The sequence below is a fragment of the Macrotis lagotis genome, chromosome 7 (genome assembly GCF_037893015.1).
Source record: "Macrotis lagotis isolate mMagLag1 chromosome 7, bilby.v1.9.chrom.fasta, whole genome shotgun sequence".
Classification (NCBI taxonomy): domain Eukaryota; kingdom Metazoa; phylum Chordata; class Mammalia; order Peramelemorphia; family Peramelidae; genus Macrotis; species Macrotis lagotis.
Window position 1 is genome coordinate 6,003,803 of NC_133664.1, and position 144,179 is coordinate 6,147,981.

At 43.3% G+C, this 144,179-nt stretch overlaps 1 protein-coding gene across 5 annotated transcripts; it reads right to left on the bottom strand.

Annotated features, from left to right (window-relative positions):
* Window positions 1-6,654: 6,654 nt before the first annotated feature.
* On the bottom strand, window positions 6,655-86,378 carry ETV1 (ETS variant transcription factor 1). 5 transcript variants are annotated; one of them, XM_074195399.1, is made up of 12 exons: window positions 85,740-86,378; window positions 84,106-84,193; window positions 82,304-82,351; window positions 73,741-73,794; window positions 41,997-42,126; window positions 41,166-41,354; window positions 36,643-36,890; window positions 19,438-19,506; window positions 18,591-18,659; window positions 15,899-16,068; window positions 8,516-8,617; window positions 6,655-7,165 (listed from the first exon to the last, which is right to left on the bottom strand). In XM_074195399.1, the coding sequence occupies exons 1-12, from the start codon at window positions 86,361-86,363 to the stop codon at window positions 6,944-6,946; spliced, it is 2,013 nt and encodes a 670-aa protein (XP_074051500.1). In that variant the 5' UTR covers window positions 86,364-86,378; the 3' UTR covers window positions 6,655-6,943. The 5 variants fall into 5 exon arrangements, with proteins under 5 accessions (XP_074051500.1, XP_074051501.1, XP_074051503.1 ...); XM_074195400.1 differs by lacking the exon at window positions 85,740-86,378 and adding an exon at window positions 85,140-85,289; XM_074195402.1 differs by lacking the exon at window positions 85,740-86,378 and adding an exon at window positions 84,921-85,023.
* Between the last annotated feature and the right edge of the window lie 57,801 nt (window positions 86,379-144,179).

Genomic DNA, 144,179 nt, shown 5'->3' on the forward strand with positions numbered 1-144,179 from the left:
AAAACTTGATGATCTAATTTTACACTTATATTATGTAATCACAAAACCTAACATTTGCTTGTCTCTGATTTTTTGTTTCTAAATTTAATGTTATCTCAAAGTTTAGAGTTCATAATAAAGTAGGGAAAAAAGTATCTAGGTAGGAGATGGGAGCAGATGGTGGAGGGAGAGGGAGAACAGAGCTGTCTTAAGGTCTCATCCTTTGTAAAATGATCCCTCCCTGTTTCAGTCTCATCAGAGGGACAGTTCTGTCTCTTGATCCTCAAAATTAAACAACCCAAACAATCTGCTTTATCAGTCTCATGAAAACTCCTTAAGTTGGCAGAGGAGGCTTATAAAACCTCCACCTTCAGACAAATAAGCAGTGATTTTAAAAATGAACACCATCATTAAATTGGAGATTTGCTTGGATTGATTTTTTCCCTCCAAATTATATTTGCTTGTGTAGAGAAGGACCATGCAGAGAAAAATAGCCCTGAGTTCAGAAATAGGAGACCTGAATTTAGATTCTGCAGAGCCCTGAGCAAGTTAATGAAGTTTTTGACCTTTGTTGTCCCATTGGCAAAATGAGGGCAGCTAGGTGGCACAGTAGATAGAGCATCAGGCCTGAAGTCAGGAAGACCTGGGTTCAAATATGACCTCAGACACTTAGTAACTGTGTGACCCTGAGCAACTCACTTCACCCTTTTGGCTCAGTTTCCTCATCTGTAAAATGAGTCAGAGAAGGAAATAGCAAGCTACTCTAGTATCTCTGTCAAGAAAACCCCAAATGTGTTCATGAAGAGACAGACATGACTAAAAACAACTAAATAACCTCAACAATAACAAAATGAGGTCCTGGAACTAGATTCCTTTTGACTCCAAAGATGGCATTGTGTCAGATCACTCATCAAAAATACTACCACCTACCGTGTGCCTAGGACCTTGGATTTTCTGAGGTCTTTGGGAGTCGTCTTGTAACCCTGGAAAAGATTTGGTTTCCTCATCTGACAGACAAGTATACAGAATCTCAGGGAAGAGTCTAGGGTCCCTCAGGCAGAAAATATGGTCACCTATTCATTCTACTACTAGCATCAGATAGGAACCAGAGCCTTTCTAAAGGAAATACAATCCTTTTTCTGATGAAATGGAAGTCCTTTGAGAGTAGACACTAGAGTTTATGGGGGTGGAATAGTATACATTTGGCTTAGAAGTTCTGGGAAAAAAAGGAACAGCCCCAGTAAGTAAGCGGAACTCATTGGAAGGATGGAAAGAGAGCTTCCATCCAATTCTGAAGGAAATGCTTCACAGCAAGTGAAGCAAAAACTAAAAGTGGTGGTCCCTCCAGAAGCTTACCTTCTCCTAGGGGACAGCACTAGGTAAAAGCAAATGAAGAAAATCAATAAATCAAGGGAGGGAAAGACCAACAACTGGGAGAATCAGGAAAGGCATCTGGGACACCTCCTACTAGGACTTAAAGAAAAAAATGAGTATCAAGTTGGAATGTAGTAATAGCAATGATTAATAATTAGCATTTACACAGCAGTTAAAGGTGAGCCAAGTGTTTTACATATGATCTCATCTGTTCCTCACAACTATCAAATGTAGTAGGTTCATTTTACAGATGAGGACACTGAGACTAAGGCTTCCTTGCCAACGGTCGAAAAGCAAGAAGCCGTCTGAGGCGGGATCTGAATTCTAGTGCTCCCTACTTCAGTTCCCACAAAGTGTCCAGTTGCTATCGGACCACCTAACTGTCAATGCAGAGACTAGAAGGAGGCATTGTCTATAAGCTACCTGGAAGTTGAAGATACAGGGCTTGAGATGCCAACCGGAGAGCTTTGTCTTGCCTTTGAGACAGTGAGTTGCTTCTTGCACAGGGGAGGGAGGTGATCATGCCTGGACTAGGACAATATGAATTTACCAGCTATGCAAGGAAGGGATTGGAAAGGAGAAATGCTGCTTGTGCGAAGATCACTATCAAACGGGCCAAATTCTCCTTGTTCTAAGTTTATACTCATACATTGCAATGATTAAGTCCAACATTTGTTTTTGAAGGCTTGCCTCTAAAACAAACTGCTCTCTCCGATTTTCAAAGCTTTTCAATAGCCCAGGCAGGAGTTGTTGAGGGACTGAATTAAGATCCTTAGAGTGCAAGTAAAGAAAGGGCAGATTGGCCCAGGAAGTCAATGTGGAATCAACTAGACCTGATGCCTGAGAAAAAAGGACTGTGAGGTGGTGAGCTTCTGCTCCCTTTTGCCTTGATTCCTGATCAGCCTCCCAGTCAGTCTTCTCTGAGATCAGGGTGAAAGAGCTGCCTGTTCTCATCCCCCTTCCTTACAAATCAAAGATCCACTGGATTATTGTTGACTAGGAGCTAGCAAGTCTCCCAGGACCAGAGACACTCACAAAGTAGTTCATTTGAGTAGAAGCTGGAATATGAGGAGAGGCCGTCACTTATTTACTCTGTTAAATAAGGAGGCTTAAGGAAGCAGTTAGTTAACACAGCACAAACTTACTGAGGAAAGAAACCTTCACTGTCGCTCCAATTTGGCTTGGATCTAAGCACCAATAATGATTATAATGATCATCATTAGTAATATAGCATTTTAAGATTTGCAGTGTTCCACATATTATCTCATGTGTTCCTCACAGCCACACTTTCTGCCCTTATTAGTTACTTACTTTTTTCCCATTTTGAGTATTATGCTAGTTTGTTAAATAAAATCTGAAGCATAATTTCATTACAACTTGCGGTGACGTTTTTCCTCAAAAGAACTCATAAACGTAATGCTTCAATGGATATAATTTGGGAATTGGGTTCCATGGATTCTTTAAAAGATCATTTTCTTTGTTCATAGATGTATTTATTCAATCTAGTCCAAACTAATGTGTAAATTTCACATCATAATCATCCACAGGAAGTGACCCCAATCTTGTTTCCTATCAAATATATTCTACCCAGAAATATTTTTCTAAGCAAGTCACTACTTCAAGAGGATCAACCAACCATTTCCATCCAGTGCTCAATTCAATATATAATAGATACATACATATATATTCAAAATAAAATATCTTATTATAATTTCTATCATCATAGCTTTATATTAGCCTCATGCATTCTTCTTATAATACCAACTTTAATACCATGTATTTTCATTCCAAACTGTATCTGGAAATATTTTAAATATATATATTATTCCAGATGGATTGTTTTTTATGGATTAAGGCTTCCAGGGAGGAGTTCTTCAAATACCTATTTTTTTTCTTAGCATTTCCCTGCTAAAAAGCTTGGGGAAACGCCCCAGCATGGATCAATTCAACAGCCACTTAGCAAATTCTGCTTCAGCAAAGCATTGGACTCCAATGGTTCATTTCAAGATTTCTTGAACTACGGGCTGGACAAAGTACATTATCTTAGAAGAAATATACCCGGAAAAAAACTATCCTTTCTTATTGGAGAAAACAGAAGATGAAGGGCTTTAAGTTTTTGAATTGCCTTTTGTTATTTTATCTAGACAAATCTTAGTCAATAACTCACTGTAGAATTCCCCCATTTCATTCAATATTCCAATCCAGTCTAACAGCCATTTACACTAAAAAAAAGAGAAGCAACCAACCATTGTGGTCTTAGAACAAAGGGCCTTGGCTGATTGGGAAGAGCCAGGATAATTCCCCTGTTGCTACCTAGTACCTAATAAGGGAAGAGATATTGAAAAAAATCACCAATTGATGAGGAAACCAAATGGTTCCATAAAGTGCAGGCACTGCAAGGGGGAGGGGGGAAGGAAATGCTGCTCCGAACCTTTGTAGGGAGAGTAGCGACACAAGGAAAGTAGCAAGTGACACTGTGAGAGGCAATGTATGGAAGGAAGAAGCAAAATGCAAAATCAGATGAGCAGTGCAAACTTCACTTACAGTCCTGGGGTCTCCAGGAGGAAGAAACCCTGCACTGGAAGCTGTGGGGTAGGATTCAGCATAGGTTTCTCCACTCATTGATTACTGATGTCACACATATCACTAAACTGCCTGGCTGTGGGTCTTCTTGTGTATAAGAATAGAATATTTTCCACACATCAATTCTAGGGTTCTTTTTTTTGCAGGGAAGTTTGTATTTCTTTAAGGAAGAATGGGCCTTTTCATGGAATGGTACAATTTTTCATAATCACTTTGAGTGTCAACCTTGCTTTGTGCCTCCCCACCTGGCAACAACCACCCACTGAAGACACACTGAGGCTTTGTTTTTCCAGGATGGTATGACACTACTACCTATCATCAGTTTCCATGTACTGGGACCCAAGTCAGTAAGAAATTCAAAACACCACAACCTTGCAGAAATCAGCTGCCAGGTTTATTAATCTACCCGAAAACAAAACAAAACCAAAGTGGAATAAAAACAAAACTTTAAATAAATCTTTAGGTACATTTTTAAAAGAGTTGAAAATTCAATGAAATATATATATCTCTATATATTTTTCCTTCTTTTGCTGGGAAATGACTTAACATTGGACTGGTTTCTTGTTTCATTCAGTGAGTCACTACCTTATACAGCATAACATATATTTTATCCTTAAATATTAATTACATAATGGATGCAGATACTTCGTTTGATCCCCTTATGCTCCAGATTAGAGATGCTCTCTCTACATTGACTTCCTTGGATGGACTTTGCAGTGAAGCCCTTCCAAGTGCATTTCCTTTGTGGACCCAATTTCCATTCCAACAAAATGTATGCTGAGTCTTCTTTCTTTATTTTATTTTAAGTGAAGTTAATAGCCACAAGAGCTCAGGGTAGGAGGGACAAAAAATATACACATATAGAACTAAGTTTCAAGATAGCCCCATTAACCCATTATTCCAATTCCCGTGCACATAAGAACACATGCCTATAATATGTTGCTTATAGGATTGAAGTCCATTGTACAGAGTATGGGTCCCATTTAGTGTATCTGGGGCCCTCCCATCACTGCTCTGACTGGAGAGTTAAATGGTGACCCAGAGTGGAGATGTGTGGGAGAGAATGCGTGTCCCTCTGCTCTTCAGGGACACTCCTTGAATGTCACTCTGCTGCTGCAATCAGGAACATTCTTCTAAGAGTTGGTTACCAAGTACCAATTAGTTTCCTCAGCAGAACCCTGCTTTCCAATCTGCCCTAATCCCCAAATCTCCTGTTCTTTCCTTATATGGAGAAAGGGATTTTGGAGAAAGAAATCCTAAAGAGTAAAATGCAACATTTCTGAGAGCTCTCTTTTTTTCCCAACCCAAGTGGAATAAAATATCCGGCTTCATGATTCTCCCAAAAGGAAAAAAAAGAAAAAGAAAAAAATAGAAAAGGAAAAAGAAAAAGAATAAATCTTCTTCCAAAGCCATTTCCATTGAGCATCCAAGACAGTTGATGGATAACATCAGTGCCCGCATCACATCATACAGCGACTTCATCGTATTCTTGGACAGTCTGTCAATGAGTCCCCATTCCAGCGAAAGTTACAAAAGTCCCCACAGAGCGTCCCTCAGCAAGCTGAAGCTGACGATTCATTTGTTGATGCGTAGAAAGCTGCTGAGAGTCCAGCTATGGCGTAAGCTATGTTCTAAGCAATAAATGGTTCAAGTCATCTATTTTGTCCTGAAATGCTACCTGTAGTGAACAGCATTGCTTATCAATGGTCATTGTGTCAATTCAGCCTCAAGAACAGGACAGAAAAGGCAGCAGCAGAAGCTTAGCATTATCTAGTGTTTATATATGTCATCAACGTAACACAGCAGAAAAAGGCTTAAATGCATATTCATGGGTACCGTGTCTAAAAATTACTAAAGGACCTAGTTAGTGTATTGGATAGTCTTTCTCAAGGAGTGCACACCGCATCTATAACCGCGGGAGGAGATATGTGACTGAGTACAGTTAATTCCTATTGGCTAAGTAACTTTTTTCTATACTGGAGGGAAAAGACAAAAGCAGACTCTCTCTCCTCCAACCCTGCCAACATCCCAGACTTGATGGTGCCGCCAACATCAAGTAGTCCCACGGCTTTTCCTTGTTGTGGTGGACCTCCCCACACTGACTCAATCCAAAGGACTGTGTCCACTCACACATTTTTCTTATTAAGCAATCTGTAGCTCCTTTGGGGAGCCAGAGTCGGGAATGGTCTGTGGTGGACACAATCAGCTTCAGAGAAAATTTCCCACTTTATGGATTCTGGGGGAGCCAGGTGCAAAAACAAAGAGAGACAGAGAGAGGGGCAGACAGAGACAGAGACAAAGAGAGAGAAGGAGAGAAAGAGAGAGGGTGAGAGAGAGAGAGAGGGAGGAAGGCAGGGAGGGAGGGAGAGAGAGAGATTCCTCATGGAATTATTTAAATACATCTTGAAAAAGCAAAACCAGCCACGCCCAATAACCAAACCCAGTCCTGTACACTACCCAAGGAGCTTTCCCCCAACACCTGCAGATTCTTAGACATGACAAGACAAATGCTGGAGACATCTTCGTTCTTCTGCCAAAATTCTCCAAGTGGTTATTTAGACAACAAGAATTAACTGTACTGTGGATACCCAGAGAAAATGTACATTATCTTATGTTGATATGAAACAAAACAGACATGATATAGCTTCATTGTACTTCAAACCTGTATGACCCCTTCCCAAGCCTACATAAAAAGTAATCCCCACCCTCCCACCCCCACCTTCTTCCTGTTACACCGAATCAATGTTTAGATTCCTCCCCTCCCCCCTCTAGTAAAGTGCTCTGTCCATGGCAGACCATAGGATGATGCAACAGGAAAAACCCCTGTGTGTGTCTGTGTGTGTGTGTGTGTGTGTGTGTGTGTGTGTGTGTTTGTGTGTGTGTGTGTGTGAGAGACTATTCTTTTAAAAAAACAAAATGAAGTAATTTTCCTCTTTTCTTCTCCGTGTTTGGCGAAAGAGGAACAGGCCTGGGAGGGGCCCATCTCCCAGCCACACTGTCCTGGGAGCTAGTACACGTAGCCTTCATTGTAGGGGTGGGGGTCACAGCAGCCGCCTTCTTGCATGTAGGCCATGCTTTCATCAAAGTGGGACAGAGGCACGGTGTCCTCCTCATTGATGTGACGCTCCATGTCTGTCTTCAGCAATGGGCGCTGATTATCTGGGAAGGCCATGGAGAAAAGCGCCTCGGGATCACAGACAAACTTGTAGACATATCTCTCTCCAGCCACCTGAAGACAACAGAAGAGATAAATGCCCACCCAACGACCCAGAGAAGTTAGTTTACCAGAATGGAGAGCTCAGCCCTCCTCGGATTTAGCAGATCAGTCTGTCTGAGTCAGGTTCCCCATGTCCGCCCTGGTTCCAACAGTCCAAAATGCCAGAGATGGCATTTGAACACAGATTTCAAGGTTCTAGCTTCTATACCACGCTGCCTTGCATGATTGCACCAGGGAAAAAGAAAATCCTAGACAAGAGAATGAGTAGCTAAGTCATTTCCCATGGTTAGGTTGCCATACGACTAGAGGGCGAATCTAAGATCTTGGTGAAATGAAATGCCATGGAGAATACCATGCTAGCCATGTGGACATGAGCACCAAAGAATTTTCCATGAGAAAACAGTATCTTTTTCCTTTTGGTGAGAGCAAAGATATTTTAAAAAAATAAAGGTCTAAAAATCTAAATAATAGACAAACATCCTGAGAGTTATGAGCTTTGTGCAGAAACCATGTCTTTGGGAGTGTGTGTGTCTGTGTGTGTTTGTGTGTGTGTCTGTGTCTGTGTAGGCAGGGCTTAGCAGGATGCCTCATGGAGCAGGCCTTTAGGCCTTTACCAAATGTCTTGTGTGGGCCCTTCCCCCTGGTTCTGCCAAAACTCAAGCCCCCCCAATCAGTCTTCTCCAGCCATGGTTGCTTTTGGCTTTTGCTCTCCTGGCAGACTAGCAGAGGGTACTAAGAGCTTACTGGCTGACAAGGACTTACTCAGGCCAATCTAGCTGGCCTAGGTTAGCGGAAGGTCTTTTTGACAGCAGGCCTGGGCCCCAAGCCACAAAGCCAAGATGCCCCTAAGTCTACCATGACCCACTTTAAAAAAGAATGTTCAAAATTATTTTTTAATAGCAATCAGACACCTTCATTAGTATTTTCACCACATGAAAAACTTCCTGAAATTGGCCACTGCCACAGGCCCCTCCAGTGCAAGATGTGAGCCCCAAGTTCATCAAAACAAGAGGCAAGACTTTTCAAAGAATTGATGGTCCAGCAGCCTGGACTCCCCCTTCTCTTCCCAAGTTGCTCCCTAGAGTCACCCAGTGAAGGGGTCAGGCCCGTGAGATCTCACTGAATAATCAAAGCCACCCATGCTTTGGATGGCAGAGGTGGCCATGCATTGGCTGTGAATGCACACTGTCCTGCAGCAGCCCTCCCATGACAGATACACAGGTGTCGTTTTTAAATCTGAGCTAAGCATTTGCTAAAATTTGTAAAACCTTGCCTCAGCCACGGTGTAGCTTGTGGTGTTACTGGCTTGACTCGCATATTAAAGAGTCAACTTTTAGAGGCTCTTCTGGAGGTGCCACTCACCTTCTGCATGATGCCTTTTTCATAGTAATAGCGGAGAGAGCGGCTGAGCTTGTCATAGTTCATCGCCGGTCTGTTCTTTTGAATACCCCAGCGCCGGGCCACCTGCCGAGGAAAGAGAAGACCCCTAATAAATGTGGATCTGACAAGCTGCCTCCATAGAGCTTTGCTCATGCTCAGAGGTGGCTTTGTAGGTGACTTTAGAGAACAATAAAAACTGATAAGGATGTATTTATTTTCTATCATTAGTTGGCTTTACCACCATTGTTACTTTATGATGTGATGGATTTTGTGGTTTGCAAGGCTTCTAGAGAAAAATAATTCCACACTAGCAGGTCACAGCAGAGCCTTAGAAAAGTCCCCTGAGGCCGAGGTCTGAGGCTCCATTTGATGGAAGAAGAAATGGCAGTGGAGGGGTTAAGTGACACGTCAAGGGACAGCATGTGAACCTCTGTCCTCTTGCCTTTGAGGTCTCAGTTGATCTTTATAACCAGATTGTTGAGTAAATGTTATTGTGCTCCTCTGGATGAAGAGGAAGTTCTTCTCAGAGACTTGTCAACTTGTCCAAGGTCACACAACCAGAAAGTTAGAAACCCCCTGAGGAGCCCCACTAATCAGACTCCCAGGGCCCCGAGGGCTCACCCCTTCACTTAGTGCCTGGCTTTTGAAACCCTCACTGCCCCCCCCAGTGGCCCCCTCCTGAGCAGCCCCCACCCCACTTTGCCAGGAGGAAAGAGGTTCCCAAACAAAGGGCTGGGTGACCTGGATTTCCTGTGGTTTGGTGTGTTTTTGAAACCAGGCGTGCAGCCACCTCTCTGGGCCTTTTCAATAGGGCCCTTTGTCATGATGTTTTGGGTACAAAATTTAATGGAAAGAAGAGAAGGCTTTTCCAAAAGGAACAAACAGGCTGTGATTCAGGAGAAGTACGCATGCTTTCCACTGCTCCTTGGGGAGATGTTGGCCTTCCCTCCAATTCAATTACCAAAAGCATTTAGGAAGGCCTGGGCTGGCTCCCAAGGTGGCAAGATAATCAGGGAACAAGGCCTGCCCTCTAGAAGCTTCTGTTTTGCAGGGGGGGAGGGGGCACACAACATGTTCATAATTAAAGATGAAATATACCCCAAAGAGTTGCAAAGAAAGAGCATATGCTGCTTAATGACGAGATTAGGCAGAAAGTAGTCCCTGAGTGGGGCTCCTAAGGAACCTGGCGGTAAAGAGGGAGGGGACATCAGAGAGGGGAAGACCCCAGGGGCAGAGGTGCCCTAACTTGCAAAGTCCTAATTCAGACAAATTGATTCACTCTTTGGCCTATACAAAGGACCTCAGAACACTGGCCCTGGAGCCAGGGAAATCTGAGTTTAAATTCTACCTCAAACACTGACTAACTCTTTAACCCTGATCATATTATTTTACTTCTTTGTCTCAGTTTTCTCGCCTATTAAATGGGGTTAATAACAGCATCTACCTCCCAGGATTACTGTGAGGGCAAAATGAGATCTATCAATCATCATGTAAATTATTGCTATTATTAGCATTATGATATAAATACAATTACTGTTACTATTATTATGAGCATTATGATATAAATACATAGTGAGAGCTATGTCAGGGATTGTGAAATCGTTTTGTGTTTCCTGGGTCCCTTTAGAAGCCTTGTCAAGCCTGCAAACCCCTCTGCCGAAGGATGTTTTTTCAATACATAAAATACACTGTACTGGATGACAGGAAACCAAGCTTACTGGCACATGACTATCAAACTCAGATTTGCAAAGCGCTCAAGGGCTCCAGCTTTGGGATTCCTGGATGGAGGGTTCCCTGTGAAGGCGGCACCCACATTCTTCCGTTTCTCCCATCAACAATAAGCTGCTGCTCCATGGCTGCAAACAATATTTGCTTGTTTTTCAGATCAGAGAAAATGGTCTGCTTCTTCGGGTCTCGCTCACTCATTCCCTTCAAATCCTTTATTACTTGCTCAGATACCTTCTGTCTTTGGAAACTTCACCCCCACCACTAGAGAAACAGTGGGGCCTTGAGATCTACAAGGAAGTGTGTTTCCTCGACAGAGCCGAGTGTTAGGATGTGGCAAAGAGAAGATTATGTTTCCAGGCGGGTCCAAGTGGGAGGCCCACCATAATCTCACGGGAGGGAGAAAAAGAACCCTATTTCATGCCGACTTTCTCAGCAATAGAGGAATAGAGACAACACAATCAGGACAACGATTTTCCCCCTACATAAAATATTATTCAACCATCCCCAATCATGGGCCCCTGGTGTAAGGTCCCTGTTGTCAGAAGCTAACACAGGGCAAGTTAGGAATGGAAGGAAAAAAATGAAGTATTAATAATTCTTTAAATAAAATCACAATTGGAATAACAATCTTTTCAAAGCTGCTCAGTGGGAAGCTTCTGGAATAGGAAATGTTTTAAGGAAAACTCTGAGGGAGAGGAGAGTCTGTTATCAAAGAGCAGAGGACAAAAATAGGTGACCTATGATGGCAGGCAATATAGAGCCCTGTAGGCCCAACCATTTGAGGTCCTACAGAGATGTAACTGCCCTGAGATCATGCAGCTACAGCAGTCACCACGGCTACACAGATCAGGCAGTAAGGAAAATGGGGGGGGGGGGACAAGCATATGTGCTTTTTAACCTGCATTATACAAATAAAATATTCATTTCAACAACAATCATATATTAGGGTAACTGTTACAGATAAAGTTCCGGATTTAAAGTTGGGGATATAAGCTCAAAAGGCCACTTTGACCTCAAGGAGTCTGCATTCGGCTGGGAAGAGGTAGATAGCCAAGACAGAGAATCCATAATGGGGTAGGGGTGGGGGTTCAAAAAGCGATATAAGTTGAGAGAGAACTTCTGAGGTGAAGGGACCTCAGAGATATCTTGGCCAATACTTAGCTGAATGAGAATCCCCTAATAAATAGCCATTCAGCCTCTCCTTAGAGCGACCCTCTGAAGAAGGGGAGCCACTAGCTCTGGAACAGTCTACTATACTCTGGGTTAACTCTCAATAGTGGGAAGTTTTTGTTTTTGTTTTTAAATTTTCCATACATGAAGCGTGATCATGTATCTGTGAAATGTCCATCCTTCCTTTTGGGGGCAAATGGTTCATGGATAACACTCTTTTCATAAACCCATTTTATCTTTACAACACCCCTTTAGGGTGGGCAGGACAAGCATTATTACTCCTATTTCACAGCAGAGAGACCAAATAGCTTGTCCAACATCACAGGGCCAGTAATGGCAGGGCTACAATGCAAATGGAGGCTCTGAGTTCACATAGTATGTGGTTTGTGTTCCATAAAAAAAGTAGTCCATTACTGACACCCATTAGGACCTGGCTTGCCTTGTTAACTGGATAGAACTGATGGGCACAGCATTGTATCCTATGCCACCAAAATAAACCCAAAAAGCCTAGGCCAATCTCTGATATAATGGGGCAGCAGAATCTCAGAGTTGGAGGTCAGGACCATTTTGACTAAACCATACCCATAGAACAATCTGCTTTACAACACAGCCTCTGCTTGGAGGCTTGGACCCTAAGCCATCAGAAGAAGCTGTTAGTAACAGTGAAATGTTACAGCTGTGGTCACATAGTAGGGTTTTTTGTTTGTTTATTTTAGGAGGGTTTTTTTTTTGCAAGACAATGGGGTTAAGTGGCTTGCCCCAGGTCACATAGCTAGAATAATTATTAAGTGTCTGAGGCTGGATTTGAACTCAGGTCCTCCTGACTCCAGGGCCGGTGCTCTATTCACCATGCCACCTAACTGCCCCCACATAGTAAGTCCTTAATAAGCATTTGCTCCCATCATGGGAGTCATTTCAGCTCTAAGCTATGGCTTCCTCACTTGTAAAATGAGGGTTTGGGGTTGCTCTAAATTATTCCAATGATGACAATAATGTTCCCTATCAAAGGATACCAAAGAGGAGCAGATGTAGGAAAGGTCTAGCAAAAAGATCTGAATTTGAGCCTGCTCTGCCGCTCACTAGCCATGTAGCGTTAACAAGACCCAAACTTTATGAGTATTCTCACATGTAAGATGAAGGCATGGTCTGGATCTGGAAAGAATGTCAGGGACTATCCAAATGCTTCAATTTACAAAGAAGGAAACTGAGGTTCAGAAAAGTGACAGAAGTCTTTACTTGGAGCTGGAAGAAACTATTCATTTTGCAATTAAAGTCACAGAGTCTAGGGAGAGGAACTTGCTTGCCCAATATCATTTGGGCAGCAAACATCAGGAAATTTCTTTCCCTTTCCTTTCTCCCTTATTTGAGAGATTTGAGGGCTCAAGCAGCATCTTCTGTGAAGGGAGAAACTTTGCCCTATGAAGACCTGAGATGACCTCTCAGGGATCACTGATCAATACAGCATTCAAGGCTATGCCTGCGAGGCTGATATTGAGGTTCTCTCTGTGGAACAATGAAGAGGGGCCTGAACATTCACAGAACTTTGAATACCATCTCTACTGCTCCTTGGAAAGCCTCTGGGTCCCTTTGTAGTCTTTTATGGCCCATGAAGGGGTAGGGCTCCCTTCCGGTCAAAGCCCTCTGGTCCTAGCACCCCACATGACAAAGAGTGGCCTGTGGGCAAACCGCTCGATCAAGGAAGGTCTGACGCTTGGACACTGCTGGGAAGTGATCATTTTCCATCACATGACTGGGAGGCAACTTGAGGATCTCCCTCTGCATCCCCGGGTAATCTAAACAGAAGTCTTTTTAATCAGTCTGAAGAAAGTGTCAACTCTGCTAAGACTGTACAAAGTTCACATGACATCTGGTTGATTCATCAGGGCCAGGCTGGGTTGCCCCTAGAAACCAAGGATCCTGAAAAGCCAACAGTCTCTTCTGGCAAGACTCCAACCTGAAATTATTCTTTCCGGATGGGAGCTGCAAACCTTGAGACAAAATGGGACTCCATGTTCCATCTCCAAGAGTTCTCCAAAATCACACTGGTCCCTGTCTGCTCTCTACTACCCATCACCTTCACTTCTCAAGGAACACGGAATCACGCCCCCCCAATAACCACAAGGATATAGTTTATCTCCATAAACTGCTTCATCAAGAGATTTGGGCCGTGTCACCACTTGCAAAATATGGTATGAGACCAAACATTAATAGGGACACGGGTATTCTATAGATGTGATTTTTCTAGATAACTGGACAGAAAAATATGTATCCTAATAATCTGTGTTCCAAGAGAGAGAACATGAAAAGGCTATTAGCATTTGTTTTTCTGTTATATTTAGCAAGTAGAGACATGCCTCTTTCTATACACACATATGTATGTGCCTGTGTGCATGTGTGTGCATGTGTGTGTATGTATCAATACATATATAATGGGCAGCTGGGGAAACAATAGCTAGATCACCAGGCCAGGAATCAGAGATGAGTGCATATATGACCACAGATGCTTCTTGCTATGTGATCCTGGGCAAGTCATCTAATGCTTTGCCTCAGCTTCCTCATCTGTAATATGACTTGGAGAAGGAAGTGGCAGACCACTTCAGTATCTTTGCCAAGAAAACTCTCAACAGGGTCATGAAGATCTGAATATGACGGAAATGACTGAATAATAGCAACACACATATTTATAACTATAACTGTGTATTAGTAACTTTGAATATACAACTATATATATATATATTTTTTTTATTTGTACTATGATGAATTTTTTTCTAAGACAAATTATGACTTTCTTTAAAAAAAGGAAGAGTGAAAATCCTGGGCCATTTTTTCAAATAATGTGGGCTCAATATCATAAAGCTACAATATAACTCCTATGGCCCAACATTACACAATATCATGAGTTTATAACATATCCATGTATATGCTTACATACCCATCCACATCTACTTCACGTCTCACACTCCTTCCCCAGAGCTTTAGTAACTCAGGAGACAGTTCTCTCTACCTTGTTGCTGTTGGGTTTTTTCCTGAATTCTCTCTCACAGTCATGCCAAGTTCCATTTCCTGCTCTCTCTGACATACCTGCCTTTGGCTACCTCTGCTCCTCCCCACAGCCTTGGGCCATCTGCTCAAAACAGTATTTGGTACACAGTGGGTGATTTATAAATGCTTACTTAGGGCCTGCAAGCTTACTAGGAGACAGAATGTTGCCATGGATGCCCAAATAGTGACCGGGTCTGGGGCTACATTAAATGGAGCCCATATGGCTTCCAGACCCTGATGGGTCACAGCTGGAGTCTTGTCCTCAGGTCTGGACACCTTGTTTTTAGAAGGACATAGATGAACTGCTGGGCACCCAGAGGGCCCAGGAGCAATGGCTGAAGGACCTGGGCGTGTTGGATAAGAAAGGACTTGAGGGTTATGACAGTGTCCAGAAGGGCTGTTTCATGAAGGAGGACTGAACTTGATCCTGGCTACCGGCAAAAAGCAAATCTAAGCTTGATGGCTAAAGAAATTCAGAGATTTGTCTTTTCCTTCACCCAAAGCTTTAGCTTTAACCTTTTCCAACCACTGAGGCTTGTGGCCAATCTCAGCTGGGTCCCTTTTAACAAAGAGAGCAACAATGGAAAGCTCCCTACAGCAAGGCCACTTTGAGAAGTCTGCTGCTATCTGGTCCTTCAGATGGAAAGGTTTATTTCTAGCCTAGCCACACAGACTTAGAAACGATTTGTGTGATTTGGTTTCTACGTGATTTGTTAAACAAAAAGCTTTAGCTGAAAATGGGCGGCTCCGTGATGGTGAGTGAGGAGAGCATCCCACTCTCTGCCTCGTGTGATTTGAATGCTTCCTCCGGTCACTAGGACAACATGCTAAGGCACACCAGGGCCCAGCCAGGCATGCTGCAAGCCCTTGGGGGCCACTCATCAACAATGAACTGAGAAGCCCAATCTTGCAGATCTGGGGTCAGCTGTCACCTAGCCTGGAGTCATAAAATCTGTCTCTCAGGTTGTAGGCGGTGGGGCAAGAAGATGGACCTTCTACTTTGTGCTGGTCTTCCCATACCCTCCCTCCCCACCTTTTAGCCTCTTCCTCCGGGCACAAGGAACCAGATCCATCGTGACTAGAAAGAAAAGGTCGACTGACTACTTTAGGGACCAACTCGGCATCTGTGGGGCTCCTAGGACAGTGCATCCTCCCTGACAACACTCTGCCCTGGTATGTAAACCCCTTGAGGACAAGGGTTGGCTTACTCTTGTGATGCTCTTGTACCGTAACCCAGGCCTAGCACAATGACTGGTCTGTCAGCCATGCTTGTTAAACTCATTCCGTTCGTTTGTGTCTCAACTTTAGGACACACAATTTCCCCACTGGAAAATAGCGACAACAACAAAGAGCATTACTAGCCACCTTCAATAAAATCCACTGACTCCCTCCTCACTTTATTCATTAGAAGTTTCCAAACCTTACCTCTTCAGGTTCAATCAGTTTAAACTCCATGCCACGGCCAGTCCAAGCAATGAAATGGGAATTGGACGGGTCATCAAGAAGGGCCACCAAGAACTGCCACAGCTGCAAGGACCCCCGGCGCTGGTAGGTGGGACCCTCACGGTACATCCCCGGCTCTTGCTTGATATCTCCTGATATTGAACGAAAACAAAAGCAAACCTCACTAAGCAAGAATTGTATAGTGGGAAAATGGCTCCACCATTACCTGCGGGCATCTAAATAGCACAGGATTGGTCGGCAGCGCTGAGTGGGGGTTCTGAAGGATGGGAGAAGCCCATCACCCAGGCATCAGTACAGCGGGCCTCCCCATTCAAGAGATGCTTACTGTTTTCACCTGACCTTGTTGAACATTATTGGTGGACTGGACAAATGGATGAATCGGGTTCTAAATCGTGTGTGGGGGTGATGTCTGTCTCTGTGTGCGTGTTGTGTGTGTGGACATACCCATGTCACCTCCTAGATCCCTCTGTGACTAATGCTGGCATATCTGTTGACACCCTGCCAAGTGCTGTCCCCCAACCCACACCTGTCTGACAGCCTCACTGCAAGGGTGGGGCACAAGGGAAAGAGAGGATGGGGGAGTTGTAAGAGAGACACAGACAGAGACAGAGACAGCAACAGGGGCAGATAAAAAATGAGAGACAGACAGACAGAAAGACAGAAAGACAACAGAGACAGACTGAGAGACAGAGATTCAGAGGGACAGTGGGGGGGTGGATGAGAGAGAGACACAGACAGACAGACAGACAGACAGACAGAGATAGAAATAGACACTGAGACAGAGAAAGAAAGACAACAGATAGAGATTCAGAGACAGAGACAATAACTGGGACAGAAAGAAAATGAGAGAGAGAGAGAGAGAGAGAGAGAGAGAGAGAGAGAGAGAGAGAGAGAGAGAGAGAGACTAAAAGCTTGGTGATAGTATTTATCCCCAAGTGCCAACCAGGATGCCACATGGGGGTTCTTCACAGCCCAACACAACACAACACAACACAACAAAATAACACTCAGGGTCTTTTTCTATGCAGATGCTCAGAAGGCACATTTGCCTGGGAGCTCTACCTTGCATCAGGTCACCTGGGTTAATACACAGGACCCAAATCCTATGGACCTGAAAGTCCCTCAAGGACATAATGATCTCCCAAACACAGGAGATTATTTTCTATTTCTACCCTTCTGTTTCAAGGGTCATTTTCTCAAAGGTGGCAAATGACATTTCTCATTTTTTAAATGTTATGCTATATTTTCATCATCAAATCTGTTATGATTCTTTTGCAAAGTCTACAATCCCCAAATATTCATGCTATTCCCAATTTGTGTTCAATTGTGTTTACGTGATTCTCCCCCGAAAAAATTATTGGAAGAGGGGGCTAAGAATGGCAGGTTGAGAAGGTGTGGGTGGATCAAGGTCTGATCTGGGGAGGAAGGACAGAGCCAGCATCAAGCTCCAGGGACAGACACCGGCTATTTATAAAAACAAATTAATAGTAATAAAAGGTACTTGCTGCCCCCAACTCATCACAGCCCTGCCTCATGAAGCCGCTGCAATCAGCTAATCAGAGGGCCCCTGCTTGCCTCCTGTTGTTTGCCAATCAAGAGAAAACACAGAGGCCGCTCCTGAGAAATGTGCTGTCCCCTGGTTGGTCCTCCCACGTCCCAGCTCCCTCAGAGATGCCAACGAAAGGGGGGCCTCTGTGGCACTGCCAGGATGGGCCTGGGTGCTCATCTGCCAGCTAGCCAGGGCTCCTTGGGAGAGAATGCTTGCCCATCACCCCTCAGAGACACACTTAAGAGATCACAGGTCCTCTGTTCCCCCCCAAATCCCAGAAAATGAATCTCCTTGTTGTTCTGTGCTCTATTAACTCAGCTTTTCAGGGTCTAGAAAGAACATGGGAAGATTCCTCAGTCACCATGAACACCAGAGGAACATGCTTTCAGTCTGGTCTTGTTAATTAGGGGATCAGCTTCCAATAAATCTCCAATAACAAGCTGGATACAAGTGTAAGGTCCACAGAAACCCTCCTGTCCTCCAGGCCTATCTAGATCCAGGCATGGATGGGGCCCCTGGCTTGAGGCATCAGAACTTCCCCTGGGGGGTGAGGAAGAGGATTCTATTGGAAACTTGGAGGTGGGTGAGGTTGGGCCAGATCCAAGGTCCTATTTCAAATGGGACTGTGATCTCACGAGCTGCTGTACTTACCTTCTCAAGTGACTTAGCCTTTCTTTGGTGTATCTTTTGTAAACATTTAGATATAATTATAACTGGCATTCATATGTGCCAAGTGCTTCACCATCCTCTCAAGTAAGCACTGATTATCTTCATTCTATAGATGAGGAAACTGAGGCCAACAGGGTAAAGTGACTTCCTCGGGGTCACACAGCTACTGAGTATCTGAGGTCACATTTGAACTCAGGGATTCCTGACAACAGGTCCATAATGGCATCCCTAGTTGCCCTTCTCCATGCCTATGGTGTTTCTCCCCACTAGAATGGAAGCCCTCAGGCATAGGGGCTATTCTATTTTTGTTTTTGTATCCCAGGATCTAGACATTTAATCGGTGTTGACTAAGTGACTAAGTGACTGTGGACTATTTACTCGATTCCTATTGTCCCCATGACCCTTCTCAGGAAGCCAATGAGGTGAAAAACGTACCATCAAATTTCTCGGGGACCACACAGGTGTCATCGTAAAACTGCCTGGGACCCTTTTCAAACATGCAACCTGAAGGAGAAAAATGAGATTGGTGAAGGACTTGGATAAGAAGGAACTGCGGACAACTTTCAATTGGAAGGCAAGGCCTGCCATGTTGTTTGTGCCTCCCCAGCAAAGAGGGGGTAAAGGACTGGACTGAAGGGCATTAAACCCATCATAGCTCTAGTATCGCATACCTGGGAGGCCAAGGCCCAGGACTGGGGCCAGAAAGGAGGCCTCCAACCAGGCTGGGGTGGGGTGGGGGGGTCCTGCTGGACTCAATGACCATCCCACCATCATGATGTTATTAACTCATTCCATCAATCCTTGAGAACCTGCTGTTTATTAAGACTCTAATCATGGGACATAACAGCAACAACAATTAAGTGTCAAGCTAAGGTTTTAAGGATTGTAAATCTCTTCATATCAATGGACCATCTTATGTGATTCATACAGTGAACACAAAGCCAGGGAAAAACAATGGCTAAGAGTTGCCTGGGAAGATTCCTTAAAAATAGATTGTGATGGGAATAGCATATCCACCACTCATTCATCATGCCTTGAAAGGATTATGAATACTGGTAGGGTCAAAGGCCAAACATGCTGGTGGCCGCATCCCAGTCCTGTGTCACAACCGGCAATCCCAGAGTCCAAACTGGAAATGTCCATTAAACTTTCTAGTTGAGAACTCCTTTTATTGTAAAATGGGGTATGGTTAAGGTCCTCTTATATAGGGGCTATCCCTTGAGAATGGAGGAAATGTTCTATGTTCTGGGGGACAGGGGTGTCAGAGAATAAGCATACTCACCCTCTGTTCTGTTGGGGTGCACCAGGAAACCTTCTTGTCGCATATAAATGGAGTGGCAGCTAGGCACTTCTGAAAGGAAACCCAACATTAGTGAGGGGCATCTGGAAGGACAGCAGATATTAGATCAGCACCACAACTGGAAATGGAGGAGCAGCAGGACTGATTCTCCATCCATCATGAACATCATGGACACATCAACTGAGAGGAGGCACAAGGCATGAGGGGCACCTTAGGTGAGTGGGGAGGATGCCAAGCTTCTCCAAGAGAGGTGGAAAGCCTAACATTCATCAAACAGCAACTGGGCTGCTGGTCCGTTCCCCCAACCACCCAGCTACCATGATGGTGGCTTAGAAGTGAACAGGTCATCATTTTATGGCACAATAGTGGCTCTGTATTGGACAAAAAGAAAGCAAGGTACCAATACCCACTCATCTGCACAGATCCCCATCCCAAACACATTGCCAACCTGGATTTAGTACATGCCTAACAAATATTTATGATTACAGTCAAGTCTCTTCATTTATAGTTCCCATAGGAAAAAAAGAGCTAGAAAGGACTTTGGTCATAATCTAGTGGGAGTTTTTCACTTTATTGGTGAGGAAAGAAGGTTGTGGAGGTTATAAATGGTGAAGCTAAGATGAGAGCCCTGCTCCCCCAAACCTGACTTCTTGAGCCATAGTCTCTCTCTTCGACTCCATATCATGGAATTTCCAACCTAAACAAGATTGTAGGAAGGACGACAGAGCAATAAGACAGTGGTTGGACTTTTGGAAGAAATTTAATCAGTAGGAGTTGCTTTGATTAATTAGTTTCCTCTAAATGACTGTATTGCACTCTTTGACACATGGCTAAGGAAACCCCTTCTCTTGTCCATGAACTGAGTTACCTCAAATCCACTACCATGGAGGCCATCTGCCATAGTCACAGTAAAATTAATCCATATTTTAATTCATTCAGGAGGCATTTATTAGATATATATATATATATGTATGTGTATATAGTTATATTTTAAAGAATTTTTAGAGAGTAAATTTCTACAACCACATATTAAATGATTCCCTTTCTTTTCAACTTAGTTTATGGAAAGAACAATGGCTTGGCAATTGGGAAGGTCTGGTCCCAATTCTGTCGGGTAACCTCTGGTTAACTCTGGACAAGACATTAAACCTTTCTGAGTTTCATATTCTTCATCATTCAGAAAGAGTGTGGATTCGATGATCTTAGAGATACATTCCCACCCACCCAACCCCAGGCAACAATTGCAGAAGTCCATGCAAAAATGTTTACTCTCCAGTCATGTACAGGAAAATACTACCGAAACAATTCTATCCGCTACTTCACTGACAATTTTCCAACTAGTCAACAAAGCAAAATATAAGTGTTGCTATTAAAACATGAAAATTTATCCATTTTGAAAGGAGCTGCCCTGCCCCCCCTCTCAATGTGCCACATGGCTTCTCTCCAGGTCAACAGAGAAGGGTTTTTACTTTTTAAAAGGAACTGAACATCCATTAGCTTAATAAGACTCTTGCTATGAGAATTAATTCTAACTGACTGTTTGGTTTCCAAATATCTTTATTTGGTTTTAAAATCCTTCTGTTCAGAAGTCTATTCTGAATTTGCACTCCATTGAAGTTGCTTCATAATAATATAAAAACAAAAACACACAAAAAAGTGGACTGAATCTGCAATTTCATAGGAAAATGGAATTCCCAGTTAATAACGGCTCTCCACCAATGCAGGGCAACATTCACTGGGTAAAGGGGAGTTGGGCAAGTAGTTTTCTCAAGTTTAAAAATCAAGTCAATGTGGAAGGCAGGAACTGAACCCCTCTCTTCCTGGCTCTGGCCTCACTCGCTATATTGTCTTTTTTCTTCAAGAATGTGAATTATTTAATACAACTTATACTCATTTCAGAATGGGGTCCTAAATTTTCCCACAGAGACAGAAGGCTTAGACTCTCTTCCTCTTTTCAGTTCCCCAAAGTGATATCATGAATTCTCCACAGAGAGACAACAAACAAGCAAACAAAAAAAATCCTCAAAATCAGCATAGTGCCCCCAAAAAGCCTCAGTCATTCCAAGGGAAAGCTAGTGGGGCGCCTGCAGTCTCCTTTCCGGTGACTGATAAATAAATATAACTTTGGAAGACTCTGCTTGTGCCTGGGTTGGTGACCTTGTGGCTGCATCTCTCTGACAAGGAAGACAACATCCCTTCTGGGCACAGTCACTGATTCCCAGTATTCCTCAAATTCAGGGGATCTGATTCCCTTTTGAGTCTCTAAAGGGTTAAGGTTGATGATTCCCCCAAAGGTTGGGGGAGTTCCTCTGGTGAGTCCCAGAGGGCCTGGTAGCATGAACGGCTCTATAGGAAAGAGGATATTGCAAGGAGTCCAGGACCTCCTCCATTCAGGAGCTCTCTCTCCCAGACCAGCTCACACAGCCCTGGGGAAAGTGTGCTTGCCAAAAGGATATATCATTACTCATGGGAAAGAATAGCCCCTTCACATCCAGATGGTGGTCGACCTACTATGTGTTGGGCTAGGAACACAAAGGGAGGCCACGGATAGCCCCTGTTCCATGGGTGGAGGTCTGATGGGCCAACACCTATCCCCCTCCCCTCCTTCCCTGCAGTGTATGGAGCTTTGTCATCTGGTCTAACAATCGTTTCTCTCCCTAACTCGGACCTTTGAACCAGCGCAGAGAGGACTGAAAAAATGGACTGAAGAAGAGTTTATCTGCCATGAAGTAACTAGTCTCGTTATTCTAAAGTGTGATCAGTTAATTTATGACTCTCAGAGTGGGTCAGACTCTAATCAGATTGTAGAAACATTTCCAAAGTGATTATTCAATCAAATGACTAACATGGTTAATTAGGAGCCATAAACATTGCTCTGAAATTCATCAAAGTAATGACTTGCCCAGAAGAATTACGGCTAATTAAATTGCCTGCTGCTTTCAAGTCTACCTTATCGAATAAAAAATCCAGCCAATGAAATTTGGCCTGGCCGTTTGACATTGGACTAAATGTTCAGCTAGAACTCCTTAAGTCTTTTAACTGCTTCAGCAGCTACTTCAAAAGCAAACCTTTTAGTGGACATGCTAAAGATGGCTATTTTCTTTGGATCAAGTCTTAGAAAACAAGAGAGGGGGGCTTGGGATAGCCAGGGTCCCTAGGTATGGCTCAAATTTTGAATTTTACTCTCTTGGTCTCTTTCATGCACACACACACACACACACACACACACACACACTCACAAAATATGCCAAGAACTAATGGAATTTTTAGGAACACTAGTTTTCATTTAAAAACTGACGAGAGAAGGTAACATTAAATTTAGATTATTTAAATTCATAATTAACTCTTTTATTTTTATTACTGATGCTTTTCTCAAATGAGATATATCCCCAGTTTGTGTGGTCTCTGTTATTAGAATGCAAGCTTCTAAGTACTCTCTTGATGTATTTGTACATGTGGTAATACTTAAGATAAGCTTTCCTTTCATTCATTTATTCATCCATTCATTCTTTGTCCTGATGAGCATGTCCGATAGCTATCCATCTCTGTATCCAATTCACTTCAGCTACCATCTCTCCATGTATCATTCCATGGTCCATGGATCTATTCATCTATCCAAATTAGATAATGGATGTAAAACATTTTTCAAACCCTTAAAATACCATGTAAATATCAGCAATCATTATCATTATTATTTGTCTCTTCATCCATCCCCTACTTCATCGATCTACCTAAACTATGTATACCTTCTTGTCTGGCCTGCAGAATGTGAAAAGCATGAGCCTTGAATTTTAATTTTAAAAATTTACATAAAAGATAGATCTGGGCCAAGACTCCTTAGAGGTATCAGACATGCAACCTGAGACCCCCAATGCTTCCAAGGATGGTTGAACCAGAACAAAATATAATCAGAAAATATTTAATAAAAAAAGTGCAAATATAATAGAACATAGATGATGATAATATGTGGTTTTCTAAGTCAACATGAGGCCCACAGGGCTCTTTATTCTCATTTTTATTTGACTTGGACACCACTGTCTCACAGCAATAACCCTGTGGTGGGAAGTGGGGGTGGGAGGGAGTTTTAAAGTGAACGTATGAGTGAGGGGTTCCCAGTATGACTCTCACTCGTCCTGCCCACAGAGCCACGCCTGACTTCTTCCAGTCCTAGTCTCAGAGGTTGGATTGGTTTTCCTATCACTTTTCACAGATGAGTTAGTCAAAAATGCTCAACTACTCTAACCTATGCAGACATTCAAAGCAGCAAGCTCTTGGAACCCCATTGGCGTCATCTTTCTAGTGTCCTGCCCATGGAAGAAACACGTCCAATGAGATCAGCCTCCTCCTGCCATCCTAAAGATTTTTTTTTTTACCAAAACCTCACAAATGAATGTGGAGAGACAAGGGAAAGTCAAGAGAGGAGGAAACAACGTTGTCTCCTCTTTCCTTGGCCTAGATTTTGTGGCATGAAGGCTCGGGTATCTTTCTTTAGGGTTCATGTCTTTAATAGAAGATCAGATTTATTCTCAAAATCTTGACAGGGAGAAAGTAGAGACTTCACTGGTCTAAAGCTCCTTGAAGTCCTGGTTTGACCTGTCCTCACCTCCCAGCTAAGTCAATGCTAGAGGCAGACTGAAAAGGCCGCTTTGCTCTCAATGTCTGGGCATCCAAGATTCAGTCCAGGGATGGTCCCCAACTGTAGCCTCGAATACCGAGCACTCAGCTGGTTAGCCTAATGGTTAGTCTCTTAGGCCTGACCCCCCCCTCCCCAAGAGCTGTTGCCTGGCCTCATCACCTTCATCCTTTCCTGGGATGTGTGATCTTTTTTTAAAAAAATTACAATCTTGATTCCTATCTCTGTTTCCCAATCTTTAAAATGATCAGAAGAAATGAACTCAGCTCACAGCACTGAAAGAATTTTTTGTTCCTCTTTCAGTACCTGAAGGGCTCACCCCAGCTCACCCCAGTTCTGTCTAGAAATGAGGGGATATATAACAGAGCACTTGACTTCAAGTTAAGAAGACTTGGGTTCAAATCCCACTTTTGATACCAGCTAATGGGGTGACAGAAGATTATTCACTTAATTTCTTTGAGCCTCAGTTTCCTCAAGAAATCAAAGAAGAAAATGACATCAAATGAATAGTGACATGACATACACATTATGTTGATTAAAATGAGGGAAGTATTGTGAAAAGACATCCGTCTCCCTGCCTCTTCCAGAACCATCTTAGCCAGTCATCTGATAGCATAGGAAACAGGGCTTCCGGTGTTGGTCTGGATACCATGGGAGACCTTGATCTCATCAGTAAAATGGCTAATAACAGCCACTTTGTCCACCTCAGTGATCTGTTCTGAGACTTGAATGCAGTAAACAGGGATTACCAGGACATCCCTTCAGACCTCTCCCACCTCCCTCCCCTGGATTGGCACAAATGTTTATAAGAAAGAACTGGCACTGCTTTGACTTTCCAAATGAACAGAATGTTCTGGAGCAGGATGACAGTTCAGGATCATCTATCTCAGATCTGGTGGCTCCAGGACAGCAATCCATCTCCCCAAGGTCAACAGCCATGTTGGCTATCAGGCTGAGGAAGTCTCATAACTCAAATACTCAAAACTATCAACAAATCTAAAAATTATTAAGATATATAGACGTGTATATATGTGTCTCTCTGTCTATGGGCACACACATATGCATTTTTAGGAGGCAGTTAGATGGCACAATGGACAGAGGGCTGGGCCTCGAGTCAGGAAGACTCATCTCCTTCATATTTCTCACATATTTCCTAGTTGTGTGTTGCTGAGTAAGTCACTTAACCCTGCTTCCCTTCCCTCAGTTTCCTCATCTGTAAAATGAATGGGAGAACTAAATGGTAAACCACTCCAGTAACTTCACCAAGAAAACACCGAACAGGTCACGTGGAATCAGATTCAACTGAAAAATGATTAAACAATATTTTTTTTTTAAAGTATGTAGATTCCAAGTCAGGAATCCATGCTGTAAGCAGTCCTCCCCTCTAGCTCAGCCCCCACCCAGGACCAGGGTCCCCCTGGGCTGCCTGGCACAAATCAGAGGCTGGGAGTTTTAAAGGCTACAAAGCATGTCTCTATTATCTCATTGAAATTAGGGATTACCATTTTACTGGTGATATTCTAGTTTCCTAGATGAGGACACTGGATGTAAACTGAGTGGCCCTGGACTGCTCAGCTGCTAGTCAGCAAAGGTAAGACTGGAACTCAGATCTCACTTTGTCCCCTGCTGCCCCACCCCAAAGCCCCTCTCTGCTCCCTCGACATCACACTAGCCCCCTACCAGGAGCCCCTGAGTGGTGTTGGATGGCATCTGTAGCATTGCCCAGGTGTGCAGTGCCATAGGTCCCTGATGCTCTCCAGTCCAAAGTTAACCAAGATGGAAGGATAGAAAATGTAAGAAAATTGTAGCCAGAAAGGGAAATGTCTTAGCGCCTTGTGCATCTCACAAGGATTTGGTGGAAAAATACAAGAAATGATTAACAATCAATGTTTGAGCCAACAAAAATCAGTTTATGAAAACCGTGTCTGAGGGGCTTGTGCTTGTTTGTTTAAGGCTTATCTTTCACCCTCCACGGCTCCGGGCCGGGCTGCCATCGAGAGGTTCCCAGTTTGTTAAATCACACCAAAAGCCTCCAGCTCTGTTTCTCCTCTCCTGCGCTCTGCCTTGCCTCAATCTCAAGCACATTCATCTCCACCATTCTATCTGCTTTCAACATTAATAACCCTAATAAACATAACTTTGTTATCTGGCCAACGGTAATTCCTTCTCTGTGGAGAAGGTCTCACAGGCTCACCCAGCTGCAGGATCCCGGGGAGCCAGGGCTCAGTGGGGCCTTTTTCCTTCCTATGACTCTCTTGCCCCTACCCATGTAGGGATTATATGACCTCACGTCTGACATCGGGGTTACAAATTTAATGCTGTACGACAATCTGAACTATTCTGATTACTGGAGATGTTGACTATTGGCCATATAGTGACGCTGATCCAATTCCTACCACACATCGGCAAAAAGGATGCTAGACAAATGGGAATTCCACCATGGTCTTTTCACAAAGGGTCAGAGAGTAGAATGGCCACTTGTCTCCTATAGACCATTCTGGGGAAACCAGAATGACCAGTGGTGACCAGAGTGATATCACCCTGAGGGGGCAGGGTGTGAGGGCAGTCCAGTCAACCTGGCCCCCTGCTGCCCAGGAAGGCGGCCCCACTGCACTTCCCTGACAGAGCTCTCTGGTTCATGGACAAAACAGGGCTGTGGAGGTGGGAATGTGTGTGTGTGTGTGTGTGTGTGTGTGTGTGTGTGTGTGTGTGTGTGTCCACTGGTTTTGCACTTTATAAGGCTTATCTTTCACCCTTGTATTTATAGGTGTGTGCATATCTAAGTGTATTTTCTATGTATAATCTATACACATAAAGGATACTTATTTACAGATCTAAATTCTATGTTTGTGTGCATGACGTCCTATTTATTGCAATGTGTGTGGGTATGTATATATGATATAGTATGGATATTATATTTTCTCACATATCTATAAACTCCCATATAAATGATGCATAGATAGTAAGAGGGCATGACATAGTACATGCATGGTGCATGTGTCATATATATTTACATGGATATGTACTACACTTACACAGGACAGATGGAGACATATCTGAAATTCTGTGAATATATGCTTTATTAAATAGCACATATGCATGTGAAATATATCCTATAAACTCCCATATAAATGATGCATATCTACTCATCTGTTGTGTGTATTTATGACATGTTACATGGTATATGTACTGATATAAGTATAATAAACTCACATATGTGCAGATACAAGCTATATCTACTCATAAATTCGGTGTATATAGTATATATATCTTATTTAGTCATATATGTCTATGTATATACTCACAATAAAAGATGCATTTATCCTCATACATTCTATGTAAAATATGTATACACTGTTTGTTTAGCATGTATGTGTTAAAGATAGTATATATATCTGTTGCATGCATAAGTTGACATCCATATATTTATATAAAATTTGTAAAATACAGACATGTATGTGTGAGTAGATGTGGATGTTGCTTGAGTTCTCTTTGTAATGAGTCCACTCCATAAACTAGATGCACATAAGGAGACAGACTCACGCTCACCCGCCCGCCACGATTCACATTCTAATAAAAAATGATAATTAGCAATAATTAGTATTCACTTCACTGGGCAAAAGCAGGTTCTTGGAAAATTTTCAGGGTAAATATTGAGAGATTTGCTCCCAAAACTAGTGCACTATCCCAACCAAACACTCTAGGTAGAGAGCTGGACGGGATCTCAGAGCCACCACATTCTACAAATAAGGACACTGAGAAAATGGTTCGTTGCTAAGCAGTTTGTTTTAGCACTGTACAACACAGTGAGGGAGATCTGTCCCCCAAGGATTCCTCCACTATGATGAGACAGCAGGCTGGGATCAGGATTCGAGCCCCCTCCCTTCCCTCCATACCCCAGGTCACCAAATACTTCCAAGAATGATACAGGATTTGGGAAACATCACGGTTTTCTCTGAAGCCCAGGGACATGTCTACAGTCTAGGGTTTTTTTGCTCAGTCCCAAGCAGGCAAACAGACAGAATCACAGGCGCGCAGCCTCTGGCCTCCTCCTCAGTCACCCCTCCCTGCCCCCACCCCCTTTCCTGGCCCTAAGACCCACGCTGGCCCAATTCTGTGAGGAGGCTGGGGTGACATATTTGAATGGAATTCAGACCGACCAGTTCCTGTTGATGTTTCTCATTCACTCCACATCGGGGGCCAGCAAGGCCAGGCAGCGGCTCAGGTTCCAGGCAGGCTGCACCAATGAGAGGAGGCAGCCACCGATGAAACCCTACACCCTCCAGCTCTGGATAAATGGACATTCCGGCTCCCCAGTGGGTAGGATGTTGCTTTTCCCTTCCCCTTCAGACTCCATTTTATGAATGAACCGTCAGGCAGAGCTGCCTCCATTCATGGGCAGCTGTGTTTTCTGAGCCCAGGAGGGGGGCTCGGGAGGGGGGCCCAGAGTGCAATCCGTCTTAGGCAGCCTTCAGCTGCCCATTGCAGACTTCAAGGCAGCCCCTGTCCATCGGGCCTGGGGTAATGCACCGAGAGTCAATCCAGATCGGGGTCCCAATGCTCAAATCGAATCAGTGGGCCCGGCCACTTACTGTAATGGGAGATGTCGGAGGGACTGAAGCATTTCTTAGAAAGGCAGGAGATGGCCTAGCTGCCCAGATCTGCTCTGGGACAAATAGGGAGAGCACATATGGCCCAGGGGACTGATAAAGAGGCAGGGCACATTTCTGAAAGGGACACTCTGCTGACCAGAAGAGAGGGGTAGCCCCTGACCTGGAGCTGGAAACCTCTCAGTACAAGGCTGAGAGAGTGAGCAGGAATGGGAGTGGAAGACCAGGACTCTCTCCCCCAATTGTTTGTAGGCTACAAGGTTCGGATGGGGAAAGAAGTGAGACTCCTGCCATGATCCTGCCATCAGAAGAAGGAGGAGCCAGAGGCTGGACTTTGGACAGCCTTGTGTTAGAGAGTTCGGGGAGTGTCAGAAAGAAGGGAGACCCTCACAGCTGACCCACCTTCTGGTTCTTTCTCTACAGACATTTTTGTGTGCGATCATTGGTAGAATCAGGGTGAACGACAGGGCCAAGATGGAACAGATCTCAAGACAGAATGGAGGGTGAAGGGGTTTCTTCCCTCAGGAATAGACTCCAAGAAGAATAGGGACAACACTGGACATGCCCAATAGAAGACAGGCTAAGAAGGGTTGGGGGGGGGTGAGTAGTCCAGAAGAATGACCCATTACAAAATAATGAGACCCCTACTTGGCTGGGGTGCCAGAGAACTCAGGAGCAAACTACAAATCTTCCCTTTATTTCCTATATGACTTGGAACATAACTTTTTTCAGACTCAGTTTCTTCATCTGTAAAAAGAAGGGGCTGGATCTTGTGGCCTAGAAAAGCCCTTCCAACTCTAAATCTACAGTCCTTCACTGAAGAGTCAATAGATTCAACAGACCTTGACTGAACTGGGAATGAATGAAGCAGGGAGTGATCCTCATAAGGAACCCCCAGTAGGCATGATAACAGGGGAAAGACACAGAGCTCATAAGACTAGAATTTCTAGTGCAGAAAAAAAAAAATCCATTTCAATTCAACAAAAAACTCTCAATGAAACCTCAGTTTCCTCTCTGTCCTCACTCATTTGCCACTGGGAAGTCCCTCCCATTTGGAGGGGACTGTAGACCTATTGTGTTTTGGATATTGGGGTTACAAAGACAAAATCAAATAGGTCTGTCTTCAAAAGGATTATCCTAAAACTCTTCCATAGGTGAATCTTGAAGAGATGACCCCATCTGAACTAGACCCAATGCCTTTGATTAGCATTTACTCTTTTACCCCAAATATTTAAATGAAAATATGAGAAAAGAACCCTATCCATCAAATGAGCAAGTGAAGATGGTTAAAAAATAAAAACCACATGTAAAAAAACCACCACACAAAAAGCTGTTCTCATATCTTTGCCACCTAACATAACGGTGACTCCCACCCCCACTTTCTAATTGCCAAGGTGATCTCCTATCCTAGACCAGGCTCAACATAATGCATGGAAATAAGGAAGTTCAGGGAGAGGCCCACAGGGAAGCAGCAGAGTGAATGCCTCTGATTGAGTTTGGATTGATGGGCAAACAAGGAAGGAGACTGGCTGTGCCACCGCTCCCCTCTGTTGGCTTCCATCTTGAAAGGCAGCTATTGGCAGTTTGCCTATTATGTCTCCCAAGTTTCATCATAAACCTGCCATTGCTACTGAGAAAGACTTTTCTCTTAGAGCAGAGAAATAAGGACAAGGTTTTCAAAGGAGCCTAGTTGCTTGGCCAGTTGATGTAGAACCTTCCCCACAAGGAGAACAAGCAACTGGATTTGAGGGCAGAGGCCAGGGTTTGAATCTCAGTCCTACTCTTCATATTCTGTGTCATCTGGGTCATTCTTCTGGCCTCAGATTTCTGATCTGGAAAAGAAGCTAGCTTTCAGCCCTACCTCCTGCCACTCTATGGTCCTGTTATTTACCTAGGGCAGCTAGGTGGCTCAGTGGACAGATCTGAGTTCAAACCCCGCCTCAGACACTAGCTATGTGACCCTGGGAAAGTCCTTAGTTCCATATTTATAAAATGAGTTGGGGAAAGAAATAGCAAGTCAGGCCAGTGTCTCTGCCTAGAAAATGCCCAAAGGGGTCAAGAAGAGTCTAATATGCCTAAAAACGCCTAAACTACAATTATTTACCTGACTGAAACTGGCTTCCAGTTTCTGGATGGGGTGAGATTTTTTTTTAACAAATTATGCAAACTCAAGAGATAATTTTAGTTCCCTGTTAGTCTGACTCATTGTCTATAAACACATAAATCACTCTCATGTGGTACATTTATGCGATTTCATGGAAGGGAGGAAATAAATCTTGTTCTGGCGTCCACCCGTTATGTTCCAAGGAACAGGACATGTTTTTACAGCTCCAAGGTTTGCAAAGCTCTTTCATGCTCATCAATCAATTCAGAAGCTCCCATTTGCTAAGCTCCTACTGTGTGTGTCAGAATCCAGAGTCTCTTGGTTGACTGATGAATGCAAATAGACTTGATGCTAGGCAAACAGGTTAGGGAAAATTTCCCTCAGCACCCTCCTACCTTCCTTCCCAACACCTGTCTCTCTTCTCATCGCTTCTCCCCATCTCACCCTCAAGTCTACCTAGGGCCCTGCTCCGATGACCCCACCCTTCCCCAGACTGGACCACCAGAGCAGAAGTCTGAATCCTTCCCCTCCCAACAGAGAGCCAAGGGTCCCTCTCACTACCCAGATGACCCTGAGACTCTAATGCCTCAAACCAGTGAGGACCACAAAGGGAGATGCGGTGTGACTCCAAGAAAACGCAAGAACTCTACAGAATAATTGCAGGTAAGGATGTCCAGTTACTACTGGAATGGGAGGGGGAGGTTAAAGAAAGGCAGAGTTAGGGTTGAACTGAGAACGTTCGAGGCTAGGAGGGCAGAGATTGGACATAAAACACTCTATGTGGGAAACAGTAGGTGGAACAAAACTATAGATCATCCAGTTTGGCAGGGCAAAAGGGAGGCAGGCCCTGAAGGGCTTGTGTGCATGTGACCCTAGAGGCAGAAGGGAGCCAGAGTCCAGGCCAATTTCTCTGACAGAAGGGAGTGGAGCTGGGTAGAGGTTTGAGGAAGAAAGACCCTAGTGGAGGCTGATACAGGTGAAAGATTATGTGAGTCCACCGTAAGGTTAGTCCTTGTTTGAGAAGCAAGGCCAGAGATGAGAGATGCTAGAGAGGTGGGAGATGGCCACTGGTAGACTGACTGGACAAAGAGGAGGCAAAGAGGGTCAGGGGAACCACTGAATTGGTCCACCTGGGTTACTAGGAGAATAGTGATGTGCCCCAAAAGGAGAGAGCCATTTGGAAGAGAGGAAAAGATACTGAATTTTGTTTGGAGAAGCCAGTTTGAGGACCCTATGGGACATCCTGCTTTAAATGCTGAACAGGTAACTGATGGCAGGGCCTGGAATTCAGGAGAGTCTGAAGATGGAGAGATGAAGAGCCCAGATGAGATGATCCATGGCAGTTGATCAAGTTATCAGGATGGAACTTTAAAGAGTGAAGACACAGGGCTCAAACCCCAAGAGAAGCAGTGAGGACAGAGGATGACACAGCAAAGGGGCCTGAGAATGAGCAGGAGATGCCCAGAACACAGAAACACCTTTCTATGACTCAGGAACACCAGCCTCCTCACACACAAGACTCCATCTCCTAATGTTGACCATTTCCCCCAATTTTTACGTTCCCTCATCTCTTTCTCGTACCTTTTCTGACCTCCCTCAAGTCTCACCACAAACCCATCTTCTTCTGCACTAAGTCTTTCCCAGACCTTCTCCATCTTAGGATTGTCTCTAGGAGGTCATCTCAGTTTCTCCTGAGTATCCTGTTCAACCTTAGTTGTTTGGATGCCGTCTCCTAATTAGATCGTAAGTTCATTGAGGACAGGAAGTGTCCTATGTCTTTCTTTGTATCTCCAGTGGCCAGGGAGCATGATGATGGTTGCTGGCTTGCTAGCTTAGCTTCCATAATTGGGAAACTATTATTCTCCCTCTCTTATGGAGACCAAGCTTGTTGGTCATTAATATGGCATTTTTCTCACTATCGTAACTATTCTACAGTTGAAACAGCATTGGTTTCATAAACAAGCTAACTCATTGGGCTACTTGCCCTCTTCCCAGGCAGAGCAAAGTCTATGTGGTACCATCATTGTTCTTTGCCTTTTCCCAAGCTCTTTATGTTTCCATGACCTGGTAGACTTGAAAACTAGAGGTACAAGGAGTTCTAGAACCCCTTTCATCACTGGCCACATAGACCACATGATCCTCTTTTTCTACTGCTTACCAGGTCCTTTTGCTATGTCCCTGAAACCCTACACTGAGAGATTTCCATTGCTATTTGCTCAACATCAATAGGTGAAAAAGGGAGGCAAGGCTTCTGTGAGAAATCCATCGGGCTTCCTAAGGGGTTATTTAATGTACTCTCAGCCAGGATGGAAAAAAATGATTATTTCTAGAGAACAGATGGCAACAAGACAAAATATCTGTGGATCACAGTTGTTGACGGCAATTTTATGGCATATACAGATGTGTCAACTTAAATGCAGCAATTCTGTGGCCGGTAAAATACATTTCGATACCCACAGATTAATTTTTCATAACCCCGAGCTGCACCATTACTACACTTAAATTTTTTTTTGCCTTCAAAAGACATGACTTTATAATTGTGGTGCTAAAAGGAATCTGTGTAATGGTCCTTGCAAGAGGCCAAGGGGAGTGTCCAGGGGTGAAGTCATGGTCCCTCCTAAGAAGCCAGAATCAATCCAAAGAAAGATTATCTGGAGTCAATGACCTTGATATTATTTTCATTATTATTATTATTATTTTGATAATTTTACTTTAATTAGTTTCCTTTAAATATAATTTTAATGTATTTTAAAAATGTGATTCTGAGAGTTTCACTACATTGCTGAAGGTCTCTCTCTCTCTCTCTCTCTCTCTCTCTCTCTCTCTTACACACACACACACACACACACACACACACACACACACACACACACACACACACACACACACACACACACACACACACACACACACACAAAGATACCTAATTTAGAACCAGCTGCTCTGGCATTGGTAAGCTCCCAAAGTTGAGTTCTTATATTTACCAAATAGGAGGCCAACTTCCCAAAGCCCTTCCCTACCTGAGGGCCTGATGTTGGGTTTGGAGATGAGTCTGGAGTTGGAGAACCTGGATTGCAATCTTAGCTCTGTCTCTAACCACTTTTTTGTTTCAAGAGTTTGCCCAGCTCTGGCTTCCAATAACCTCAAGGGTCAAATAAAGGATTGAGTTAGATGGCCTGAGGATTGCCTTTCCACCCTGACTCCTAGGATTCTCTGCAATTCCTTCCTGGTTATTTCAGTCAACATTTAAGGCCTCTTTTTCTTTGGTCCAGACTGGTGACCTAACAGATTCAACCTGTCTAACAATGAGAAAGTAGTATGAACTTCCCAGAAATAGTAGTAGCATTTCCTGTCATGGCATGTCTGCAAGAAGAAATTGGGTGGTGACTGATTTGTAGAGACTAATCTTGTTTGGATATTCGTTGAATAAGAAAACCACTGAGGTCCCTTCTGCATCTGACCCATAAAGGATGATTCCATAAGGCCATAAGTAAGGAGAGATTGAGGAGGCATTCAAGTCAATAGTAAATTGAAAATCCTCTAGAAATTCTACATACAAAAGTTAATACAATTTTATTTTTCTTCCCCATAAAAGACACCCAAGGGACTGCTTCAGTGTGGACTCTGTCTCTCCTTCTATACCTTGATCAGATAAACTTAAACCAGATAATCCTGGGGAAAGGAAGCTGGGATTTCTCCCTTTGGCTTTTCAGGCTAAGCATCCTGTCACTAGTAAACTTCCCGTGTTGCAAGCAAAGAAGACATGTATGGTTATTCCTAATATTATTCATTTCCAAATGATCTTACATTTAATGACTTCACATAAAGTTGATTTATTAACTATATATGTGCTTGAATATATGTATGTATGTATATATATATATATATATGAAAAACTATATGGATGTGTACACAAATGAATGGATGGATGAATGAATGAATGAATGAATGAATGAATGAAATCTCACCATTAGAGTGGAGTCCCATCATGTAAGGATTGTTTCATTTTTTATTACTGGTATCCTAGGACCTTGTTTGAGATGTAACAAGTACTTAAACATTTTTTTATTGACTGATTGATCAATTTATGAGATGGGGCCCGTCCGGGATAAGTGATTCTCCAAAGGTGTGAGGTCAGTTTAGTGATAAAAGCTGAGAGAGACAACATGAGGAACACAACTATAGATTTTGAGCTAGACAAGCCTTAAGAGGACTTCTAGTTCAAATGTTCTCTTTTACAGATGAGAAAACTAAGGCTTGATCAATGAAATCTCATGCTGTCTGATTCAATGCAGTTCAATAGATACTTTGAATAATAGATACTTCTGCAATAATACAGTATGGTAGGCACTGGTGATACAAGATCCAACCAAATGATGCCAAACCCCTCAGGAAGCAGAGGCAGAGAAATGAGATGTCTACATTAAGGTGAGGGAGACCATTAACAAGTAGAGGAAATTCCCAAAGGATTCATGGAGGAAATGACATTTGAGCTAGACTTTGAAGGAAAAGGTGGCTACTAAGAGGGAGAGATTAGGAGGAAGTGAAATGCAAAAGAATGAACCAGGGCAGGAAAGGCAACTAACCTCCCAACAACCAATATTTATGAAACAGTGATCTGGATCATACGATCTGGGCAGGGTATATGAATATAGAAACAGAGAAAAGATTATGCTGACCTACCAGCATGCTTTGGGTTCAGAACCTCGAAGGTTGATCTATAAACATGTACACACATACATAACTGCAATGTCCATGTATGTGTGCATGTGTGTAGGCATGTATCCATGTGTAAGAATATACATACATTATCACCAACATCATGACTCTTTAACCATCACTTAAAGGTAGATTTTTTTTTGACTTTGGTAAGGATTACTTAGTTTCATTTCTGGACACTACTTCAACACAACCTTTATCAGAAACACATTCTAGAGTCCTAAGAAAGTCCTTGGGCTGCAATCAACACTAAGTTGTTTCAATGGGAAGATAAGAGAAGCACCCAAAATTACAACACATAACCACAAAATCTGCCCTTTGGATCCCCCTTGAAAATCACTCTTCTCTTCTTGTCACATCAGAGCAAGTACTATCATCTTCATTTTACAGATGAGCAAAATGAGGCTTCCAAAGAGAAGATGACTGAGTCAAGGTCACACTTTTATTATGGAGCTGAATCATACTAACTGATCACTTTGGATTTTTAAAACAAGTGCCCTCTGACCCCCACATACTGTCTCAGGGGTGATACTCCAGGTTCTATACAGTGGTATTCATTTTTAAGGTGTCATCAAGCTGAAAAAATTCAGATGCAGGCCCCATGACACCCTGAGTATTTCTCATCTGACAACCTGCTGAACTGTATTCCAGGAAGGTGATTAACAAGATTGGCCAACAAGGGAGAACTTTGGGGCCATTTGGAATAGAAGGGCTACAGTCTGCATCAATGGAGAAAATACCTCACAGTGATAAAGTCATGGCTCTCCTGAAGTGTGAGAAGCTGTGAGGGGTGCTGCAAAGACCAAGAGCTTTGGCACGAGGCACCCGGGTTTGAATCCTGCTGCTACCACCTACTATCTGTGTGACCTGGGCAAGTTATCCATCTTTGGGCTTCAATTTGCTCAAATGTGTAAAGAAAGTAGTAGACTGGTTGAACTTGAAATTCTTTTGTGATTCTACAATTCCATGGTTTAGAAAGTGTCAAATTGGTAGAACATTTTATATCCCAGCTATGTACATAGGAAAAACACAATAATCAACAATGGCCATGACCAATGGTCTTTATGGAAGTGATGATTATTCATGGACTGTCAAGAAAAAAAAAAAAAAGAGCAGCTTACCTGAGTCATAGGCAAAGTCTCTAGGTTCCTGTTTAATCATCAGAGGTGGGGGGAAGTTGGGGTTGGCCGCACTGCCCACCAGGGTGGTGTGTTCATAAACTGGATCGTGGTACTCCTGCTTAAAACCTTGGGGTGGGAAGGGGATGTTTGGCTCAGACATCTGGCGTTGGTACATTGGACGTCCTTCCCTCGGCATCGTAGGCAAAGGTGGAAAGGAATTACAAGGCTCAGAAAGCTGGCGTCGAAATCTAGGACAAAAGGTAGAAAACCCTGACAGACCACTGGGCACTGGATTCAGGTATGCATTTGTCTAAGACGGTGCTGAAGACCTGGGATCAATTCCATAAACATCATGATTCTCCCCAAGCAGGAAGCAACCACAACAAGGGAAAATGACCAATGAACAAACTCAAGTCTATTTAATTTGTTAAGTACCTTCTGAGGATCAGGTAATGTGTGAGATGTTGGGGATACAAAAACCCTTGAGGAGTTTCCAATTCACTGGGGAAACAGCATTCATGGAGAAAAGCAAAATATTACAAGGTATACACAAAGTAAATTCAAAATAACCTTCACCATTCAGGATACTCTGCTTCCTATTTCTAAGTGGGAACGTTGTGCAGGCTGGACCCCATGCCTGGAATTCTTTCACTCCTCACCTCTGCCTCTTGGAATCTCTAGGTCTGCTCAACTCAACTTAAGGGCCGCCATGATAGGGCTGTCCTTCCTGACTGTGGCAAGCCTTACCTAGGTCTTCCTCTATCTGGTGTTTTTCTTTATCAGTGCATGTGCTGCCTCCCATGGCAGAGAGAATGCTCCTCGAAGGCAGGGCTCAATTTTTTTATTTTAGTCTTTACAGCTCTATCATCTAACACACTTGTCAACACATAGTAGGCTTTTGATAAATATTCATTGACTTCAATGGAAACTACTAGCAATAGAAAGGGAAACGATCTGGAAAAGATATAGGGCTATAAACAATTGGCCTGCTAAAGATCAATGATGAAGGAAATGAGCTACCCAAACTCTGCTGCCTGGGAGGTGAAGGCCTTGGGATGTACTGAGACAGCTATGTTTGGACATTACCCTTGTAGGAATCCATTTGCTTGACTTTACTCACATTTGTAACAAAGGTTTTGTTCTTATTTTGTCTTGTTTTGGTTCCCTCCCCCCCAGTGGTGAGGAAAGGTGAAAAGGAGAAAAAAATAGGTTTTTATTAATTTAGAAAATTGAATTAAAGCTAAAAACCAAAAAGACGAGTCTCTTAGCAGAGAACTGCTTCATTTATTTTATTTGTCTTCCTTGTCAGTGCTCCCAATACAACAAAATGCTGCTTGCAAAATAACCTGCAAGTGACTGGAAACGTTCCCAAGTAGTTTAAAAAACAAGACAGGTCCACCGTTAGAATGAAGACATTTAAACTGAACAAGTGTCTGCTAAAACACACTTGAGACTATTTATTTCAAAAGCAAGTATGATGACCCCCAGCAAGTCAAATGGAAATCTAAGAAAAGCCAAGAAAGGACCAGGCTAGGGAATCTGTGTTCAGAAGGGAATTCCTTCTTGCCACTTCATTCCAGCTGCCCAGCCATAAGAGGGCTGAAAATGTTCCCCAAATCTAAGAAAAACAATCCAATACATCCCCCAGAGTTGGGCTTAGTAACACGCTCTCAACTTCCCTGATCTTTTATTTCATTGGCCCCCAACAGATGATGGAATTATAAAGAACTGTGAAGAAAAGCATGAGAAAACTGCAAGAGTTAAAGGAGAACCCCAGTTTAGTGGTGAAGCCTCAGAGGGAGGGAATGGTCATGTTTGTAAGGAATGATTTTTACAGAATCTGTATTTTGCAAGAAGTGATTCACATTGGCCCTCTAGGGACTATTTCTCCACCTGATATACATGTATTCTGTTACAGATGAAGTTCTGGGTTCTCAAGATGCTGTCTCCAGAGAAAAGGACAGGGGCCCTCAGGTCCTTGAACAAGCCTAACTGTACAATGCAAGCACAGGCCTGGTCCTGCACTCCTCAGTCAGCTGGGGAGTACAAGCAGGCCAGGCAGAGCTCCAGCTCTGGACAGCACCACAGGCCTGGGGAAACGTGCCAGGCTACTGGCCCAAAGAAAGGAAGCAGGGTGCTGGCTGGCAGGTCACTGAGCATTCCCAGAGTCAGGTAGGGTGCCTGCTTGGGGACAGATCTCCTAGCAGAGGGGCTGATTCCAGGGCCTCTTTGCCATTTGCACCTGAAAGGTTGTCACTTTCTGGCCCTGGCTCTCCCAAGAGCGCCTCCAAGGAGACATCCGGCCTCCAGGTTTGGCAGCTGGTGCCGGCCTCCACACACAGGGAGGGGGCCGAGGGAAAGGACCCTGCGTCGACCCTGGTGGTTCCGGGCCGGCTGTTCCTAGTCTCAAATACTCCATTTCAAGGAGAGATACTAAAATGAACTTGGCAAAGAGGCTGTCGCTGAGGTAACTTAAATATTAACTAGAAGCTTGCTCAGCAAACCGTTTCATAAATAGGTTCTCCTGCAGTGCAGGCTATTCTCAGTATTCCGATTTAGATCACATTTTATGGTTTACAACAGTCTCGGGGCAGTTAATGCTTCTCATAATGCCCATTTTAGAGATGGGAAAAGGGGGAAAACAGAAACGCAAAAGACTTGTGTGAGGTAACAAAGACCGTGAATATCACTGGAATAAAATGGAAAACACTCTGGAGATGGAGTCACAGGGCCTGGATTCAAGACCCAGAGCTTCCTATATGTCCCTAGACAAGTTACTGACCCTCCCTGAATCCCATTTTACCCTTTATAAGGTGAATCTAAGGTTCCTTTTGGCTGAAGAACTCAGAGTCCCTAATGAAAATTCTTTGTAATAATCATTGATGATGATGATAGTAATTGCTCATTTTATATAAAAAAACTCATTGTTCCTCACAATACACCTAAGAGGTAGGTGCTATTCTTATCCCTATTTTTCATATAGGGAAACTGAGATAGTCAGAGATAAGTGACTTGCACAGGGTCACACAGATTACACATGAGCTTTGAATCCTAGCCATCTGGTTCCAACTCTAAGGCAATTTCCAGTGACTCGCCATGATGTTCACTGTCTCTCAAGGAAGTCCCTGAAAGCAGAATTTGAATTCAGTCTTCCTAAATCTGAGTCCAGTGCATCCAAAACCTGCCCTGTCTAATCAAGGTCTAAGATGATCCCTTCCAGGACGGGCCAGTCCGAAGGCTATCCAAGAGATGGTCCTGCTCCATCCAGAGAAGTTTATCATGGGATTGAAGGCTGAGGAATTTCTAGGCCAAAGAATCTGGCAGTTATCCTGGGCTCCATCAATGTATAGACATCTCAGGTAGGGAGGCCACCAAGAAACAAGCTAGATGGTGGAACAAGAGACAAGCTAGACGGTGGAGACCACAGGAACACCATTTATTTCTCTATCTCCAGACTCCACCATGATGTACTGGAATGAGAGTAAATGTCCCGAGGGCAGGCCTGGGCTATTCTCAGTCTCTGTAAGCCCAGTCTCCATCTCCCCAGAATGTAGGAAGAAGCTTAGTAATGTTACTGAATTAAATTGACTTGCAAGCACAGGGGGCTGGGCTTGGAGAAAGGAAATGAGAAAGTATGTAATTACTAAGTCATAATTAAGGGTAGTTATGCTCAGGCCCTGAGCTAATGGCCATGGAGATAAAGTAAGGCAAACCACTGTTCCTGTTCTTGAGGAGCCTACATTCTAAGGACAGACAAGACCTACATAGAGGAGACAGGAGGTGACTGCAGAGGGGACAGTGATAACCCAGAGGGGCCTTAAAAACAGTTAGGAAAGCTAAGGGGTAGAGGTGAGGAAAGAAAGGAACAGAGCTGGGAACAGAAGATGGACACAGCCAAGCCCTGGAGGTGGCAGATGAATTTCAGTGTAGAAGATAGCCTGTATTCCAGTCCTGCCTTGACCTCCTCACTTTGTGAACTTGTCATTGGCTGCTCTGAATCTCAAGCAATCCCCTAAACTGAGAGATGGTGGGTTTGGTGGTCACAGAGATAGAAGCTCTGACCCATGGGGTACTTCAGTGCAGCCTGGAAACCCCCAGCAGGTGAAGAAGAACCACAGGTGCCCATTCAACAGTTTCATAGGGATCTAAAGTACAGAGGAAACCATCTGATTCTAAGAGCAGAGAAAAACCCACTTTTAAAAGTACTTTTCACTTGAAAATTCTGTAGACTATAGGATGTGATTGCTAAAAGATAAAAAAGAAACTAATTTCTAGAATCTGAAATAATTTCTTTACAAGAAATCTGTGACTATGGTACAGCAAGGCCATTGTTAAAGACACATTCACCTGCCTTTGGCCAACAAGTTGTGGTTTTTGCTAATATGCAGCACTAGGAGAGTTGTGGCAGGAATCCCATTGAGAAGCCCACCCTTTCTCCTCTCCCTGCCTCCCACTCACCCCTAGTTACAAAACAAGGTTATGGATATGGAGAACTTCTGATAGGAAGCCTCAGGGGCCCTTACCTGTGGTCCATTGGATAGCTGTTGTCCTGGATGGGTTGGGATGGCGGGAGATGAGCAGGGAAGGCCCGGTCGGGCTTGGGAGTGTGAGCTGCATTCGGGGAAGCATGATGCAGGGGAGACACAGGAGTGCTGGACGGCGTTGGGGGGTTGGAGGGCCTCATTCCCACTTGTGGCTTCTGATCATAGGCACTGGCAGGGAACAAGGAAAAGGGACACTTGGGTTTTCTGCATCAAGAATGGGAACACTTACTATTGGAGAGGGAAAATTTGTCTTCCTAATGCTAGGGACCCAATAAAAACCAGAGACCATAGCGATGTTTTTGCCTGAGACCCACTCCCCCACCAGCCCTCCCTCCAGCCCTGTCCTCAGCAGCAAGACCCAAACTTTGGAACAAATGAATAAATTATCTCTAGCAAGTTCCCAGTCATGTTCTGCTGAGGACTCTGAGGTGTATTCAGTGTAATAGAGATAAGGGCTGGAAATACTTTGACATTAACTTACAGCATATGTGTGAGTGTGTGTGTATCTGTGTGTATCTGTGTGTCTGTGTGGTGTATGTGTGTGTGTTTGTGTGTGTGTGTGTGTGTGTGAGAGAGAGAGAGAGAGAGAGAGAGAGAGACAGAGACAGAGACAGAGACAGAGACAGAGAGACAGAGAGAGAAAATATGACTGCTTTCAAATGCATCTCGAAGGCCTATGGGGTAAATTGAGGAGAACTCCCCAGTGTTCTTCTGTTCACACCCAAACACTGACCTGCCTGTGCCCTGGGTGCAACCTCCCTGGTCTTGGGCCCAGCCCTTGACTCCCAGCCCAGGAGTCTGTGGCCTTACCTGACATTGTAGAGGCACTTTTCTCCATAGCTGAATTTAAAGGGCTGCTCTTGACTGCAGGCCGAGCCCAGCTCGGAGCACGGGCTATGGGGCTCTTTCTTGATTTTCAAGGGGAGGCCATGAAAAGCCACTGAGGGGAAAAAAACAACAAAAAGACAGACAGACACAGAAGACAAATATGGTTAAGCTGGGCTCAAAACCATCCCTCCACTTGGGCAAGGGGGCACCTATATGGGAAAATTGATGCTCAGAAGGACCCAGAGACAGACAGACAGAGACAGAGAGAGAGAGAGACACAGAGACAGCGAGAGACAGAGAGACAGAGAGAGAGAGAGAGACAGAGACAGAGACAGAAAGAAAAACAGAAAGGGGGAGAGGGAAAAAAGGGACCTAGGAGGGAGAGAAGGAAGAAGAGGAGCCAGAGAAAATGCCCAGAGGTAAGAGATGGAGGGTCTGATTAGTAGGACAGCCAGGAGCTCCTGATGAGGCACTCCAGGATTTGGCTCTCTCCTGAAGAAGGCTGCCTTAATGACACCCTACATCCTGTCACCTTATAGAGAGTCCTCTCTGTAGTTATCAACCTCATTTCTAAGGAAGAAGGGAATAAAGAATAGAGGAAGAGAAAAGAGGAGAGAGAAGGAAAGGAAGGGAGAAATGGAGAGGGAGGGAAGGAGAAGGAGAGATTACTTTGGAAGCAATGGGAGAAAAGCACCTTTGTTTAATCTAGTCTCATCTATCACCACTCTTTTTGTTCAAGTGAATGGGGAGCCCCATCTCCTCATTCCTCAGAAGGCAGCAGCCTTCGGAGGTGCTGCCAACCCCTCAATACATAACATTATAAATGGATGGTTCCAATTACTTTAAAAGAAGACCCTCCAAGTAAATGTCACAAATAACTTGTGATTGACATGACAATCCATTTCAGACATTACCATCCTAGGTATAAATAAGGAATTAACTTCTTAAATGTTGAATATATTAAAACTGCTGTCTTTGCTCAATAAACATCCTTTGTTTATTCTAAAGTCTGAGAACATTTCCTAACAAGAACCCTAATGACTGACATGGCTCAACAGACAAATGAGGGTGGCAAACCTCCTTACATTGTCCCAGAGGACCTTGCCCATCCATGGGCAGGGAAGAGCCAGTCATCATCATTTCCAAAGACAGAACCTGGGTCTCTGAGGCATGACTTGCCCAGGATCCCACAGCTGAAGCAGAATTAGAACTTCAGTCTTTTGGACTTCCAGGACGGCTCTCTCTCCTGAAGAAGGCCACCTGAATGACAGCCTACATCCTGTCACTTTATAGGGAGTCCTCTCTGTAGGAGTCAACCTCATTTCTAAGAAAATGAAGTGTTTATTCAGGATGGTTGTGATATACAAAGAATTCACTTATGTTTAGCAAGGAAACAGCAAGTTCTATTATGTCTGCAAGATGAAATCTAATTTATAGACATGTTAACAAGTTCTCAGGCTCTGTTAAATTTCCAATATGGCCCTAAGGGCACCATTTTTATCCAAGTTTAAGCACAAATTAAACATTTTAAGGCAATAATTGAATACAATATCACAATTCTCTTTAAGCTAGTGGCAGACCATGATCCCTCCACACAGAAAGGATAGGCATAGGGAACATACCCTGAAAAATGTGGGCACAGCAAGCCCCAGGTTCCTTCCTTGGGATGTTCTGGGGATACCCAGAGCAAATCAAAAGGATCTGTTAACCAAATAAGATTATCCAGGCCCTGGGCTAAATGTTAGGGATTCCAAAAGAAGAAAAGAGACAGACCCTGCCCTGGAGGAGCTGACATTCTAATGGGAGAGATAACAAGCAGACCACTATAGACAAAGTGAACAATATACTGGATAAAAAGGAAATCATTAAATCAGGCAGACACTGGAATGAAGAGGAGCTGGCAGAGGTTTCTTGCGAAAGGTGAGATTTTAGTTGGGACTTAAAGGAAGCCAAGAAGGTCAGTAACCAAAAAGGAGGAAAGAAAGCATCCAGACCTGGGCACAAAGGAGCCAGAGAAAATGCCCAGAGGTAAGAGATGGAGGGCCTGGTTCGTAGGACAGCCAGGAGCTCCTGACTAGGCACTCTGGGATGAGCCCATAGCAATCTTTTTCACAAGCACTCATGAGTTTAAAGACTGTAAACCTTCTTCTACCCGTGTGGTTGGCAGGAGTCTGTGGGCCTGGTGACACCTCGAGACGGTGGACTTGGCCCTAGTTTTAGAAGTGTCCACCTAATCACATACCTAGGCCACAGATATGTATAGATTGAGAATCATTCCCTACAACAGTTACTGAGTAACAGTAGCCAAATCAGGAGTGCAAAGGAGTCTGAGTTGGCTCAATTTATTTTTCCAATTCATTTTTATATATTTTTTCCAGTAGGTGGGAGAAAGGGCTAAGAAATTCCAAGAATGCTCAATGATACACAGCACAATTTTAATGTTTCTAATTGGACTCTCTCAATACCAATTCTCCAGAATGAGGATTTTTTTTAAATTTAATTTTTGGAGAGAACTTTAGAGTCAACAACAAACTTAAACATTTCACTGTCATATTGGAATTCTTTCTGGCACATAGTCTTCAGTGGGAGATGGTCATGGCAAAGGCACCACATGGGCCACCTGGGTTGAGGCTGGGCCAGGTAGGGTGGTACAATGGGTGAGCAAACACTGGATGTGAAAGACCCTGTATTCAAAACTCAACCCTGTCACTCTCTTCTAATGAATATGAAAATATTCTGAAGATCTTAAAGCATTGGTCTTACTCGTAGCTTTTGTTACCATTACTGTTCACACCAATGTGACCTTGGCAACCTAAAAGAAGCATGATGCAATGGAGAAACAGGAGGAGGGAGAAAAGAGAGCAGGGGAAGAGGAGAGGAAGAAGAAAAGAGAGAGGGAAAATAAAGGTAGGAGGTAAAAGAGAGAAGCAGAAGAGAGGAAAAAGAGAAGGGAGAGAAGGAAGAAGGGATAGGACAAAAACAGAAGATGAAGAGGAGAAAGAAGAGACAAAGTAGAGAAGGGGAAGAAAGAAAAAAGAAGGGAGAGAGAGGTGAGAAGGGAGAGGAGAAAAAAACAGAAAAGGGCAGTTGGAGAGAGAAGAGAAAGGAGGAGAGGGAGAGAAGAGAGGAGAATGTGAAAGAGAGAAGAGAAAGGAAAAAAGAAGGGATGAAAAAGGAGAAGAGAAAAGAAAAGGGAAAGAAGGGAGAAAGAAGAAAACGGAAAGGAGAGAAGAAAGGGAGAGAAGAGGAGAAGGAGAGGGGAACAGAGAAGAGTTGGATTTGCATAGGAGGACATGGGCTCCTATCTAGACCTCCTCTTTGGAAGAGAACAGAAGTGGGGATTAGGTTACGGCATCTCTGGGGTTCTGGGGTTCCATCGCATTCTCTATTTCTGCTATTCTAAGTTCACTCTGAACCCATTTCCTCAAGTGCAGACAGGGCTGAATTCTCCAGGCCCATCCGGCTTGGACTCTAAGATCCTCTGCCTTCTTCAGCCTCAGTTTTCTTGTCTAGAAGAGGAGGGGTTGGGGGCAGCTAGGTGGCGCAGTGGATAAAGCACTGGCCCTGGAGTCAGGAGGACCTGGGTTCAAATCCAGCCACAGACACTTAATAATGACCTAGCCCTGTGGCCTTGGGCAAGCCACTTCACCCCATTGCCTTGCAAAAAAAATAAAAACCTAAAATAGAAGAGGAGGGGCTTAGACAAAAAGCCTGAAGTTGGATCTCCTTTTCCATCTTGAATTCTCTAACCACAGAAGGCCCTGAAATCCCAAGGACTCCAAACCTCTGATCTCCACAATTTCCAGACCGGGTCCAGCTCTCTACCTCTTGGCCTGACCTCTCTGTCCCTGTTCAGTCCTCCCACTCTGACCCTGCCACCTCAGAGGTCTGACCTGGCTCTAGATGGGCTCTCAGTTCCCATCCAGGCTCCCCTCCCCTAGCTTTGGGCCTGTGACCTCAGCGTTCCTGTCCAGCCCCTGGCCCTCTCCCTCCACAGGGCTAAGAAGTCACTGACAACAAACACTTTTCCAGTTTGTGAGCAGGCCTAGGAGTGCCAGCAGCACATTCATTTTCTACAATTTGCTTTACCTTCCCACATGGAGTTGGTACATGTAAAAGGCTGGTAAGTACTAAATTATTCCTTATCAAATCACCATCATCTGGAGTCATGATCAACACTAATTAAATTGCTTCTTGGAGCCCGGCTCCAGCCTGCTGCTGCCGGGCTGCGGGGGATGCCCACCTCTCTGCCCGCAGCTCGGGCCCCAGGTCTGGGAGTCTCCTCCACAGCCCAGCCTCTCCTTTCCCTTCTCAAGGGGTGGTGGATGTTCATCTGTGCCCTCAGCAGCTGCAGCACCCAAAAACAGATCCCCACCCTGGACCAGATTGGTTTTCCAAGCCAACTTTTGTCACCCTTTGGGCCTCCACAAAGGCATATTTTAGGGAAAGGGAGTCAAGGAACATCCTCGGAGCTCTGGGGCTCCTGTGATGCCTACTTGACCTTTCCAGTCACATCGTAGAGTTGACTAATGATTACTGAGTCATTCTAGTTGTCAAGCTGAAGGACTTTAAAATGCCAAGCCAAAAAAGAATTCACCCTCCCTGCCCAATGAACCACATCTACCTTCCAGGATGATTTGGAGTCACTGCTTTCTTTTTTGAAAGCATTTTCTAAAGCTTTGTACACATCCCCTCATTTTCACATTTTTACAATGATGATGCTCCTTCTTCCTGGAACAATGAGAGCTCCTCAACTTGCCAAGTTAAAATAGATGAACCCTTAACCCAAGCCCAACTGAGGGAGAAACATAATAAAAAGCACACTTAAGGTCCAAACTCCAGAGAAAACCAATAAATGAAAAATGAACCCTACAGAAAATACAATCTTTGTGAACCTCACTAAGTCGGCTGTGGTCTCGACGTGCAAAAGGAAACCAAGCTATGTGGGTTAGACTGCATTGTCTAATTCTGATCCTGGCAAATTCATGAACCAACATCTTGGTTTTCTTATTTTGTGAAAGAAAATAATTTTCTTAATTTAAAGAACCAGCCACACAAAGGGTTGCCGGAGTCTGGGTCCCTGCTGTGAAGACAAGGGATGGATCCAAACATATTGGGGCTCACTTTCCTTTCCTGCAAACCATTTGGGGCACAGAATACCCTAGAAATGTCACCAGGAACCGCCAGGGATGTTTGAAGTCCTTCTCCCTGCTACAGACTCTAGCCAGGGCTCAGACTAATGTGATGATCACTGAAGTAAATGGGATCTTTTTTTTTTTTGGTGTAGGAAGTCTCTCTCTCTCAGGGCAGGTTGCACCCCCTTTATTACTTACTCTCTTTCCTGCAGTTCAGAGATAAGAAATGCTTGGACTGGGGACCCCTATATAACAGAGTTGACATTTATGTAAAATGTGTTACTTTACTTGCTCTTCAGAACTGTCCTGCAAGGCAAAAACTATTCTTATCTCCACTTTACAAATGAGGAAATTCATCCAAGGGAGGCAGCATTTGAATTCAGGCCTTCCACCTTTCAAGCCCATAGCTTGATACTATGATACAACTAGAATGCCACTCTTCATCCAATATAACACTCTCTCGCAGACTAAGGTTGGAGGCAGAGCTCTCTATAGTCAAATCCTTCGACTTCTTTCCGAGACTCCCATTTACTCTCTTCAGGAGTATGGGCAACTCACTTTTCATCTGTAAAATGGGAATTCTACTAGTCCTCCCATTGACAGCTGGTATTTTCATTAGTCAAACTTTAGAGTCATCAATAGACTTAAACATGAAAGGCCTGGGTCATCTCCAGACTATTGAAAATGTGACAGTCGAAGCCAAGACTCCGTATATGGAGTCAACCTTATACCAGTAAGTCACAGACTCAAGATGCTAAACTGCTATCACATCTCATAGTTCCTCTTGGACCTTTGATGTCTTCTTTTTCTGCAAAACTGAGTTTCCCTTAATTATTTTCTAATGATGTGTTTGAATATTAAAAGCATTTTAAAAGGATCCTTACTATAGTCCTAAAATGGGAGATGTCTAGCCTGGAGGAGGAAAAAAAAAAAGAAGTCAATTCCCTATTTTAGAAAAGTGTTTCTGTTAGCTTAAAAGTTCACCTGTCTGTCTTAAAAAGCTTTAGAGATTATAAGGATCTACCTTGGAACAACCTTGAGGCAGGCAGGACAGCATTTATTTGTATTTTATGTTTAGGGAAACTGAGTCCCCAAAAGAGCAAATGACCTGCCAAAGGACAGACACTGAAGTAGTAGCACTGTCAGAACCCAGTGCCAGAGGTGGGGAACAGCTTCCAGATTTTGTTTATTAAAATACGAATTCAAGACTGAAGACCCCAAAGCCTCCTTTGGGGATGGAAATGTGCTCATCAGTTGTCTATGCTTTGCCCTTTCACTTTGGGTGCCTCGGAGCCCTCCAGTGGAGCAGTTGGTTCTGGTGTCTCCGGAAGAGGGCCCTCAACAGGAAGCCCCTCAGATTGCTGCTGGCCTCCCAAGGACCAGGTCTTTGAAGGATTCTTCCTGGGCCATGAGCCCCCCATCCGCTCCAGACTGAAGAAGGGGGAGTAAGATGGGTGTGGACAAGTCACTCAACTAACTTCTCTGGGCTTCAGCTGAGGTCAGCCTCGATGGGTTTGAAGGGACCTCCCAGCTCAAAAGCTAGGGCCCAAAGGCCTCTGATGGCTTCAGGAGATTTAGAATCAGGGCTGATAGTTATTTTTCTCCTTGGTTTTTTCAGTCATCTGAGCGAAAATGAAGGAGAGGGGCAAGAGAATCCTCATCTGGATGAGGCTACGGTAACTGCAACATGCACACTTGGCTTTGGCAGGATTTTTGAAACATTTTTTAAAAATACCCAAATAAGCTGATTTTTAAGAGGAGATAGACAGCCAATTCCTGGCTTGAAAAAGGCCCAGAGAATAGAGTCGTGAAACAAATAGCCAGAGTAGATGGAGGATGAATGCATCCAGATTGAAGGGGGAAAAGCCTTCCCTTTAAGCTAATCTCACTTCAATTTCAGGTGATGAATGGATTGAAATGACCTCAATTAGTGTGGACTTAGATGGCCCAAGCCAAGGCTGAGGCCTGTGGACCTGCTCAAGAAGCCCCTTCGATCCATCTTCCCACAGAGTCTGAGCTAAAGTGGGCAGGCCCCTCCTGAGCCCCTCTGCTCAGGGATGCCCTGCCAGGCCATTTCCCTCTGTCAAACCGAGCCCTCCCTGCCCCCACCACACACACACACACACACACACACACACACACACACACACACACACAATCCATTACTGAAGGGTCTAATCTCTGCGATCAGCCTGGAATGCCTTTATGGGACCATTAAACCATCTCTTGTTTACAGTGCCTGGAGAAAGATGTGAATTATGTCTCTGACAAAATGGGCGATAAGTTTCTAAACTGCTCTCAAAATGCAAACTGAAACACATTGTGGGGGGGGGAGAGAGATTCATGATTTTCCATCACTTGTCTTAGCATCTGGCAAAGCTTTCCCATCATGTTTCCAGGAAAGGATTAACACTGTCACTCAACAAGGAGGCTTGTTTCTTCCCCAAAGGGTCTCACTTGGTGAGTGTGGCTGCTTGTGAGGGCGGCCGGGAGAAGGGGGGGGTGTATCCTCAGAGGAGGGAGGGAGGAGGTGGCCAGGGAGCAAGCCCCCCCTCACGCGGCCTAGCTCAAGCCCCGCAAGGCGAGGGGGGCCTGGGGACCCGAGTTCTCTCTGCCCTAGCTGTCTGATGAGGACTCTGCTCCCGCAGGCAGGCAGGGGACAGTCAGGGCGAAGCCATCACTGCTGCAGCGAGGAAACGCTCCACCAGTCAAGGGCCTGGCCCAGGGACGAGTCCTAGTCCAGTTTCCTCCTCAGGGGCTCAAGGCTGCCTCCCTTCTTCACCCGGGGGCAAGACCCCCACCCTCTGGGGAGCTCAGGAACCCCTTCTCAGAATCTGGGGTTAAATGTGGAGAAGATGACAAAAGCAGACGGTGACAGCGAAATGAAGTATGCTCCATCTCACTGAGGCACATACAGACAAATGTGGATAGACACAATAATAGTTAGCTATTTTCCAAGGGACTCTATCCATCTGTGGGTCTAGAAGTCCTGGCCTTGAACCCAGGGAGCTGAGTTAAGAATTGTTAAGAAAGAAAGGGCCACTTCGGGCCCCCAAAGGGTATGTTCTTGACTACCAGGAGACTCCTTCCACAATTTCCCCCAGTGCCATCCCCTTCCGAGGGCTCAAAGTCTGGGCTAGCAGAGCTGGGGAGGCCTGGGGAGGCCAAGAAAGAAGTTCAAGACCAGGGAGGCCCCTCCCTAGGCTGCCTCAACGGATCTCAAAGACCACCTGCCAATCAAACCAACAATCACCATTATTAAGCGCCTGATGTATGTACATAACTAATGGGGTTCAGTGTTAAAGCAGGGGTTCTTTGAAAGGTCACCGGACCCTGGTACTTCTGCTTCTCTGCCATAGCAGGCCAATCCCTTCATTGTCCCGTGCCTCAGTTTCCTTATCTGTAAAATGAGCGAGTCAGAGCAGATGCCCTCTCAGGTCTCTTCCAGGTTTCATTTCCTATGAGACATCTACACACATGGAGGAGGATCTGGCTCCCTGATGCAGCCAGATAAATGAGCTGTTCTTGTACAACAAATGAGAATGAGAAGACGGGAGGAGCCTTTCCATTCTCTGAATTGTCTCTTCTAGACACTGGAGTCAGAGCCCTTTCATTCCTAGAAGGGATTATGCCCTATCCTCAACTTCCTCATCCCCCAGAAAATATTCAAATTCCAAACCTAATGAAAGCCTGACCTTGCAGGCCTTGGCTGAAGAATACTTCTCCAGGTGGTCAGTGTTCCAAGAGGAAGAAAACAGAAATTCTCTGGGCCGGGACCAGCTCTGTCTCCCATCTGGAGAGGGAGAAGCCCAGGACAGGGGAAGCCTTGGGGAGCATCTTACCTGGCCTTCTCAACCCCTCTTTTCCTGCCCCAGCACTCAGGGAAACAGAGGAAAACACAACATTCTAATTTTGGAAATGGATTCTCCCCAAGAAACCCACACGTCCAGAAGGATCTCATGGTTGACCGGCAAGAGGGGACCACAGGCCAGTTGAGAAACAAATCAGTTTGTATAAAGGAAGCACCAATCTGGCCTTGTTGGTAGTTCCTCAGCTCTTAGAAACAGATGGGCTCTGAGGACACAAACATCCCCCCCCATTCCCATTTGGCTTTTCCCATTTCTCCCTTCTCCATCTCTCCCAGATTCTCAATGAAGCCGCAAATTAGGCTGGGTCGGACTGGGTGTGATCCAGGGCAGTCCATGATGGGGCTGCGAATGGACTCACACATCTTTATAGGGCTTCTCCCCCAACACAACTGATGCCTGAGGAGTCCCAGAGATTCTGATGGCAACTTTAGGTCTATGGAGAGAAGTCAAACTGAGGCAATTGGGGAGTGGGGAGGGCCAGGGCAGGCAGAGCTGAGTCGTGTTAAGAGATTTCTTCATCTTTCCTATTTCACCTAACACAAACTTGATAATTTGAGGGCCTAGGCCCCTCAAAGAGGATAAAAATAATTCCATATCTGGCAAAAAGTGTCCTGTGGCCTAGTATAAACAAAAAATGAAAAACAAATGAAAAAAGGGCAGCATCTATGAGATCATCTATTAAAATGTACTTTTTTAAATGTGAACTTTAACTTAAAAACAAATTAAAAGGGCCGAGCCCATAACTCTTGACATTAATTAACGCAAGGCTGAAATATGACAAAGGCCTTGTCACCAAGCATGAATGGGGCTAAGTGGAGGACGACCCACACAAGCCATTGGTATCTTTGCAATGTCAAGCCCATTTAGTGGACCCCCTGAGAAGACAAGAATCCACGGGGACAGAAGGAATAAATGCTTTTCATTCAATCAATTACTTCTGCAAGCTTCACAGGAGGGGTTCCTCACCTTGAAGAGCTCCCAGATAATCCACTGACATCCTGGACTGTGTAGGCAGAAAAATCTTTCTAAGTACCCGCTAGGTGGACTGCACTTTGAGAATAACTAGACAAGTCGGGCCCAGGCTGAACTGACCAGCCCACGACAGCAAACACAAGTCGTTGTTATTTTTGTCCTCACGGTAGAAAGAAAACTGCTGAGAAGGACATACTTCAGAACCATATCAAACAGGAGAAAATTAAAATGCAAAAGAAGTATTTGCTGGGGACAAACTGAACAAATACCCATGAGTCCGGCTTTGGGACTCAAGTCAGAACCACTGTCTCTGGCCGTTACGTTGTAAAATGATTGACAAGAGTAATGGGATGTGAGGACATCACAGGGGCCTGCATGTCAATCATCTTCTAGGTCCAGAGCTCCAAGACTCCATTCCTCAGAACCAGAATTCAATGTCCAGAGGATGGATAAACAAAGCAGGCTAACAGTAAGACAAAATGGAAGAAGCTGTCCATACAATGCAACAATCAAAGCTGTGGAGCCAACCCCCTCCAGAGTCTTAGGATCACAGCCTCAGGTTACATTCAGTGGGCTTCACCTGGTCAAGTCAACGGGTATGATGAATTTTATAAGCTTTGCTGTGCTTGCTAGCTAGTAAGAAGACCCCAGCAACAAGGAGGTGATGTTACGTCAAGTACATGAATTAGATTGGAGTGAGGGGGTGCCCAGTAGTCACCAGCCTCTCTTCCTCCTCCAGAGCCATCTGAGTTCAGTGGTCAGATAAGAATCAGGAAGACTGGATATGAGGCAATCGAGGTTAAATGACTTGCCCAAGGTCACACAGCTAGTATCAGTCAAGTATCTGAAGCTGGATTCAAACACCCAACCTCCTGACTCCAAGGTCAGTGCTCTGTCCACCATACCACCTAGCTGCCCTATCAGATTTCTAGGCAGAATAATTCTAAATGGCACTGTTGCACCAATGAGAAATAAAATATGCCTTTATTTGATTTCTTTGTTTTTTTAAACAACTTTCAGTATTTCGTTGCTGTTAACTATTTTTGCCAATTTGATGGGTGCAAATTGATTCCCTAAAGATGTTTTAATTTGCATCACTGCGATTTATTAATGAGATTGGGCATTAATTAATTTAAATGTTCCTTGTTACTAGGCAAACAATCGTTTGTTTAGATTTAAGAAAAATGAGGATTCACTATACCCCTTCAGCACTGCATCCCAAAACAGCGTGAGGCACTAATCCAAAGTTTTAGGGGCCCAGGACAGGTAATCATTGCCAAAAGCATGCCTCCCCCAAAATCAGATGAATTTTACCTTTGAGTCAATATCTTTAACTAGTTATTTTTTACTTCCTTTTTAATGGAATAATGTTCTAAAAGGGGCCTCAATTTTCTTTCTGGGACTCCATTTCCTAGAATTGCTATTCTCTGTGACCAGAGCCCTGAGGTTGTCATATTCCTACACACCGTGTGGGCAGGTAGCATTGACTAATCACATTAGCCCCCAAAGGGAGTGCTGGGGAGGGGCAGGAGGTCTATGGGCTCAGATGGCATCCCACTAGAGACAGGACTGAGCCTAATCCAGACATCATTAGCCACTTGGCTACTTATTGAGAAAGGTCCCAGCAGTCGCCAATCAGAGCTGCTAATATGTTCTGGATATTCAAACTAGAAAGGTTCGAAGAAGAGAGAAAGGCAGCTGGCTGGAGGGAAAGAAGAAAAGGAGAAGGGAAGCTTCCAGTCAGTGCCAACAGAACTTAAGATGTTGCCAAACTAACAAAACTACAAAGAAAACTCTTGAATCTCCGTGACAGTAAACACCTTTTTAGAGAGATACCTTGGTCCCCTGAACTGCACTTCTAGAACCCCTCGAACCATTACTAGTAGAGAATCTGTCCACACCATTGTTTCCTTTTCTTTTAAAGTCAATCTGACAGAAAGTTCCTCTTATCTGCTACATTTACAAAATCAAATAAATTTAACTCAAGATTAATTGACATCTCTAATCCTACATCATCAGACACACTATCGGCTCCCGGGAGGGATCGCTAGCCTCACAGAGAAGTGATGACTGCCATTTTGTTAGCTGCTCATGGAGCTGCCATTTTATTATCTTCTCTGTCTTGTCTGAATTGGAATAAGAAGCAGGAATACCAATGGGCAAGCAGAAGAACCTCCAGAAGAGTCTAAATTTAGCAAGAAAACCTTTGGTAACAACTGTGGACCTATCGCTAATATGGAGAGATAGATCAAATAGATCAAAAAAGGTCCCTTTTGCGCTTCTCCAGATGGGAGAGGAAAAGTGAAAAAGTCATCAAGGAATGTAGGCTCAATCTACCATGGTCTTTCCTTCTACCAATACATGTGATGCCCTGAAGAAAGGCGCCACAGCTAGCCCAGGCTACTCCACTGGCTGTCACTGCCACCAAAATTAATGACTCTGCAGCTGTTGGACTCTCCAAGGTCAGTCATCTAGAGTCTCACCCATTTCATAGACAACAACATGGAAGAAACTGGCTTCATAGATAGCTACTGATGAGAAATGGAAATTTAAGAAGGAAGTAACTGTGACGGAAGATGGTCAACCACCACAGAGACTTTACAAAGGAACCCACAATTTACAAAAAGGCTGCCCCCCCATATCATAACACCTTCACAGCTAATGTCATAAATTCTATTGTCCCCAATTTTCAGAAGAAAAGACTGAGGCTTGGAAAGCATTCAGCAGTCCACTGATTTGTCCAAACCCCAGATATTAGGAGGTGTCCGAGTCAGGGATCAAATGTACTTCTCTAACACTAGATCCAAGGCCTCTTCTATGAGGCTGTACCTTTTCACCCTCATTTAGTAATCATAGTAATGTTCCTAAAATGCTCATTGCAATACTCGCCAAACAGTTATGAGCCATTATAATTGAAACTTGTGCACCATTGTGGTGGGGAGTTCAGTCCCCTGACTCTTTATGAGCCCATTTGGGTCTTTCTTGGCAAAAATATTAGTTTGTCATTTCCTTCTCTAGCTTGTTTTATAGATGAGGAAACTGAGGCAAAAAGGGTGAAGTGGCTTTCCCTGGGTCACAAAGTTACTAAGCCATCTATGTACTCTGGGGCCACCTATTTGACCTTTGTACTTCATAGGAAGGACCAAACAAGATCCTTAAGATAATATGAGAAAATGGTAACCTTGAGATGCCCTTGAAAATCTGCAAAGCATAAGACACATTCCCAAGGCAGAGGCAGCTAATTCAATGGGGCATCATTATGGTTAGAATTTGGGCAAGTATGAAATAGGAGAAAAAGTCTCACTACCTTTGCTACCAAAATCAATTCAGACTTGCTTTCTAGAGCTCAGTTTCTTCATTTGTAAAAATGAAGTGGTTGGACTAAGTACCCTCCAAGGGTCCTTCTGCTTCTTATCTACCAGCCTATGATCCCTTGTCTCATCAGATTTACATTCACTTTAGAGTTTGGCCAAGAGCTATCTAGCTTTTGTCTGGACTGGAATCTCATGGTGGTTCTAGGAATAAGGGCCCTAGAGGGTGGACCTGTTGACTCTTTGATAGGAGGTGCTTCACTCCCAATCCAGGTTGGCACCTTCTATGAAAAGCAAGGTCTGGGAACAGCCAGGTGGTACAGTGGATGGAGCACCAGCCCTGGAGTCAGGAGGACCTGACTTCAAAACTAGTTTCAGATGCGTACTAGCTGTAAGACCCTGGACAAGTCATTCAACCCCAACTGCCTTCTCCTAAATGTATAGTTTTAACCATCTACCAAGAGCAGGAGTGTTTATTTTCCTAAGTATCACAGTCAGTGTAACGTCCAGACTTGTACCCACTTCTTGCTTGTTCCCAGACCAGCTCTCTCTCTTCATGCATCACATTGCCCCTCTGAACCTCCTCCATCTGATTCTGAGGAGCCTCCACGAGTGTGTCACAAGAGCAGTGTGCACCCCAAAATGTCAGCCAGAAGGTTGAGCCCTTGGGAAGGCATCAGTGTTCCTTCCCCTTGGTCAGGTGGGGCATTCGAGGCTGGCTCTGCCTCCATCCCTGCATTCTCTGGGTGCACTGTACCAGGAAGACTGCTGAATAGGACTTTGGTTTGAATTGGACTCAGCCTTAAATAAATACGAACTTCACGGATGTTGTCTTTGTTTTGCATGCTTTTAACCACCCTGCAGGTAAGGCTCGGCTTGCCAGAGATTCCTGCTGTTCCCTCAGACCGCAATGACACCCTTTGCTAGCCCTGGGGACCTTGACGGCCTCCCCTTTACTGGCTCTAAACACGTCCACAACCTGTGACCCCTGTGACAGCTGTCCTGAGCTTGGCTCTGGCTTGCCATCTGGGCAAGCCAACTGGGGCCAGTTGGACCGGCCAGGGCTCAGGGCTTGCCCCCTGTCTCTCAGAAATCCTAATAGCAAGGACTGGCATTGTCCAGTGCCTTGCCAGGGCCCCCAGAAGCCAATAATCAATGAACATCAGAATAGAAATTGAGTTAACATTGGATAGTTTCATGCTATGCTCCCGGATGGATCCAAGAACACCACCACCTACAATCAGAATTGTCTCCTCCTTTGTGGAGGGGGCAAGCCCCTTGCAGAGGCATCAGCTGGGGCTCCAGATGCTCCCCAGGTGCTATAGGACTCAGTCACATCAGCCTTAAGCACTTCTTAAATAAGTTGACCTCTTTGGTAATCATGGTTTCCAAGAAAGGAGAGTAAGTAAATACACACTAAGAAAGGGAAAGCTCCAAAGATGAAAGAGCAGAGGAGATTCCAAACTCCCTCAAGGGGTGCAAACAGGAAAAATCTGCTTTTAGGTCTAACCACAAATGAAATGAGGTTGCAGAGGGAACAAGCAGTTTGTATTGGATGAGATATTCCAGGATGTGAGGAGAGATTCGGTTGGAGCCGGAGCAGGGGTCTGGACCATGGGGGCAGGGTTGACGGACGGGGGTTTCATTTTTGAACCATTCTCCACTCAAGCAGCTGCTACTGGGGACACCACAGTTCTACCTGGGCACAGGCTCAACCCTAGCCCCCCAGCTATGGGGTAACCATGTCTGATAGAGTCCCTGGAGGGCACTGTCATTGTGGAGAAGGTGCCAAGCTATACTGGCAGAGGAGACTCCTAGACCCACAGTCACAAAACTAGGGTAAATCACAATGCAGCAATGTCATACAGAGCAGGGAAGCCACTAGGAAGAGAAGGTTGGGAAGACCATTAAGGAGGAGCCTTCAAAGAAGAAAAGCACTTCATCTCGGGAAGTGGAAAGGACTTTCTGGGCACAGGGTTACCCTGCATGGTCTGGGAACAGCCAGGTGGTACGGTGGATGGAGCACCAACCCCGGAGTCAGGAGGACCTGACTTCAAAACTAGTTTCAGATGTGTACTAGCTGTGAGACCCTGGATAAGTCATTCAACCCCAATTGAACAAGAAGAAGAATAGGGACATGGAAAGGGAGAAGGGACAAATGGACAATGAAGCTGGAGACAGATGGTGGCACCCGTGAATGGAGCCACTAACTTGTAAATAGTGGAGAGACATTCTTTTTGGTTGATAATGTCAGCAGCCATGTGGAAGGTGACCCAAGGCCCTAACTCAGGTCAGTGAAGGGGTTGTCTCAAAAGAACTCTGGGCAAGAGGGACTACGGTCACCTTTCTCACCTCGAGGGCTGGAACCACAGAGGGGCTATACTAGTGGCAGAATCCAGAGGATCCCGGAACTGATTAGAAAGAGATGGCCCAGAAATGTGGAATTCTCTGCATTCAAGAGGAAAGGAGTAGTGAGTTATCACCATTCTTAGGAGAGGTAAAAACTGGAGAAGTTGGGGGGGGGGTGATTCTGACAGTCATCAAGAGAGATTCTAAAGTGCTGTGATGTCATGAGGCCTGCGCCTCAAACTGGCTGAACTGAACGAATTCAGCCTCACAACCTTGGGAAAAAGTGCCTGTCATGCCCATTTTACAGGACATTCAATGCCCAGGCTCACCCAGCAGGTGAGGTCTTCCTGGGGGCAATACTGGCTTGTGATATTGGCCAGATGTCTATCTGGGCTGGTGGAAATGAAGAGTGAAGGCTCAGGGACATGGGGGTTCAACAAACAGCTTTGGAAATTCCATGGAAATGAAGATGAAGATGAGAACCAAACAAGAGGAAAATACAGAGAGAAAGAAGCGAAGGGGACAGCTCAGATGCTAAGCTTCCCAAGTACAAGGACCAAGCCTTGACTTTACTCCCTGTTCCCCACAGCCCAGAAGGTAGGGCCTAACTCTTCCCAAGTGCCATTCATTACCCACTGATCAATGGCAAGTGAGGTAAGAACGACCCTTGACAACCACAGGATGGTCTAAGGGGCTTTCTCCTAGTATACTTCAGCAATATGTGCCCATGGCTTGGAATGTCACCAATACTCATACTTAGGAATACGTGTTAAGAAAAAGCCCAGCTCAAAGATGCTCCAGGGCCCCAGCACCCTGAACATGAAGGCACCCAATAAAGACAAGCATCTGGGGATCTACTGAGAGGGGGACCCAGAACAAAGGACATCTGGAAGCAGGCTATGGCCATTTCTGTGCCAGCAGAGTATGTGACTCCTCCAAGTAATAGATAAAAACCCAGAATTTCCTCCTGGGCAATCATAGAAAGATATCCAAAGTGAAAGAAAAGACAATAAAGATGGCCCCATGAGTAGAATTCAGGGTCATAGTCACTTTTAGTGAAGGAAAAAAAAGCCCATGGGATATAATGTGATAATATTATATATAATATAATATACATGATATAATTATAATATATATATATATGTTATATAATAAATCTGCAAATTTACATATCTTAGATGACCTTAGAGGTCAAGTAGTCCAAATTCCCCATTTTACAAATAAGAAAATTAAAATATAGAGAGGGGAGAGAAAGGAGTTGTTCAAGCTCCTAGAAATATTGATCCTGGTCCCTGACTCCAAATATGTTATCTGCATGACTGTACCCTACTCCATCCCATTCTAAATGAGGAAACTGAGGAAGAAAGGGAAGAGCCAAGGACACACAGATACTGAAGGGCAAAGGTTAGAATTGAACCCAGGCAGCCGGACAAGTTGAGGGGTCCTTGCATCAGTAGCTAAATAAACTCTGCGTGCTATCTCAAGAGGGCTCCTTCTACCCTAAGTTCTAATGCTTGCTCAATTCAAGAATTTACTGCAATAACTATTGAGTAAGTCCCTACTCTGTAATGACAGAAGAAGGCAAATCACCTTGAGGGAAGAAGCTGGCTTGTTCTGGTCTATACTGGGCATTTGTTATTGCTTTTGAAAAGAAATCATGCAAGGAACTGGGCTTGGTAGGGAGGATCCAGTGTGGAGAACCAACAGTTTTGGCTTTCAAAGAATCACCATTTGGGATATAACATGAGCGAGGGGGAGGGGGAGGGGAGAAGAAGCCAAGCTCCAGAAATACTGGAGAAAGAAGAGAGCACCAGAGCCAGGGGCTTCTGGGAAAAAGGAGACCCCAGAGTGAAGTCTTGAATGAAGAGGACTGTGAATGGCCAACATAGGGAGAGAGCAAAGATGGTGGAATAACTAAGCTTCTGCCTTGTTCCCTTGTATTTTTCAGCTATTATTGAAAGAGCTGATCATCAGATTAGCACCCTCCTTATGCTGGGCCCAACTTGATTCCTGCTGTTCTAAGTAAAATTATCTTTCAGGCTGGATGAACAGTATAATTGTTATCCCTGTTTATTGTAAAATTTGCGACTTAATTTCTAAATTAATGCATTTCTCTCACAGTAAATCTGAACATGCACCAACATGAATAATTTGGGTAGAGACCCAAGTAATATGGATATTATCTGATGTCAAAGGCTGCCCGGAACCTTCCCATTCCCACCTACTTAGGATACCAACTGGGGGAACCAGTTAAATCTCTGTCTCTGTCTCTCTTTCTCAATTTCTCTGTCTCTCTATGTCTCTGTCTGTTTCTTCTCTCCTTTTCTTCTCCCCATCCCCTTCCCCTACTTGGTTTCTAACTATCATGGTGGCCTATCTCCAATCACTGCCTAGGTTGTGACCCATGATTGGACTCTCTTCCTCCTCACTTCCACCTTTAGGGATCCAGAGCCTCCTTCAAAGCACCATTCAGATCAAGACTTTTCCTGATTTATCTGGTTCTTGGAACCCAAATTTGCTCTGAACTTCATTTATCTACTTTGATTTGATTTAGTGGTGCACACACCATGGCCTCCCCAAGAATAGAAGCTTTGTCTGAGTCTACTAGTGCCTAGTATCAGCCCTGCCTCACAACAGAAGCAAGTATACTATGGTTGAGGGGGTCCATACTGAGGGGGCAAATGCCAGGCCTTAAATGAGTTAGAGAGGAAAGTTAACAAAGATTCTTGACCTGGCTATAAGTTGCCAGTCCCAAGAGAAACCACTTTTCATCCAAAATCAAAACTCTAAAAACCCCTCTTTTAGCATTATTTTTACTAAGCAGTAGCATGGTTATTGTCCACATTCAAGGAGGACCCAAAATGGTATCAACCTGGTATAGTCAAGGTACTCGTGTCTAGCCGTGACTGATCAGCCCAATACAAGCTAAGCTTGGAAGGAAGCACAGGTGGAGAACAAACAGTTCATATGAACACTGGAAGTACACACATCTGGCAATCTGCACATCTCCCATTTCTTTTGAGCTATCACAAAACAGCCAAGATTTCTGATAATCCAGGCCAAAGTGAAAAGAGTTCTTAACCTTCTCCTCCCATTGACAGCTTGAGACAAGACTTCCACTGACTCACAGCTTTCTCATCTCCCACTTTCTCATATACCATACAGTAACAAACTGTGATGATGTTTAGAAATAGCTTTTTTTTAATTGACCTACATGTAATATGGAAAACTATCTGACATTTTCTGACAATTTCTCTTTGTTATTTTCTGTAAATGTTCCATTGCCTCAAATTCCTAGTGATACAATATCCAAACACATATCATATTTTTCCAAATTCTTATATTAATTCATGAGTCAGAACATAATCCACCTCTACCAGCCATAAGACCCTGGGCTAGTCACTAACTTCAATTCCATGAAACACACTGTAAAATTATAAATTACAGACAGGTTGTTAAACACTGTATCAATGGAGGGAGCTTTCAGATCAGAAATTCAATAAAATAAAGAAATCAATGGACCAGATCCAAGCAAACATATGCATGCATATATGCATTATATATGGTCACAGATACACTAAGAATTTACTGAAAGGTAAATAATATCATATGAATTCTATTAAATTTGAATTATTAAATCTATATTACCAAGTCTCTAAGAATAAATTATAGAGCAGGTGCCACTGACATTAGTAGAAGGGTAGATGAAATCACAGATTAAAAAGAAAATTCCATGTTTTACAAAAATGACCATGACCACTAAATGTAATCTATAGATATATTGTAGACATTTCTACTTAAATTGATAAAAAGAAAATGAAGTCTCTTTTTGATCCTTTTCTATTAAAACAATTCAATGACCTTGAAAAACATTCACTATGCCCTTCGATGCCCAACACCATTGGCTCAGCACCAAGGAGATGCCTTTTTAAAACAGCACACACCCTGCCCCCAAGAAGCTAACAATCAGTCTGGCAAAGGACAGGGGTGGGGGAGAGGGGGGAAGAGTTGGGGGAGAGAATGGGGGGCAGAGACAGAGACAGGGACAATGTTGAGGGAAATGAAGAAATCACGTTCTCTCGGAAAACAAAAGTGGTCTGGGGACATAGAACCCAAATGAAACAGTTGAAAAGATTTAAATTGATGCAATCTAGAGATATTTGTAATAGAATTCTTAAGGACAAAGGTACAACCTTTATATTATGTTATAGAAACTAGGATTCCATGCCTATGGGGGTGGGGGGTAGTGACCCTAGACTTCATACATCTATGTGAGAATAATTGTAAATGATAATTGCCTCTCATAAAAATTTAACCCAACTCTCTCAAAACTAAGGAAATCTATGTTGGGCTAATAGGTTATTTGTGGGTGCCCACACAGGCCTGCTTCTGAAATAGGTGTGTCATAGGGACTCATGGAAATAAAAAGAAATAGAAATCTGGATGTGCTTTTTTTTTTAATATCTGAAAGCTGATTCTACACTAGCTTGCAGAAATGACCATTTAGAAGCTTTCGTCCCCAATGTTTTTCCCTTTGATCAAAAGATGGACTAACTGAAGTCTATCGATTGGTTGCTGAGCCTGAGAGGCAAGCCAGCCTTTAATCTGCCTTTTCACAGGTCAGGAGAGCTGAGTTCTCGGGAAGAAGTGGGCCAGAGCAGCCTGGACCACACAAAGGCCTGTCAAGGAAGGGGTCAGGTTACCAGAGCTTCCCTGCAGATGAGGGAAAAGGAAGGATCAGTAATGTTGCCTCAGAGAACCCATGCCACATAATATGTAGTGGCCACACTGCAGGCAGCCCCCTCACTAGGAGGATGTACCAATGTACCAATGTACCAGACCTGATAGGCCTGGCTTTAGTTACAGGCCCAGGCCTGACTGAGCAATCCCATAAGAAGGACAAATGAAGTACTTCTCCATGCCCCTGAATGAAGATTTGGGGATTACAATTCAGGATTAGTCAGGGAAGCAGGAGGGCATGGGCATCAAAGGAACAGGAGGGGAGAAAGGATCTCCAAAACTCAAATTAAACCCCAAACTGGCAAGCTGTTCTCCTACGTCTCTATGAGCTAACCATCACAGAGTATCAGAAAGGCGACCCAGCCTGGACATTCCCTGATCAGACATAAATGAAGACAAAAACACACAGAAAGCATCCCCTTCAGAATGAGCCTTGGGGGATGCAGCCTTGTCTAGCTAAAGTGAAAATCTCACAGAGGGAACATGTGGCTGAGTTAATCATCCCTTTGTGGTTGCCTTCTTTTTCAGTCCAGCAAGACAAGTTGCCCCAAACCTTCTCCCATCCAAAAAGGCCAGTGTACTACAGCGGAGACATGGATGAGTCCACATAATTGCACATGTGTGTTATCAGGAAAAAGACCTGAGAAGTCAGATCAAAGAATTGGATCCACAAGGATTTCAGCAGTCAACCTGTCCTACCTGAATAAGCTCAAAAATCCCCCTCCATGAAGATACCCAGAAACAGAAAGCTTGGGGAGCTCTTACCACTGAGAAATATTTCCTTGCATTAACCTAAATCTGTCTCTCTGACACTTCCCCCATTACTGCTAGTTCTAGACTTGAGGGTCAATCAATGGATTGATTTTATGGAGGAATGCTTTCAAATGCCTAAGTTTTCTCTTCTTTTACTAGGCAAAATAAGCTCAGTTCCTTTGGCTGAACTCAGGGCAAGGTCCCAGTATCCTTCACTGTCCTGATGCTTTCTTCTGGATGCATACCCCTTCTAAACCATGGTACCCCAAAATGGTAGATCCAAATATGGTCTGACCAGGGAAGCAGAAAGGGACCCTCATTGCCGTAGTTGAGGATGTTGCCTCTTAGAAGACAGCCTAAGGCTCCTGGTCCCACCATGACAGATTGCTGATATAGTGAGCTGAAACAAATCACAAACACTCTCACACCAGCTACATATTTTCCAATATGAAGCTTTGCCCATTCTGCATTTGTAAGTTTAATCTTTGGAACCCTGGTAGAAAAATGCAACTAAACTTTGTCTTCTTAAAAATTTGGCCCAATATTAAAATCTATCAGAATCCTTTTGGGTGAATTTCTTTTGCATCAAACCATCTCACATATTAACTATGCTACCTAAGGTCACCCATAAACACAACAAGCTAACAATAAAAACGGGGGAAAATGGTAAATAGCTTTGCTCCAAATTTCATCTCATCTCTTCTCATCTCATCTCTTACCTCATCACTGTTCTCATCTCATCACCAAATTATTTAGGATGATTCTCTGGGCTATTTAAAGGGTTCAACTCCACCTCTCCACCTCACGTTCCCAAGGATACTGGTAGATTTAAGTCCTGTCCCTAAGAGCCATAAGGATGATGAGTTCATCAACAGAAGAATGCTCTACATGTGCACTGGAAAGTGTGGAGAGAAATGCAAAAACATGGTGGATGGGTCCAGCTTAGTGGAAATGACCCACACAGCCAACTGCTTCTATGGCATCCTCTGAGACTTTCTGAGGACCAATCTTTTATTTTTAGTTTTTTTTTAGTTTTTTGCAAGGCAAATGGGGTTAAGTGGCTTGCCCAAGGCCACACAGCTAGGTAATTATGAAGTGTCTGAGGCTGGATTTGAACTCAGGTACTCCTGACTCCAGGGCCAGTGCTCTATCTGCTGTGCCACCTAGCTGCCCCTCTGAGGACAAATCTTAAGAAGAATTTCTACCATGCCCCATTCATTTAAGTCACTATAAGAGATGGGGCCAAGAGGTTTCCAAAGACTTCTTGCATGATACCCAGGTAGCTTTCAAGGCTGATGAGTGATTATTTCTCAACATGTAATGACAGCTTTGAGTTCTGTGGCAGGTGGGAAATAAGACAGCCCACCCCAAATTCTGGAGTTCAGAAGGGGTCTGATGGGTGAGGGTTCTGGTTCAAATGGGTTGATCTTAGATAAGGTTAGAGATAAATATCAATTAGGGGTCTGCCTGGTCCAAGTCCTTTCATCCTGAATTCAGGGGATGCCTATGACTACAGCTGTCTGTACTGGATAGACCCAGAGGCCATGAAGCCCAGCCTGAAGAGGATTCTCTCCTGAACCATATTTGATAAGCCATAACCAGAAGAGACACCTACCAAACCTTTCTTCTCCAGGACCAGGATGACTTTATTACTCCACACCCTAATTTCCACTTCAAATAAAAAGCAACAGGGACTTCAGAGAGCTGATATGTTCATGACAATTACATTCATAAAAGTTATTGTGGGACATGAAGGCTAAAAAGTAATTACAGGGGAACCCGTATGTGATTTTGTCCTTAACCCTAAGGTCACACTGTAAAAAGAATAGCAGGATAGGAAAATGAAAGCTTCATCAATGCTCCCACCTGCATCAATGAACCCCAGAGGCACCATCAAGAGAGGCAGTGCGGTACAGTGGGGAGAGCACTAGCCGTGGAGTCAAGAAGTCTTATCCCAGACTGGGATGTCACAACTTCTCTGGCCTGCCACTCGATCATCTGTAAAATGAGGGGGGTGACCTCAGTGGTCTCTCAGGGTACCTTCCAGCCCTGTTTACCTGTGAGCCTCTACAGTCACATAATGAGGGCAGTGACTGCCAGCTCCACAGGAATCTGAAGGAAGCAAGCCACGGTAACCAGGATGGAAAGGTTTCTGTGGCTACTGGAAGAAAGGCTTGGGTCAGTGTCCAGAGGAGGACCACCAGTCAAGGATGGTATAGAAAAGACTCCTTTTCTAGTTTCCTCATCTGTAACAGTGAGCCAGTGATGGCCTGTCCACGAGGCCTAGAGCCAAGTGAGGTCAGAGAGGGAAGAAGAGGGCCCAGAGATACAAAAGGTTGTAAGGCAGCTCTCTTTTTGGTGCTAAAGAGTTGGAAACTAATAATTCTATGGTTTACGAATCTAACAGGCTACCACTGAACTAATGAGAGGATCATTTCAGAAAAACTCAGGGAGACGCCTATGAACTAACGTAGAATAAAGTGACTAGAACCAGCAAAATAATTTATATGACAATCTTGTAAAGACAAATAGCTTTAAAAGACTTAGAAATTTAACGAGTGAAATGCCAACCCTGATTCCTAGGGATTAATGGGGAAGCATACTGCCCAACTCCTTCAAGAGAGGTGATGGTCAAATGCAGAATTAGATAAGCTTTTCCCAGATATGATCAATGTGAATAGTTTTTGCCTGATTGTGTAAAGTTGTTGAGACAGAGACAAGAGTCAAAGAAAGAGAGTCGGGGTGAGATAGAGATGGGTACAAAGAGAAATAGCTAGAGAGATAAAGGAAGGGGAAGAAATAGGAAGGAGGGAGGAAAAGGATAAGGAGATAAGGAAGGAAGGGAAAGAAGGAAGAATGAAAGAAAGAACAAAAAGAGAAGAAAAAGGAAAAGGGAGGGAGGGAAGAAGAAAAGGAAAGAAAGAGTGAAAGAGACAAAGAAAGAAAGAAAAAAGAAAGGAGAGAAAGGAAAAAGGAAAAGGAAGAAAAGAAATTAAGGAAGGAAGGAAGAAAAAAGAAAGAAAGGAAAAAAGAAAGAGAAAAAAGAAAGAAGGGAGGGAGAGAGAGAGGAGAGAGAGAGAAAGAAAAAGAAAGGAAGGAAGGAAGGAAGGAAGGAAGGAAGGAAGGAAGGAAGGAAGGAAGGAAGGAAGGAGAAAAAAAAAGGAAGATACAAGAGCAAATTTGTAAAATGAATGACCCAAAGAGAACGGAAGCAGCCTGGCTAGGTAAGGTTAGGGCATAAGCAGGTATGCGCCCTTTACTCGCCACACAAAAGAAAATGGACACAGCACTTATTTGCGGTTTTTAAAAAATTCAATTTTGCAAATAATCAATTTAAACCCAAGCATTATGATGGTTTTCGTCCTTTACTCTCATTATCTCAGTCTTCAAAGGCCCAATCCCAAGTCCCTGAAAGTCATCTAAAGAATCTGAACCATCTTTTAACTGGCTTTGAAAAGCTTGAGGCTGGCCTCAGCCTGGGCACTCATGGAAAGCATCTCCTGCATAATTTAAGAAGCTTCTCCAATGATGACAAAAACTTCTTTGCTCAATCAAGTATTCAAAAAAAGAAAAAGAGAAAAGGCCTAATCACACACAAATAAATCCTATAAAGGCTTTTTCTCATCAGCCTTGTATCAGACAACCTTGTGCAAAAGGAATTTGCTAGCAGTCATTTCCCAGCACTGAGTTCTGCCATTAACATTTAGCTGAGCCACTCTCAAAGGAAACTCCTGAATGGTAGAAAATAATACAAGTAAAAACAAGACAAGACAAAACCAATCCAAAGGAAAGCTGTGACGAAGCCTCTTCCACTAGCAACTCACAGCACAAACTCTCCTTTCCTCAAGATTCCATACCCGACAGCAAGAAACAAATCCTGTACATCTCAAGTAAGGGATAGTCGTTAGAGAAGGAAAATACACAGAAATAATAAAAACATCCCAACACGTTGATTCAACTAAAACCAGTCCCACCTCCACAACCACCTGCAACTCACGAAGCAATAAAAGGTAAAAATAGTAGAACATTTGACTTATTCCAGGACTGTTTTTATTTGAGGAAAACGAGAAGGGTGATATAACCATGACAAAAAAAATGAACCATGTCAGTAAGAAGCCACAAGGCCCAGGAGCCCAAATATTGGGGTACTGACACCCCACATCTGCAGAACTACTCATCAGTCCTCCTCTGCATCAGGCTCCATCAAAGACCTGACTTCGAGGCTGGCCTGGAAATCTCTCCTCTTATTCCTGGAGGCCAGTCTAAGACATTGGGGCTAGGGTTGGGCAAGAATAAATTAACAAATGTGGTTCCCTGCAGAGTTTTCTGCTTGTCCCAGCTTCCCAACAGGGCTCATTACCTATGAGATAGTCCAGGTCAGAGAAGACAAAGACCCCAGGGAGTCTTGGAGATCCTTTCCAAGAGAATGAAGCTTCTTCCTACTTCCTGCATGACCTTGGCCCAGGCTCCATGGGGAGGGGGGTGGTGAGGTGGGTTCTGTTGGGGACCTCTGCTGCTCCCCCCAGTATGGTGCCTCCCACAGACCAGGAGCTGAACCAGAGAATACCAGCTGGACAGCCAAAGAAACCCCAACTTCCTTCCTTCTACCTATGGAGGTACCTCGTGGCAGAATGGAAGGAGCTCAGACATGGGGACAGGAGAGCCCTGGGTTTGAATCCAGCCTTGAGTCACCTCTCAGTTCATTTCCCTCAACTGTACAAAGGGGCTAAGGGCTCTTACTCCTGGACATCTGGGCCTAAGGATTTGATCATGTCTTTTTAGAAAGTTCTGCCAAGTTCTAGAGTGTCCTAGAAAGTGCATTATGCTTATTGGTTTGGATCTGTGATTTATTTTTTTGGATTAGGGAATTCCTGGAGAGGAACATTCTAAGTGGACATTCTCCCTTGGAGAGTTGCCCCTGGGGATCCCAGGGTGGGGGGGTCCTCGACCCCTGGGAGTGGCACTTCAACTTGAGTCTTCCAGACTCCCAGGCTGGTTCTCCAGCCACTCGGCCACCCTAATAATTTATTAATTGTTACTGAATGACCTCCTGGCATTTCCTCACTGGAAGAGACATGAGAGGACTCATCCAGGCCAACTTCCTCATCTTCCAGGTGAAGGAACCCAGTCCCAAGGAGGTGAAGCCCTGGCCGCCATCACGAGGTCTCTTAGGGAGAGCGCTATGTAGAAGTGCCACACATAATGAAATAGATGCATTCCTGTGAAGCTGTCTGCAAGACACTTTGACAAAAGCATCCTGTTTTCCCACTGACATTTATTTTTATTTCAGAAATACATCCCAAGAGAACTCATTCAAGCCATCAGCAAACAGTGGCAGGATCTGCCACAAGGTCCTCGGGACCTGCGGGTCTCTTGAGAGATCTGCCAGCCCACCTACCCTATGTGGAGCATCGGCCCCACCAAAGCAGGCGACCAGGGCATGTGGGAAGTGTGGACGGTGGCCCGAACAGACCTGTCACACAATCCTAGCTCCAGAACTTGGAGGAACCCCAAAGGGCCAAGATCCTCATCTTACAGAAGAATCAAAAGTCTCACAGGGCCAAGTGATTTCCCCAAAGTCACAGAGTCCTTTCAAACCAAATTCTGTGTCCTTTCTTAGCACCCAGAATATCTCCATTTTGAGAGATGGGAAGTAAACTCCCAAGTCATCATGGTTTACAACAGCGAGGCCCTACTATGGAAACCCTTGTGTGACCCTCAGAGATGTGAAATTTGAGGTGATTACTGGATCTGTCATAGGGAGGGTTCTGTGTATTTAAATTAAAATATACACATATTCCATATATGTGAGATACATAGAGATATATGCATACCACATATATGCATGTATGTTTATAAAAACAAAAAATTGAGGAATGGCCCTTTACATGATGAATAGATTCCTCTTGGAAAGTGGATTCTTCCCACCCATTTGAAATGATTCCATTTACCCCCCCACCCTAAAATGTCCATTTATAGACAAATTAACCCGGCACAGCAAAGGTGGGTGTTTGAATGTTCCCACACACATACATGCATTCTGAGGAATGCACAACTTGCCATGGCTCTGCTGGACAATATCACACCTCCCCCACAGAGAAGGGGGTGTCCATGGACATGGGTGGGTGGGGTTAGGGACATGTGGGGCTAGGAACTGGAGAGAGGAATATCCCCCCCAGAGCCTGGAGTTCACAGGACTCCTGCCAGACCCTCCCCCAGTCCCTCACTCCCACTGGGACCTATTCCCTCAGTTACTGAGCAGGAAAGGATCCGGGACAGCAAGGAGTGCCACACTTGTCAACAAATTCTACAAATCCAAGAGAAAGCAGAAAATGAGCCTGGCCCAGCCCTAAACAAACTCTGCCTCCTGGCCTGGGAGATGGGCTTCCTCAACTCAACCTGGTGCTCAGGTAGGACCCCCTGGAGATGGTCTCAACAGGAACATGAAGCAGACCAGACTCCCCAAGTCCAGATACTTAACTAAACTAGTTCAAGTTAGAAAAGTAACCCCCACCCTCCATCACCCACCTTTCTTCCAAGCAGAGGACTCGATTTCCTTTTTCATTAGAAGGCATCTACAGCTCCAATGCTCTGTCTTCAGCCTTCCTCTCCCCCCTCCCTTCCTTCTTGAGACACCCACTCTTCCAGGGCAAGCACACCCTCTCCCCCACTTTCTAGATTCCATCCCTCCCAATTCCCCTGAGATCTGAGTCTGCGAGTACCTCTCTGTGGTCTGCAGTCTCTCTCTCCATTCATTCCTTCCCATTATCCTGCCTGGAAATCTTTTCTTCTCTAGGTTGCCACCCCCACCCCCTGCCCTGCCCCCAGGCAATCCTGGTCCAGTGGCAGACAATTTTATCTGCACAATAATCTTGCAAATTATCTCCTCACCTCTGCTGCTGGGCCCCCTCCCCCAAATTACCTATCTAGAGTCCAGGTGTACCAGGAAGTGAGGCCTCCCACTCTCAAGTCTGAGGACAGACTTTTTTTATCTCAAAATTCTCATCAACAGTTAGTGGAAGGAGCCAACCTTGATTTTGCATCTCCTATGTAGCAGCCACTGTTAGATCCTAAGGATAATGACACAGTTCCCTTCCTCAAGAGGATTACAATCGACTTCCTGGGCTAACCCTAAATCAAGATGCTAAAATCTTTTCTTCTCTGCCCCCCCCCAATCTCTCTTCCACTTGGGCTCACAGTGTTAGGAATGTCCCCTAAGCACTATGCTCTTCTACCTTCAGTAGCTCCCTGGTACACAATACACATATGTGCTGGAGGTCAAGTCTGGTTCTGGCATTCCAAGCTTCCTGGAAAGGTGTCTGAATGCAGAATTTCCTTCCCCATTCTCCCTTCAGTCACTCACTTGGCCCTCTCCAACTCTGGCCTCCCTCCTCCTCCTCCTCCTCCTCCTCCTCCTCCTCCTCCTCCTCCTCCTCGGGCTGCAACTCTCTGCTTCCCCCTCTTCCTCAGTAAGGTGAGGCTCAGCCCAAGCAGAGACCCCTCTTTTGCCCAGCTCATGCCAGTGTGACACAGGATGTCTCAGGATGCACAGAATGTGGAAGAAGAAGCAGAAGGGTATCAGTCTGAGAGTCGCCATCTCCCTTCCCCATCTTCTCTCCAATGTGTTCTGTTCAGTTCCACAAATATAACCAGTCCAAGACTGTTTAGCAGAACTGGGGTCTGACTGGAGGGTCCCAGAAGCCAGGATGCCAAGCTCAGTCCACTAAAGCACTGGGCCATTCCACCATTAGCAGCTGCCCCATTCCAACAAGCTGCTGCACAAATGGCCCCATTGCTTCTTCAGTTTCCTAACCTGGATTGCTAACAAATCACCTTCTTACGCATGAACTAGGTCCCTCCCTCCTTCCTAGTTTCACTCGTTTTATCTTCTCCATGTCCCAAAATAATCCAGAATGGTGGGGCGTCTCAACTGTATCAAGCCTCTAAAATAAACCTTGGGACTGAATCACCCCTTAGTCTTCTCTCCTTGAAGAATTTTCTTTTTTACAACAAAAAGCTAGTAAGCCATCAACCAACACGCACCGAAGTTGCCACCTTTGGCCAGTCCTTCACCAGCAGTGGCCCTCAACGATTCAAAGCAACTCAGGGACCTCAGAGACCTCTGGTCCAACCTGTCCCAGAAGAATCTCTCTTGAGGATACCCAACATTTCATCATCATCAACAGCATTTAAACAGTTCTTTGCAAATCCTATGTCCTCCTCACAATCCTAGAGGAAGTTGTCCTTAATGTCCATTTTACAGATGAGGAAACTGAAGCAAAAAGCAGTTACAATCACTTACCTGGAATCACAACACTAGGAAGTGTCCATGACTGAATCTGAACCCAGGTCTTCCTGACTCCAGGCTCAATGTTCTGCACAGAAAACTGCCTTGACTAGATGAAAGAATTTCTCCCCCCACCAAAAAAAGCAAAGCCAAACATATGGCTATTGTTTTAAGGTGTAAATATGAAATATTTTCTAAGTCAAAAAAAGAAGACTCTAAAAATATTTTAAATATGCTTTGGTGTGAGAAAAGAAAAATTGAAAAGTAGCTCTACCTTGCCTGGCAACTTGGATTAAATTCCAGACTGTGATTAGTCCACAGTAGAGAGAGACCTGACCTCAGGGTCAGTCCTGGGTTCAAGTCCTACCCTCTGACAATCACTGGCTATGTGACTCTAAGCAAGCCCCATAATCTCTGAACACCTTCCAGGAAATCCTCCCATTCTGGGAGTGATAGAAGGGTGGCAGATGGGCAATGGGATCCTCATGCCACACTTTCCTCTCTGGTAAAGTTCCAAATATAGGCCCTATCCCCTGTGGGGCATAATGTAATAAATGAAGCAAATATACTGTAAGAAAACATAAAGGAATGATTCATTAGAGCAAACCATTTGGTAAAGAGGCAACAAAAATGAGGTTGATTAAGCATTGGATTCAGACTCAGGAAGAGCTGGATTCCAATTTTGCTTCAGCTGCTTGTGGAGTAACCCTAGATAAGTCACTAAATTCTAAGCCTCAGTTTCTCCATCTGTTAAAAAGGAGGTGGACATTCAAAACATCCATCTCACTCTTGTGATCCTCAAAGATGTCCTACACCAAGAATCAAGAACCCTAAAGTAACCTAGAACATTGGTTACAGAAGGAACAAGTCAGCTCACTTCCCCATTTCCTCATCATTATAATGGAGGTAATAAATGTGATTTCCAGGGGAAATGTCATAGATCTGAGTCTGTGCTGACCTGGATGGAAGAGGAAGCCTCCCCCATCCCTCCTGCTGGAGGGGGGCACCTGGGTTACAGAAGGAAGCGCCGCTAATTAGAACACAAACTCCCCGAGGGCAGGCACTGCCTTTCTTTTCTATAAGGGTCAGAACTCAGAAGACAACCTGACTAAGAGTTCAGTCAATGATTTTTATTTCAATCTCTCAGAAAAGCTGAGTTCCTAGACAGTCCCAACGAGTGGCCTTGCCCTCCCTAAGACTCCACTGACACACATGTACAACTGGCTGTTTCTAGGGTCTCTCAAGCTTGAATAAGAAGTAATAACAGCTGCACCTCCCATTCCTATAGCTCCTGACATTTTACCGAGTACTTCACAAATATTATCTCATGGGATCCCACAAATCAGTGATCCTAGGAAATCTGACTCATAGAGAGGGCACATGGGATTGGGGGCTGGGAGGAGGGAGGAACCATTCTTGCTAACATTCAATGCTCCTTGGCTTTGCCACCTATCAAGACTAGGGAAGATGAGTAACTGGAAAGGACTGAACACAGTTGGATTCCCTTGTCTCCATCATGTCCTGAAACTCCCACTGGTCTGGCCTAGTGAGCCCATGGACCATTTCTGATACACAGATAAAAGGCTTTCTGTGATCTCTTCCACAAACAAGACATTGGCACTCACTGCTCGGTTTGGTACAGCTTTCAAATAAAAACCTACACTAGATCAGCCTGACAGCCGCCATATTAGAGCATGGAGGCATCCCTTCGAGTTGCTCCTCAGAGCCAGGCTCAGAAAGGAGCACAAAGCTGAGAGCCAGGGGCTGGTCTTGGACTCTTTCATGTCAACTCCAATACACAGAACTTGAAATATCAAACATCATTGGAATTGGGGACCAAGTAGAAAAGACTCCAACAAATTCATGCAAACACCAAGGACGCTGAGTAGGTGGCACCGCGATCATGAATAGGAAGAAGGGAGAAATATTTATCAGTAAATACTGGCATTGACACTGCAGGACCCCATAGACCTCCTGCCCAGTCTGTGCAAAATTCTGGCTCTACTTGGAGCCACAGCTACGTCCTGGGAGTGGGAAGCAATTGACCCTCCCTATCACATCTTGCAGACACAGATAGTTGGCGGGCAGGCAGAAAGCTTGACCACTAGGCAGGGCAGGACTCCTCCCAAATCAACAACCCTCTGTTCCGGCACCTCACCAAATAAAATCACCATCCAACTAGAGGTGAGGAAGGATAAGGCAAAATGTGTGAGTCAACAGGAGGAAAAGGGGAACCAACCACAAAAGCGAAGAAAAAGGAAGGTATGTGGGGGGGGGGAGCATCCAAGAGATGAGTCACACTGTACTTACAACTTTCAGCCTGATAGTCTGGGACAAACTGCTCATCATTGTCAGGTACCTGAGCTGAAGAAAGAAAAAAAAAGAAAAAGAAAAAGAAAAAAAATGAGCCAAACAACAAAGCATAATGGAGAAATAAGGTCAGCAGGGGTGGGGGTGGGGGTGGGGAGGGAAGGGCAGGAAAGCCCAGCTGGAGGCAGCTTGACACCCGAAGGGTCACAAGACGGTCTGGACCCAAGGAGGGGACCCTCGGCAAGACCAGAGTCCCTGGGAGCACTACCTAGGCTTAGAATTCAGAGGGACACAACCCTTGCCCACCCCATCTCCAAACATCCCTAAGTTTTGGAACCCACCCATAGGATGAGCTGCCTCTTGCAATTTCTTACTTAGGTGAAGCCAGCTCCCAGGAGCACAGCCCAACCCTAAAGGCTGCAAGCCCATAGACCCTGGAGACTGAAGCAAATGGAAAAATAAAAAAACTCCATCTCTAGGATACCACCAATGGCATCCTTTCACCAAAATCTCTTTGCCCGCACTCCGTCGGGATATAACAGAAATACTGACAGCAACTCGTCATGAGATGTTTTTGTTTTTCCCTCGTCCATGTCAGCATTGGGAAGTGGCTCAATTTGAAAACGTCTACAGCCAACAAAGCCAAGGGCACCTCCTCCTGAATTATCTTTGAAAGGTCAAGTAAGGGCTGTCATTACAATTTAGCATCATCCTCTCAAATCCTCAGAATATTTCAGAACTAGAAACCGGGCAGAATCCCGTCAACTGGAGATCCGGTACAGGAACGGACAGGGCAGACCTTTTAGTACTCTGTTAGAAGAAACAGCCATTATGAAAACTAGAGAGAGACTTGGAAAGCTATCCAAGAACTGACAGAGAAAAAGTAAGGAGAACCAGGAAATAGATGCCATGAGTAGAACAGTGTGAGCAGAAAGACACTACCTGCCCTCCAGCCCCCAAATCAAACATGAATACTGTACAAGAAGTGTGAGGAATAAGCCCCAGTGGGAAAGAGTTATGGCAGATACTCTCCCTTTGCTGAGGTGGAAAGTCCCCAAGGCTTGTAGATTGAACAGATTTTCAGACTTTTCCAATAAACTGATCAATTATACTGATTTTTTCCCTCTTCTTTTTCTGTTGTTAAAATATTATTTGTGCTATGGGATGGCTCTCTGGGGAGGGTAGGAGAAAGGAAGCCTATGATCATGTTAAAAAATAGACCAAAACCTGATTTCAAAATGTGTTGCTTTTTTTCCCTCTGTTAGCTAGATTTATGAATTATGAATGGGGCTTAAAAAAAATCACACCCCAAACATAAGTTTGTTTGTTTTTTAAAAATAGCAATATAGCAACACTTCATAAAGCAGAGTTAAATGGTGATTTAATTTTTCTCCATCATCCCTCCAGGCTTGGAGTGCCTCTGCTGAGGAATAAGAAAGAGAAAAAGTCATCTGTGGCACCTCCATGCTGCCCCCAGCCTTCGTTTTCTAATAGGCAATATTTACAGGAACCTGGTAAACATGCAGCATCCCTCTCCAAGAAGAGTTAGAAATGACCAGTGCCTCCGCATGGGTGACTTCGGAGCCTGGCTAGGCACCCATAAAAGAATCTCCAAGTCTTCATCCTTCTTTGTGCTACATCGGCAATACAGCACACAAAGTAAAGGACAGTGGGTGTGGGGGTGTACTGGGGGAGGGGGCAGACATAAGCCAAGGAAGAGGTGTGTGGAGGGATGACAGAAATTAGGGACCCAGAAAAAAACTCAAGTCTAAGTCCTATCCATCCTCCCATTCAAGTCCTCAATAATAGGTGCTTACGCACAGTTTGTAAAAGGAGTAAGGAGGAGAATTGGTGGTGGCGTTGCGACTCTTTTTTTGAAGATTCCAAATAAATAGGCCTCACACTTACGCCTAAGCACATTACAGAAATCTAACAAAAAAACATATGACTCACATTCTCACAGGAGCTAATCTTAAGAAAGTGAATAGAGCAAGGGAACCAGTACAGTCCTTAAATAGACAAGGATGGTGTGTCTGTGTGTGTGTGTGTGCTTGTGTGTCTGTCTGTCTCCATTTCTGAGTGAGATTGAGCCGGAAGCAGTTAACCAAAAACATAACTTGGATCCAAGCAAGGAAAATGTGATAAGTCTTGGGGCAAGAAAACACGAACTTCCTTCCCATTCCAGTGGGTCCCAGACTGCACTCTTCTGCCAGATCCAAAATGGAGCTTTCTTAGATTTCCCCCCAACGAGACCAATGAGACCTGGAGACTCACCCGGGCAAGCGCAGCCTCGGGGTGGACTCCATCCATCCCTCGGCCAATGGGAACCACGCTCACAATGATCCCGAACAAGATGAAAATGTTTCTCCTCATGACTTAATTCAGGGGAGAAGAGGAAGAGAAGGAGAAGGGGGGGGGGGGATGGACCGAAAGGCCAATAAAAGGCTTTCAAGGAGCCGGAGTCTGTGGATTTTATTGGCAAGAGCCGGGCAGCTCTATCAGTCCGTTGCCCGTTAAGAGCCAAGTAGCCATCCAGTCTCAGACTCTCTTCCTCGAAATGGCCAGAATTTGCGTCCTCAGCTATTTGCTTTCGACCTCAATGATTATTACCAAAAGCCAATACCTACCCCCCCCCCCAATTTTCAGCACTCTGGGAAAACGTGGAACTACTCATTAGAATCTGCATACCACTGGAACAGCAGCAACCCCACTTTCAGTTGGAATGTGGGCTGAACGAATGTCCCCTTGCAAAAACCAAAACCAGAACCGACAGCGACACGAGGCACGATCTACTTCCCAAAGGATAGAAGTGAGTGCTCAAGGAAAAGTTGGCATTAAGGCGCGCGTGCGATCCGCTGGTTAGCGAAAGAGAATAAGACCCGGCTTTGCTTTTTTAATAGGAAGCCACAGATTGGCCTTTTCTTTTGGGGGGAGGGGGGAGGGGCCCAGTTTCCCAAAGCTCCAAGCCCACAGCCCTGTCCCACCAGGGTGCAGTAGCAAAGGGGTTAACTTTTAATTAAAACCAGCTCCGAGCACTGAAACAATGACCCCGAGCCAAACAAGACAGAAGATGTATGAGTCATTCTTTCTGCTAGTGAATGAGACAGCTGATCTCCCCACCATTCCTCAAGACAAGCCGTCAGGGCTGGAGGCCGGTCTCCATTCACAAAAACCCAGCCAGGCCGGGCTGAGCCATGTGGGCCAGCCGCAAGCTTCTCCTGTCACACCCTGCCAGAGGGCTGCAGGCAGGAAACTTGAACTCTGGGCAGGATAAACACACCAGGCTGGCGGCTTTGTCTTCCCACAGAGCCCGGGCCGGCCCAGGAGGGAGCACATGGGAGAGAAGCGAGCGGTGGGAGCAGGAGACACCGAGGCTTAACCCCTTCTGACCAGAGCTGGCTCCAGACTCCCAGAGGCCTCGGTGGCCAGGCGGTCTGCCCACTGCAGACAAGCTGCTGGGGCAGATCAACTCCAGGCCGGGCGGCCTTCTCCACACACACGAACAAGAGGTTAGGAGATGTCGGGCCAATGGAGCAACTTTTCTCCCTTAGCTCTCTTCCGAGAGCCTAGAACAATGATCCCCTCCCCATCCACCCAGAGCAGAGCAGGGCTTGGCTAATCCCCAGATCGAGCTTCGGGCTATGGAACAAAATCGTCATGAGTCCACTAAGCCTGGTTCAGGGCCACATCCGCTGGTAACACTGCAAATGACTGCACAAAAACATAAGCATTAATTAATGCTCAAGCATAAACACGGCTAGGGAGACAAAAGGGAAGCGGCTTCCCCCACTGGAGAAGCTTGAAGACTCCTTGAAGATATCCCTTCTTTCTACGCCCAGCCTTGGGTCTCAAAACAACCTCCACTCTCATCTTCAAGTTGATCTGCTGTGACTTGTAAAGGCATCGGGGCTTAAGTTAAAAGAAGGCCCAGAGGTCTCTTCCTTTCTTCCCTTCCTCCTGACACCACTCCCCACTTTTAAAAACTATGTTCAGGTTGTCTGACCTTAATAAAAGGTTGCAACACTTTACCTACCTCACTAGCAAAGAGCATCCCCCCCAAAAAAGACAAGTAATATCATTCTTGTCAACTGCCCAGGCAGATAATCAGGGATGACAGCGGCATCAGATCCTAGATGGGTTTCAAAGACTTTCTCAGGTCCAATTTAATTCCCCTTTCTCTTTTTCTGTTGGTGTATCTCAATCCCAAGAAGCAGCCTGGTAGGCTGCTCCAGGGGTCCTGGAGCCTTAAGGCACGGCCTCTCCCAGGCTAGCCTAACACAACATTCTGACTTATTTGATGCCCAAATGGAAAAATGTCTCCAAATGAGTCCAAGAATGACTCTGAATTTTAGAAAACCTCCACTCCAAGCCCCCAAGATTCACAATCACTCAGGTACTTAGATGATTAATTTTTTTTTTGCTGAACTGTACAAAATGTTAGGTTTTTTTAAAAAATTGCAAAGTATTTATTATTGCTGTAACATACATAAATAGTACACATGCATCACGCTGCGTTCTTGGGTTTGATTGAAATTGCAATGGTGTTATTTTGAACCCCATCTAAGTCAAGATGGATGCCATCTTTGGATTCCCATGCATTACTTATCAAGACGATATAGATTTTTTTTTAATATCATCAAATCATTTCTAGATACAAGTTCAGGAAGAAGGACAAAGTCTTAGGGACAAGCTCCTGAATGTTTAAGGCTAAAACTGATTTATTCAGTGAAGGGGCAAGTAAAAAAAAAAAAAAAGGAAAATCAGTCCAAGGTGTGGTCAGTGGCCTTCTTTGGGGTGGGAGTCATCCTGAGAGACCAGAGGAATTAAAGAAAAGGGATGGTGTCCTATAGGCAGGTAAATTCCCCTTGGGAAAGAACTCCACAAAGTTCTCACTCATATTAAAAAGTCTTTTTACCAGGCAAAAGGGCCAAAAGGGCACTTGTGAGTCTCCCTCCTGACTGTCAATGGGCTATACTTCATGGGGTTTTAAAGTCATTTTTTTCCCTCTTCAGGTTGACCTCAGGTGATGAAATTTGTAAACAAATTTCCAGTGAATACTGTACTTTGTCAGTCAGGTTTCCTCCTCCTGTCCCGTCCCCCGAACATTGCTCCAAATCCCCACCCATTCACCCGGGATGGGTGACAATGCAGTCAAGGTGAAGAAGTCAACTTTTTCCCACCCTCTCTATTTGCTCCTGAATCAAGAGATTTCACCAAGACAGACTGAGATGACACTAGGTTAATATTTGAACCAATTATTCCAAGTCACTGAATAACTGCCATCTGCCAACAGCAATCTAATATCAAAATACACACAATCAATAAAAGCATTTTGCATATGAAAATGCCAAGAGGAAACAGCAAGAGCATAAACAGAACATTGGTGCATGGGGGAAAAGGGGGGAAAAGAGTTTCGAATCATTGTCATCTGCCTCTTGACATTGGGGAACCTGCCTCCCTGTTCTCTACTTCAGGACTGGACAAGAAATTTCACAATTCTGCCATCAGGAGATTTTTACGAGACTTTTTTTCAGAATTGCAGATCCTGGAAGTTGTACCAGACTAAAATTGTCCTACTCGGAAATGCTTCTAGTCTGCTTATTTCAAAGAGGAAATGAATTTTCATAAAACACCCAAGGATTTGAAATACTCCCCCCTCCCCATTTTAAATTATGTAGAGCTATTTTCATCAACCCCTTCATAGTCACTAGTTAGCAAACCCTATTAATTACCAAATGACCCATTAATAAACAGGTTAAACTGCATTTAGCCTATAAACATTCTTACAGAAAATAGCAAATAAAAGTTTGCAAGACTAAAGGCGCCAAAGGCTTCAGAGGGCTTCCCTCCAGTTATGATTTTTTTGGCCAGTCATTCTTTTATAAATAATTTGCTCCAATAGATATGGTTAATAAATAGGTTTTCTAGCCTGACAACTACCCCCACAGTGTACTCAGATGGAGGGAGAAGCCTGGTTAGTTGCCAAAGATCCTTCTTTAAATAAAAAAAAAAAAGGTCAAGATAGCTCAAAGTTTGGTCACTTTCCTGGTTACAGAGCATCATGAAAAGAAATATGTAAACATGAAAAAGTCAGCCAATTTGGCACGGTCCAGAAGGACAGAAATGGATAAATCCACCCTTGGATAAACAAGATGAATCTCAAGATCTATTCTCGGCTAAAATGGTTCACTCAGACAATCGAGTAAGTGGAGGTAAGGTATGCCATCCTGGTACCAACATATGGTAACTATGCCTGCATGCCCATAAACTTGTATTCAACTGTTAATAAAAAAAAATAATACAGAAGATGGACTGAATAAGCAAATGATGGAGAAACAAATCCTCATTATTAAAGGATAATTAAACTCCTCTTCCAAAGCAGTTCATCAACTTTTATAGTTTTATTAGACATGTGAGAAGGAGAAGCAATACAGTTCACCCCAAAATAAGAAATTATTCTTATTTTGAAAAAAAAATCAACACAGGCATCAGGGTCAAGAAGTCTACATTGGCATTGCTAATCTAAAGTACCACGAGGGGAGAATTTTTGTTTTTTTTTTAACAGATGTCTTTCCGGTATTCATAAAGGTGTTAAGATTCATAGCACAAATATGCTTTCACAATCAAAATGCTTCTCCATAAAATCCCATTTTATTTCAAAAAATAGCAACCATACCCTCAGCCTGGGCTTATAGAGCTGGGTCTTTTTTTTTTTATTCCTGGGTAAGAATTTATAGAACCAACTTTAAGAGCATAAGGGGAAACTTGGATGGATCATTCAAATCACTCATTCATTTAGCCACCGGAAACTTGCTCAAAACTATAAAAATGCACCAAAGCTGATTAGATATCTATAAAAATATTTATAAGTCAATTATAGTTGCCACATTTTTGCAATTCCAAGAAAAGGGTTGCTATGCACACCCCCAAATCTGCCAGCAATTATTTTTCCTTGGAAGCAATGAGCACTAAACACTGGAAGAAGTCACAGAATGTTCCAACAAAACGAAGAGAATATTCAGTTAGAATCCATTCACCAGTGATTTAGCTCCTAGATTTGATAAGGATTCGGATACATTTCCAACTTTCCCCAAGCAGCAGCGAGCCGACAGGAACGGAGCATCAGGGCAAAAGAGAGAAAGACAAGTCACCTCCGGGTCTCCGGGTGACTGGCGATGCATTAAAAGAAATGCCATTTTCAGGGACCAGTCTAATAACATTTCCAAACCCTTAACTCCCTATTAGTGCCTAACCTTTATTAGTGGCTCAACATAATCCCTGCTACAAGATGGTGAGGAGAGTTGAGGGGTGCAAACCCTGCCCGAAATAGCTAAAGCAAATACTCAAGCTTACAGAATTGAAATGTCAACAAAACAAAGAAACTCACTTTACATGCTGCCAGCAACTTGACCAAGGAGAACTCGCAGGGGGAGATGCCCTTTCTCAAAGCAGCTTAGAAAAAGCAAGTCTGACTCCCACTCCCTTAAAACCCCCCCAAAAACTTGCAACAAGATGGGTTGGAGCCGAAGGAAACAGCAAAATCTGGAGTTCTCTCAAACTTTTCCCCTCAAATCTTCCATCAAAACCCACTCTGACAGGAGGACAACACAAACCACTTCTAAGTCTTATGCTCAGCAGCTAAAATGTCAAAGGATTTTCCCCCTCCCCAAAGAAAACAAACATCGTTCCCCACCAGGAACTTCTTCCCTTGGACAGAAACACTATCTCATTGTCCCTAGGAAATAGAGCCAGCCCCACACAGGGAAGGAGAGATCCCAGTGGATCACAACAGTGTTTAAGCTAATCAAAACTGGAAGGGAAATGCCTGGAAAAGTCTTCCTGGCTTCCAAGGGGAACCCCAAGAAAGGCACCAGCTAAAGCCCATGCCCATCCAACACTGGCTTGCCTGCTGTACAGTAAGGAAGGAGAAGGGTGGCCGAGCCCGACTCGGCTCCCCGAGGCTTCCTCAGCAAGCCCCTCGGAGTCGAAGCATCCCTGGATACACACCAAAAGCTCTATGCTGGGCACAAGGTGGGAAGAAGACACTGGCACTCAAATCTTGAAGCATCCCGTCCTGATGAACCCAGAGCCACTAATTTCTGCCATCAGAAAAAGTAGTCCAAGAGGAAAGCGGGGGCTAAGTGTGCGCTGCCTCCGGGCGGCTTCAGAGGAAACAGCCAGCCCCTCGCTGGCTCGCCCAGGTCTCTTGAGGTACAATCATATCAACCTGATCAATTGCAATTAAAATCGGAGTCGAGGCTCCCAACTGGAAGTCCTGGTGCATTAGTTCTTGCCCAAAGCAGATGTGACTGGGAGCTGGAAGCCGTTTCTCCTGGTAATTTGTGATGACACAGACTAGAGCAGCCCCAGCGTCCCCAAAGACAAACTCATCAGAGGCTCTAATGTATTCATGACACATGAGGTGGCTCTTTTAGAGCTCAATTAATTGGTCTGAACATTAAGACAGCAAGTTCAGGACTTTTTTTTTCCTCCAGAGTTTCATTCCTCCCTCCTTTCCCCCCACTCCCCCCCACCAACCTTTTTACAAGCATTCCCCCCTTACCTTCTGCAAGCCATGTTTCCTGTAATTGGCTCAGATCTTGAAAGAGTTCTGGAAAGGAAAAAAGGTGAAGACATAAAATAATATGGCAACTCAACCTTTAATCTCAGCCTTCGGAGAATGAAAATGTTATCTGATATTTTTTTTCTCTGACACATGTATATTATATGTGGAAATACTATTAAAAGAAAATCTCTTAGAAAGGGGGGGCTCATTTCTCAGTCTGATCAGGCCAATTCCTGATATTGGCTTTGTGGGGAGGGGGGGGCATCTACCCAAGTCATTAATCCTTGCATAAAAAGGAGAATCCTTGGATGCATCAAGCTCACAGTTCACTCATGGACTATCACCAAAGACTGTCCAGGTCACCCATTTATCCAACAAATCAAAGAGAAAATGGAAGAAGAGTCAGGGCCAAACATGGAAAAATTTATGTGGCTACCCTTGTAGCTTCAGAGAACTGTGGCCCTTGCCATGGTGAAGGGGCCCATAAGAATGTTTTGCCTAGAAGGGAGGGTGTGCTAGAGGCCAGTTGGAAGGGGGGATGCACTATTGCTCCCTGAAATACAAATCTCACAGCATTTTTGTTTTGATTCAGCCCTCAGGGGTCTGTCAAGGGACCATTCCCAAAAGGAAAACATTTCTTTTCACTGTCTATTAAAATGAACATCAGTAAAACATAAACTTGGCTTTTCTCTGAGAATTAAAAAAAAAAATCCAAAGGAGACTATATTCTGAATGGCTATGTGGGCTGAGGCAGGAGGGTATTTTAAGAAACTATGGAACTCAAAATCCTAACTTCAGCCAGCTAAGAATAGCAAACTTTTTGATAAGGAGCTGTGGCAAGCTAGCCAGAAGGCTGGCTTTCCTATGAGGCGATTCACCTGGCTGCAAAGTTTGCTTTTCTGTAGCTACTCTTTTGGTTCATCTTATTTTAGGATATATTTTCCATTTCCATCTCAAAAGAGTTTTCCGCCCATCTTCGCAAGCTTTGGAGTTCCACATTTTTCTACCACCCTCCCTTCCCCAACATGTCCCCAAAGCAAGGCTCACCCAAGATCCTAAAGGGTTAAAATTGAGCCTCTGCCCCCTGGGGGCCCAAGGAAGCTTCAGTGACAAATTCACGTGGACTCCAGCCTTAAATAGGGTTTACTAGTACCTCCAAGGCTCCTAAACCAATCCAATGGCCTAAGAACTTGGTCAGCTTTCAATGGGTTTTGTTTTTTAATGTATGGCTTAACTTTATCATGGCACACTCCAAAGGGGTGGGCTAAGGCCCGATGGGGTTGTTCCACCTCAACCATACATTAAGTCATTTCTCCCCAATGGGCATGAAAACAGGCTGTCATCCGAATGACCTCTCGCTGGCTTCTACCACTGATTTGGGCATCTTCGAGGTTTCTCTCCCTGCCTTCAGTTCTATTGATACACCATATGGGTTGCAATATTGAAGCGCAGCCATGGCTGGAGAGAAGGAAGGATGAGTCAGAGAGAGATGGCACATTGAACTCCACATTTTGCTCTTTGATTAATCTCTGACACCACCATGAAAAAGTGGAGAAGTGCAGGTCCTCACAATATGCAAAGGGCTCTGAGTAACAAAGTCCTATTATTCTGGGCCAAAATAGTTCCTTCTCTCTTCTCTCTCTCTCTCTCTCTCTCTCTCTCTCTCTCTCTCTCTCTCTCTCTCTCTGTAACATACAAACGCTTTGGGGGAGAGAGGTAGGTATCTCTTGTTTACTTCTAAAAGGGAAACAAAAAGGGAGCACTGATTTGGGGGGGATCAGAACAAGACAAAACCTCACCTTCTGAGTCATGAGCCAGGTCTCTGTTAATGAATTTTCTTTTTCTGACATTTGCTGGTTTCTCATTACAGCTTCTCCCACGCTGACTCTACAAATGGGAAAAATCAAATACTTAGAACAATGTTTTTGGAGCCTCTGATTGTCACCCGCAAAGCCCGGAGGGAAGACTAGTCTAAGGGGCCCTCTCCCTCTCTCCTGCCAAGGGCCCCGATCGGATCGTCCTTTCCTGGATGCAGCTGCTAGCCCAGGCAGCCGCTAGCCTTCCTCTGGGCAGCAGAGCCAGCACAGGCTGCGGCGGCGGCGGCGGCTGCTGCCGCTGCAGCCGCTGCTGTGACCTGAGGCCGCGGCCAGCCCACAGCATTTTCTCCTGACGCATCTCGCCGAGAGGGAGAGAGCTACTTAGGGCAGGCTCCCTCCCCAGCCTCCGGCCCCGGGAGAGACCTGCGTGGAGCCGGCGGCTGGCCTGGCCGGAATTCGAGCCATTTTCCTGAAGCTGTCGGAAAGGATGGGGAACGGCAGCCCAAGTTATTTCGTCTCCCCCCGCCCCCGCCCCCGCCCCCCCCGACAAACACGCCAAAGAAAAACAAAATCCTGAAAATCGAGTGTCGACATGGATCTCAACTTCATTCTGTTCAAGGTGGCAGACAAACCCAGCCAGAAACTTTGACTGCAGCTGCCGCTGCTGCCGCCGCTGCTGCTGCTGCCTTCCTCCTCCTCCTCCTCCTCCTCCTCCTCCTCCTCCTCCTCCTCCTCCTCCTCCTCTCATCGGGGGCACTTTAACTATCCACAAAGAAGTCTTAAAAAGAAAACGATGCCTTAGGCCAGTCCCTGGAAGGGGGGTCGCTCATTCCGAAGCCTCGGCTCCTACAGGGAGAGTCGCCCTAGAGAGGCGAGCGAGCGAGCGAGCGAGCGAGCAGGGACCAGGCAGCCAGTCCCTCCCGGCGCCCCCTCCCCCCGCGCACACCCTCCCCCCTCCCGAGGAGAACTAAGTGGAGGCAAGTTGCTAAACAGCCACTCGGGCGCCGCTCACTCACGTTGCTGACCCAGTAAGGCACTTGCTGGTCCAGGAAGCCGTCCATGGTGGGGCCGGGCCGCCGGGGGGCCGCGGGGGGCCGTGGGGGGCCGCTGGGGGCCGCTGGGGGGCCGGGCTCTTCGGCGGGGCGGCCGCTCCGCTCGGCTCCCCACCTAGAAAGGGGCGCGGGGCCGAGCCCGTGAGGGGGGCGCCGGGCTTCCCTAGCGACCGCCCCGCTCGGCCCGTTCACCCACCGCCCCCTCCCGCGCGGCGCCCCCTCCCGCGCGGCGCCCCCGCCCCGCGCGGCCGCCCTCACCTGGAGCCCCGCCCGCCCGCCGCCCGCTCGCTACTTTGTAGCCGCCGCTCGCTACTTTGTGGCCGCGGCTCGCTACTTTGTCACGGCCGCGAGCCGCCGCCGGCGCCCAGACAAAGCGGCGGGGCCTCGGGGCGGGAGGCGGGGGGCCCGGCCGTGCGCCCCCCTCCCCCGGCGGGGCCGGCCCCCCAGCGGCTTTCCGCCGACCGGGAGGGAGGCAGGAGAGGCGGCCCCCGATCCGGCCACCCCCCTTTGGGGGGGCCACCCCTCGGAGGGGGGGGTCGCCCGGCCGAGGCGGGCGAGACCCACCTGAAGGCCGCGCCGGGCGCTGCGCTGCCCACGCTGCCCCGCCGGGGTCATCCGCACCTGAAGGGCGGCCCGGCACCTCCCCCTCGGAAGCCCCGGCGCCTCTGGCCGCGCCGCCGCCGCGGCTCTTCCTCCACTTCTCCTCCGGGGGCCTCCGAGCCCGGCACCGAGCTCCGCCTCCCATTGGCTCTCGGGCTGCTTCGGCAGATCAGATTTCGGGCTGTCAATCAGGCGGCTCCCCGCTCCGGGCTGCTCCGCGGCCCCCCGGCCCGGGGGGTCCCTCGGCGCCCGGGGGAGAGGCCGCGCGAGGGGGCCGCCCGGCCGGGGCCCCCCCTGGCTCGGCCCTCGCCCTGCCCATCTTCCGTGCCCGGCGCTGGACTCAGTTTCCCACCTGTCCGTCCGCTCCCCTCGAGTCTGAGTGTCTGGTTTATAGGAAGGAGGGGCTCGGCTGCGGGCACCCCCCCTTAGACTGAGAGCTCCCCGAAGGCAAGGCTGCCTTTGCCTTTCTTTTCCTGCCCGAAGCTGGGTCCAGGGCCGGGCCCCTCCCGGCCTAGTAAGGAGACCTGGACGCCTGGGTTCCCGGAGCCTGCGGGTTTGCTCCGGCTTCCCTATAGTTGCGGACATCATTCCCGGCTTCCCTCTGCCTGGGCGGATGGTTCCTAGAGAGAGGGCCCCAGACCAGGGGCCTTGAAGGCCGAGGGGTGCCGGCGAGGAAGACTAGGGGGCTGGAGAAGACGGGGGGGGGCGTGGGGGCGGCGGGGGGGGGTATAGGAAGGGTAGAGTACCAAACTACCCCCCTCTCTTCCGGGTTCAAATACACACAACGGGAGGGCAGGGGGAGGGGGGAGGGGGAGGAGTGGGGTCAAATACCGGCGGAACCTGCCCATTTCCTGAGCTTTGTTATGGATACTCTCCAAAGGGGAGGGGGAACTTAACCCTTTTGGGTCTCCTGGAGAGAGGGAAAAGGGGGGGGTGGAGGAGGAGGCGGAGGGCCGAGGCGCAGGGTGGCCCCAGCTGGTCCATCCTCCTCCCCTCCATCCTCCCCTCCATCCTCTTCCTCCCTCCTCCTCCCCTCCATCCTCTCCCTTCCATCTCCAGTGGGAAAGTTTGCTGGGGGGGGGGGGGGTCCGGCCTCCCCCAGGGGCAGCCCGCAGGCCCTTCGGCGTTCCGCCGTGGGGAGCAGGAGCCGATCGGAGGCGCTCGCAGGCTGCCCCGGGGCCGGCAGGGAGGGACGCCGGGAAAGGGGGAGCCGGGCAGGTTTCCGGGGAAACGGGGGGGACGAGGCCGGCGCCTCGGGGGGGCGGGGGCCGCTCTGGGCCTGCCCGCCGCGCGCCGTGCCCCCATTGGCCACCTACGACCGGGGGCGGGGCAGGCCCCATTCACAAAAATCCCGGTCCGGCGAGGTCACGTGCCTCAGAGGAGGGGGGGCACGGCAAAGCCAAAGCATCCGCTGACTCGGACCGGGCGCCACCCCTTCCCCGCCCCTCACCCCAACCCCCCCCCCATTTTCCCGGGGCCTCGCGGTCTCCTGGAGAGTTATGGGCACGGAGTGCGGAGCTTAGCCCCGGAAAGGCCGCGGGGGGCGGGAGTCAGCAGGGGTCCACACCACCCTAGCTGCTCCCTGAGTGAGTCCAACGCCCCCGGCCCCATTGGCATCCATCCTGAAGCTCGGGGGGGAAGGGCAGGGCAGCCCCAGCCTTAAAGTCCCGGCTTACAGTTGCTGTCCAGGGCCGAGGGCGAGGGGCCTGGAAGCCCCTGGGTCTGCCCTTGCCTTCGGCTCTTCCCCTACGAGCCAGCCCACCCAGCCTGGCCTGGGTCTCGCCCCTTCCCTGGCCCTGAAGGGGCCCAAGATGCCCAGGGGCCGAAGACTTTGGAGAAGCCCCGGACAGGGGGGTGTTTTTCAGGAAATGTTGCCCTTGTGAGAAAGGCTTCGGCTCCGGCCCAAGTGCCTCGAGCCCGACCCAAAGTCTCCACTGTTGAAAACGAGCCTTGCAAAATCCGTTCGGTTCAGGCCAGCCCTTGGGCATGGGAATTTTCCCTTTGGCAGGATGGCAGTGACAGTGGCAGGGGCTGCAAATGGCAGAAATACAGGAAAGGAAGCCTTTCAAGAGACAAAACCCGAAGCCGAAAGGGTCATTCCCGGCTTCCCAGCCATCTGGGCAGGACTTTGATCTGCTCTTCTTGTCCTTTCTCGAAGGAAATGAATTTTCTTTGCAATTGCTTTGTTTGGGATGTTGTGAGTTTTCCAACTTGGACCTGCTTAGACCGTGTCGTAGCCCAGGTTCACTAAGAAACCACATAGCTGTCATTAGCAAAAAGTAAAGGGAAATTCGGATTCTTTTTTTTCCCAATGTTAGGCCGAGTTACTTGAATTATTTTATTGACTAATAAAAATAAAATGCCCTTTATTTTGTTCAAAATGGCCCAGATCATTCAATGAAATCATAGATTTTCATTTCTTTTAAATTCATTGACTCAGATAAACTTAGTTCCTTTGCTTTAGAAACCCATAGAAGATTGATTTAGGGAGAAGAGGTGTGGCCCAGGGCTGATCTCCCCCTAGGGAAGCTGTTGCCAGTGTAGAGGGGTAGGTGGGGGTGGGGTGGGTAAGGATGTGTGTCCTTCAGATTGAGCAAGAGCTCCCAGCTAACTCCCATGTCCAAAGCCTCTGTTGTGACCCATAAATAAGGGAAGTATTACAGGCCTGTGGCCCAAGGAACCTTTGAAGTCCTTTAAAACAGAGCCAGCACATTTCAAACAATAGCAATGACCATTATTCGGAGAACTTACACAAAATGTTATTCTTAAGATGGAGAATGCGGCTCCACAAAAATTCATTATTATTTTCCAGGCTACAGATACAAAGACAAAAGCATGGAACTTCGAAAAGTGTGACCTGGAGTCTGAGAATCTGAGTTCCAACTCTGCTCTGACATTTGTAAAATGAGCCTCATTTTCCTGAAATAGAAAATACTAGGAGGGAGTTAGAATAAATGTCCTCTGAGACTTCCTCCAGTGCTACTCCTAGGATCCCAGGAGATAGATGATGCTTCAAAGGATTAAAAAAAAAAACCAATTTATTTTATTTTATTTTTATTTTAGGTTTTTGCAAGGCAATGGGGTTAAGTGGCTTGCCCAAGGCCACACAGCTAAGGAATTACTAAGTGTCTGAGGTCGGATTTGAACTCGGGTCCTCCTGGCTCCAGGGCCGGTGCTCTATTCGCTGCGCCACCTAGCCACCCTAAAAAGGACATTTTTAAAAAAATCTCATACAAATAACATGGAAAAGTACATTTTTGCAAGATTCCTATTTGAAAGAACAGATATGCCCTGGCAGAGAAAGCCCAGTGGTGAGAGAACTGGCTCAGAAATATTACCCCATCACAAACGGAATCAAGGTTTTAAAAAAATAGTCTCAAGACTTATTGAGATGTGTCACTTACATTCCATCAACCATGCAAGGAAATCTCTATCCTTTAGAAAACAATTTTTGCCCTGAAAATCATGATGCAAATCCCTCTCCCAGATGGATTATATAAGGTTAGGCCCAACAACATACTCCCAAATGGATGTTGTACTGTGAGGTGTACTCTTAGGTGGCCTTGGACACTGGAGCCAGTGTCTACCAGGAGCTAGACCTTGTGAGAAATGCTGGAGATGGAAAGAACTCCAGGAAAAGCACCTGTGCCCTAAGGTCCATATTTAGTGAAATATTCCAGATGGAGCTCATTTCCCATCTCCCACTCAGAAGGAAGAGTAGGCCAGCTTCCTAGAAGTAAGGAACTGGCTACTTCTCCCCTTCAGATCCTAGGAATGACCCTAAGGGAATGGAAGGACTTCTGTTACTAATTGCTCATGAGACCCCATCCATATCGGGGTCCATGCTGATTAACCAACCTGGGATCAAGGGTCAAAGGCAAGCAGAATTTCTTAAAACTCAGTCACTGGACTAAGTAAACACTTCTACAGAGTTAAACAACCAGTTTATTAGTTTCTAGAAAAAAGGAATTAATGTGAGAGTAAGAAGATCTTGGTACAGGCCTAGGGAGGGTCACACACCCCAATAAATATCTGAGGCCAGATGGGAACACCTTTAGATGAGTCTCCCTGACTCCAAGCCTAGCACTCTATCCACTTCATCACTTAGCTGTCCTGATATAAATATTATAAATATCATTTGTAAACCCTGCTTAAAGTCATTGTGGGTGTGTGAATTAGCCTTGACGTACCTGCTTATGTTCAGCCAGATCAACTTGTCAGATCTAAGATGAGGATTTATAATAAATAAAAATAACAAGAAAAAGATAAAGTGGACAATTAAAATTAACTGAAATTTTTTTAAAAGCTATTGAAAATCAGCAGTGGGAACTGTAATACAGAAATAGCATCAGTTTTGCATATGATAATTTCACATGCAGTAATGGAAATTAATTTCAACAAGGAAACCAAAAAGGCCTCCAAATTACCTTAGTCTACCAACATCTGGCTTATTCACCAAACAGAAAGCAAGGGTCGCCAATGACAACACTGGTTCAAAATATAAACTCATCTGCAAAATATTATTAAGGACAATGGCCAATTACAAGCTTTATCATCTAATAAAGCAGAGAGAAGCAGTGGGGATAAAACCAGTTTAAACAAAGCTTGATAGCCATGTAGGTGAAGTCGTCCTAATGGCATTCAAGGATGAAAAATGGAGAGAAGAGGAAAAACAGAAGAAAAATAGAAAAGATTTGCTTAAAATTCTTTCAACAAATTGTCTCCTTCAAGAACAGTGGAACCATGTCAATAGAAAAAAAGCAGGGAATTCATCAAAGAGAACAAAATAAGTAGCCAGATTGCAACCAGTGCTTAGAGAGGAGGCTTGCGATGGAGGCAATATCTTTCCAGGGCAGCAAAAGACCAATATAAAAGGGAAATAAAGGAGAAGATATTGAAGGCAGGAGAAAATCTTGAAGTTTATTAAAGCCAAGAAAGGTGACTGAGAACATTAGCACTGACCAATGTGTATAGCTACTCCCCCATCTCAACAAAACTCCTTGGGAGGAAGGGGGTGGGGGGAGAGAGAGAGAGAGAGAGAGAGAGAGAGAGAGAGAGAGAGAGAGAGAGAGAGAGAGAGAGAGAGAGAGAGAGAGAGAATGAGAATAAATATAAGAAGAGGTGACTTGGAACCTTGTTTGAGATACTATTCATCCCAGACTTCCCTAGAGTAAATCAGCTAGGATGTTTCAAAGGGAAAAATCGAGCCCAGGTTCTCCTGTGTCTGAGCCTGGGTCTCTAAGGATTATGCTGTTCCTTGATATGTGTCTTTCTAAAAAAAAAAAGAAAAAAATGAGTGTCTCTATATACCTAGCCACACACATTTCCACAAAGTGTGCATTTTGCATGCATGTGGATATCTATATATGCACACAATGGCAATAACACTTCAAATAATGTTATTTTTGAGGGCAGGGTCATCATTATTGTCCCTTGGGCCATGCACCTTTGGGTCCCTCCTCTGTTGCCACTCTGATATTTGTTGACCTTGGATTTTAGATTTCTCTGTTCCGGGCCTCACAGACTGTCTCTGGTATTTAAAAGACTCCTTTTGTCCTGGGTTCCCTCCCAATGATAAAGATAGCTGGGTGACTCGGGGTATGCCTTACACACACTTCAAAGAAGGCAGCAGCAATTCTCTTCCCCTTTGTAGAAGGCTGATTGTTTAGATCTCCAAATAAAGCCCAGCTTTGGTTCTTAGACTATACTGAAATGACTCCCCATTTCTATTGTGTCCCACACCTGGGGCCCTTGTTTCATCCTTGGGTTCCTTCGTGGCAGTACTTTTGAAGCAGGCAGCCTCTCAGGGGGATGGATAAGTGAGTCACCCCTCCTCCGGGTAGCTTGCAAGCAGACAGCTTTCAGTTAGCCGCAGGACGGAGACTCTCCCAGCAGCTACCGCTCCTTCACCAGAGGGCTACTCAGTCATTCCAACCTGAAAAAGACCTTCTTACTCTTAGTGCACAGACACTGTTGCCAGGGGATGTCGGTTCCAATTAATTTCCGTGTTGCCAGTGCATAGTGACGGGATTCTAGGCCAGGAGGGCAACTGAGGTTGCCTCCTCGGGTTCACTTTGGCAAGCAGGGCCCCTCAGAGCTTGGAGAGACAGGCATTCGTTAAACTCGGCATCATCCCATCGTCCACATTGTCGCCTAAAGGAGGCAGAGGAGAATGAGAAACAACCTGGGCTCGGACTGGAGGCAGATGGTTTGGGGGAGGCCTAATGAGGGTAATGGACTTTTTCCTTTATTAGCATTTGATTGATACTATTTTTCCCTTTTATTGCTCAATTCTGAGGCCTTCATCCCTTACAGAGGACAGGAATATACCAAAGGAGTCGCCACACCGTATGTGACAACCCACACTTCCTTCTTCAGCTTTGGCCACTACTTCTCTGCTGAGAGGAGTGAGGGGAGGTCGAGATTTCCTCCATCTCAGTCCTCATGGCCACCAATGTGGCATTGTTACCTACCCAGGGAAAAATTTCTCCCTTTGCCCTACCTTAGCATGTAAATCCTCATGTAACACTGACTATCTTGTGGCCCAAAGGACCTGAAGACTAGGTATCTATTCCATTCCCTGGGTGTGCTAGTTCCCTAAGGGGATTATAATGGTGGGGGGCAACTTAGATCGAGGGGGTTCCCTCATTGTAGGGATAGTGGTGTTCAGCACTTTGCTCTAACTTCTAAGTCTGATGAGCTTTTCCAAAGATGTTTATAGTCAGAATTGCCAATGTTGTCAACTTATCTTATGTCACTTCATACTCCATGAAAGGGAACAGGAGTAAGCTCATAGTTTGGTTAGTTCTTCTAGAGTTCAGTCCTGAGTTCAAATCCAGCCTCCCTTCCCTTAGACTTGAGTCCTAGGTACCCTCACTTCTCAAGGTTCCTTTGGTGGGCTGGCTAGCTTCAATATTCCACTTGTATTCCATGGTCTCCCCAGCTTCAGCTCTCTGGTGAGGCAGGGCTTGCTCCCCATATCTAAATCTGAGAAAAACAAACAACCAAAAAAGTCCATTTGGACCCATGGAATAAAATTGGTGGGGGGGGAGGAGGAAGCAACCCCCTCAATTTAGTTCATAGCACCCATGCTGCGGGTCAGTGAACTGTGTGTGAATCTAACTCTTGGGATGAGAGAGAGAGAGGGGGGAGGGGGGCGAGAGAGAGAGAGAGAGAGAGAGAGACTGTCCCCTGATCCCAAAATGGCAGTTTTAAAAGAAGCCTGTCCAGCTCAATAGCCATTTGAGAGAGGCTCTTCATACTGTGTGGAAAGAGAACCCAGAATGGAGGATGCTTTCATGTTAGGCAATCTGGCAAGACTCCAAGCCCTATTTCACTCATATTCTCCATTTCTTAGTTTGTTAATATTACATTATGTTCAAATACCACAATTTGTTCAGTCATTCCCCAAACTGATGAACACCCACTTTGTTTCTAGTTCTTGCTACCACAAAAAGTAAAGTTATAAAAGCTTTCATATATGTGGGACCTCTTGCTCTTTCCTTAGACAAAATTTTTTGAAAGAAGTCTGTCCACACCATGAAAAGGAGTAACTACAATTCTGAAAAGCTCTCAGAGGTTCTTCTGGGGACTTTTTAAAAAAATATTCTGTTATTAGGAACATTAATCTGAGATCTCCATAGGCCTTGCCAGACTACCAAAGAGGGTCAGAATACAAAAAAGTTTAAGAAATCCTACTGGAGGAATGATAACCACTGCCTTTCTAAGCCCCATTGTCCTCTTTCTGGAGACATCAGATACTTGAAGAGCATCTGATGGGAAGTCAGGAAACAGGGATTCTAACCCAGCAACGACAATTATGTCCGAGTAGTCTACATTGGAACCTCAACACTCATGGGCTTCAGTACTTGCCAGTCCTGTTATTCCCCACATTTGGACAAGAAATTAAGGTTTCAGCACTCTAGACTTAGATGAGACGCCACACAGCTTCATCACTTGTCATTTACTCGCCATTCCTAGTCCTTTTCTCATTGGAACTGAGATCTACAGTCAGGCTCAACTCTGTTGTTTGTGCCGTGATTGGTTCTGAACGAATGTAGAAGGAATGTAAATAGCAATTGTTTCTGTTTTGACTTCCAAGTTCATCTCCAGTTGTCCTGATCCATATGTGGCTACTGGACCCAGATAGCTCTGGGGGAGAAATTGAGGCTGGTGACTTTGCACAGACCCTCCTCACTCAAATCCAATTCAATTGCAGGTCACGGCATCATGTCATGGCCCTCTTCAAGATCCTTGGACAAACACAACCAATTATGCCAGAAACACCTCTCAGTAACATCACTCAGTAAGTAAAGCTAAATTTTATTTTATATATATATATATATATATATATATATATATATATATATATATATACATATATATATAATATATATAAAGTTTATTTTATTTTTATGTAATTAATCGCTTTTTAATCCATGACTATTAGTTTAATTTAGATTCTTTATTACAAAACAACCTCATTACTTAATTTGAGCCTAGTAAAATATGAAAGTTCTGGGGATCTTTCACAAATTATTTCTAATTACATTATTTCTTATGGAAAAAATTTGTTCCCTACTCCTCGGTTTCATCTCTTGTCAAGAATTCCAGAATGAAGTAATGGCAAGTATTGAGGTACCACTATACATATCAAACAGATCATCCCACATCCACCCCAGGACCCCACAAAGACACTAGACACTGTCTGAATCTCTCCTATATTTAAAGGTCTACAGAGAAGAGTATCTATAACCTCTCTTTCCAATCCCCCTACACTCCCACTCTTGGCATTTTAGTAGATAACATCCCTTCCATAGTCTTACAATGCCTCTTTTATAGGAAGGGCCTAATTTGGATTGGTCCTCCTGGTTGGGATTTTCAGCAGGTTTAGAATCACAATGAAATGATACACGTTAAGGCTCAACCTAAACCAAATGAAATTTGCTCATCAAGAGCTGGGAAGAGATCCTCAGTGCTGAAGTGGTTAAGCCTGTTGGGAGTCACTACTGCCTTCTCCTGAACTATGTCAATAGCTTGAGCCTTAGTTCATGAATTTAAACCAATTAAGTCCCCTTTAATACTTTTGTAATGGAAAATCCGGTCTGGATTAAAAGGAAGATGTGACTTCTAATACATGTTCTTCTGTCTGATTTAAATACCTCAAGCTTCCACTTGTGAAGATGGTTTAGTTGAATCTATTCTATCAAATCACCTTAGTCCAGTGACAAGATGCCCTGGATATTTATAAGGTGAAAAAAATCCATCTAAATCATAGTATTTAGTTTGAAACAATCACAGAAATTAAACAAAGCACAAAAATAGAGTGAAGAAGGTTTAGATACGGTGAAAACACTTGGTCCTGCCTCCCAAAGGGCTTGTCCATTTAATAATCTAGTCGATTGAGAAGATAATCATCCTAGAGATTGTAACAACAATAGAATTTCATTACAATCAAATAGGAGATAGAGGCCATTATACATTGCAAAATGGACAATATTGATTCCATTAAATTTAAAAAGGTTTGCACAAATAAACCCAATGCAACCAAAATGAGAAGGAATGCAGAAAGTTGGGAAACATTTCACAGCTAGTATTTCTGATAGAGAACTCATTTGTAACATAGAGAGAGAACTGAGTCTAATTTATAAGAATACAAGTCATTGTATTGATAAATAGTCAAAGGATATAAACAGGCAGTTCAATGAAGAAATTAAAGCTATCTATAGACATATAAAATGCTCTAAATCATTATTAATTAGAAAAATGCAAATTAAAATAACTATGAGGTACCACTGATGAGGTCCATAAGCCCCCTCCTCAATACTACCTCAAACATATCAGATTGACTAAAATAACAAAAAAAAAAAAAGGAAAATGAGTAATGTTGAAGGGAATAGTGATGCATTGTTGGTGGAGCTGTGACTTGATCCAATCATTCTGGAGAGCAATTTGGAAAAATGCCTGAAAGGCATACCCTTTGATCCAGGAATATCACTATTAGGTCTGTATCCCAAAGAGATCATTAAGAAAGGGGGAAACGATCCACATGTGCACAAATATTCATAGCAGGTCTTTTGTAATAGCAAAGAAATAGAAATTGCTGAAATGTCCATCAATTGGGCATTGGCTCAACAAATTATGGCATGTGGATGTGATGGAGTTCTGTTAGAAATCATGAATGGGCAGACCTCAGAAAAATCTGGAAAGATTTGCATGAACTGATGCTGAGGGAAGTGAGCAGAACCGGGAGAACATTGCCTACATTAACAACATCGTGTGATGATCGACTATGAAGGACTTCAATTTTCTCAGTAGTTCAGTGATCAAGACAATTCTAGAAGACTTGTGATGGAAAATAACATTCACATTCAGAGAAAAAACTGGAGTCTGAATAGACCAAAGCATACTTTTTTTAAAAATTGTTTATTTTTCTTTCTTCTTCTCATGTTTTTCCCTTTAAATCTGATTCTTCTTTCCAAATATGACAAAGATGGAAATATATTAAAGATTACTGTACCCTGTATAACTTAAAAGATTAGTCACTGTCATAGGGAAGGATAAAGGAAGGGAAGGAGGTAGAAAAATGTGCAACTCCAAAGCTTAAAGAAAGATGAATGTTGAAAATTACCTGATGTAATTGATAAAATAAAATACCATTCAAAAACAGAGTAGACTTTCAGTAAAATCTATGAGAAGGAAATGGCTGAGGAACAGGAGACAGGGACAGGAGGAGAGACCTGGACACTGACTTCAGACTTGGAGTAGGGCTTTTTCCCTTGCCCTTGCCTCTTTGCTGGAGGAGGGCACGGCGAGCTTCCAAAGGTCCAGAAGATACTGGGGTTCCCATCTTCTCAATGATGTTGCTGGCTCAACTGTCAACATTATCTGTAATTCGAACCAAAACCAAATTTGATGTTGATTCAAGGTCTCACAAGGAGACCATCAAGGAAACTGTAAATGACATTGAGTGCCCTACAGGTGGTCAAAAAGGACTCTGAGCCACCAGGAGCACTGAGTACCTCTTTTCCAGAGTTTCTGTGGGTTACACTTGTATTCGAACCTGGAGAGGCACAAGACTGCCAGTCAGAAAGACCTGGGATGAAATTTCTCCTTTGCTACTTCCTTCCTAGGTGAGCCTAGGGCAAGTCTCTCACTCCCAGAGCTTCATGTTCACCCTCTCTGACAAGGGAGTGTCAGACTAGGTGACCATTGAAGTGCCTCACAGCTCTCAATCTCTACCCAGCAGGGGGATTCTAGCTTGTCTGAGGCTCCCATGGACTTGTTTCCAGTCTCTTACTACCCTTGTGACTTCTCTGCACCTACCTCCATTTTCCTGTGAGACCTGTAGCGCTTCTGGACCACGGAATCCAACCTAGTTTGTGGTAGTTGATCAGAGAATGGACTTGGCCATTGATATTACCTTATTGAGTTTAGCTCTAAGTGACAACACTGGGAAGTACTGCGCAGGTAGCGCTGCACTTTAAACTCTTCAAACTAGAAAGAAATTTCCAAGGGAATATAAAACATCCAGATAAAAGTAATTATAAGATATTGTGAGAATGGCCCCACTCCTCCAGGGAACAGGGACAGCTCCCTTAGGCTGACTTGAAGGATGTTAAGAATTCTGGGATTTGGAAGGGATACTGGTCTCTCAGAGACCATCCCCTGTTTTGTCTGTCACAGAAGTCTGGGATAGCAAGCAGTCCAGTTTGGTTGTGTCTCAGAACACAATCAACCTAGAAAGGCAGTTGAGCCAGACTGTGAAGGACTTCATGGGTGACCTGGAAGAATTTGAATTTTAGCCTAAGCAATGGGGAGACACCAGACAGCAGGGGAGTGATTTGATCCCCTATGGGATTTATCAAGATTAAGCATCTGGGTGGGAGATGAATTGGAGAAGAGGGTATAAGCAGAGAAACCAGTTGGGAGGCTGTGGTAAATCAGAAAGGTGGTGGAACCTAAAACCAATGTGCTGGAATATGTGAATATCAGCATGGATGTGAAGGAGGGAGATTTGGAGGCAGCAGAGCTGACTGAGCTTGGCTCCTGGTCAGATGCATGGAGTGAGGGAAGAGTTGAGTATGACTCCAAATACCCCCAGCCTAAGGAGAGAAGCCTGTTGAAGGTGAAGCTCTACGTGACAAAATAATGATTTCTGTATTGGATGTACCATGTCTGAGAAGTTATTGGATTGTTGGGGTGGAAATCTCCAGCGTGCCCTAGGAGACATGAACTCAAGGGAGTTGATGATATGGTGGAGGAAATATGGGAAAGGGAAGAGGAGAAAGTGAGGAGCCTTAGGAGAACACTTGTTCAGGCATTGGAATCCGGGTGCCGATCTAGAAAAGGAAACAGAGCAGGAGAGAGAAATGTCACAGAAGCTGAGGGAGGAGAGAACGTCCAGAAGGAGCTGGTAGTCTATAAGATCCAAAGCTGCAGAGAAGTCAAATTGGATAATGACCAAGAACACACCATTGGATCAAGCAGTTCAGATCCTTGGGTGAGTTTAAGAGAGAAGAAAATCAGCTGAGTGGTAAGGATGGAAGCTAGATGTCCAGAGGGGAACCCAGTAGAAGCTAGGAGTTTTAAGCAGTTTTTTTTTTCTAGGAGATTGCCTGAGGAAATGGAAATATTAGTAATAATGTGCAGATGTCATGACCAAGTGGAGTTTGTCCTTTAAGGAGAGATGAAACCTGGACATATTTGGAGAGAACATGCAAGAAATCAATAAATAGACATTGGAGGCAAGAGAGGAGAAATGTCCAAAGAGAGATATCTCCAAGGTATAGGTAGGAGGGAGAGGGAATCAAGAGCATAAGGAGAGACGTTGACAAGAAGCCTTGGTAAGGAGAAGAATCACCTCTTCCTTAGAGAATGAACCAAATGAGGAGAAAATGACTGGTCATAGAGGAAGCGCAGAATGAGAGACAAGAAAGAGTTCCTGGAAGAAGAGTTTGATTTTTCTCAGGGGAATTAGGAAGCAAAGTCTTCTGTCAAGAGTAAAGAGTGGGTGCAGCTAGGTGGCAAGTGGTAGATCACTGGTCCTGGAGTCAGGAGAACCTGAGTTTCTGACTTCAGACACTTAATAATCACCTAGCTGTGTGACCTTGGGCAAGTCACTTAGCCCCGTGCAAAAAGCAAAAAAAAAAAAAAAAAGACGGAAGAGGGAAGGGTGGTACCTGGAACTGGAGAAGAGGATTGGTGAGGATGGACAGGTGAAAATGTTCCTGAGGAAGCTTTCTAGGAAATGAATTACAGGTTTCCTGTTCAAATGTGCTAGTTAGTTATTTATTCCACAGGTCTCACTTTTCCTACTCCTTCCACATGATTTTAGGCACAAAAGTGTTGCCACATCATAGTAGCTATCTCTCTTCTCTCCCCGCATTTGTTTGCTTGTTGTCCTGTGTTTCCAGGAAGATTCTCTAAGAGGAAGGAATTATCCTTGCCAAAATAAAGTATTAAATTACTCACCACTGGCTGGGGTGGGAGATGAAAGAGCTGGGAAGCATCCCTCAATCTCCTTTCATCTGCCTCTCACTTTCCTCCCTCATTATCTCCATTCTGTTATCTCTGGACTGAGGATACAAGGATTTCTCTTGCCCCCAGCACCTCAATGGTGCAAGGACTTGTAGGTCTTGTCTGGTTCTTCTTCCAGTTTGATGGAACAAAATATAAGGCACACATTATCATCACTAGTATGTCATCTTCATGTTCCCATGTCCTACAGTACAAAGCCTTTGGTAGTCAAAACCCTGATGGTGAAGGAGTGGGGTCATTGTGCTCACAGAATCATATGCTTGGCATGTATGCATAGACACACACATGACACATGTATGAAAACACACATGTACACTGGCTAGTCCAGGCTACCTAGACAATGCCTTCCCACATCTGGATAGATTTGGCCAGAAAGAATCAAGCAATAGTTGGGGAAAGTGGATGTGTCTCTAAGAAAAAAGAAAGAACATCAAGGATGGCAATTCAAAGTCAAACTAACTTCTTATTAACTGATTTTTTTTGGTTTTGTTTTGTTTCTGCAAGAAAATGAAGTGAAGTGACTTGCCCAAGGACACACAGCTAAGCAAATATTAAGTGTCTGAAGTTGGATTTGAACTCAGATCTTCCTGACTTCAGGGCCAGTGTTCTATCCACTGTGCCACCTGTCTGATTTTGATGAACTGGATGAAAGATGTATAATAGTGATCTAAGCCACTTCTTGTGTAGTGAGTCCCAAGTGCTTTGTGTCTTGTGGCAAAGTGTTTCCTTCTTAATAGTAACTGAATAGTTTGACAGAAATGTCTGTATTTATAAAGAAGACAGCCAAGTACAAGGTAGAGGTTTACTTTAGCCAAAGTGGCATATCTCCTATTTAATTTATTCTACTTTGTGAGGATGCAGCACAATGCATAGAACTGTGACCCAGCTTGGAATTCCACTTATACTGTATACGTGTCTCCTCTGAACCTTAACTTCACCTCCACCCATAATCTGAAGAATGGAAATGACAGTGCTTGTAGTACTGGGGTAGTTTTATGACCCTCTGGTTTTCTAGGGCCAGCTTTGCTTCTGACAGGATGCCAGCAGCACAGCTCCTCCTCTGTAGCTTGCCTTCTCTTCACTAGAATCTTCTCTAGATTAAATCTTTCCTGCTGGGAAATTCACCTCTGTGGCCAGGGGAGTGGTTTAGGGAGAAGTGTTAATCCATTCTTGTTGCCTTTTCTGACTTCAAGGGTGGGGAAAGGGTCAGATCTGTCTGAGTGAGACCCTGATTCTCTTCCCTCACCCCATACCCTGAGCCTCATTTACCTCCTGGACCAGTCCCACGTGTACCTAAGCATGTAGTGAGGATAATGGGAGCATGGCTTCCAGTCAATGGATTAGCTTCTCAGATCATCTCACAGTAGGTTAGCAGTCAGTTGTCCTTATAGACATCTGAATGTCTCTGTCTCTCCAGTGACTAGGATCCATGGATTTCCTAGATTTATCCTTCCTTGTCCCATCTTTCATTGTCCCATTCTTCAAGCTGAAGCAGGGAAGACCAAAAATTCTGGGGGGAGTTAGGGGCTGCTAGGAAGTATTGGATAGAGCATTGAGTCTGGAATCAAGGGAGACAAAGCTTGCTCAGTTCAGGTCAAAGGAAGACTCCACTGATATTCAAAGTCTGGAAGTAGTCTAGCAACCAGGATTCATTCTGGATAGTTCCAGGTCAGGGGACAGGATGAAGGGAAACCAGATAGAGGGAGGGTGCCTCTGGTAAGAGAATAGTGAGAGGAAAAGGCATTGAAGAGGAACTGGGGGAGGGTCAAAGAGAGAAGGCCAGGTGAACTGGATTATTTTAACTTGGAGAACAGCAAAATATTAGAGAGATAGATGGGGTCAGTTTGTAAAATGTTTTACAGGATAGATAAGGTTTGCATTGAATTCTACAGGGAATAGTGAGTCACATAGTAAGGGAGTAGCAGGTTCAGATCTTTGCTTTAGGAAAATCTCTTCAGCAGAGAAATGCAAGACAGAATTATTGAGAGACCTGAGTCAGGAAAATCAGTTAGGAATCTGTTGCAATAATGTAGGTGAGAGATGATGATGAACTGAACTAAAATGGTAGCTTGTGAATTAGAGAGGCTTGGGTGCAAGAGAGCTTGTGGAAGGAAAATGGAAACATGTAGCAGATGATTTGGTATGTGAGTTGAGGGAGAGCCATGGAGTATGATAATGAGACTTTGGACCTGGAACAATAGAAGAGTGAAGAAAGGGAAGAAATAGGGAAGGTTGAAAGAGGGAAAAGCTTGAGAAGGAAAAACAATGAGTTGGGGGTATGAAACACATCAAGTTTGATAGGCTTTTGGAAAATCCAGGTGGAAATGTCCAAGAGGTAAGTTGATATGTGGGGCTAGAGCTCCAGAGAGAAACAAGATCTGGGAAGTTATTGACATAAAGATTATCATTTAACCCATGGGAGCTGATAAGATCATAGAAAACATATAAGAGAAAGGCAGAGAACTCCAGTGAAGCCCTACAAAAAGTCTTAGTCCTGCTTCATAGCAGTGCCTTCTCTCAGAGATTACTCCGTGTTTTCATATACATCCCCCTTTAAAATGTGACCTTCTTAAAGACAGAGATGGTCCTTCACACATAGCATAACAATCTACGTTGACTGACTTACTGGGGATCCATAGGTTGGAATGCTGCAGAGAACTCAGAAGTCACCTTTGTCGAAGTTCTTCAAGTGAGAGATTGTGATCTGGAGTTTCAGAGAGGTTCAAACGTTTACCCAAGGTCACAATGGGAGAACAAATCAGAGACAGGATTTGAACCCCAATTCTTTGACTGCAGAAGCATTATGCTTTCCATTGTATTGTTGGCTTCCCATATGAGAGGGTCAGGTACATAGGTGTCTTTAGAATGCGGGAACAGTGCTTATTACCAACATGATGAATTTGGGATAAGAGGACAGGTTTCCTCTCAGAAAAGTGCACTTCTTCCTTGCTGTGACTGAGTTTGGTCAGACCTTGAACAGTCCTGGGTCATTTCCAGTTTCATTGACTTTTGCCTTGCCACTGGACTTCGATGACTCTGGAAGAGAGAGGCAGACAAGTTTGTGTAAATATCTCATTTCAATCCAATTCACCCACGACGTCACTGGTCCTCTTCAAACATGAAGACCAAACAGCCACTTTGCTATCCCAAGCAGTTATGCTCTTGGACTAGCATAGCCAACAGGTACCTGGGTCCAACTTCCAGGGAGGGGAGCAATCCAAATCACAATCTTGGAAGGGAGACTTACTGGAGCAAGGCGACTGGCTAAGAGGTTTTGTCTGAGAATGAGATAATGATGGATGAGCAGTGATATTGGAAAGGGAGATGATGAGAAAGAAACTTTGAATAAAACCAAGGGACTTGAAGACCAGTGGGTTGTAGGGGTCTTGGCACAAGAAACAGGCAAAATAAACTATTTCAAGACTTTGAACCAGGGTCACTTAATAAAAGAGTTTTTATGATCATTCCTAGACTGCTCCAATGGGTGCTTGTATCTTTTTTCCCCTACACAGTCATTGCGCTTCTAAGAGTCTCCTTAACTTCTTCCATGATTATATGTGGTTTTATGATTCGTAGCACTCACCTCATTTTCTTCACTACTGCCAACTTTCTGCCTGGCATTAGTGCTGCTGGTGAAACATTTGATGCCCTCTTCTTATTGAAAGATGGAGTCTGGGGATCACTGTGGAAGCATAAGCCAAGGAAGTTTAGCTAGATTTCTAATTTCAGTTGTGTGGGAATGTCCTCAGTGATAAGAGCATTTGATTCTCATCTACATCCTTCTGTAGATTCTCTAAGAAAGGGTAATTTAGGGAGTAGAGTCAGAAAGACTTATGTTCATGTCCTACTAACTGTCTGAATCTCAGTTTCCTTATCTGTAAAATGGGGGAGGGAATAATAGCCCCTACTTCATTGCATTGTTGTAAGGTTCATCCATGTAAACATGCCCTGCAAACCTTAAAGTACTGAATGAATGTCAGTTTTTACCAAGGCATTTATGGCCCTCCACACATCTGTTGTGTGGATTAGATGGACTTTCAAATCCCTTCCTGCTCCAGTGCTGTGATCCCTTATTGACCACATCATTGCCAAAAGGAGTATTTGGGAATACTTGGGACAAGGGGACAAAGAGATGAACCATAATCACACAAGCAAATTCACACACGCCAAAACCATTAGCTAACTCATAGCTAGGTTTGTGCTTAAACCCCCATTACTTCAACTACTCTCAATTCTTCTAGACTGATAGAAACTGCCAGGACTTATGCCTCATGCCTAATATTCCTGTACCCTAGATATGGATGAGGACAGGAGGGTCCTGAGTCTAACTCAATCATTTTACAGATGAGGAAACTGAGGCCTGGGAAGATCAGATCAAGTAATATGCTAAAGTTTACACTGAGAGAGAAAGCTTTAGGAGCGGGTTTTGAACCAAGATCCTTTGGCTTTTGAGTCAGCAGTCTTCCCTCCATAAAATACAAATTACACCAATCTCACATCTGATAAATAGGTAGATTTTGTAAATGTCCTTTTTTGAGACCCAAATGGGAAGCTAGATAAGACCCATTTCCATCCCATCCACATGCTTATCCTCATGATGTCACATAAGGATAGAAGCCTCAATACATATTGTGGAGAGACATGCCGTCAGACGAATATACATCTTCTGATCAATTCATCACATGTATTCATGGTTCCACAAAATGCTATGTTTAGCTATAAATTTAGAAAGCACATTTTTAAAATGTCACCAACTGTCCAACAAACATTGAATTTACAAAGGGTAGAACCAGAGATGAAAGTAGGGGCTCAAATTTTTCTGCTGTGTCACAATGGGATATAGTGGGATACAGAACCAACTTTGGAGCCAGACTATCTGTGTCAGAATTCTGGATCTCATTGGTTGCCTGTGTGACTTAAAAAATTGCCTTTTTAAAAGAAGAGGGGAATAGTGATCGTTGGAGGAGCAGAGTTGGGGAGGCAGTAGGTAATGCAAAATACTTGAGGTGAGACAGGGAAAGGAGAGAGAGAATAGAATAACTGGGAGGGGTGGAATAGAATGGAAGAAAATACAATAGTAATAGTGGCTGTTAGTTATATGCAGATAGAAATAATAAGACATTTTGAAGAGGAAAGAAGACATTTTGAAGAAAATTTCTCTGATAAAGTTTCAAGTCAATTTTATAAAAATAAGAACCATTCCCCAATTGATAAATGATCAAAAGATGTGAATAGTTTTCAGATGAAATAATCAAAACTATCTATAGCCATATGAAGAACTGCTCTCGCTATTGATTGGAGAAATTCAAATTAAATCAATTCTGAAGTAATCATTCATATTTATTAGATTGAATAATATGACAGAAAAGGAACATGACAAATGTTAGAGAAGATATGGAGAAAATGAGACATTAATATACTGTTGGTTGAGTTGCGAACTAATTCAACTATTTCATAGACCAATTTGGGATTATGTTCAAGGGGTTATAAACCCCACATATATACCCTTTGACTCAGAAATACCATCACTAAGTCTATATCTCAAAAGATATTTTTTAGAAAAGGAAAGGGATCTATATGTATCAGGGGTAACCAAGAATTGGAAATTGAGGGGATCCCCATCAATTTGGGAACTTTTGAACAAATTGTGTTATATGATTATGATGGAATACTACTGTGTTTTAAGAAATGATGAGCAGGAAGCTCTCAGAAAAACCTAGAAAGACTTAAATGAGCTGATGCAAAATGAAATGTACTCCATATAAATTAACAGCAATACTATAGGATGAATGACAGTTTTCATCAGCGAGGCAATGACCCAAGACCCATAAATTCTGAATAATTTATGATGAAAATTGTTATCCATCCCTAGAGAAAGCACTGATGGGGGCTGAATATAAATTAAAGCGGACTTTTTTGCTTTCTCTATTTTTTCTTGAGTTTTCTTTTCAGTCTTTTTTTTCACAATAAAATTAATATGGAAATGTTTTCCATGACTACAAATCTATAACACATTGAATGGCTCGCCTTCTCAATGTGGGATATGTGGAGGAAGGGAGAGAAATGGGAACTCAGAGTTTTAAAAATGAATGTTAGAAACTTTTTACAAGTAACTGGGGAAAATAAAATACTAAATACATACAAAAACTCTTCTTTCCCTTTTGGGACCTCAGATTCCCCATTTTTAAAAATTATAAGATTGGGTAAGAAGAATTCTAAGATCCTTTCTAAATGCTACAATGTAATTAAGGACCCTAATTTATATGATTCAGAAATTTATATAACTTACCTGCCATAGAGTATTGGGAGGAGTTAACCCTAGACTCTGGGACCTAAGTGTACCTTAGGAGTCAATGAGTCAATTTTTTCATTTCATGGTATGGAAAATGAGTCACAAAGAGGATGACTGACTTGCCCAGTATCATATAGCTAATAAATATCTGAACTAGTATTTGAACCAGGTCTTCCAGATTTCTAATCAGGAGGCCTACTGTATGACATTATTCTGAAGATCTCTTCTCACCTTTCCTAGTAATTTACTCTTCTATGACATGGAGGCCTTCCTGTCCTGCGGGCAATCAGGGCTCCTCAAGTTTCCCTTGGCTGCCTGGACCCCACCTCACAATGTTTCACCTAAGCTGTAGCTGTCTCTTGACATTTTAGCTGCTCTTTGCCTTTTTCCCATGGGAATCTCTCCAAATTAATTGAATTCAACTTACCTGCAATACATAGCTTCTATGTGTTTAGCACTATGTTAATTATTGAGAAGGAATAGACAAAATGAAAATAAGCCCCTATCCTCAAGTAGCTTGTACTCTATAGAATAATATGCCAGTCCAGGGATTCTGCCTTCCTTTAGTTCAATGTTCTAATGGTTCTATTAGCACCATCCATCGTAGAACATAGATTTGGAACTGGAAGGGACCTTAGAAGCCATTTTGTTCAATTACCTCAATTTCTAAAATATAAACTGAGTCAACATATAGAGGATATAACTTATCCAAGAAATTTCATTTGAACTAGTCTTCCAACACCCCAACACATTTTCTACTGTAGCTCCACAAAGCTTTCCCATGCAGACTCCATGTTTGGATAAAGGAACACTAATTTCTGGAAGCCCTACCTCCCTCTGATATCCACTATGACTCTACCCTAGGGGTATTTTTCAATTATTTCCCATTAATCCCAATGATTGATATAGGTGAATGAAGCATCGTTATTGTAGGCATGTGGAGGTACTTTCATATGTCTTCACTAATTCCCATTACAGTGTTACATATATCAGATAGTTTTCTGGGAGAAGGGAAAGGAACGTTGAGAGAAATTTTGGGATATAAAATATATATATATATATATATGTGTATATATATCTACTTATCTAGAGAGTTGAAAATGAGGAAAGAATCAAAGTTGATTTCAAGATTGGGGACTTGGGACCTTAAAAGGATGATGTTCCATCAACAAAAATTGGGGTGGGGAGAGTTAGAAAAAGATTTAAGAGATCATTGTTAATCATAGGGAGAGGGTTCAGGATCTGGTGAGATGATGATTAAAAATATCTATTTGGGAAAGGGACCATGAGGTGGATTTCATGTCACTATAGAGGCAGCCACACAATTTGCCAACACATAAGGTTTTTTTTTTTAAATTTTAAATGAAAAAAGGCTCAGGGATGAAATTTAAATGAGTTTGACTTCTGGTAGAAAAACTAACGAAACATCTGTGATTCAGATACTGCAAAGTGGAAAAGAGGACAATTATGGGAGAAAGTTTATTTCAGAACAAGACCATTCAGAATGTCAGAGAATTGGTGAATTAATAATACAAATTACCTACTTACATCACAGTGTCATTCTGCCACACTTTCCAATCTCTTAGTAAAAGCCTAGCAAACTAAGAAGGAAAAGGCAAATAAGGGCATAGAGAGCATTTCAACCTTTGTAAGGACAAACATTATTACTTTTTTCTAGTATTTATAGAAGCTATGGGAAATTGGAGAAGGACAGAGCACACGTATATTAAATACAGTTATGAGAATCTTCAAGTCTGTTTTCCACCCCATCCCACTCCCTTCCCCACACAGAAAACAAATTACAATCCTCACCTCTTCCATTCTCATGATGAAGTGGGAAATGTTCAATGGGTTGGCTCTCCTGTCACTTCAGTTTAGTGGTTTTACTCCTGATGTCTATTTATATTCAACAAATGAACTTGGATTTGTAAATTATATTTAAATACTTTGAAAATTCTTTGGTTCAGTGAGTAAATTTCTCTGGGCCTCCTTTTGATGAATTTGCACTATATCCTTCTGGGGCAGCTAAGGAATAAAGTGAGTTGATTAACTTATAGTTTCTCACACAGAGCACCCCATCTCCTATGTGCGGGTCTTTGAGTGGAGTCTGGCATCCATGACTGAAACACTCCCACTTTTACCTCTTAGACATTCTTGTTTCTTGCAGAACTCAACTCCTCTTCCTTTTCTATAAAGCTTTCTCTAATCTTCACTACTTCCCCTCTCCTTCCTTGGCTGGTTCTTCTAGAGAAAATACTTTGCTTTTATATTTTGACTATAAATACAGATTTGCAAAAATACATATATATATGTATGTATATATATATGTATATATAAAATAAAACCAAGTTTATAGGCCTCACCAATCTCATTAGGGTCTGCTAGGATCCAAAGGGCATGATTTGGGAGGTAGCAAGGTGGGTGGCGTGGTAGATAGAGCACCAGCCCTGCAGTCAGGAGGACCCAAGTTCAAATATGACTTCAGACTTATGTAGCTGTGTGACTTAACCCCACAGCATTAAGTTAAAAAACACTTAAAAGGGCTTTATTTACTTCTGTCAACATTCCTCTGAAATAGAAGACACCCCCATGAAGGTCACATTGTGTTTTGCAGTGAAAACTTGTTAGCTTTTTTTTTTATGTTGCTCCACACCCTAAACTGATAGACATGAACATGCCTGCATGGGTGTAATAGGAATATAAATATGGAGTAAATCATGCTTAAATGAATGGAACAAGGGGTTTGGAGAGAGAATTCTGCTCACTGTTCAGGCATTGGCTTCCATCTCCTTTGTGGGGTTTGCTTTGAGGATATAGCAAGGTGGTATTTGCTTTCCCAAACATTAAGTTAGACCTTAAAAATATCTGATATGATCTCAGGGTGTCTCATGGGTGGCAATAACCTTTCCTTATGGCCTATGGTTTCCATGAGCCATTTCAGTCAGACTGACTCATCTGTTGGTGGCCAAAGTTTTGGAGATTTGATGAAATATAAATTCTTCCTAAAAACATACTGCTAGTGGAGTATAGCCCCTTATACCTAGGGATGCTTATAACAGAAGGGAAGACATTCATCATATTTTTTATTAAAAAAGGTAAAATAAATGACTGCATCTCATTCTGTTGATTATTTGAAATGATACTTGCTATTGTGGGTTCTTTTTTGAAGGGAAATGTTTGTATTGGGGGGTAGGGAGTGTGGCTATTATCTAAGCTGGGGGATGATACTTCTGAAGCATAGTATTTCCAATCTCAGGCAGGTTTTGGATCTTTAAAAAACTGTGCCTGCATTCAAAGAAAATGCGTGATTTAGATTGGGGTGATTTCATGCTGGCTTTGTGGGTGTCCATTTGTTGGACAGCAGTCAGTTTCCTGCCTCCAGTACTTTTTGTTGAGAATGGGATGCATAACAAATTATCCTGAATTGATAGCAGCATGCTTCGTGGAAAGTAGCCCGAGAGTCCTACTAGGAAGGCTTTGTGAACTTGGAGGCTCTGTTGCTCAGCTACAATTTACCAACAGGTTGGTGATGTTTTTCTGACTACCTCATGGCTGGCTCATTAATGTGCAAAAGAAAATCATGGCGGCAACAATATTCATTCTGGTCCAAGGGGAAGTGTTGAGTAGAAAGAAAATCTACACCATCAAAGCAGAAAAGCATTCAGAATGAGCTAAACATGAGAGCCACAAATGACAAATAAAAGGCTAGCAGATGGGTTCTCCCAGGGATGCAAAAAGTAGATTGTAAGAAGCAGAGGGAATTTCTAGAAAGGAAGCCAAAAACCTGGAATGATGGGATGTGTGAGAGTCCAGCCATCATTTGATGAAGCAAGACCAGGGCGGCAGAGCCAAGCTGTGCTTAGATAAATGGAGCCGACTGTCCTAGTGTTTGAGTTGTTTATAAAGAATTGTCAATGGGTAGGAAAGGATGATGGGAGAAAAAGACATTATCAAGTAGTTACAAGAGTTCCATGTTACATTCTAATATAGAGCTTCCTTTGAATGTTTTCAAGCAAATCAAAAGTGCATATAATGATGGATTGCTTGGTTGTTGACTTTTGTGCTTGAAGACAGCCAAAATGACATCACTTTATTGGGATCATGGTACAATGTGTCCTCCCACAGTTGATCAGATCAGTTCTTCCACAGATCAGGCACAAATAGTTCAAATGAACATTTGGATTGGAGATGACACTAAATTTGAGCGTCTCATTTCTCTTGAGCTACAATTCTGCATTGTTCATAGATCACAGCACTTTCTCTGATAAGGGCATGGCATACTGGGCATCCTATGTATCACAGTGAATTTCAAAATTCTGCAGTCTTTGGGAGTCTTTGTAGAGATTCTTTTCAGGTCAAAAGAATGTGATTGTTCTGTAAAGTAGCCTTTCTGACCAGAGTTCACTTGGTATTTGAACAGCATGACCAACTCCTTGTAATTGTAATTTCTGCAGTAGAGTTTGAATTCTTGGCAGTTTAGCTCAAGAACCCCAGGGACCAGGACCTTCTCTTGGCAGGTGATCTTCAGACTCTTCCCTAAGACAATTCAAAGGAAGTGACTCACAGGGATTCAACAATGAACTCAGTTTGTAGACCAAAAATTAAGAATAAAAATACAAGAATGAGCTTATAGGGTTCAGTATTTCCCAGTAGACTTCCATTAAAGCACTAATGAGAACCTACCCTGCTTAGCGCTCATGATCAGACAAGATTAGGCTTTCAGGATGATATGGCTAGAGACAATATTAAATGGCCTTGGTTATATTAAACACTTGGGCAACTGGATATTACTGTGCTAGTGAAAGTAGTCCTTGATCTCAGGGATTCTGTATTCCATCGGGGTGGGAAAAGTTAAAACGACATCAACAAAGATGGTCTTCGACAAAATGGATATGTGGGGCAGCTAGGTGGTGCAGTGGATAGAGCATTGGTCTCAGACACTAAATTATCTAGCTGTGTGATCCTGGGCAAGTCACTTAACCCACTTCCTTGCAAACCACCCCCAATATGGATATATGGGGGTACCTTTTGACATGCTTCTAAAACTGTGCAGGGGTAGACACCAGAAGTGGGGCATAGTTTGTGCATAGGAAAGTAGTCTGGAAATGTGATGGCATGTATAGGGAAGAATGAGGTCATTTTGTGGAGATCATAGGAAGCCAGACATGTCATGTTTTAAAATGCAACCAAGCCATGAATCACATTGCAATTCTCCCAATAGGCCCATAAAAGCCATGGTCGATTATAATGCTCCTCTTTCTCATCTTGTGACCCACTGATCCACAATCTCCTCTCTTTCCTCTGTAGATTTACCACCATGCTGGTGACTTTTCTCCATGTGTTTGTATCAACTACAGCTTTATGTGAGCAGCACTCAGGTTGCCTCCTTGTGAATATGGAACATGAGGACATACTCTATACAAGTCTGAGTCAACATTTCCTACTTATGCTCATCTCTTCTCCACTCACATGGCTATCTCCCTCACCCAGGCTCAGAGCCTCTTCACCCTTCACTTGGACTTTTGCAATGACCTCCTCATTAGTTTCTTACCTCTACATTCTAGGCTCCATATGATCAAATGACAGTTCTGACCACATGAAGAAGTTTCAATGATTTCCCATGGACTCCAGAAGAAAATAGCAAATCCTTCCCCTGTGGGGCATTGAAAACACTTCACTAACCTGTCTTTTCAGACCAATTGTCTGGAATTCCTGCCCTCTCACATTATATACAATTGAGTCTAATGGTACAGAATGCAAATACAGGGTTCCTTAAACCACACTCACATTGTGAGCAGCACATTAGACTTAGAAAACCATATAACAATGTTTTCTATATTTACTGTATTTTTATTCATTGCATTCCAACTTCCTCTACCCCAATCCTATTTTAATCTGGTTCTGGGTGCAAAGTGATCTGTCCTTAATCACCCACAGTGTTCCACTTCCATCATTGTTGTGAGCTATCTCCTCCTCCTTCCTGCCCTTCAAAGCCTCCCTCCTAAGAGTCTAGAGCTCAGCTTGAGGATCACTTCCTCCAGAAAGCCTCTTCTCTCCTCTCCTACCCCTCCTCATTCAGTTGGTTTCTAATGACTCTTCACAAAAGTGAGCTTGTATTTACACTATGGATGCATAAGGGCCCACATTTGCTCAAGTTCACATTTTGTTTTTCCTATATAGTATAAGTAGTTTGAGAACAGAAAAGGTTTTATTTTTGTCTTTGTGCCTCTCATCCTCTGTCTGGTGGCTGACATTCAATATAGGGACTTAATAGATGTTTGCTTTCTTGTTTAATGGGGAGAACTGGAGTCTAACACTTGGGTTCAAAAATCATTTTAGGGGCAGCTAGGTGGCGCAGTGGATAGAGCACTGGCCTTGGAGTCAGGAGTACCTGAGTTCAAATCCGGCCTCAGACACTTAATAATGACCTAGCTGTGTGGCCTTGGGCAAGCCACTTAACCCACTGCCTTGCAAAAAAACTTAAAAAATAATTTTAGAAATAAAATATGGTGAGACATAGCTAGACAGCAGTGAATCTAAGAAAAAGAGTTGAGGGTGGGGGCTGAATGGCTTAGAAGAGAAATTTGAGCCAACAGTGATATGGCAGCAATAACAACCAAAACAAGGCATCCGTTGCTTTAAGGCTGCATTAATGGAAACATAGTGCCCAGGAGTATGTTTCTCTGTCTTGGTCAGACCACAATCAGAGTACCATTTTCATTTCTGGGCATCTCAGTTTGGGGAAGGGCAACAAAAAACTGGAGAATGTGCAAAAGAAGGCTTCCAAGATGGCCAAGACCCTTGAGATCATAGCACGTGAGAACTAGTAGAAGGACTGGTAGAAGGGAGGGGAAGACTAGAGAGAGAGAAAAGGAGTTGGCGGAAGCTCAGTGAACTGGTTCCCATCAATTCCAGGAATGAGGGAAAACTAGAAAACTGGAAAAGAAATAGGTTTTCTGTAAATAAAGATGCTCTTGGTAACGAGGAAGCTGAGAGGTGGAACAGGCTGCTTTGTACCCTAACCACAGGGGAATTCTGTCCCTGGAGATCTGCGCTCAAGCAAATGTTGCATGAAGCTTTGTTGGGTCCTTGGTAAAGAGGGCTGCTGCTCAAACTACTGGTTAGAATAAATAAACGGTTAGTCTCTAGTGACTTCAGGTGAGAAATTTAAAGAGAATGATTCAGTGTCAAACCATATGATTAAAATGTCTCAGATCCATCCTTCACAGTAGCTATGTTCTGCATAGCAGAAGTGTGAGGAGATTGCAAATGAAGTTGGAAACGTTTATTCTTTATATCAGTAGCACCATGCACCCATCCTCCACGCTTTGAGTTCTGCCCTCTGGATCTCGTTTACCTGATTTGTCAGGGGACTTACTGGACTTGCCTCGACTGCTATGTTCCTTCCGCCTAAAAAGGAAGTACTTCCCATTGCATGTAGGGTCCAGAGTGGTCCTCAGGGACAGTTTTTCCAAACCAACTGGCCCAGAAGGATGACATACCATTCAAATTTTGCTCCCATTATTATTCATGAAGCAACATTTCTCCACTGGGAAACCTCACACAGATATTACATAGTAACATTATCTCAGAAGACTTGTCTACGGTGCAGAATATCTCATTTTCTCCACACATAAATATGGACTATGTAAGATTTAACATTAATTTGCAAGCAATATTCAATGTTTTAAAGGGCTCTGCCCTGTACTATTTTAAAAAATTCTGTGATCACAGAATTTATATTTCTTATGAATTGATATTTATGTGACACCTTTCTTCCAGTCTCATTTCAGTGTTTTTGCAGAATGGAATCGAGATTTTGGAAGTTGCCTGAATTCCTACTTTAGAGAAAAGGAAAGTGGACTAAAGGATGCTAAGAGTAATTTGTCTAAGGGTGGAAAGGAAGAACAGATGAGCACATCTATTCCCCCACTGACTGTACTGGAAACCTTGAAAAAATTACTAGGGATAATCATGGTAATACATTTCTTTATAATCCTATAAACTTGGCAAATCACTTTAAATGTAGGTTTGAGGTTATCTAGGTCATTTTACAGTTCAGGAGTTGAGGACCAGAGAACTAATAAGGGACAGAGGCAATATTTGAACTCAAGACCTCTGGTTCCAAATATCTGATTTTGCCATTGCACCCAGAGAAATGTGATTTTCCCATTGCACCATCAAAAATGCCAACACCAACAAGTGTCAGCAGCACCGTCACCACCAGCAGCACCAGTGTCGTCAGCAGCAGCACCAGTGTCGTCAGCAGCAGCACCACCAGCAACAACATCAATGAGGTTCCTTGGAAGAGGTGGCTGGAGATCTGAATGGTGGAAGCTTGACTTGGATGGCAACACAGGGAGATTTGTTGTGGATGAATACTGGCAAGTGGGGCCATATTGACTGGAACATAGATCAAAAGAAGAAAATTCTATGTGTCAATCTAAAAGGGAGTTTGGAAGATGTAATTAAACCAAATGGGAATACTTGTATTTTCACTTGGAGGTAATGGGGAACCACTAGGAGTTCATGAGTAGAATGACCTGGTTAGATATGCTTTTAGAATATTAATCTCAAGGCTTGTGAGGACCTATTTTAATTGCAGTCTGTAATCTGTCCCTTGACTTTATTATGAACTTCTGATTCCTCTGGAACTTCAAAGGAAACCTACTTTAATCTGAATGTCAGGGCTGCTGTATGAGGCAAAACTCCAAAGCTCAGGGAAGGTTTGAGGTACAGATGAGATTTGAGGATATTTATCTAGAACAGAGTCCAACCATCTAAAGGGGGGGGGGGTGAGCACCAACTTCCAAGCACAGATTCTTTAGGGAATGAAATAGTAATTAAGGTGAGATCACAGATGGGAACCAGAAGAAACCTGGTGGTCATATACCCCACAGGTGTCAACATGAGACCAATGCCATTGGAATCAGATTAATATGGAATTACTGCTCTCCTATCCCTGTCCCCAATCTCCCCAGCAAAGACTCATAAGGACCTCATTGAGGTTCTGCAAATCATATGTATTTGTAGTAGGCAAAATGAACTGTCTCTTGAATTTCTCCAGCAAGGCTCAGCAAGAAAACTAGAATGCAGTGGGGGGGGGGGGGGGTTAAAAGGTTTCAATGCATCCTGTTTCCTTGCTTTATCAACCTAGAGTTTGTCTATTCTCATGGATGATGCATATTTGGATTAGGAAAGGCAGTAACCTCTTGGGTCTCTCATTTCTCTTTCTAAAGGCTGGAAAATAAGCCCAGTTAAAAATGGAGAACCCTAGAAGGTAACCATAGATTACATCCCCACAACTTTTGTAATTCTCCCAAGAAGGATATACTAGTAAGTTCCTATTATAAATGGAGAAAAGTCTGAGAGGAGGGAGCCATTTGAGCCTGAATAACTCTAAAATAAGTAATAACTTCACAAATAGGAATTTCAAATGAAAAATAGATTTGTTCTGTGCTTAGAATATCTATTTTCCCCTATTTCTTCTAGATGTATATTTTTACTCAGGCAGACAAGATGTGACACCCTGGGGAGTCAGGCCAACCTCGCTGGTACCCGGCCCACCTCTCCAGCAGCTCCTTCTCTTTCCTTTCTGCTGGCTCCTCTTCTTTTCACACTCTTGCAGAGTCTTGTTTTTAACCTTGTACTATCCTAACATATGATGAATTCATTACGGGATTAATTCACCTTTAAGTGAATCTATCTCGAATTTATTGATAGCATTAGCCCTGGGGTCTCAAATGCATTTCAAGCCCAATCCATATTTCCAATTGCCTCATCAACCATTCCAATACTGGGCTTTATTGTTGAATAAACAAACTGCAATCTCACTTGAATGAATGAACCTCAATCTCACCATATCTACAACCAAATTCTCCATCTTTTTTTCCCCTAAATCACAAGGTAGAGCAGTGGATAAAAGCACTCTGCCTAGAATGAGGAATACTCAAGTTTAAGTCTGGCCTCCTTTATTTCCTAGCTGTGTGATCTCAGACCAGTCACTTCAACTCTGTTTGCCTTAGTTTCCTCAACTGTAAAATGGGAACATCAAAAGCTCCCACCTCCCATGCCTGTTCAAGTAGGGAGCACATTCAGGATAATTGTAGAATGGGAAGGTCACCTCAGAAAAGAGGTAAAACTACCTGGAGAACCAGGAAAGATCTTTTGGAGCAATTTTTGAGCTGAGTCTTAAAGGAAGGCAGAGAATCTAGAAGTCAGAGGCTGAGTAGGAGAACCTTCCAGGTAGAAGGAAAGCTGAGCAAAGAGATGGGAGAAGTCATGAGGGAAGGAAATGTGAATATAAGAAACTTAGAAAGGTGGGGGGGGGCAGGCTGAGAAGGGTTGTAAGATCAAACGAATAATTTTATCATTATTTGATCCTGGAAATAATAGGGAGCCACTGAAGTTTATTGAACACTGAGGGGGATGATTTGACCTTTACTTTCCAAAATGACTGGTCAGAGTGTAAATGAGGAGTTGGCATTGGAAGAAACCTCAGAGTCCATTTTGTTATTGCAATAGTCTGGGTAAGAGGGGATGGGAACTAAAACTACCATGGTGGCTGTATGAATGGAGAGAAGGGGGGGAAACACAGAGGAGAGAGGGGGGAAACATGGGGGGAGACAGGGGGTGGAGATAGAGACACAGGGGAGAGAGGGAGAGACCCAGATGAACAGAGAGACCCAGAGAGACACTAATTGATGATGCCATCAAGGGTGCAACCCTGGATAATTTGAAGGATGTTGGTACCTTTGATAGCAATGGAGAATCTGAGGAGGGAAGGGTTGATTTTTTTTGGAAAGATAAGTTCTGTTTTAGTCATTTTGAATTGGGACCTCTAAGGCTAAGGTCCAAAGTAAAAGGGGATACATACTAAAAACCATGCTAAAATGGCTTCATTTCTCTACGACAATTCAAATGTCACTATCCTTTATGGCTCTGATTACCTTCAACATTCAATTACATTCAGCAAATATTTATTAAGTGTCTGCTTTAAGACACTTTGATAGAGGATTTATAAAAATAGAAAATCAAATCTAGAGAATAATAGAAAAGCTGATCATGTAAAAGAAAAGAAATAAACTCTGTCCATCTGGCTTGTATGTTTAGATTCCTGCCCATAATGCCAAACTGCCTCTCCTAGTTCCTAAAATGGGGAAGTCGGATGCCTTTCCAGCACTGAATCTTTCACGCTCTATGGAGCAGGGCATGGAAAGTCTACCATGATATAAGATGCTACTCTTTAGGGAAAATGAGATTCACAATACAGAAAGCCTATAATTGCTTCCCAAAATAAATTAAAGAATAGCATTATTAAGACAATAAGATCATAGAAAACAGAATACTAAACTTGAAGACAGGAGATCTGGATTCAAATCTTTCCCTTGACTGCTTTGTGGTGTGATAATGTAGAGATACAAAGATAGAACATTTAAGAAGTTCTTGCATTTATTTATTTGTCTTGCAAGACAATGGGGTTAAGTGACTTGCCCAAGATCACACAGATAATGAGTGTCTGAGCTCACATTTGAACTCAGGTCCTCCTGTCTTGGGGTGGGTGCTCTATCCATTGTGCCACCTAACCACCCCAGGAAGTTCTTATTATGTACCAACCACTGGCTTAGTTTTGGACACTTAAATAGAAGCAAGACAACCCCTGTCCTGAAAGGGGGACACAAGATGGCCAGGATTCACATGGTCAGGAAGGAGGAAATAAGCGTTTCTCTATCTTTTAAATAAGAGTCACTGTGCTACACACTTTATAAATATCATCTCATTTGATCCTCACAATAGCCCTGGAAAAATAGGTGCTGTTATTAGCCTCATTTTTATAATTGGGAAAACTGAGAAAAAACAGTGTTAAGTGATTTGCTCAGGGTCACATAGTACTAAATGTTTGAGGCTGGATTTGAACTCAGGTTCTATTGACTCTAGCCTCTATTCACTGACCCACGTAGCTGCCTAAGGGAAGAAAGTGGGATAAGTACCAATAAGTGGCAGGTCCTGCCTAGGCAGATCAGAAACAAGAGGAAGCAGGACTGTTGCAGCTCTAGCTGTTTAAACCCACCATGAGTCTGTCTAGGTTGGTGCCAACATACCAACCAACTTTCCTTCTCTGGGAATGCACAGGCTCTCCAAGGACCTGGAGGAAATTGTCCTTTTATTGCCTCGGATCTCTAAATTATATTGGGCTGATATTTGACATACTTGTTGACAGCCTAAATGGATTTTTTAATCGTGTAACTTAGACAAATCTTTTCTCTCAGCTGTAGGGCAGCCAAAAATGTTTTTATGGCTAACTCTAGCTTAATAAGCAACTGGAGTTTTAGAAATGCAGCCATGGAGTCTTAAATATGGATTGGTGCCTTTGAGTAATTAAAAACAAACATTTTGTAACACTGCCAACTAAAAAAAATTACGAAGTAGATATGTTAGAAATTTCCATTCTGAATTAAGCCCATTATAGATGAAATGGCCAATGAATGTCGAAACACCCCAAAGAAACACAAAGTCCAGATGATGGAGATGTACAGGACCCTCATTGAAAACCCATGCTTTTGGGTGAGAAGAACAGATCTCCTTGGCCATGTTTAGCCAGGGGTCAGGATTTTGGCAAGCAGTCTGTACCTTGGCTAGCAATGTCTGCATTTGTAGCAAAAACCATGCAATCTTTTCCTCCCTCCCTCAATGGACATGAGGAGGCCCATTGCTGGAAGAGTGGGAACATGGGAGGAATAGGTAGGGGAAAGCACAGGACAGAGAAGACCCCACTTAAATAATTACCTGGGGCAATAGGTCAGGATGGAAAACATAGGAGCTCAGAATCACAGTTTCTGGAAATAGGGAGTGGTCTTTGTTATACATGAAAGGAATCCCCTCTGTAACCTATTGGACAGGTGGTCAGGTCTGCATTTGCTTGGAGATTCCAGTTTGAATTAGTTATTCAGGCTAACTAGATGGTAAACTCAGAGACTTCTATTCTTGCTGATGAAGTGGCCACTAAACCTTCTAAACTTGGGACAAATTCCGCTTGACCCCATCCTAGCAATGTCTCTGCATACGAGAGCCACCCCCAGCAGAGCCATCTAACTGGGATACGGTGACGCCTGGGAGAGTGGGATGGCGCCAGCAAAAATTTTGATATTCTCTCCTCGATGAGAGAGGAGAGAAGTCAAGCAGCTTCTTTAGACTCTCCTCACGGGTTTGGAACAATATCTCTGCTTGAACCAGAACCCAAAGCACAAGGCCAAAAAACGAAGCAATATAGAAACAGAGCAGCAACTCCTTGAGGGCAGGGACTGGGTTTTTTCTATCATTGTGTCTCCAGCACCAAGTTCCTTGCACAGAGGATGCATTTAAAAAGATGCCTCTTGAGACATGAAAGAACAATTTGAAAATCCTAGAGAATGAGTAAAATAAATTAATTGAGAAAAATAACAGATTCATTAAGATAGCAGGACAAAAACCATAAAAAATCATTATTCCAATGGAGCAAGAATAATATTTAGAAGGAAGTTCTAAAAAGGGAAGTCAATCAAAATGACGCCAACATGCCGACTCATCTGGGAATTAACTTCCTAGGGTACATACAACATCTGGGTAAGTATAATTATAGAAGTTTCCTTAAGGAACTAAAGAAGAACTTAAGTGCCTGGAAGGCTAGCCATTGCTCATCACTGATCCATGCCCATAGAATAAAGATGATGGTACTATCTAAATTAATTTGTATCATTGCTATTTTAAACATATCACCAAGGGAATATTCTCAGAGCTAGACAAAATAAAAGCAAAATTCATTTGGAGGGAAAAGAACAGCTCTAGAATTCTAAGTGAAATGATGAAAAAAAGAAGTAGGAATAAAGGGGCAAAAATAATTAGAGACCCTAGATTATAGGATAAAAAAGACATCCTCAAAGCTATACAATTAAAAGGGAAATTAGTGATTCAGGACAGAGCAGAAATAATTAGTCATCATCTCAATGCTTAATAACGTACTTGGGGAAGAGCTCTTTATTTGACCAACACTGCTGTGAACACTGGAAAGAGTTTTAGTAGAAATTAATGTCAGACAAATATCTTGCATCATATACCATAATAAAGTAAAGGGGATGGGCTACCAAAATATTAATCATCCTACCATTGAAAAATGGGGGGGGGGAACAGATCAAATACCTTTCACTTAGGGTAAAAATTCTAACGAAAACTAGAAATAAAGAAAAAATAGATGATTTAAATTACACAAAACTAAAATATCTTTGCACCTAAAAATATATCTAGGATAATAAAGAGGAAGTAGTTGATTTGGGTGGTAGAGAGGGAATGTATCAAACATCTCAGAGAAAGTATCTGCTATCCAACATCCTCAAATCTGTACAGTCAAAATCTATATATCTCCAAATGGAGGAATGATAGAATATGAAAAATAAAACTGTTTTCAAAAGAAGAATGGCAAATCATTAATAACACTAGGAAAATATTCAAAATCACTTCAAATAAGAAAAATGCAAATCGAAATAGGACTGAGGCTTTACCTCATACACAACAAATTGCTAAGATGGCAAAAAGTGGTAATAGTCAATCTTGGAGGGACTGTGAAAATATAAGTATGCTAAGGCACTCTCCGTTAGACCTAGAAATCGGTTCAACCTCTCTAGAAAGTAATTTGGAATTATGCCATTTACATCTCTCTGAGATACCATTGATTGGACATGGCCACACACACACACACACACACACACACGTATTTATATACTCACATGCATATATATATATATATATATATATATATATGTCAGCAAATGATCATATATGTATACATGGGAATATCAACAAAAACATACTTGGATATATACATGCATATATATCTATGTGAATGTGCATACATCTGTCTATCTATCTATCTATATCTCTATAATATCTCTCTCTCTCTCTATATATATATAGAGAGAGAGAGAAGAAAGATGGAAGAATCAAAAATAATAATAAATAATTTCAAGGTTATAGACATGGTTGGTTCTTTGTTATCAAAGAAGTTCAAAATACCATCACTATGTGAGAGATAAGGTGCTGTGTGTTCAACTGTAGCTGATCAGACCAAGATGAGGTTCAAATGCTCTATCAGAGGTTAGGTACAAATAGTCCATGTGAACACCTGGGCTGGGTTTTCTAAACATGTGCATCTCCTTTGAGTTGCTCATGGAGCACAGCACCCTCTCTGATGAGGACACTCCATGCTGGCCAGTCCTGTGTGAGTGTCTCACATGCTTCACAATCAATTCCAAAGTTCATAAGAGAGACCTTCATGGTGTCCTTGTAATTCTAGTTCCACCAAAGAACTGAATACTGGATTGAACAGACATAAAAGACTGAATGAATAATAGATCACAAAGTTTAGTAAAAGTGTAGGTAGAGTGATAAACAGGTTAGGGAGAAAAAACAAGAAATTTGAGTATGAGGTTGAAATAAGGTGGAAATGTTCCTGAGACGTTTGGAGATGAGATTGGTAGCTGGGAAGAGAGCTCAAGACGTTTTCTGGCCATTCTAATAGAAAGAGTTATTGAAGACTAGTGGTGAGTAGCATTCATAGTAGGAGTGAATGGCATTGCCACGAAGGAGAGCAGGAACAGATCTAGGCCTGGTCCTATGGACAGATCCCCGTGAAGCGATCTGTCATAAAGAAGATGAGGAAGCAGAGAAGCTAGAGAAGCAGAACCCAAAGCAAAGGAACGTCAAGTTGCAAAGCCCAAGGAAAAAGGAACATTTAGTAGGAAGCAGGTGGCCGAGAGGTGAAGAGACAGGTGATCATGGCAGCACAAGGTTGGGGATGGTTATTGACTTAGATGAATTACTGGTGACTTAGAGAAAGTAATCTCAATGGCAAGATAAGAGCAGGAGAAACTGGGAAGGGACAAAATGGAATCCTGGACCCACAACAACATAGAGCAGCCTGTTTGGGCCAGAGGTTCACCCAAATTAAAGACTATTTCAGTGTCATAAGTCAGACCCCTCTTCAGTCTCCTACTTCTTTATGGGGTTGGGGGAAATAAGACATTTTCCTGGAATATATAAGAAAAGCAGTCCTGATAGGAATGATTTTTCATGTTTAATATTAACAGCCTTAGACTTACAGGCAAAAACCAAGAGTTTCCTTCCTAGTTTCAACTTGTCCCATCTTGTAAGGTATAGCAGCTATTACAGTTTAATCTACAGAGTCCTGGGATGTTCAGTCATCATGCACATGTTAACTTCAAGACGTTTTTTTTCCAAACAATGAGTAAAGGGTACCCTAGAATTCTTAAATTTCAGAATTGTCTAGAAATGAAAAAACTCCAGCCCTTTTCTCTCCCCCACCCAATCTCCCAACTTGCATTAATGCCCAATTTAATTAATTAATTGCATTAATCCATTCTCTAACTTACAAGTGTGCAAACTAAAGTGACTTGCTCAGGGTCACGTAACTAGTAAGAGTCTGAAGCCAGATATGAATTCGAGAAATGAGTTTCTGACTCTAGATCTGGTACTCTATCCCTTGTGCCACCTAGATGCATATTTATATCTATGGGCAGGTACATACATATGTGTGTGTATGTATTTATGAAACTGCAAACTTGTCAAGAAAAACATATTTCAATGCAAAAAGAAGAATGAACAAGGCTTGGCACATAGTTATCACTTAAATGTTTGTCGATTTGGTTAAGAATCTTTTATTATGTCAGTTACATCTATAAATCTACCACCTAATTAGCATTTATATAGCACTTTTTTGTGGGATAATGGGGTTAAGTGACCTGTCCAAGGTCACATCTAATAAGTATTAAATGTCAGACTGGATTTCAACTCAGGTCCTCCTGACTCTTTGATGCTCTATCCTCTGCGCTCCTAGTTGCTCCCAATTATGCAGCACTTTTAAGGTCTTCAAAGGATATTACAAATATTCTCACAATAATCTTGTGAGATGAGTCCCATTTTACAGATGAAGAAGCTGGGGCTATCAGAAGATTGGCCCAGGGTCACACAACTAATAAACGTTGGAGCCTGGATTTGAACTCAGATCATCCTGACTCCAGAATCCTATGTGATATCGCACTTGTGTACCTGGAATTAGTACTCTTATTAGTGAGATCTCCTACTTCAAACAGAAGGGCTCTCTATAGGAAATCCGAATGGATTTTAACTAAATAGACTCAGTGTACTCAAAGCAAGAAAGATCTCCCCAGTTCCTTGAAGTCCAAAACCAGGTCTCTTTCCCCACTAACCCTGAAGAATCTCTCCCACTTGACAATTACTAGCATCCCAAGTCCTGGGCCATAGGTTGGGAGGTGGGAAGGGGAGACTAATGAGGCTTGGACAGCTCAATTGTAGACAAGAAAAGCTGACAGGAATTCTGGGGCATCCTTAGCTCACTGTTTGGGAAGAAGCCTTGAAGTGAACTGATAAATAACCACTGCAAAATGTGTGATCTAATTGTCCTTCTTTTCACAACTCTCAATCAAGATGATGTCGGAATTATTCCTTTAAAGAAGACCATTAAGCAACCAGTCAACAAACATTCTATTATTTCCAGCTGCTCTGCAAAGAGCTGGGACATAGAGACACAAATGAAACCTGCCCTGCGCTAAAGGAGCTTACATTCTAAACTGAGACTGCTGGCAAATGTTTTATGTTTTATAGTCCTGTGAAGGCAGGGGAAAGAAAGAACTCTTGAAGTTAAGGAATATCATTGGCAGAAATATTTCTCCTGGTTTTAGTTCCAGGTTCTGGTTGAGAAAATTTCATTTCGTTCTTTTCTCATTGCTTACTATAATTATCAAATCATAAGCTTCTTAAGGACAGGGATCTCAAAATTCATAATCCATCCAACAAAATCTGCAGATGCTAAGAAATGGAACTCCACATTGCCTAATAATCTCAGTGGGGAGACAATCAATCAATGAGCACCTTGAAGCACTTACCCTTTGCTGAATACTGTGATTAGTACTGGAGATAAAAACAGAAACATGAGATGGCCTATGCTTTCAAAGAGATCCCATTCCCCAAGAAGACATGGCAGAGTTCAGATCAGAATATAGTACACAAAAAAATCCCTACTGGAGTTTTAGGAAGAGTTGGTAGCTCCAATGTTAATGCTTGTGGCTCTTGGGGACATAGAAGCAAAATAAATGATAAGACCCGGTTGATCAGATGTTTTAGGAGCTTGGGCATGGAGATTATCTGTCTCACCCAAAGGCTGATATAGATTTGTGACTTCACACACATCTCCTCAGCTTAGGAATGGTGAATTAAGGTCCATGAACATTGGGAATGAAGAGTGAGTCTGAAAGTCTAAGTGGAGCAGAGCTTACCAATTTCTTCCTATGTGGGAGGCTTGGAAGGTAGCGGAGAGGGGTGTCAATGAAGAAATCAATTGCCAGTCAGGAGGGAGAAAATGGAAGAGAGGAAGGAAGAAGAGATCCATTTGGGATTTGAACGTGGATGGTTTTTAAGGTCTTATCCCCTTGGAAAAGAAAAATAAATGAAACTCTGCAAGAAATCAAGATATAGACAATGACAAATGGTGACATCACCCAGGAGAAGAGGACAAGATGTTAAGAGAGAGTTGCAATCTGGGCTTAGCTACTTATCAGCTTTATGGATGTGGGCCCATGGGCTTTTGCCCACAGGTAATAGGGAATCAGGGAGCTAAGTAGGCAGGACCAGTTAGGGGACAGTTATACTAGTTCAGGTAAGAGATAATATTTTGGGGCAGCTAGGTGGCGTAGTGGATAAAGCACCGGCCCTGGAGCCAGGAGTACCCGGGTTCAAATCCAGTCTCAGATACTTAATAATTACCTAGCCATGTGGCCTTGGGTAAGCCACTTAACCCCGTTTGCTTTGCCAAAAAAAAAAACCCTAAAAAAAAAGATGATATTTTAAAGATGATTATAAATGACTTGGATGATGTTGGGGGGAATAGGGGGGAAAAAGAATAGTGTGTTACTTCCCTACTCAATGACTTCAGCAGTTCCTCATTTTTGACATGTAAAGACCATTACCACTTGCATTTTCTATTATTATTTATGATTTTCCTTCACACATAGTCTTATCTGATCAAACTGACTTTCTTGCAGTGGCTTACAAATGATATTCCAACTCTTATCTCTTAGACATCTAAAAAATCTACCACCCCATTCAGGGAATGGCCTCCCTTCTTCATCTCCTCTCTACCTGTATAGGATACCTTTAGGGAACCCTGGTATCCTTCAAAGTTCTGTCAAATCTCCCCTTCTAGGTGGTGGCTTTCCTGAAAGATTAACCTTCTAATGTCTCTGCTCCCTCTTCGATAACCTTGAAATTTCTGCATGCATGACCTCCATTAGTCTGAAACAATTTCACTTTTATCTTAAAATCCTCAGTGGCTAGCATAGAGCCAGGCCCCAAAATTATTGTTAAGTGATTAACTATATAGAACAGAAATTACCAACAAAGACTGGTGTATTGAGGGGAGATGGGAGAAATCAAACTTGATTATTTGTGAGAACCATAGTACCACGGACAGAGAAGAGGGGGGGGGGACTAGGTCTGTTGTACCACTGACATCTCCATGGAAATCAACCGTTATCCATCATACCTCCTAGGTTTCATCTCTATAACTCAGGCCTTGTTGAACAAAACGTTGTTTTTAATGCAATGTAGGCCATATTTCATTGCAAGCATTCAGCAAGGATAAAATGCATTTGCAAAAGGAAGGTGGGAACTTGTGTATTACTAAGTGGACATAATGGGACCAATATTTCTCTTCCAAGAAAGCTGCTGTTAGTAGTGTATTTAGCCGTGAACTACATCACTTAGCAGAGACCTTGCAGCAGTCAATTTTGTCATTTTTCATTTCAAAATGTTAGTAGAATAGTTGCTTGTTATTGGAGTGTTTTCTTTATAATGGAGGGAAAGGTCTTCAGTGAAAGTCATCTATAGTTCATCTGATAAGAACCAAACCTCAAATACTTTAGAAACAAGAATTCAGGAGGCCTATTCACTTCAGTCCAATTCCACTCTTTTCAATTAAATGTATTATTAAGCACCTACTATGTGCTAGAACAAATAAATCGGAGGATTGGGAGTGGATCTTTGATTTCACTAGGATAAGGGGTGCCCAAACAATAACTGAGGCCTTTACTGAATGAGGCTGGCCCCCTTGAGCCAATGCTGGGGGGAAGTCAACATGCCTTTCTATCCCCCTTCCTGTGAGCCAGTGTGCTAAAGGCTTTATAGGTGTTCTCATTTGATCCTCACAACATCCCCAAGAGGGTTGCTATATTATTCTACAATTATTTAACAGAGGTTAAGTGACTTGCCTAGGGTCACAAAGCTTCTTTGCCAAAGGAAACCACTCTATTTACACAAGTGATCCCATTCCATCTTATTGCTTCACCCTACCCCAGCCACTCATATTCAGTTTCTTCTTGTATATTGACTTCTTCCTCACTGTCAAAGATGTCCATGCCTCCCTCCTTAAAACCATCCATTCTTGCCAGCTATTGTCCCAAATCTCTTCTTTTCTGCAATTTAGTTCTTTATGAAAACCATCTTTTCAACAGATGCCTTTGCTTCCTTTCCTCTTTTTTTTTCTTTTCTCTGGCTCCTGACATCTTATTTCTATCAAAATTTCATTCTCCAAAGTTACCAATGATTTCTTAATTGCCAAATCTCTTCTCCATCCACCCACACACATACACAACCTGTTTGGTTGATAAATCTCTTCTCCCCCAGGCCCTTCCTACCTTTCCAGACTCCTTATACATTCCTCCTCCTTATACTCTGCTGTCTAGCCATACCAATGTCTTCACTGTTCTGTACATAGGCCATACCAGCTTCCATTTTCCATCTATTACTCTCATTGTGTCCACTATACCAGAATGTTATCTTTCCCCCATCTAGGGGACCCCAACTCATGTGCCATTCCCTCCCATTACCCCCAACTGTTACTCCCCCCATATTACTTTGGTGTTTATTCCATATAAACTGACATTCCCACATCCATTGGCCTTTGGTAGATTGTAATGCCTTTGAGGGCCGAGACTCTTATCTTTGGAGTCCTAGTTCTTGAAGTCTGGTCTGATATATCAGGGTTTTAATAATGGTTATGATCAACTGATTGTTTTAGGCAGCGTGTTTGGCATGAGGTCATAAAGGCAAAAAACAAGCACGACAATTTCTTTCACAAGATAGTCATTTTCTACTGGTGGGGAAACAGCATGGGCGCAGTTAACGAAATACTAATGATAATTTGACCAAATTAGATGTGAATGGGAAGCTACTTGCTAACAAAATGGAGCAGGAAAGCCCTTTAAACCTTTGTAAATGGTTCACAAGGGATAAAAAAATTCACCATCTCATGAGCAACCTTCTGGTACTTACTGAAGTGAGTAGGAAACTAGATGAAGAACCAGAGGGAATGTTTAGAGCTATTTAAGTGAACCTCATTTTACATATGAAGAAAGTAAGGCTCAGGTCACATGATTCATCCATTTATAGTTAAATTTTTTTATTAGGTTTTTTTTTTGCAAGGCAAATGGGGTTAAGTGGCTTGCCCAAGGCCACACAGCTAGGTAATTATTATTAAGTGTCTGAGACCGAATTTGAACCCAGGTACTCCTGACTCCAAAGTCAGAGCTTTATCCACTACGCCACCTAGCCGCCCCTTAGAGTTAAGTTTTAATAAGTAATTTATAGCAGTCATCTAACTCATGGCCCTCAAAGCCTATCATAAGGCATTACATTTTGTTATTATATTTTATGGGTTATATCACAGTCATAAATGCTAAGTTCGATATGCAGTCCTTGACAACTTTTTGTTGAGTGATATGACCCAGAAGAGCTCAAAGGTTAGATACTCATGGTTTATAACTATATTTCTCTTTAGACACATATGTAAGAGAAGTATACACAAACATATATATAGATGTTCCATATATGGAAACAAGTATCAGAACAGATTCTGGGTCATGCTTTATAACAAGAGGTTGACACATCCTTATCTAACGTACGTTGATCACTGCAAATTTGGACCATCTGCTCCTTGGATGAATGGTACTCCTGGTCTTTTCCGGCTTTGCCACTGCTAGTATTCTGTTAGTACAACCTTTGAGGGCCCAGGGTCACCTACACTGAAGATCCTTCTCTCCCTGTCTCTCCTGTTACAGCAATGTTCAGGAATATCTGAAAATTGGTAGTTTCTTTCTTGACTTGGGTTTTCTTAGGGTGTGAACTTATAAAATAGAATGGGCAGAATTTCCTTGGAAGTAATCAAAAAAAGTCACCACATCGCCAAGACATGGTGGATGCCCAGCTAGCTGAGTTAAGTCTCCCAAAGACTAGTTACTTCTTAGGGATCAAATGTTTTACTATTCATTTGTTACAGTTGAGGCCAGAAAGCTCCAAAATCTCATTGGAGTGACAATCACCCAGTGTTCTTGGTGGGGTATAGACATATCACTCAACTCACTCCCTATTTAGCTGAACATTCTATAAATGAAAGGGAACAATGAGCCTTAAGACTAGGCAAGAGCATCAAAACTTCATGATGGGTGGCCACAAACATCAGGCTACAGAATCAGTGATAGAAACCTAGATTTTGACTGGAAATTGCAGGTTCAAATATAGCTACTATTTGAGCTCTTGTCAGTTTTACTTCCTTCATCTATAAAATTTAGGTGATAATAGAATCTTCCTCTTCAGGAAATTTTGAGGATCAAGTGATACAATAAGGCTCTTTGGAAATCTGAAAGTACTATATGAATATTGCCTATTTTTGTTGTATTAGGTCATTCAAGACTTTCTTAAAAGAGCCACATAAAATCATTCTGCATCAAACTGGTGGCTTCCTCATCAGATTTGTTGCCATTTTAGCTCCTCTTAAATAACCAGCATCCCTACTCTTCCACTTAAAACAAAATGATACCACAACTTCCCTCTCATTGGAGACACTCTCCTGGACTCCTGTTTTTCTCTTACTGAGCTGATAGCTACCCCTGATCCTGCCTCCTCTGACTGCTTCCAGTGGGCGAGGCTTCCTCTATGGCCAACCTCTTGGGCCCATTGACATCTTTGACAATGCCAATTGCCAATTTCTGCATTTAGTTTAAGCCCTCCAGTGATGGAGGCTTATTTACTTCCCTTCCAACGTAGCCTCAAAATGACTAAAAAGGCAGCATCTGGGTCTTAGCTGATGGAGTGTTAAGCTACTGAACTCTGCCCTACCAGGCTACATTTCTAACTTAGAGCTTTCCTTAATAGATTTGTCCACTGAATCACCTCCATTATCTCCTGGGATACTCTTACCTGCCCTGTGAAGGAGGGGTTAACTGTATTTTCCAGATTATGGAAGGGAGGCACAGAAAAGTCACATGAGTCAGTCATGGCAGGAGCAGGATTCAAAATGGGCTTCCTGACTGAGTCCTCCATTCCTTGGGGCCGTCTCGTAGTTGCCTCTGCACTAAGTTGGGATCACTGCAGCGGACACAGAGGGACATCGATTTCCCCTGTTCAAGATCCAGGTATTTTGACAGACAAATGAATGGCAGTCAAGAGACCTCAGGTTCTCCCCGTGGCTGCTAGCACAGCACTCAAAACCAGGTCTGATGGAGATCAGGGCTGATGGATCCACCCTATCAATAGGACCAGGGTGTTTGCCCCATACAGTGATCATTAAGAACCCTGGAAGAAGCTCTATAGACCAGTTGAATAAAGATGATCTCTGAAGGAACAGGGGACTTAGAAAAATTGAATAACCCTTTCCTCTCTTCAGAGCTATTGCATTTATTTCACAAATGTCATCTGAGTTTAGATCAGGTTCCTGGACCAGTGGGTTTTGTGCAGGTTTTATAATAAAGATGGTAACTGGTACAAATAGAGTTCCTTTAGGGTTAAGACGTGTTATTATATACATCTTTCCAGTTAAAGTTATAACAAGTATGAGGTAGGTATTTGATTTAACCTGCACTTGGGATTTCATTGTTGTAACCTCTAGTAATGAAAATAGGAAACTCCTCTGAAGGCTCTAGTCTTTGGATTGCCTGGGGTCACCCATGGCTGTATGTGCCTAGGTAAATCCTGAAGCTAGTCTTCTTGGTTCAGGTATAATACTATCTACTTAAACATCTGCCTCTCTGAGGAAGATACTTTGGCTCCTATCATGCCCACTTTGGAACTTTGGAATCAGAGGATAAGGGAATATCAAGAGCAAAGTAGTAAACATTTATATATAGGACCTATTATGCATATATATATATATATATATATATATATATATATGTATTTGATCATTACATCATCTTTTTCATTAAATCCTTCTATTGGGAGCATCACTATCCTCCCAGTAACCCAGATTCAGAAATAGGTGTAATACCCTCCATGTCTCCTTTTTTCTTAACTCTCATAGACAGCCCATTGCCCAATGTACTCATTTTCTTCTCACCCCCCAAAACCTCTCCAAGCAGTCTTCTTTCCAATCCCCACAGGTCTCCAGTCTAGTCCTCAGCTCCTCTTGCATGGTCTGAAGCAATGATTTCCTGAGGCTTCCTGCCTCCCACCTCTCCCTAGCCCCATTCACCCTCGACACACAGGTGCTGAAAGGATAGTCTTCAATACAAGTTTGCCTTAGTCAGCCTCTTACTCAATCCAATGAGGATGATCTTTCTTTTCTCAAGGATAAAATAAAAATAGTTTGTATATTCACAAGCTGGCCCCAAACCAGTTTTCCAGCCTCAGTAAACATAATAAATTAAAATAGATTTTATTTCATTCCTATCTCATTCTTTAAGGAATTCTGATTTTATATATGTTGCATGCCTGTATGTTTTCTAATAAAGTCATGTACGCATATAATTTAAAAATAAATAAATGTACATGTATTAGGGATGAATACTCAATTTAAAAGTTTTATTTTTAATTTATTTTGAAACTGATGGAGTAAGCAATCAGAAAGTTTCAATGCTATTGGTTTAATGAAAGAGTAACTATACATGGTCTATGGTTATGTTGTGATGGATTTTTGTTTGATGTTTCCTCAAATCATTGCTACAGAATTAGACTTGCAGATGTCAGAATACTTGGGCAGGGAAAGAAGATTTTTTTCAAAAGAAAATCAGACTATTAGAATGTGAGTTTAAAAGTTGTTCTCTGGCTCTGTTCCTTCATCAGACAGCCTGCTTCTTGGGCTGAGCAGCAATAGCTAAGATTCAAGTTGGAGCCAGAATTCTCTCAGGATGACTTTTGGGACTACAAACAGTGTTTTCAAATGGCAAGCTAAATCCCAAACAATTTGCCAAACTGAATTCCTGAACAGTCTAGGAATGCGAAGGAGCTAGAGGCCATGGGCATGGATGCCATCATGCTGAACAGGAATGAGGTACCCTGACTCTGCAGTTTATAACTCCTTAATTAAGGATAAAACCTCTTAGTGACTATGACATGGCCGAGTTCAGCCCTGCCCAGGAAAGCTGATTTAACATTCTAGTGTGCGATCGATATTGCTTTTGCAGAACATCAGGAATTAGCAAACGAAATCTTACTTTGCTAAAATAAATTACCATCGGGTCATGCTAGATCAGCTACAGGAGGAGGCTCACATGAGGACCCATGTACGCACACCCACCAACATGGAATTGGCAACAAGCCACCAAAATGAGCAGACATACTGGCTAACAGGGTGGGCACATAGTAGGCACTTGCATTTGTGGAATGAATAAATGACATCACCCCCACATCCTCCTGCAAAAAAAAATCCCAAGTTTTTGCCTTCTTTAGAACATTCTTATAGATCTCGTTGAGTGACTAAAAATATAGGACCCAGAAGTGGGAAGAGAGCTGGATTCAAAAATCCAATGACCTTGGTCAAAAGCTAGGCTTTTCCTCTTGTTACGAGAGCTTAGATCAAGTCTAGTGACCCTTCTGGTCCTGAATCTCCCCTCATGTAAAATAAGAGGTTCAGGATAATTCACTTCAGGTGTACCTTTCATATCTAAATCTGAGATTTTCCTATTCAGGAAAAAATTCAGTATAAGGTAATGTAATAAAATACAAGAAATGCTTATTAAGTACCCACAAAGCTCTGGACTAGGTGTTGGAGCAGTTACAAAGTTGAGATATGGCATCACTCCTCTTCTCTTAGGGATTACAGGGAAGAAGGCAGTGTGTATGTGCATGCACATACCTACCTCTCTCTCTCTCTCTCTCTCTCTCTCTCTCTCTCACACACACACACACACACACACACACACACACACACACGCACACTTGATAGAAGCCTTGGAGAAGTTGAAGACAATTAATGAAAACAGGTATTAAGTGCTTACTGGAGGCAAAGTTCTGAGGATATAAGTTTACTGTTTGTTTTATTTGATTTGCTTTTGAAGCAGAGAGAACATCTTTACCCTGAAGGATCTTACATTCTGAAGAAGGAAAAATCATACCTGTAGAGGATGGAGAAGAAAGATTGGTGTCCTGGGTGGAATCTGAGTGCCATCAGCAAGGGTCAGCAAAAGTGTTAGAATTTTAGAAAGCAGATTTTTATCAATATCTTCTATTTTTAAATCACCTATATTTTTCCACCTCATTTCCTTTTTCCCTCAACGTAATGCCTATCAAGTTACTCACCATATTGTCATGCAGAGATATTTAAATCATTGTGTCTTCACAGTTTTTGTCTTATTGCTATCACTATTACTTTTAAAACTCTAGCAAGTGAAAGGGAGGAGAGGGGTTATTTTACTCTATGATCTGTTTACTAGGAAAGCTTCTAGTGTTCCTCATTGCATGCAGAGAGGGGACTTGACATGTTAAAGATACAAAATCTTCAGTATATTGAGTAGGGGTTCGAAAAAAATTAGTGTTTTACTTTGTCAAAGGCTTTTTCCCCCATGTGTTTTGTGAGATATCCTTGTGCTTGGGAAAATTTTTGCTTTTGATTGGATGTCTAGAGAAGTCCCTTCCAAACCTAGAAATAGCCAGAGCAAAGACAAGAGGGGAGAATCAGTCCTTTTATCTGGAGTAGAGAGTGAGTGTGAAGAAGCCATGGCAAGGCAATGTGGACAAGTGAAGTTCTGGAGCCTTTTAGAAGAGGCTGAGGGGCATCTCCCATCTACTTACAGCATTCAGTGCTGGGCCTTGCATGGTTTCTGTAAGGCAGCCAGGGCAGTGCAGAGGAGAGAGAACTAACTGGCCTTGAAGTCAGAAAGCATTTGATTCATGTCCTGAGACAACATAATTATGTGACCTTGGCCAAGTCTCTGGAAACTTCCTAAAATTAGAAATTGTAAAGAAGATGAAAACCAAAAGCAAGGGAATTAATTTGGGCAGAGTTCCTAGAAGTCACACTGACCTCTAAAATCAAAGGACATTTAAACTATAGCCTGGAGTTTCCAAATCTTTTGTCCTTTTTCCTCAGGGAGACAAAAAATCTGGAGTATATATTGCCTGTGAATTCTTTTTATTCATTGAGATAAATACGAGGGCATACCTGGATTCACTGAAATGTGGTTAGATTTCAAATAAAGCAATATATCTTATTATATATGCATATGTAAAATTATACACAGATATAATTTAGAAAATGAAAAAAAATTATCCATATCAATCTCCATAGTGAATGCTAAAAGAGAGGAATGATTTTATTGACCATTTTCTGAAATTTTCTCTCATGGTACTTCTCACTCTTCCCCAAACATATCCTATTAATACTTCTAATCAATTCAACCACAATTAAAAAAACCCTGCCCGTCCTCCCCCACACCCATCCATCTTTCAGTCAAGGCAAAGAACAGTTCCTGGATGTTTTTTTACATAGAGAGAAGAGAAGGTAATAAAAGATGGAACAAGCAGGAGGCAAACCATGGTCCTCCTTTGTGGTGATAGGAAGGCTCAAAGAAGCTTGCTGATTATTAATAAAAGCCATTTCTTAATGGGGGAGGAGGTGAGGGAGGGAAGGAGAAATTTGTTCAAATTCTCAAATTTATTCTTGGAAAGGCAAGAAAGTCATGTTCTTAACTGGCAGCCTGAAAGTGATTACAGCCTAACTATTAATTATGCTGTCTTCTTGCCAGATGTTTTCAGATAGCATGACTGACTGGTAAAAATCCTTGATAAAATAGGCAAAATAAAGAGTACAGACAATTACCCATATACAGATATAATTAGGAATCAACTAAAGAATTCAGTTCTAAATAAACTCCTCCAAGAAGAGCTCTAACATCTCCTTAAGCCTCACATGTCAGCAAAGCCAACCTCCATTGGTAAATGGATGGCTAGTGGAGGAGATTCTTTAAAGAAAATCTGAAAATAAAAGGTTAAGTATCTGATGACCCATCATATTAGGGGTGAGTTCTTCAAGGTTCTACCAGTGGATTATATGCTCTAGAAGGTCCTGACAAACTGGAAAGTCTTTGATTGGAGGGGTCCAGAGATGGGTGTCTTTCAGCCACGAATAGCTTAACTAAGACCATGGAAATTCAGAACTCAGTTGACAAGAAGGGGATGGAATTTTAGGCCATAGCAACTCTCCAAGCTTGCCTTCCTAGGGCAGAGAGTGGAAGCAATCTGCTTCAGTGCAAAGAGGGTCTGAACAAAAAGAAGCTTGAAGCCTGGATGTAAACATGATTGGAAAATGAGTCAACTATGACAGAATTTGAACTCCCCTCAAGCTGAGGGTACCTTGAAGGTGAACTCGGATTCATTTCTTGATGATCACATGCAGGAACGTGGTATTATGAAGCTCAATGGACAGGTGCACCACATCAATTTGATTGTGTGTAAGTCTGTAGAAGGATCTATCTCCAATTACAAAACTTTTAAGAGATAGACCTTTGTCTACAGACAAAACAAAATATAGTCCTGAATATATTATATGAATTGGGATTGGAACAGGCAATAGAAAATGAGAACTAGGAAGCCTTTGGACACTGGCTAGAGTCCGCAAGTATCTCCTGTCCTGATGGTGATTTCTAGATCACCTGTTTATTTATCAAATTGGGAAAGAAGAGGGTGAATGCCAAGGAACTATGGATTGAAAAGACTTTTGGGGATACATTGCATCCCAGGATCCACTCCATTATCAAATTTCCTGACATGTTTCAAATAATATCTGCCCTATTTCTAAAGACTTTAATCCTTTAAAATGTGTTGGTCACTTATTTTTCAGGCTTTCTGACTCTGTGAACCCATTTAGGGTTTGCTTGGCAGACACTTGGCAAAAATGGTTTGCCATTTCCTTCTTCAACTCTAACATACAAGCAGATGAAGGCTAATAGCAATACTTAATACAGAGTTTATTTGTCATTCACATCAGCTCAGTGAATCAGAGGGTTAATTATCCCCCTCTTAAGAAGAAACCCAGTTAGAGAGGGTTCAAAATCCAAATTCAAATAATTCAAGAAACATTTGTTAAATGCCTATTACGTGCTAAGGAAGCTAGGTGGTTCAGTGGATAGAGCACTGGCCTTGGAGTCAGGAGGAGAGGAGTTCAAATCTAGCCTCGGGTGCTTGACACTTACTGGCTGTCTGGTCTTGGACACATCACTTCATTCTCATTGCCTCACAACCAGGATCATCTCCACTTGTTCTGGGTCATTTCTGGACCCAGCTATCTGTGGAGGAGAAAGTGAGGCTGGGGACTTAGCACAGCTCCCCTTTACTCCAATCCAAATGTTATGTTTGTCAAATCATCACACACGTGTTAGGTATTAATCTCTGGGGATATTAATAATAAAAAGGAAACCGTCAAGAAGAACATAATCCAAGGAGACAGGGCACAGGAATGACAACATGGGAAAAGAAATTGAAATGAGGCAGGGAAGCTCCAGAAGGCAGAGTCACATTTATAAGAATACAGCCATTCCCCAAGTGGTAAAAGGTCAAAGGATATTAACAGACATTTTTCAGATGAAAATATTAAAGCTATCTCTACTCACATAAAAATACTCTGAATTAATGATTAGAGAAATGTAAATTCAAACAACTGAGGTACCAACTCACAGCTGTTAGATTGGCTAACATGATAGAAAAGAAAACTGATCCATGGTGGAGGGGATGGAGAAAACTGGGACAGTAATACATTGTTGGTGGAGTTATGAACTGATCCAACCCTTCCCAATGAAATGAAAAACTTAGAAATACCGTAAACTAAAGTTTCGTTTGCCCTGCTGAATTTTCCACAGCTGAGGATATTTTCCCTTTATTTTTCATAACAACCTAGAATGTCCAGATGAATGGAAACGCCATTATATCCTTGTTTTGTTTTAATTTTTTGCATACAATTTTGTTTTGTTTTAATTTTTGCATACTAATTTTTTACTCCATTCTAAAATTTCTCAGTATTTTGGTGGAGAGAGTTTGGGGAACAACTTCACACCCCCTCAAATAAAAATCTTGTCTTTCTTTTAATAATAAAGAACTAAGCTACACTGCTAGGGGAGTCATCCTGTCAGAAACTGCAAATGAGAGAATTAGAACTCACTGGCCTAAATTGCTGATATCATCCTCATACATTATTAATTAGAACAAATACAAAATAAAAGGGTCAAAAAAAGAGACTTGCTCTGGTTGCCTTTTGAAAAAGCCTGTAATGCATTATTTTACAGTCAACAATTCAATTTCTTTTGACCATATCATATAAACCACTAACACAGTAGCTATGATTAGCCTCTCCATGACTTTGCCACTTTGTTTTCATTAAAAAGAAAAATTCTGTCCACATATGTTTTAGGCTAACAAGGCACTTTTCTGAGTCTCCTGTCTACAACCACCTTCCAAGAACAGGGAGTAAATACTACATGGAGAGTTGTCTTCAATGGGCTCCTTGGAATTAGAAAAGCAACCCAAGTCAATCTATCTTCCTGGAAATTCTCAGGCTCTCTTTCCAGTGCTCATGAACTCAGACCTTAGAAAATGACTTAGGTTTTAGCCAAATGAGGCTAAAACTAGGAGCTGATCAGCCATCATTCAGGCTATAGGTTGTTACTGTTTTCATAGATGCACATGTTTACATATGTGAATGCATTGCATATAGGTGTAGGCAAAGATGTACACAAAGCATATACTATGCATATACACCACTCATAAATACATACACATATTATATGTATTAATACTAAACCCACTGTAATGAATTGGGAAAAGATTGATCTCTCAGTTCAGGAAGGAATGGTCATCCTTTCAGCCCCAGAGACACAACCTTCATCTTTCCATACCTCAGCATCTAAGATGAAGCCTGGGCTATATTTGTGCTCTCTCTTCTGGCATTGATCGAGAGGGAAGCTGACCTAATAGGTTCCTTTTATAGACCTCCATTGGAAGAAATCCCCACAGGGCAAAGCTCTCCAGAGGTGATGATGGCTTATTGGTTTAAAAAGGGTCTTTTGGACAAGCAATCATCCTCTGCTCAGCCTTGGTGTTCTGAAGTCTAATGCTTGCCTGTCTCCTATGTACCTGGATGCGACAGGTTTACTTGGGGCAAACCTGGAAAACTCAGCCTCTGTTCCCTGTTCCCATCTTTTGAATCCAAAATCAATCCTCACTCTCTCCTGAGGTCAGTTCTAGTCTTCATTCAGTACCAGGGTGCACATTGAAGACTCATGGAATGGGCAATGCAGGCCTTGTGATTCTATGCATTGACAAGACACGGAAGTCAAAGGTCAAGAAGGGACTAGTCTGGAACAGATTGGGGCTTCTGGTGGGTGGTAAGAGGGCTAGTTCTTTGCTGCGAATGGAAACACCATTAAACAATGTTTTGTTTTTTGCGTCCTCACCCATTTTTCATATGCCACCCCTCACTTTTAAAAATTTCGTTGTGCTATTGTACAAAATTACAATCTTCAATATTGTCCCTGGGCTCTCCCTCTCCTATAATTAAAAGGCCAATGCAAGTGGGAGCATACTAATTGGAGTCTTTTCCACAGTGATGTTCATTGCATTGTTTTACACTGTATATTTTGCTCTAACTTTCAACCCTCTACCCACTTGAAGCTAATGGTAAAAATATAGTGATAATTATATTTCACTGCTAAGGACTTCAATTGTAAATCTATGGATTTTATCTTATTCATGAAAAACGTCATTCTGAAAAGGGACCAACCATTTCATCAGACTGCCATGATGTAAACAAAGTTAAGGACCCACACTCTAGTCCAACCATTCTAACATTTGTTGAAATCTTTCTAAGCCATCTTTTATTTAGCACTTGTAATGAAAGTGAGTTAGATCTTTTAAAAAATAACTTTATAGAAATTCCAGAATCTCAAAGCAGAAAACTCCTCAGAGACTGCCTGGATTAGACTCCTCTCTCTCTCTATTATTTCCCCTTCATTAATATCATTCTTACCTGCATATGCACTGTATCCTCCTAGTGCAAAGGAAGCTTCTTGGAGGCCTGGACTGTTTCAATTTAATCTTTGTGTCTTCATTGGCTAACACAGTGTCTTGCCCACTGTAGGAACTCAATAAATATTTGTTGAATGAACAAATGGTCAGAGTTAGACTGATCCAGAGGATAGAAAAGATGAAGAAGCTGAGAAGGTGGTCAAGGAGCCAAAAACTGACCAAGATGAGTCTGCAGAGTCAAAGGATAAGAGATTCCCGGTGGGAAGGTATTTCAAAGCTAGGATAAGACTTTAGTTTTACCAACGATGTTGAGACCTAAGCTTAGAGGAAAAAGAAGGCAAGGGGAATCCAGGGAAAAGGATGGGATGGGAGCTCTGAGCAGGCTGGCAGCCAAGAGCTTCTGAGGAGGCAGGCAGTCCTTTTAACCATTTTCCATTGTGGGAGGGTGAAGATGAAAAACCAGGTGATAGTTATTTTCAGATGAAGATTGAATCCTCCTGATGTACTGAGATCTAGGCTGAGAAGGTTCCTTATAGGTCTCCCAAAAGCAATGTTTATAAAGCAGAATTCAGAGAGAAATGAAATAACTTAAAGCAACCATCCTGGGAGATTAAAAACATGTTGTTCAATGACAAAGATCTCCCTGCCTCTTCCCTGTAGGGAACAGGTCTAAAGAACCTTTCTCTGAGAAGTCAAATTGACATTCATTTCCTTTTGAAAACTACCTATTAACTTTTACAACTAATGGGCAATGGAAATTGTTCTTATGCATTTGTACCAATTCTCTACATATTCTGAATGTCAGATATTCCATATTCCATATTCCATGGAAAGCTTTTTGTCAACATCCTTGATAGCATCTTCTCTTCTTAGTCTAGCTTTTCTCTTGTTTGAAGAAAAGTCTATTCATTTTATGAGATAGAAAAGGTCTCTTTTATACCCATCCCCAAAATACATTTGTACACTATATCTCCTTCATATGACATTTGACACCTTAAGGCATATTTCCATTTGGAACTTGTGGTGTAGAGAGTACGTTGTTGGTCTAAACTTAATTTCTGCTAGCCTGTTTCCAGTTTTCTCACAATTTTTGTCCCATCCCACCACACTGGGAATGTTTTCTTGTCACACTGTATCACTGATGTCTCATTGCTATGAAAAACAAACAAATTCTTAAATAATCATTTCACTTGTGATATTTAAATTTTGCCAATGGTTGGGGAGAAAGAAATTATTTTCCCCAAAGAAGACAAATGGATTCTTAGCAAAATGAGGTTACTTTGCTTTCAATGCCCATTTGTCTATGTTGCTTCTTTAATGTTTAGCCAAGTGTTGGCTCATGAAACATCTCTATACCTAAGCACAAAAAAGTTTGACTTAGTGATTGATATAAACAGTCAGGTTATTGTTCCCATTTGGACACCACACATGCCAGGACAAAACCAAGAAGTCAAAGTCTGAAAGATGGGCAAGGTTGGGGAGGCTAGGTGGCATAGTGGATAAAGCACCGGCCCTGGAGTCAGGAGTACCTGGGTTCAAATCCGGTCTCAGACACTTAATAATGACCTAGCTGTGTGGCCTTGGGCAAGCCACTTAACCCTGTTTGCCTTACAAAAAAAAATCCTAAAAAAAAAAAAGATGAGCAAGGTCTCATTAATCCTCTATATCTTCCAGAAAATCTTCTTGGAAGGACCAAAATTAAAATGAGTTTTATAAGGGGCATGATTTAATTTGCTTTCATCATTTCAAGGAAGGACACAAGAAGGGTGGAACAGAAAGGGCTTTGCTCCAGGTTTCTTAATTTAGACACTACCTAACTTAAGGGCAGTGATAAAACGTGTCATCTTTCGGCAGCATGGCACCATCAGAGACTGGCACCTGTTGAGCTAGAACAATTCATTCAGTAGATAGCATGCCTTTCTCCTTGATCAAGGCAGCCTCCCCAGTTGCATCCTTTTTGCTCTGTCCAGATTCTTCTCACCATGGCTAGCTCCTCATCCTCCCCCCACATCTACAGCAAACTCAGCACACTTCCTGCTCCCTGCCCTCAACACAATTTTTTGTACTTGGCTTGGCCTCCAAACCTTGCATATTTGGGTTACAGTCATGTTTGTGATGACAAACTGAACGTGAGGCTCCCAAATGTATTTGTATGCAAAGAAAGCAATGCCTTTGGAAAGAGCTGCATGTCCTTGGAATGAAAAGGGAACCATCTGAGCTTCTTTTCTACTCTTTCTACATGGGGATTTTATAATTTCTGGCATATATACTCTTCAGACTCTTCAGGGCTTTCCTTTGTTTGATTTTAAAAGCCCAATTTCCTTCAAGGCCCCCATTGACCTTCCCCCCTCCTTTTATATTACTCTCTTTCATTTGGGATTGCTATACTGCTCTTCTCTGTAGTGTACACGAAGCTTTATCTCCCATCTTTGGACCTTTGCATCATGTCTTTCTTGTATCCAGAATGCTAAATTGTAATCTCCTCAAGGAGAGGAATGATTACATTTTTGTCCATGTATTTTGGACAGCTCCCAGAGGTTCTGGTAATTATGAGGCACTTATTAAATACTTCTCAGTTGGTTGGTTTGTTGTTAAAGACCTTGTAAACTAGTACAAGTAATAAGTAAAAACTATATTCAGAACCTATATATGTAGGTTTTTATGGGCCTTTTCCTCAATGACTTATGAGGCATTTTCTCTAATCATTCTCATTCCTATTTTGCAGATGAGAAAACAAAGAACCAGGATGTGGATGTGACTTCTTGTCCACAGTTAGTGAAGTAAGGGCTTGAGGAGGACTTCAAATCTAGATCTCCTTCCTCCAGGTCCAGGAGTCAGCCCAGGGTGAGATGGAAGTCCTGAAAGGCTGGTTCACTTTGTCACCACCCTGTTTCTTTCTGGGTGGACACCTGGACCCCATGATTGCAATATGAAAATGACTTGAAAAGATTTTCTACGGATTGTACAAAGTATCTCCTTCATACGGCATTTGACACTTGGAGGCATTTATCCGTTTGGAACTTTTTGTGGTGAAGAGTGGAAGTTGTCGGTCTAAACTGAATTTCTGCTAAACTGTTTTCCAGTTTTCTCTGTCTTCCTCAGAACATCTACTTTTCCTTTCAGAGAAATCCTGGGAACTGGCTATACAGTCAGAGATCGTCCTCAGAGACTGGGAAAATGATGGATTCATTCATTTCCTGCACCTAGTCAGCTACGGAAGAGAGTAGGTGTTGAATCAATGCTTGTCGATGGATCAATTGCTTCAGATTTTGACAGCAACATTTCATCTCGGCTGGAGGCATTCTTATGTTTCACATACATGTGGCTCTTTCACCATGCTAAGTTTTCTCCCATTTATTTGCTAGTGTTCATGTTTGCCTTATTCTAGAGTGATTAAGAGAGAAGGGTAGCCAGTATGTCTCTCAACAGTCCCTCTCCCTGGGGAGCTGGATAAGAAAAGTGAAGAAGGCAGAGTTTATGCCACAAAGAAAATCAATAACCAAACTAAATTGAAGAGAAGGAAAATGGCAGAGATCCTATCAGTGCTCTTTAGGACAAAATACCCAGAGCTTCTGTCTTCTAGATCTAAAGATCTAAGCAAATCTGCCTCAGTTCTTTTATTCTGATGCCCCTCCCATGGAAGGCATGTGTTGATTTCTAAGAAGTAAAGCTAGAGCAGAAGTAGTGCCAAGGATATTCAGTAGGCTGCTTTCAGTCCTTGTCACCATCCACCAGTGGCACCTCTCAGGAGGGACTGATGGAGATGTCTTCCTATTTCTCATTTATTGTAGGTGAAGGTTGATTTCTAGTGGGGTCATTTGGTTGAGGCTGCATATCCAAAGGGGAAAAAGATTATTTGCCAACTCTGATTTTTCCATTTATTCATTGTACATTTACATTCCACTCCTGATAAACTTGCTTTCCCAAATACCCTCTAAGGGCAACAGAAATTAATAGTAATGAGATCATTTGGAAAGAAATGGGTCTGTGATTATCCTGGCTCTATTCACTCTGCAGTAATGGCTCTGACTGTTTTTATTTTAGGGTACTGTGCTTAGGCAAGATGCTGAGTGCGGTGAAGAGATTTTCTCTAAAATAAACTTATTGAATTTTGGTGAGCCTTGGGGACACAAAAGGAAAGACAATGGCCCATAAAAGGTAGAATTGTTATCTTTTGGCTAAGAGGAACAGTAGGTGTCTGAAGCTTTTGAGCAATAAACACTTACGTTTTTAACTTCATTTGTACACCTGCCAAAATTTCTGAACAGCTGTCACCATTAAGGAGCACGAAGGCACACGTGGGCTGGGAACTGTTAACTTCTACTGAGCTGAAACACCCAAACCATCAGAAAGGTTCTCAGATCATTCACTGGTCAGATTTAGTGGGTGAGGAGAGTGTTCAGGGGATGGGAAGTTGACCTCTTGAACCTTTAGGGTCATTCAAAATCTATGATATGAAAACAGGCATCTTTCCTAAATGAGGATGAATGAGGCTCAGGCATGAGAGGTAGCTGGTTCCTAGTTCTCATCATTGTGTGTACTTTCTCCACTGGTGGACTTCCCTGATTTTCTGTGATTCTTGACTATTAATCTTCTAAAAATGGTCCACAAAGGAATCACTCACCACACTGGAGTCCTTCCCAGAGAATTTCATGTCTAGCAGGGCAGCTCCCAGGTTTCCCATCCTGGATCCCTCACTCTCACTGCACCCTCATGGGACCATCTTACCTCATCACACATCAATATGGAATAGGTGGCAATTTCCTTATTTCTGACAGTGGAACAATAGAATTTCTAGGACCTACTTTATAAACTTTAAAGCACTTCTTGTCATCTACTACAGGATGATGACAGTACTGGTGACAGCTGCCATGCCGTTGTGCTACCACTTGCCCTAAGTGATTGATGGGAACAGGTCAAGTTGGCATGAAATGAAGCCTGCCTTCCCATCACCCTTTGAGTTTGTTTTCTGAGACTGTTGCCCCTTGATTTGCAGCTCTGTAGTATACTGAGGAGAATGTGGGCAACAAAAAAGAGGCGGCAGTGCCAGAGAGGAGCTTAGGGGCCTGGAAAGGGTTCTGAATCCTGCCCTAAATCCTTGAATGTGCCCACAAGCCAGTTCTGGACCTTGCTCCTCAGCTATTTTCAGTAAATAGTCAAAAGATCTTGCTCCTCTGTCTTTAGATCTTTATATATGTATATATATATATATATATATATATATATATATATATATAATCTTGAGTTTATAGCTAGCTATATAGAGACATATGCACATATATGTACTTATACATGTACATGTGCATACATGTATATGACATACAATCATTTTATTGATTATTTCTATGACAATCATCTACTATGTGTCAGAGTAGAGATATGAAGAGGACCAGTCCCTCTGGTGGGAAGGCTGCTGAGTCCCTCTTGGGGCTGCTCATCCACCCTTGGTCCACCTTTACCCATCTCTGGCTCCAAGAAGCTGTCAATGTAGAGCAGCCACACCCCAGTAAGCTGTCTTGGCAGATGAGTTAAACTAGGCTGAAGGTACATGAGAGACCTCAAGTTCATCAATAAGTCAGAGGGATGTCTATCCCAAGAATATGAAGAACACTTCTCCCCCACCACCACCACCATGGACATGAAAGTACCTGAAACAGCCTTTATGGAGCACTTCGAGCTTGGTTGGACATTGAAGACAACAAGGATGCCCGCTGTATGCAGACTAATACCATTCATCCTTATGCTGTCGCTGAACTTTGATGACTCTGGAAGAGAAAGCATGAATGACAACTTTGTACAACTATCTCACTTCAGCCCAAGTCAAGATGTTGACTCATGAGGTCACTGGACTTCTTCCAAAATGAAGGAGAAGGGGGAAGCTAGATGACACAGCAGATAGAGGAATCTGGCCTCATGATTACCTAGCTATTACCTAGCTATGTGACCTTGGGCAAGTCACTTGACCCCATTGCCTTGCAAAAACTAAAAAAAAAAAGTAGGTCAAACACCAACAATAACAATGTGGCAACACTGTGCTCTACAAAAGAGGCAAAAGACAGTCAAGCCTTCCAAGAAATCACAGTCAAGTAGGGAAGAAGGCAAGCAAAGCAATGATTTTTAAAAGATAATGGAGGGAAATCATGAAAATTAAGGGGAATCGGGAGAAGCTTTCTCTAAAATGTGGAATTTTAGTTGGGAATTGAGGGAAGCCAGAGAAACTAGGA

Coding starts and splice junctions, on each gene's coding strand:
- ETV1 (XM_074195399.1), bottom strand. CDS start 86,363: ATGATGTCCGCAACTATAGGGAAGCCGGAGCAAACCCGCAGGCTCCGG. Junction 82,352..84,105: donor CCTGGCTCATGACTCAGAAG/GTGAGGTTTTGT, acceptor TTTCCTTTCCAG/AACTCTTTCAAGATCTGAGC. Junction 7,166..8,515: donor AAAAAGGCATCATGCAGAAG/GTGAGTGGCACC, acceptor TGTTGTCTTCAG/GTGGCTGGAGAGAGATATGT.